Genomic DNA, 141,598 nt, shown 5'->3' on the forward strand with positions numbered 1-141,598 from the left:
CTTTTCTACCCATTCAGTAATGCTACAACCGCACAAATTGAAATCCACAATAGCTTCAATAAATACAACACATTTTCATTTTCCAGTATGGTTAAAAGAAAGAATGGCTGAAGAAATAATTTAAACAAGTATAGGCAACCCCACAAAAAGAAAAAAAAAGTGAAAGATCATCATAATCTGCGTGGTGGCTGGAAAAGCGCATTAAAGTTTATATTGGAAATAAAAAAACTGCCAAAATATTATGAAAAGTATCACATTTCTTGAGTGAGCATTGCTAGGGTCAGAACAGATATTGCTTTTAAATATGTTTATCTGCAGATTAACATAAAAACCATTCTGTCTGCTTTCCAATAAAAGGGATTTGCTTTGCGTTCCCGCTTCCTCTCAGGGGACTGGGTTCAGATTCCACTTGCAGATGAAGATGGATGAAGTTAAGCCTGACAGACAGAGATGAAATGTCCTGCTAGAAGTAACTCTCCAGCATGCTGAGGCACAGCTCTTCAGTGGTTTTTCTAACTGTTCAACAATACCATGAAATCCATCCCGCGATTCCCTTTCAGCGTAAACAGCACCATGTCAAATGGAGAAAGTTGGGTAACAGTAAAAATGTAATACTCAAAAGAATTAAAGGAATTAGATAGGGAAAGGAAATGTTATAAATCTAGTTTGCAATCTAGTGAGAACAATTAACAATTAATCTAGTGAGGACAATTAGAAGTTCAGAAGTTGTGGATGCTTCATCACTGGAAGTTTTTAAGAAGAGACTTGAAAGTCACTTGTCTGAAATGGTATAGGGCAGAGGTGTCAAACTGGCAGCCTGCAGGCCGGATACATCACACGGAGCCCATGCTCACCCCAGCTCTGCAAAGGGGAAAATGTCGTGAAACATCACATCACTTGCATACTTCTTAATACATTGTCTTTGATCTGCAATTTTCCAACCTCTTTTTTTTATTATCTCATCAACTATATCCATCCACAGATTTCCCAGTTTTCCCTTTCCTTACAATGCCATCACTCATCTTTCATATACATCTTTGTAATTTAAGACACATTCGCTCCATAGGACCAAACCAAGTATTTTTTTCATATTGGTCATTCACTTTGGTGTTAAATTCACATTCTTACTCATTTCTTTCTCACGACATCTCTTCTTCTTTTACAATACATATTTTAAAGTATCCAATTCCTACTGTGTGCATTTTCTTTTCATATTTTTCCTGATACACCTAGGTCCCCCTTCTATAAACAAAGTGAGCAAAAACATATTTTTATACTGTATATTATCCTCGTTGTTTCTTTTGACCAACTTTCATTCCTTAGAACAAATCATAAGAGGTCTTATCGTTCTGTTAGCATTTTTATGCCTAAACATTTTCCCCTCAATTTCCACTAAGGTGCATACATTTACCTACTTGCTCTTGCTTTTTTTGTGATTTATGCACAGTGCATCATAAATACTCCATTTTCCCTGCAAAACATAATTACCCTCATCTTTGATACATCAGTTTTCAGATCCATACTTAACATCATATAATCTACCTAAAATTCACTGCAATTCATTTGAATTCTCAGCAACAACATGACCTAATCTGCATATAAAACTAAATACACATTTCCTTCACCAAAACACATAATCACAAACATTTAATGTATATATATTTATCTATAAATATGTAAAAGATCAATGGAATATCTTCATTCTTGTTTCGCTCCCTACTCAGTGTTGAACCATTTACTAAGAATCCATTTATTCTCCTGCATGCTTGGTTTTCATTATATCCAGTTTTTACTACATTGAGCAGCCGACTTTCAACTGCTTCCTTGTGCAAAACATTTCATAATTCAGTTCTATTTACTATATTGTATACTTTCTCTAAATCAACAAATTGACAATAAAAGTTAGGTTCAGACAAGACAGCCACAAGTATTATATCTATCTTTATTTAAGTTTACATTAATAGACTCTTCTAAGACGGAAACTATTTTTCCCCTCCCCTCCTTTTACTTTATAAAAAACTAACGAGGATAGCAGTAGACTTATATACCGCTTCATAGGGCTTTCAGCCCTCTCTAAGCGGTTTACAGAGAGTCAGCATATTGCCCCCAACAATCCGGGTCCTCATTTTACCCACCTCGGAAGGATGGAAGGCTGAGTCAACCCTGAGCCGGTGAGATTTGAACTGCTGAACTGCTGATCTAGCAGTAGCCTGCAGTGCTGCATTTAACCACTGCGCCACCTCGGATCCATATGTTTCCCATGCCTTCCCCCATTTTGTGGGCTGGGACATCTTTTACATGCTGGCTGTCCAACATGTAGCTCTCCCTCCTGTCCCCACAAAGCCCTCCCCTCATATGACCCATATTACAATTTTTTCCCCACTTTTATATATTTCTCAGCCACCTGCTAAGGGGCAAACTTCTCAGCTATGCACTACCCAGCATGAAACCCAAATTCATTTTGCTTGTGAAATTAAACCCATTTTGCAAGCAAACCTGATCCATATTTTAACATTCACGTAAGTATATACAGTTGCAGCCTTGACATTTATAACATTCTCACAGTATTTGTGGCTTTTAGCACTTTTTGACATTAACACAACATTCATTTTCATGCTATTCTTCAACATAATTGAAGAGTCAATATTATTCTGATAAAAATTTCTACAGTCCTCCTTCCAGTATTCCCTTACTGAGTTTTATCCTCATTCATTTAATCACATTTTTTAAAATTCCCTTTGCTCTGCTGGAGACTCCTTACCTAGCCCTCTTCACCCACTTCCCAGGCCATTTTTCAATTTCCACCAATCTCTCTTTGCATTTTCTTTTTAAAAAAAATCTTAACTAGATTACATTGCATAACACCACTGCTTTATTTACGTTAATTCCTTTTTATTTATAGTTAAATAGTGTTACCTTGGTACTCAACTGCTTTAAAACTCATCAAATTTTGTGCTCAATGCATTTTGACACAGACATTTTGTCCCAGTACTCATCATTCCTTGATACTCAATGCACAAGTTAGAACTTGTCAGTGTTGGCTGCCTTGTGACTCTCTACATTATTCCTTATGGGGAAAATTTGTTTGGTAATCATTGTTTTTGGTATCCATCGCACCTCCTGGAACCAATTAGCGTTGAGTACTGAGGTACAGCTGTATTTCATTCCTTATACAAATAGACTTCTTACACCACATTTTTGAAACAGATCTTTTTATAAGCAAATACTCACCCAATAGTTACTATTCTCATTCATTCTGGGTTCCCCAAAAGGCTGTATCATGTATTTTTATTCCCTCAACTTGTTCCCAGCCATCCATTCTTTTCATGTCTTACAACAAATTTTCCCCAAATCATATTTGCCCAAAATATTGCACATTTTCTCCTCCAAATTTCTCTCTCATGTTCCATTTTCATCATTCTCTGGAATATAATTCTGCAACTATTACCACTTATAAATTCTTGCTTTCAAACCCACATATAACAACCTATAGGGCATTAATTACTTCCTATTTTAGCCTTTGGCCATAATCAAACCTCCATTTTTTTTGAATAAATCCCATTCACTTTTATTCAGACCTCCTACAGTCTTGTTTGCTGTTGTTAATTGAATCCCATAGTCATTTGGTGAGGAAACTTTCTTCTGGCTCCTCCATAACTAAAGTCGATGGGGAAGCTGGCAGGAGGTTGCAAATTCCAGGCTAGGAGGCAGATAAGTGACTGCTGCCACGTGGGGGAATGAGCGAAGGAGCTTTGTAATGTAAGGATATTAAAATGTCTGTAAAAGAAAATAACTAATTCATGTGACTGATGATGTGAGGTCTAGGTTTCATAATGAGAGGCAAGAAAAAATTGATTAAGAATGGAGAATACTTTATCTGAGAATGTGGATGAAAAACCAATACATTCTACATACTTATTACACAAATCACATGGGCTATTAGAGGGCTTTATTCTTTTTCAAATATTGAAAGTGAAAGTTCCCTGCCCACCATGCACAACTGATTTTAATATCAGAATCAAAGAAGTGAAAAGGACTTTTGGCACATTGTGAAAAGGACCTTTGGCATAGAATGGAGAATTGTGCCCTCCCCAGGAAAGATCTGGTAATTGCAAAGCAAGTTTTTTTTTAGAAATTTTACCCTGAAATGTCCAAGAAAAATCAAAAGCCTCCTTACAGTAACTGCAAGCTTCAATTAATATACTAGTAAAGTCTCAAATTATATGAAAATGACATGTGTGGAATGGCTGCAAGATCAGAGTATGAAATTAGGGTATATATTTACAGTTACCAAATATTTAGGGAGATGAATGTCGTCACCTCAAATGTTTTTACAAAGACATCCCAAATACTTGGGATTTTCTCATTGAACATACTAAGATTGAAGTCCTGCAATTCAGCTCAGAAAAACAGGCTGAGCTGAAGCAGATTCATTATAATTTTTTTCTATTGAGAAACTAAGGAATGTACACATCACATATATTGTGATGGAACGATCTCCCCGTGGAGATTCGGACCCTCGCCACCCTTCAGGCCTTCCATATAGCCGTTAAGACCTGGCTGTTCCAGCAGGCAGTTCCACCCCTACTCGAATTGGCTGTGCTTGTTGTGTTTTTTAAATTGTTTGTATTGTCCTGTTTTGTTTTTGTCTTACTTTTCTGTATTGTTCTCCCCTCCCCTTGGCTTTTGTTCAGCCGCCCTGAGTCCCTTTGGGAATAGGGAGGCATACAAATCGAATAAATCCAATCCAATCCAATACTGGTAGAGGATAGAGGCCACCAAAAGGTTCATTAATATTTTGGCTATCTAATCTTCACAAAGAAGATTAAGAGCAATAAACAAAAATAAAGACTATTACTGAGTTTACATAGTAAGCCTTTAATTGGTGAAAAAGGAGTGGTTTAGCACAAGCAAGCTCAGTTGAAATGACAAGGGGATGTGTCCTTTCTCCTAAACGTTTGTCCATTCTTGATCAGTTGAAAGGGCTACATTTAGTGGAAGAGATATTGCTGAAGCATGCTCCTCTCTGGTTCAGTGTCTGCTCACCTTTGTGTATCAGGTTATCTCCAGTGTTGTTGCTGCTTCCTTAACAGAAGCCAGGTCAAATACATGGGTCATGTTGCGCTGGCCTGAAACTGAGGGATATGTTCACTTTTTCCACAGAGAAGAAGAAACAACTCTGGTTTATATACCCCTCTCCTCTGAAGGATTCTCAGCAGCCATTACAAACCAGGTTCTGCTGGATACCAAAGGCAGAAAATTCAATTGCTCTTTCTTGTTCCTCCATAGTAATAATAAATGAGCTATTTCTTGTCCTTTTCTAGGACTCAGTCATCTGCTTTGGTTTACTTCATGGCAGAATCCCACATACAAGGTTTAAGAAGCATTTTTACCTGGAATTTTAGGCTCTATTACCATTTTAATAAAAGTAACATTAGCATTTTAGCATGGCATCCATGTTTCCTTTTGAAGTTTAGAAAGCCATATTTTTCATTTAATCAAAACAATTTCCGTTGATGTGGAAAAAAACGGGCCTCTTCAGAAACTAAACAGGAGGGCTGTATTCCAAAATCTGTGAGTGGTTGCCAAGTTTTAAAGAAACAAGTTGAGACGAGAAAGGAGGAGATACAACATATATTAAGGATGTTTTTTTTCCTCATATCTAATCCAATGTCTTTTATTTGATTCATTGCTTTCTGATCCATCACATATATTGAATGTATCATTGGTTTCTGTACTCTATATAAAGACTTGACCTCACCTTAATATTCATTTTTTTGCTTTGTCTGAAGTACTTGTGTGCATGAAAAACCTATTGTGCAGAAGTATACAGTATTTCTCAAATTTAGGGACTGGGTTCTCTCATTCTTTACGCCACTTGGGTGCCTCAATTTTAAAGGCAACAGCATTATTTTTCCTAGTGTGTTCACTATCACCATTGCGGAATTGATTTAGTATCCTAATTATTAAAAATGGCCCTTGAAATTGAAAATTCCAAATACACAAGTAATCCTCAACTTATGACCACAATTTGTGTTACTAAGTGAGTTAAGTGGGTTTTGCCCCATTTTATGACCTTTCTTGCCATAGTTGTTAGGTGAATCACTGCAATTGTTAAGTGGTTATTAAGTGAATCTGGCTTCCCCCCTTGACTTTGCTTTTCAGATGGTCACAAAAGGTGGTTACATGACCCTGGGACACTGCAGCTGTCATAAATATGAATCAGTTGCCAAGAGTCTCAATTTTGATCATGTGACAATAGGGATGCTACAACAGTCGGTGTGAAAAATTCATAAGTCATGGTTTTTTTCAGTGCCATTGGAACTTTGGTCACTAAATAAATGGTTATAAGTTGAGGACTACTTGTACAGCTTTAGAAAGTGAGTTGTTCCCCTACACCCTGGAAAGGAAGCCTTTTAAAGAAAGTGTTTTACAGAAGCACCCAGAAATGTATATCAACTTATTTCTGTGTTGCAGGGGTGCTTCTGTATATTATGAAATGCAGCCAGATATTAAGTTCCCATTAATCAAGGCCTTCCAATAAAAATTAATTGGCATCCATTTCTTATGCTTTTACTTCTCCTCTGCTCCAGAGATATGATTCCCCACCATATCATTTCCTCCATGTAGTGTGACCAACTAGAAACATCTACAAAATAACTAAGCTCAGAGAGCACCAAGGACCCCTCATGTCACCCGAGCTACAAATATTGTCCTTTACTGAGACATTTCTCTCAGTGAATAACTATTCAGATGGTTTTTGTTCAGACTTCAATCGTGTAGGTAAGAGATGTTAATGAAGACATTTTGAATTCTTTCCATGGACTAACACAACCATATACAGCCTGTGTGAGAAATTCATTCTTCAAAGAATGTATTATCTTGCATCGATTCAGTGGAGTAACAGATTCTCAGCGTGGAATTTCTTCACTTCCTAGATGACAATTACACATAGGGCAGGTAAGATTTACCTGAGTGATAAAATGCTTCTTTTATGATAAAGAATGAACTTGTCAGATAAAACGCATTTGGGGCAGTGGGTCAGAACTTCTTTTGTAAGTGAATAACTCCATTTCTCTGCATGTAAATTTAGGATTTACATAAGTCTTTAAAGTATCTCAATCTACAATAGTATCTCAAGGAACTCCAACATGCCAAATTCATAATTTAGGAACTTTTGGAGACATAATGTACTGACACTTATGAGAAAGCGGCTTTTTAAAGGGAAATGTTTTGAGTCAGCCCCTTTCCTAATACTAAACTAAAAATGCAATCTCAGCTTTTCCCTGCTATATTGTTTTAAGGTTTATGTATTCTTCAGCTGGTCACTATTGTTAATATTGAACATTTTGTATCTTATTTAAGAAGACAATATCATTACTTATTTTTCGATACACTAAATTCAATAAATTTAACAGGATGAAAAACGCAATATTGATTTTGGCCATGGTCACGAAACTATTTTGTCTCTTAGATGAATCTTGGATTGTTTTATTATGGGTTACTCCAAGCTTTGGAGCAGCAAAATATATGCGTTTTAAGGTTGGTAATGATAAACCTTATAACACATATCCATATACATATACACACGTACACACACCATATGCGCGCATTCACAGATGTACACATCTTTAAAGAAAGCAAGCAATACAGCTGTTTTCTGAGTATATTTTTCTCTGGAATGGTTACTTTTCCAAATTTCAATTCAAACTTTTTTTTTTTTAATTTTAACCATTCCATGTTATCTCTTTATTGCAAAAAGTCAACATGCATCTTAGAAATTCAAAGTGTAATCAATAAAACAAACATTACATGTATGAATTTAAATGTATAAACAGTTAGAAATCCAACAATATCTCCTAATATACTACACAAGTTCACAATCTTGTAAAAACTATAATACAAGTTAATGTACATTGAGAGGAATTTAATATTCCTTTTCACATGATTTCATTAAAAATGTTGAAGCATCTCCACTGTATGTGGGCGATTATGGTTTGTTTGTTTTTTGAAAAGTTTCAGATGCTGTGCATTTTTATATGTAAAGATTAAAAAATACACCACAGTTAAACCAACAGTTTATATAGTAGTAGCATTAATATTTGTAAAGCTTTAAGGGGATGATTCACTGAGCATTTACATTATGACATTCTTTTAATGCCAATAGAGAGATACATTGCTAAGTGGTTAGAAAGGGATATTATAGTTTTATTAGAATACCTAGCTTTCAAGGTACTTTGCGGGTATATTTATACTATGCTTTTTGTTATGGCTTATGACTATGAAAAGGACAATTTCACAGCAGGTGGTACCAGAAGTTACCCAGTAACACAATAGTTTTTTTTAAGAAACCAGGTTCTAATACACAACACGGGGAGTTTCATAGCTACATCAAAATGAAGGTCACTTTGAACTAGTTTCCTATTTTCTGTTTAAGTGAGTTATCACTATGCTGCCCATTACTTACATTCTCAGTAACACAATAGTATGCTTTCAATGCATAAATTTAGGGGCACAACTCAGTTTTGTGCTTCTAGGGTGAGAAATTACATTTAAGTTGTTACTAGAGGATTTATGCGTGTCAACTTATACTGAAAAACACAGGAAAGAAAGGAAAGAAAGGAAAAAGTTTAATAAATCTCTCTGTTGGCCCCTATCTCTTCTCCATGAAAAAAGCTAACACTTTTGAGTAAAGATATTTCATTCTCTCCTGAACAGCATGCTAACAAAAGTTATCTAAAACCATATGAAAAGGAATCCCATCCAGTCTGTCCAAAAGCTAAGGAAATTTCTTTTACAGCATCGTTCAGTCAACTGCAATCTTCCAGATACAAAAATACAAGAATTCTTATGGAAATCTAGATGCTGGTAGTTTTTAGTACACAAAAAAAAGCAAACATATTTACAAAATTATACAATTCTAAGAAAAAACCCTGTACATATATATTATAATATATATATATATATAATCTGTGTGTGTATAGCTCTTTATATATATATATACGCATCTCTATATATGTATACAAAACCCTTTGTTCCTCTATTATTAACTAACTGTCCAGATTCAAGCGTTTTTCTTGCTGGGTCAATATATGTGATGGCCACATACTGAGCCATAAGCATTCAAAGATATCACAGGCAATGGGAGAAAAGCAAGGCTTTGCCTGTTAAAGAGTGTGCAATATTCGTGCTTTATTGTCATAACTTAATTCACTGAGATTCAACATTAGTAGGAATGTAGCAATAATCTAGAACACAAAGGCCTTTACATAAAGGGCAAATAAGAGCTGGTAGCACACACTCTTATTCACTTATGGATGGAATTCAAATGGGATGTGCTTTTATAACAATGTACATCGTTCCCAAAATGTGAGGAGGAAAAAAAAAAGTTCTGGTAGCAAGACCCGAAAACTAACTTAGGTGTTTGGGCACTTAGATTCAATTAAGTACCGCTACGCTAATCTGAATGTAAGAAACCTGAAGTATATAATTACATTTTGAATTAATAAATGCAGAGATGCCATGGGAATTGACACAGTTAATTTTTGCCTTGCTTCACCAATATTAACTTACATTCAATGACATCACATGTTCCTTGCGTAACCTGCTGCTCTTACCTATGGCTAGGATGGGGATAACAATGGCCCTTCAAGTCTTTCTAACTACTGTCCTTAAAGTCAGTCAGCATGTCCTATAGTAGGCTATTTGGGGAGCCGTATCAAATAGCTACACTTCCTCACCACTGACTATGAGATACAGTATACAAAAGCACTAAGAGATGACCCACAAAAGGGCATATTTAGACTTAATAGCAGCAATACATGGGTTATAAAGATCTATTGCCCTTGCATTAAAAAAAGTAACATAAACTACCAAATCTACACCATGAACTACCGGTTTTTGGTGTTTTTTTTTTTTAAAAAGGGGGAAGAGTAGATATATTTTATCAGCATGCGGATAAAAAAAATGCTTAAATCAGTGTTTTACTTTTTCCTCAACTCCACATTAATTTTAATGTGTTATAACTTGAACTCACAATATTATTCTAAGTGCTGGCTTAGTATCTATTATTTTAAAACAAGATTGTTTTTGATTTGCAATTCTGTGGGTTGTAGGAAATACATTACTTGGAACAGTGCATTGACTTTTCCTTAAAAAAAAATGTGGCCATTATTATACTGAAGCGAGTTCTAGAGATAGGGTACTTTCAAAACAAATAATTTCACATTACTAATACTGTTAAAAAATATTCCTGCTGTTGTCATTTTAATAGATTTTTAAGGCTGATATGTTCCACTGAACTAAACTGTGAAATCACAGCAGAAGTGGTTGGTCAGTTGCATTCCTAATGGCAATTAAAAGAATGTGTAAAGATTGGAAAGAAACAAAAGGAATCACTATCACCAATGCTGGCAAGAACTACTATCATTCTGATAACCATATTTCAGATAGTGGGATATATGAAAAGCAGCTCGTTCACAAACATATGTGCAATTCCTGATTGTTTTTCAGTCAAGATTTACTTAAGCTGTCTGCCACCCAATGAAAGGAATTCTGAATTAACAAATTCTAGACAATGTTGATGAATTTGACTTCTTGTTCTCATCTCAGTATCCATATTGCTAACAAAAACTACGAAGTCATTGATATTTAATAAAACAAATCGATACTTTAAAATCAGAATGAACAAAAGTTGGGCTTGAAAGATCAATATATTTCATTTTATAAGATCACAACCATTTTTACAGCTTTGTAAAAGCTCTGGGCCTTTGGCTGATCATAGCTACTTACTTGCTAAGTTTACATATCAAACACATTTGTTTTCTTAATGTATATTTATAAAAAACAAAAAACAAAACAGATTTTTGGCTCATGGATTTCCTTTAAATATTTTTTAAAAATTTGAGTTCGAACAATTCTAAAATTATATGCTTCCTCTTGAAGTTTCATCTTCTCCAAGAGCGGGATTCATCTTCATCTTCATCTTCATCATCATCATCTTCATGTAGAAATAAATCTGATGTTCTGTCTCCTAAAGAAAGAAAATTTAATGTGTCTATAAAATTATAGTGATTTTAAGTCCTTCATAAGACTACATTTTTTCTTGGGATGATCTCCAAAGAAATCTAGCCACTTTGTAATAACCATGCAAAGAAATACTAACAAAAATTATAGCTGTGTAATGGCAGCAATATTGAATGCTATGAAATCAATTAATTATATTTATTTATCAAATTTAGAGACCACCATCTCATTCTGGAAAGAGTACAAGTAAAAATATTTTTAAAATTACTTGTCTAATGCTTGATCCATCCTGTAATGGACTGTGAGAATAACCTTGGCAGAAAGGACAAAGGAGGAAGAACTGCAGTCTACAGAATGGCCAGGACAACAGATATCTCAGGCCACAAAAGGAATGAGGGTGAGACAGCAGGTTAGAAAGGACCCTCCCTAGTCTCTGGAAAGCAGAGGCAAGGGCGGGGGGGGGGGGGGGAGAACTACTTTCACACTTGCAAAATTCTGTTACAAACTTTACAAATAAACATAGTGTTTATATTCATGGTTTTGGTTTCCTCTTTGGACTATCTCAAAGGACCGACACATTATTTCAAGTAGCTTTATTTATAATATAGCAAATTATAGATCAGAAATATTTCATAATAAAACATAATCTGCCATTTTTTGAAAAACATATTTCCTATCAATTTATGGCTTTCAAAGTATCATTAAAATGTTTGTATGCAAATGTTATTACATGCATATCACATTGCATTAGTTTAAAATTCAGCACAATTTACAACAAAATCATGAAAATTCAGAAACATTAATAAATTAAAACCATAAAATAGCATTCATTACAACAGTTGATGGCAAAAAGAGAATAAAAGTAGAAGAGAACTATGCAAGCAGTATTTGTAGAGGGAAGGCGTGATGAAGAGACAATCTTCAATAGTTTGCTGAAATATGTAGAAGTACCGGTAGGTGCCTCATGAATGTATCTACTGATTTGCTTTATATTCTGCATTTTGTTCAGGGTTATGTACATAATATTCCTCCTAACTTCTCCAATAGGAATTCCTATTGACTAGAGCAGTTGGACCGTCAGTTCACACTGTTGCTGTGTACCGCAAAACCAGATGGTCAATGTTAGTTTTAAAGAAATTTTAAAGGACAAGCTATTAAAATATTATTCTAATACCTCTTCCTTGGGCTCTTCCTCCTCAGTTTCTGTAGACACAGAGGGTAACTTAGGTTTATGCCATGATATATGAAGTCGTCGGTCTTTAAACTTTAAACCTTGATTGGCAGCCTAAGGTGGAATATTTAAGTAAGAAAACAATGTGTTATATACCAGGATAAATCAATAGCTATACAGCGTATTAGAAAGATCTCCATTAATTCTACAGTGATTGATCAGAACTCTCTGCACTGCATAATTATCAGTGAATCTAAGTTCTTTGATAATTTAAGTTAAATATTAGTAACTGGCTGAGCTATAATCTATTATCAGTTTAAACATGGCAACAGGATTTAAATGTTTAATGCTAGAAATAGTTCATTTGAAACCAGTATATTTGCTGGTACTTTCAATTACATAATATGTTTCCCTTAAAAAACTGGATAGAGAGTAGTAGAACATTTTTTAAAAATTTAAACCGTGTTACATACATTTTCAGCTTCAGAGCGGGATTTAAATGTCAAAACAACACTTAAAGGAGATTCCTCCTCTTGAAGGCCTTCAATATCTCCAAATTGCTGAAAACATAAAAGATTGAGATTTACTTTCTTTCACTGCTAAAAACCCCCGATGACCAATGTATTATTAATGATTAAAGTATACATAGGCAAACTGATGCCTTCCAAATGTTTGGACCTTAATTTCTAATCACTGGTTCAATTCAATATGGTCAATGGGAGATGTAGACCAAGACATTTAGAAAACACTTGTTTGCTACAAGAATTCTACAAAGGCCTCTGAACTTTCTCAATAAAATTCATGTTCTTGGGCAACAATCTTTTTTCTTAGCATTTTAGGTACCACGTAATTCCCCAAATATGTAGGAAAAGTATACATAATTGCTCATAAACTAATGCCAGGTGCAGCATGAGAAGTATGGGCTTTTCAAGAATATCATAATTTTGGCTGCAAATCCGATCCTATATGTATTTTTTTTAAAAGTATTTCTGTGGTGTTTTATGAGCACATTCTTCATCAGGCACACATACGGTTTTAGCCAGAATTTCTAAATGGTAGTATCATTGAAACAAATTAACAAATCAATATTTATTTATTAATTGACATGATACTTATTTTACATTTAGAAATGTTTTTCAACTATTGCTTGCTTTTGATAAACTTTTAAGTATATTAACAGTGAAAGAGAAAGTGATGATTCAGACAGACAGAAAAATGTTTATCAAATTGCTATTTGTTTGTAGCTCGTAAAAATCCCGTAATTATCTATGTAAAGAAACAATTAGTTGGCATTTAATCTCCAAAATTAAAGCAAATTGATGTTGATTGTTAGGCAGCTTCACTGGAGTGTAAAGGCAGTGAAAGTTAGATTAATTCCATAACTAACAAAGATTGACAAGATTGTCCAGTTACAGTTCCAATAAAGGATATTAAAAATATCCTTTTTCTTTTAGGACACTCATGCCTTTATATTATTCCAGAACACTGCACAGAAATTGAAATATATTTAGTTTTAGTTACAAATTGCTAACTTACTGAGAAATGTTGCAGCACTTCATCTTTCTCTTCTTCCACAAAGCCTCCAATTGTTAATGCTTTGGGGCGGTGGTCCACTACCATGTGATTCACAATACCCCTTCCTCTTCCTCCACGACCTCGTCCTCTTCCTCTAGTTTGAGCTGACATTGCTTTTCCCCGACCAACAGGTAAGATTCCTAAACGAGCCGCCTAGGCAAAAGAAATATACGTTAATTGTTTGGGGATACTGTATATACCTAACACCAGAATTGAGATGGCACTCTACGCTACAAACTTACCTCCACCTGTAATTGGCTAAGTTTTTTTCTCAGTTCAGTTGTATCTTCCCCAGAAGACAATCTTTTATGTAAGTCCAATTCTGCATCTAAGAGTTCTTTTTGTGCCTTTGAAAGGAGAGAAGTGGTAGCAAAGAATTCATTTATTTTCTTCTAAATTTTTATACATTATTACTTAGGTTTCAATTTCCCAATATTCTAGGGAAAACATGGTGATAAGTTGTATCATGTGGGTTTTTTTGGGGGGAAGAGAATCCAAAATGTGACATAGCGAAAACTAAATAAATAATTCTATGTTAAAAGATATAACTAAAAGAAGGGATATTATACTAATACAGTGCTCATTCAGACCACGTAAAACGTCTTGGGTAATCTTAGCCCACAGGCATTGAATCAACTGCAGATTCTAAAATAGAAACAAATCAAAACAATTGTATAACTTACTTCAGTTTTAGACTTTAGCTTTGATGTTAGAGAAACAACAGAGAAAGTTTTTAATTCATCTTTCAACTGAGAAATTTTTCCTGTTAGCTCTTTCAGAGTCTTCATGATCTCTGCTCTTTCCTCTGGTTTCATGGTTTTATTCTTTTCCAATTTTGATATTAGCATCTATAAAGGTCAAAATAAAAATACCATGCTATTCTGAAAAGATTTTACACACCATCCATTAAATATGTTTACAAAGAATATGTACAAAATTAAAACTTGGAAGTTAATGTTAAACAATTCAGTCATACCTTTTGACATTCTATTTGTTTCTCCAACATTTCCTGCTGTTTTTTCCTCATGTCTTGTTGCAATTTCATTGCCTCCTACCATGAAAAACAAACAAACAAACATTAAAGTAAAAATGGTTGATTTTACTATATTCAATAAAGAAATGTAAATCATATCTTTAGATGATCTAAAACATTGTCATTTGGATTAAGTTATTTTCTTCTGCAGCATTATAATTCCCCGGAAAACAGTAATTATTTTTCACCACTGATAAGTCTGTGGGTTTGGTTTCAGATAATTCAAATCCAGACTTCATGTTCATGTTTTGTGGAAAGCTGTTACTACTGACCTTCATCATACATGTCAACAAAGAATATCTATAAATAGCTTTGGGTTTATATTCAAACTACCCTGTAATAAACTCAATGTTGCAAACAGTGCTCTAGTTGTCTCTCACTTTCCTACAACTGTAATCCTTATATGTCGAATCAATCTTTTTTTTTTTTTTTTTTACTCTACTCTGACTAAGTTTGAAATCCAAGCTTATTTTAATGAGAAGATGTTTCTATGGACTTCAAATGCCAAGGAGGAGTGGCAGATTTTACAGTGTTTGAATAAGACTATAAAACCAGAGATTATATTCAGTCGTAATTCTCCCAAACAAAGAGTAAACCTGCAAAGACTACCTGAATTTTTCAAGAAACAATTCATGTCGTTGATGCAAATCCTATTCCATTCAAAGGTTATACCTATTAAATACAATGCAGTGATATATGTTTACCTGTTTCTTTTTAAGAACTTCTTGGATATCATGAGATTTATTTCCCGTACCAGACTTATTTCCTGTCTTCATACTGGAAGAACTGTAAACCATCTTTGTATGTGTTGTTGAAGAAGGAAACATCTGAAAGCAGCAATTATGACAACACATCAATGGTGCCATTAAACTTTGTGCAACTATTTATTTATGGTAATTATTTTAAAAAGATCAAATCAAACATTCTCAGATGGTATTTTGCCGATTGTGCAAGGGTGAAATTTAGATTGTCTATTGGTGCTACTACAATACCAGAGCTGACAATTGCAACTTACATTGCAAATCCAAATTTGGGCAGAAATGTTTTTTTTTTTTAAAAAAAAGTTAAAGTCACTATATTAAGAAACAGAGGATAAATTGGTGGCTATAGTAAAACTATTTATTCTAATTTAGGTAAGCTATTCCTCCATTTAGAGATGATAGGAATTACCAGAACACCCTAAAATTTAATAATTGTGAACAAATGTACTGTATAAGTCTTTTTCAATCTAGCGTTTTCCTGCAGGTGCAGAGTCCATTTATCAGATTAAACAATGCCATTTTAATACAATACAAAAGCAGAGTTGGAAGGGACCTTGGAGGTCTTCTAGTCCAACCCACTGCCTAGGCAGGAAACCCTATACCGTTTCAGACAAATGGCTATCCAACATCTTCTTAAAGACTTCCAGTGTTGGGGCATCCACAACTTCTGGAGGCAAGCTGTTCCACTGATTAACTGTTCTAACTGTCAGGAAATTTCTCGTCAGTTCCAAGTTGCTTCTCTCCTTGATTAGTTTCCATCCATTGCTTGTTCTGCCCTCAGGTGCCTTTTATGAGATCAAATCCAGCAAGCGGGTGCAAGTGGATGACTTTCATATCCACATTGTATTCTGCCATCTTTGCTTTGGTTTGCTACACAGACATTTGCCATCAATGTTAAAGTTGCGGACAGTGCAGGTGAAAATATGGGTGTTGTTTGTAGTATGTGCCACAAACACTGCAGGCCGTTCCCCCACATTTTCTATTATTGGTGCAATGTCTATCTGCTGCCAGACTTCTCATTGCTGATGTGGTCAAAAAGGGAAATGTCAAATGACCAACAGAGTATGCACATCTCCATGGCATGTAAAGGGCACTCAGCACTATACTGGCGGACCATCAATTTATATGCTTTCAGTTTTAGGTGAATTGGCCTATGCCTATTGCAGAGCACTGTAGGGATCTTCTTCTTCCACAGCCATATTGCATTCACCTTCACACATATACACTACCTCATTAATGCCACCATCACTTTGCAAATAAGATCCTAAGTAATTTAAGGAGTTTATCTTACTACATCTTTGCGCTAGCCTGGATAGTGGAGATACTTTGGTTGGTCTCTAGATATTTGGTCATCCTCATATTGAGATGCAAATCAAATTGGTTAAGATGATTGTTCATGCCTAGATACAGTGCTGCAGTTCTTCCTGGTGGTAGATGTGAGCAGGATGTGGTTGATAGGCCCAGGGCCACTGTTCTGCAGGTTTTGCATGAATATCCCAAAGGTGCTTTTTCAAGAGACAACTGGACTTTCTGGTTTTTCTTTGAAGACGTTTGATTTCTCACGCAAGAAGCTTCACCAGAAGCTTCCAACACTCAAAAACACCAAACACTTGGATGAGAAGAGAAATGACTTCAAAGAAAAACCAGGAAGTCCAGTTGCCTCTTGAAAAAGCACCTTTGGGACAACCATGACCTGGATGATGGAGAATCTCCATAGTTTTGCATTATGACGAGGATGAACATCAATGGCAATGATACTGAGCACTGATGCATATCAACAGTCACAGGAAAGCTGCCGGAAAGACTGCTAGTGCATAATACCAGGGTTCTGGTATAAAGCTGATGCAGAACATGGTCAAAAGCTTTTCCAGGTCAAAAAAAGCCAGGTTTCTTCTTTTCTCTAGGCTGTAAAAATAGCGTTGTGGTGTTCAAACCTTTGATAAAACTACACTGGTTGATACTGATTTCAATGATGTTATGGAGGGGCTGGTTGAGGATCTGCTAAAAAAAATTCATTGTATGCAACAGGAAGGGGTTGGTTGGTGGTTGGAGCAGTCTGCTAGCTCATCTTTGTTCTTGAAGAGGGTAACTATGTGGCCCAGTCACCATGCATATAGCCAACATGGCACTGAAGAAGTTTGTCAGTTGGTCAGTTGCTATGCTGCAAAGTCATAAATTCCAGATGTCTGATGATGACAGACTGTCTGGGGCCAGGGGCTTTTGAATTCTTCATGTGTCTGATAGCTTAAGATGTATCTTGCAGGGCTAGCATTAAACGAGCCATCAGAAATTGGTGGGTGTGGAAATTCGACACTAGAGATTTTATCAAAGTACTGCTGCCAGTGTTCCCAGATTTTGAGTTCATCTTAATGTTGTTACCCACTTTTGTCTTCAAACCATAGGTGGTGCTCAATGTTCATATTACATGAACTGGCGTTCATTTTTGCTAGTCGATAGAAGGGTTTTTTTTCCTTTGAGTCCAACTGTTCATATTAGCCTCAATAGGGATTGGCTATGACTTCTATGAGTTTTCTTTGCTGTTCTCCTTGCAGTGACAGACTTTTGCCAGTTTTTATTCTGCATATATCAGTTCTGTAAGTAACCTTCTTTTCTGCAGCATCGATGACAACTTAATCTCATTGTGCCAAGGGGTATTCTTGCAAAAACGGTAATGGGCTTGAGGGGACCAGTCCATGTGGCATCAGTTGAGCATGTGGTAATTGAAGGAAATGTGATGGCCATCTTGTAGCTTCTACCACTTGATTTTCTCTGGACTTGTCCAGCTGCTGTCATGCTTTGAATGCTTGCTGATCTTATTGGCAATAAGCATCTTATGTTGCTGGGTGACGCAATCTGATGACATTTTTTAATGTCCATGATAGTGGGGAGGTCGTAGCGTTGCCCAAGGACAAAATCTGATTGCATTATTATTGCATTGTATAATGATACAATTATACATTGTACATATATATTTATTATTCACAAAGCTTACATGCATTGTACATAATTATAGACGCTAACATAGCAATTCTTTTAGTACAAATGTCCACTCAATGGAAAAAATGCTGTTTTGAACTTGGGAAAAAACAGTCCAATGGAACACATTCAAAATGCTTTGAGTATTCTGTTTCAGCAAATTAAGATTTTTTAAAAAAATTAAGATATTTCAATTATAGAGAACAACAGGAATGTGAAACAAGTCCATGTGCTCTATTTGTGTCTTGAGATTAACAAAAGTAGGAAGAGTGATCAGCACAACAGCCACAGTGCTTAGGAGGAATCAACAACCAATTTTGTTTACTTCACCAGATCTCAGTGATGACATCAAACAACAACAATAATAAAAAAACAATCTCAGACACTCTCTTTTATTACAAATTTGAGAGGGGCTTCTTCATCTAGCCAACTTCTTTCAAAAGCCACACAAGCGCAATCTGGCAATGTACTATATTTTGCAAACCACTTCCAAAGGAAAGTTTTAATACCCTTCTGGTATAAGTTAATGTTTAAACTGCCAAAGCTCAATATGCAAAATCAGTATAGAAGTCAACTTTAACTAAAAACAAACCATTAACCAATGGGATTTAGCATGGGATTTAGCATGTTTGGAACACTAGAAATAATACTGTTCAAAATGGCACTTTGTTTCAATCTTGGAACAAAACTCTTGAAACCAAGGTGCAACATATAATAATCAAAAACCTCTGAAAACAGAAAATGTGATAACCAACCCAACACAGAAACAATGGAAAAGTAAACCAAGCAATACAACAAACAAACAAACAAACAAACAACCCTTCAAGAATTTGGAGAATATATAAATATATTCATAATTTTAAAAGAACAAAATTTTAAAACATCTACCGTGTTTTCCCGAAAATAGGACATATCCTGATACTAAGCCCAATCGGGCTTTTCAGGACATGGGCTAAAATAGCCCCCCCCAACTACTAAAACGATTCTGCCATGAACCTGATAGCAATAGCAGTTAGACTTATATACCGCTTCATAGGGCTTTCAGCCCTCTCTAAGCGGTTTACAGATTCAGCGTATCGCCCCCACAGTCTGAGTCCTCATTTCACCCATCTCGAAAGGATGGAAGGCTGAGTCAACCTAGAGCCGGTGAGATTAGAACCGCTGAACTGCAGATAACAGTCAGCTGAAGTGGCCTGCAGTACTGCACCCTAACCACTGCGCCACCTCGCCTCTATGATCTTGTTTGGGGAAAGCTACGGCAGTTTCCATTCCGCCTGTGGTGGCACTCCACAATTAGGCCAGGACCAGCCAATCCACAGATTCTTCAGCAGCCCGTGCACCAATTACGCACTTTGACAGTGGCTTTGGGCCTGAACACAGCGCCTCCTGCCTGCAGTTATTCAGGAGGCATGCACGGGGCAGCTGCCTTGGAGAGCCACCTGTCGCCCTCCCCTATCCAGGCTGATGGGGGACTTCATGCTGCCTTTTCCCAAGCATTTGCTGTCACTGGGCTTGGATCTCCAGGAGGCTCTGCAGCAGCACCTGAACGTGGCACTGATGATGAAGCAGTTGGCGGCCACCAGCGGCCAATCTCAGTTCCTCCATCCGCCTGGCCTGCAGCAGGTCAGGCACCACCAACATCCTCACGCTGCTGGTGGACACTGCCATCACCAGTCCCTGCACCAGCACCTGGGTGAAGCTACTTTCGAGGCATAGGAAGGTGCTTGGTTCCCGCTGCCTCATCCTCCATCAGGTAGCGGAGATTTGCTGTTTTGACCGGAATGGGCATGTTGCAGGAGCCTCCGCGCCACCCCATCCCCTGCCCCACCTGCCAATCTACAAATTGCGCCCTAGCGTGTCTTACCTTTCCAGCTCCATCACTTTCCTTGCCGGTGTGTCCAGGGAAACATTTTGTAAAAAAACCTTGTGACTTTGAGAAATATGAACTCGTGAGGAGGTTTTTTTTATAATTTGTTTTCCTGGACACAATGGCGAGGAACGCGACGGGGCTGGAAAGGTAAGCGCGTGTCTCGCTTCTCACCCACCCCACCTGCACAAAACAATACCCACCCTCCCGATAATAAGACCAAGGCCATATTTTGGAGACCAAAAGAAAATAAGATCCTGTCTTATTTTCAGGGAAACACGATATATTTTATTTTCCGTTAAAATTGTAGATAGAAGCAATATTAGGAAACAAATATTAAAAATAAAAATAAGATCTTCATTTAAAAGATTCTTAAATCTCTTTTCGTTTTGTCAGTTTTTCAACTAATATAATTGCTCAATCTTTTTTAAAATATCATTGCTTGTAATTAATATAGTGCATGATTATATTTGTAGTAGTTTGTCCTGAGATCAGAAAGTCTTCCATATCCACTTCTTACCTGAATATCCTCTGTAGTAGCATTGGACTGGTGTAATACATGTTGAGAATCTGGCTGATTTCCACTGGTTGTTCCAAGTCGATGTTTAACTGGAACCTTGTTAAAGACATAGGCACCTGAAGTTAATGGTTTAGCCACCTGCATGAATGCACATTAAACAGAAAAATATTACTATGCATTCATCTTTTTGAACCATCATCATAGAGCCCAAAGATCAGAATTTGGGAAGATCAAAGAACTAAAGTTACAGTAGACTACTACACCTTTGGCATACTGCTGTGCACTGTAACAGATGGAGGCTGTGCCAGAATTTGTGGCTGCACATGCAGTTGATGAAGAGGTGGTGTTGGCGGCAGCTGCTGCTGCTGCAGCTGTGGTGGCTGCGGCTGTGACGGTTGCTGCTGTTGCAAGGGCTGCTGCTCGTTGCTTTCCCGGTGCCACAATACTCGTATAAACCGATTCTTCAACACTGCCTCCGTGCTAGAAATAGCTTTTCTGGCTTCATCGTTCATTAAATACTGAATTAGAGCAGCTTCAGGATCATTCTTAAAGGCAACCTAAGGAACAAAAATTCAATTTTTTATCTGCAAAGTCTAATCACATAGCAACAAAATGTCTAAGCCATAATTACTAGTTGTAATTTACTGCGGAGCTATCATTTCTGGTAAAACACTTTTACAAAATTCTTTGCAATAGTTTTTAAGCATTAGCTGCCCGCATTTTCATCAACACTGAAGTATAGGAATTCTAAATTGATGCCATCTGCAAATAATGCCATAAGGTGGCACATTAATAATGTGCTAAAAACAAGCACTCAAGCAATTTTGAGTGAAGAACTGAAAGTTCTTACAACAGAACACCATATTGGCAGTTACAATAATAAAGCATCACTGCTTTAGATTTTTCCCCTAAACATTGAAAAAGTAATTTTTCATATCAACTTGGAAATAAATTTAATTATGCCACCATCGAACATTTTACAGAAAAATGTACTCTTATCATTCTTAACATAAGATTGTCCATTTCGCTATATAATATCGAATGAGAAGTATAACTACAGTGTCACTGATCAAAGTCTGTCTCCTGATGTTTGAGAAATGGATAAATACCACTTCCTAAGGCACTTTGTTTCCTTAGCCAAGTTTGTACTGCTGCAAAATTTCTCTGAATACTATCCACAAATGCCATGCAATCTGAAGCCCATCAGCTCTTGTTGTATACAAATGTACATAAGTGTTTAATTTTACCTGAATGTTGACAATTGTTCCAAATTTGCTGAAATGTTCATTCAATTGAGTAATATTGTTCAATTCTGGTGGTATTTTACGAACTTCCAATTTAGTATTCGTATACTGGCTTTTCTTCAGGAACCCTGGCTTATTTTGGTTATTAGTTTGTCTGAGGAAAAAGAAAGAAAATAAGGCTTCATGTGTTAAAAATTTTAAATTAATTAATTTAAAAAAATTAATTTATGCAAAACAACAATTTTTTTTTTAAAGCCTCTTAATGTAAGAATTAAAATAATGCCAAGAGTATTCATAGAATAATAGGCTGGTGGTAAAACTGCAGGCAGAGGATTTGCCATATTCAGAGTTTACATTTAGCAGAACATGACTGAACTTTCCATAACTTAAAATAAGAACCAGTGTAGTGTAGTGATGAAGGTGCTGGTTTGGAAACTAAGAGATTGTGAATTCTAGTCCTGCCTTAGGCATGAAAGCCGGCTGGCTGAACCTGGCCCCAGAGCCCCCACAGAGTGGTGGTGGTGATTATTATGTGGAAAATAGAAAAGAAGGAGTATTATACATTTAACCACCTTTTGTTATTTATAAAAACAATAAAAAGTGGCATAAAAATCAATACACAGCAATATATAACCCAATATACCCTGTCCCAAAGGTGCTTTTTCAGGAGGCAACTGGGCTTTCTTGTTTTTCCTCTTTTGAAGACATTTCACTTCTCATCCAATAACTTTTAAAGCTCTGACTGGATGATGGGGAATGGTGGGGTATAAGAGTATGAATGATTTCCAGAGAAATTGCAGACTACAGGAACCATTTGCACTTCAGTATGAGCTGCAGACAACACAGACTCGATCTCAACAGCCTGCCCCTGTCTTCACAGGGCAGAAAACATCCTGCAGCCAAGAAGACTCCATACCCATTCATAGTTCTCAGGTGACCCTGAGGACACAGACAAACCTCCAAGTGGGCTCAACAACTCTCTAAAAGAATGCAAATGACAGCTGTCTGCAAGGAATACAAATACTTCCATTCCCCACCATCCAGCTAGAGCTGAAGAAGCTTCTTGGATGAGAAGAAAAACCAGAAAGTTCAGTTGCCTTCTGAAAAGGAACCTTTGGGACAACCATGATCTGGATGACTGAGAATCTCTAATATACCCTGGTTTAAACATTAATTTTATTAAATTAGGCTAAAATGTTCATAACAATTCCTGATTTTCAGATCGCATAGCTTTTTTTATGTAATATGTCTGATTTTGATTCAATTATGTAATTAATTAGCAACACATGTCCTTACTTTCCAATCCACGGTTTCTTTGGAGATGGTCCTTCTATAGCATTCAGAATTCTCTTCCTGTTGTCTGGCTCAAGCACCACTCTGGATACATTACTGTTGTTACTTGCAATTCCAATTGGCGGTTCGGTCTGTATGATATTAGCAGCTAGAAGAAAAGATCAATATACTTGAAGCACATCATTGCTCCCATACATTTCTTCTGTAGGAATTACACAAATAAAGCTAATATTGTATTGAAACTTCTATATCCGCCACAACAGAAAAAAGGGCAAAATTGGAAATCTGCTGGAGATACCATTCTCCCTCTCTGAAATATTATTTGAGTGAAAATCCAACACTGAAAAATTGCTAACAATTCCAATTATAAGAGATACTGCATATAAGTAGCAATAGTAAAATTTGCACAGAATGCCTCCAAAAATAAATATTGGTTGTTCATTTAATTTACTAAAACAAAGTTTTGACAAATTGGTCAATTTCTTTTTGAGTTTACTTTACTGATCTTACCAGCAATCTATTTCCTGATCATTCTAGTTTAAATGTTTAGGAGTTACAAATTGAATAAATCCATCAGTGGTGGGCTATGGGGCGTACCGGTGCCTGCTGGGAGGACCAGGTACCATTCCAGTACGGTGCTCCGGAGGGCCCACCTGCCCTCCTTACTGTATTTGAGCGATCGGGGCTACGTGCACGGAGAGCATACGGCACTGCACGACGCTCCGCACCAGGGAGCGTCGCAGGCGGTAGTACGCATGCGCCTGCTGTGCGCGTGCTGCGCATATGCATGTGGTGGACGCCCGGCCCCGTATCGGTTGCAATGGGATCTGGAACCCATCACTGAAATCCATATAATATATGAACTCAACAAACATATGTGATATTCTTGGAGAATGCACAAGCAGCATTAATGACAAGATTAAGAGAAAAAACACTCTGTACTGCATACCACTTATTCATTCCATTCACTGGTACCAAATTATTTCTGAAATAACTACAAGTTTATAATGTTTTCTTAGAATGTTTAGCATAATGGAGGAAGCAAGAATCACAAATTTCAATAAAATGTTCCAGTGCTTGGGAACTGATAGTAACCTCTAATTCTCATTTAATTAGTTCTTTTACACAGACTGAATATTTTAATCCCTCCTTCCCAGATATTTCAGTCTGGATTGAGCTACCATTTAAAAGTTGAATTATTAATGAAATCTTCTCCTATGTATTAGTTGTTTGTGAATAATTCTCCTCCTGTTACTTTATCAGCTTCTCTACAATCTGTCACAATATTCAAACCCTCAATGTTTTCATATAAGAGATCACCTCTTGGATTTGTGTCCATTTCACCAGATGTTAGGCCAATAAGATTTGGACGTTGCATTGGAGTCCTTGAAAAGAACTGTCGATACTGAGATCTACCAGTACATTAGTACTAGAGCTTCTGGGATTATAGCCATCTGGTTCATATGTATCTATTAAGAAAGAAGGAGGGAGAGAGGGAGAGAGAGAGAAAGATATTTCCTTTTTATTTAAAAACAAAGAATTTTAATTTGTAAAATTACACCCTGCCTTCCAAATAAAGTCATTCTCAAATCAATTAACAATCAGTTACAAGGTGACCCTTTTTTCTATTAAAACATGAAAGCACATCAATAAAAACAAACACATTCATCAGTTAAAAACTACTTCAGCAAAATGTTCAAAGCTCAAAGTCTGGCAGGATATGTTTTGAATTGTAATGCAACATATTCCCTTAATTTTTTGCATCAACATCCCAGATTGAGATCTCTGTAATATGCCTACAGGAGGGTATCCATTTGGAACAGGGGTCCCCAGTCCGCCACATGCCAATAACCGGTCCCACAAACAAGTGAAGCTCCACCTGTGGGATGCAAACAACACATGAAACCATGCTCTCTCCGATCCACAGAAAAACCTCTCTCCACAGAACCGGTCCTGGTGCTTAAAAAGTTGGGGGCCGCTGATCTAGAATAGATGGAAATGGTGTTCCTGACATTGCTGGAAAACATGGAGATGCTTCAAGCACACAAGACAAGAAAATAATGTAAAGTTGCTTTTTTTTCTTCCCTTTCCTGAACCTTCTATTTTTCTTGCTTTGAGCGAAGGAACTGGGATGGATCAACCTTGCAGGACTGAATCAATTAGGCAGATGAAGAGACAGGCAGTCCCATGATAACCTATGCCTTGTTAATGTTAAGGATTACAATTCATTTCATCAGATGTAAACTATATTTTGTCATACAAAAGATGACCCTCATTAGAGAAATGGGAGACAATTATTTCCCATTTGCAGCTAATAAACATGGCTATATTATGTGAGATGCAGAAAATAATATTTGCTTACGTTCTGATACTGAATACAGTAGGCTTTGGGGTAGTGGAGGAGGTAGCCTTGCTCCCATTGGTGCAAGGCTGGGCACTGTAGTTGTTCCTGGCTGGTCACGGCTATTAATTAAACTGGATTGAGATGAAGGAGGTCCTGGAATAAAACAGAAATGGTAGTCAGGCCACTTAAACTATTTTTATACATGATGTCCCTTTATGAATATAGTAAGGGATTTGTAGGAGGAGTGTAGAAATTAACTCTAAATCAAATCAAATGTTGGACCAAACTAGCTACCTAACAGAACTCCAAGAAAATCAGTATACATGTGTTCCTTGTGAGTGGCCAATGACAGACTTATAGTATCTGCAGTGAATGGAAAACCTAATCATATCCCACATTTGAGAAAGTGAACAATCTATAACCCAGATAGCTTATATCATGGTTCTAGAAATCAAACCATTTCTAAGGCAGTTATTTGCAGTATTTTTTTCCTTTACAGACATTATCTACAGACTCTTTACCCAAGTCTCAGTTTTTTAAGATTCTCATATCTTCAGACTATACTTTATATTTTGTAGTTGCTTTAGCAGTATTAGTTGGCCTCACATTGATTACTAGAAACAGATAATGCCCTTGATACTTTGTAGCAGCCCTGACCCAAAATGTAGCCAGGATTTTGATAAATATAAAATCAAGCTCCAAGATCTTCTCTTAGACTTTAATATCATACTTGTGTCTGTTTATCATCTGTAGTTCTACTTTTATATCAATTGAGAGATAACATTTATTTGTTTGGCTGAAACATTACATAGTTATGAAAGTAACATCACAGGCTTATATTATTTTATATACAACACTGTAAGCTCTGTGTGTGTGTGTGTGTGTGTGTGTGGTGTGTGTGTGTGTGTAACGACTAACTAACTAGCTAGCCAGCCAGATAGTCTTTTGGTGTTTTTAAAGTGCAGGTAGTCCACAATTTATAATCATTTGTTTTGTGACCGTTTGAAGTTACAAGGGCACCGGATGTTTTTTTACCACCAGTACTCATTGCAGCATTTTCATGGTCACGTGATCAACATTCAGGTGCTTGGTAATTGATATACATTTACAAGTGTTGCAGCGTCCTGTGCTCATGTGATTGTCATTTGCAACCTTCCCAGCCAGCTCCCGACAGACAAAGCCAATCGGGGAAGCCGGATTTGTTTTAACAATCATGTGCTTCATTTAACTGCATGATTCACTTTACAACTATGCCAAAAAAGTCATAAAATTGGCCACGACTCACTTAAAAATCATTTTGCTTAACCATGGAAATTCTGTGGATTGTAAGTTGAGGACTACCTGTACTTATGTTCCCTTGTTCCCATTCAGTATTGTTACTATTACACATAATTGACTATTTACAATAAATAAATAAAACTCTTACTTGGTATAGGGATTCTAACGAGTGGCGGCGGCCGATGTAAATGTGGGCCTGGCATTCTCATGTTGTGGGTTGGACCTTGGGTTGGGGGCATTAGCATTCCAGGTGGAGGAGGAAGTCCCGGAGGTGGTGGTGGGAAAGGAATCATGCTTGGCAGAGATACTTCATCTACAACTAGTGGGTCATTTCCATGATCGAACTGACAAAGATCACCAAGAACGCAAAATCCTCGTTCTATTAAGAAAAGGGGGGGAAGGGGGGGGGAAGAAAGCCACGTAGAATCATTATTTGTTAAACTGTTAACTAATGCTTACGATCTTTTTCATTTTACTATGTAGTACCCATTCATTATACAAAAAAACGGAGGTTTTGTTAAAGACTTTTTATACTAATGAAAGCATTTGTTATGTACTGCAATGGGCAATGACATTGCATGGTCCATTTCACATGAAAATAAGCATTGGTCTTAAATCACCTTGCTAAAACTGCAATCTTTTTGAATATTTTCCTCTATAAAGGAACCATTCCTCTAGAATAAATAAAGAAGGGAGACAACATCAAATGATAATCTTCTGAAAAAAGAGTTTTCAGCCTACTGAATGTCTTTCTCCATAATATTCAGATTAAGACATTAACATGTTATTTGATGTAAATATCAAAACATAGAGCATATTTATGGGTACAGATTGGAAGTACTGTGCATGGAGAATTGGCAACATGGGACCCTTTTTATTTGTCCCTATTTGTATTCTTCAAGTCAATCTCAGAAAAAGGACGGATAGGAGACATTATCCCATCTTATTTCTCCTTTGAGTGGCTGTGTAATCTAGGCCCACAGGGAGATACGTGACAGCAAACAAAACAAAAAAACAACAGTAGCATGGCTTTAGGCCCGTTGAGGGTGTTTTTGTGTACGATTCTTAAACTTGGAACAGGCATTTCGTACTCAATTAATTATGAAAACTGTCAACGAAGTAGAATGAAATACATGAGCTGTATCAATGGTTCCCAACCTTTGTGGCTTGGCGGCCCGGCGGGGGTGGGTGAATGTGGAGAGGAACCCAGGCCATGTGAGCAGTGAGTCAGTGGGCACATACATACGTGCATAGTTCAACTTGCACAAGTTGAGCTGTGCATGCGCACTGGCCTGATGCTTGCACAAATCGAGCTGCACACATGCACATGCACACCGACCCACCGCTCATGAAATCTGGTTCCGAATATGCCATGGCCAAGGGTTGGGCCCCCTGATCTATATGATGCTAGTCTCATTTATATCAAGTTTTGAAAAATGCCATGAAAAACCAAAAGTAGAACAAGCAGAAGCCTCAGTTACCATCATAATCTCGACACCCCGCCTTTTTGGTGGAACTTCCTGCCAAATGAATTAGGTGGCGGAATGATTGCCATAGTAATTTGACCAGCTTTCTGTTGTGTTTTCAGGATGGTGAGCTGGTGCAATCACAGTGACAGCACTAGGAATACATTGGGCTCCGGTGGAATACTGTTCAGCTGAGTTTATGGAAGACAAAGACACAGGGTTGTATGAACTGTCCATGTCACTATCTTTCACACTTGAATTTGCTCGATCTCTGTGATCTGTTTGAAAATTCGAAATATGTTTAGGTAATTTACACTCTTCCACAGTTCTTCTGAGATGTCATGACTCTGCATAAAAACTAACATCACAGTATAATAATTTATTATTATTCAAGTAAATCTTGAAATTCTGCTAAAACCACACTTTTGACAGTAGTAAAACTGTATAGTTAGGTTCACTGACATTTCTTTCAGAAAAGAAAACTGTGACCTTACAAAAATTATTTCAATTAGTAGATATTTTTTCTAAAATACTATTTTATTATATAACATAAATGCAATTTATAGAAGTATTTAGAAATAAGTAACATGCATTCACTTTTTTCAATAGAGGCATAATTCAGAAACAGCAACATCCAGCAGTAGACAAAGAATACAGAAGGCGTCAATCTATCAGAGTATATCTTAGAACAGTGATGGCAAACCTTTTTTGGCTGCCAAAAGCCGAAGGGAGCACGGGGGGGGGGGGGGAGTTGTGCGCCGACATGCGACACCCATAATGCTATGTGTGTCCACCCCCCAGCGTATGTGTATGTGCGCAAATCAGTGACACCCCAACACATTTGCTGCAATTTTTCGCCTTCCCCAAGCTCTAGAGGCTTTCTAGGAAAACAGCCTCCCCATCGCCCCGGATGCCCTCCAGTGGCCTCAGGAGCTTCCCTGAAGCCTCCGGAGGGCAAAAAACAGACCTATGGGAACTCAGAAGTTCGGGAATGATGATTTCCGGTTTGTCCATAGGGCCGATTTTTGACCTCTGGAGCCTTCAGGAGGCTTCCCTGAAGGCTCCGGAGGGCAAAAAATGAACCCATGGACAAACCAGAAGTCACTTCTGGTTTGCTTGCAGGCCTGATTTTTCGCACTTTGGAGGCTTCAGGGAAGCCTCAGGAGGGTGAAAAATGGCCTCCAAAGAAGGATGAAGTCAGTTGGCCAGCGCATGCATACATGCTGGCCACTGACAGGGCATCGTCTCACATGCCGACAAATGGCTCTGCATGCCACCTGTGCCATAGGTTCGCCATCACGGCCTTAGAACAAATGTAATAATTCCCTGCATTAAGGCACCTTATCGAGCATACATAGTCTGTTGTTGGAAAATGCACAGCAGACAGGGAGGAGGACTGAAGCTGGGAATTAACCTTGATCACTGCACAGTTGCAGAGGTTGAGGACTGATGCCTTCTCTAGGCTCCATGGAACCCTATCATTTCCCAAGAGAAGGAAAACAGTTTGTGGAGATTCCTGTAATATAGGTAGAATTGCAATAAAATAATCACACCCTGAACTCTTACAGTGTTGATCTATTGTCTAGGCCTGACACCCAGCTAGTTTTAAAATCAATTCTAATTATTTATCAGAATTTGGTGATACACACCACATTCAACACCATTTTGAAATCTGTTTTCACATGACGTCTTACTTGGATATAATAGCAACTTACCAATATTTCCTGCCAGCATCCCTGTCTTTGTTTGCATCTTGGTCTTTGCTTTTTGGCCTCTACTTACTGCGGCTCCGACTTCGGCTTAACCCTCTGCTTTACTACGACTCTTACTTCTTCCCCTTCGCCAGTCATATTTGTCTCTATATAAGTCATTCCTATCATAGTATCTATCGTAGTCTCTCCATTTGCCATCATCTCTTTTTCTTTCTCTGGGTCTATTTCAAATTCAAAGCAAAAAAATGAAGAAGAGGATTTTCAAATAACCTAAAATGTTCATAGCAGTAGAATGTAACAATAAGATGTAGCAATAAGCTTCCCCCCCCACCACAAAAATAATGTGTGGAACGCGAAGCTTTGAGAAAAATCATGAATCAAAAAGAGATAGCAAATATAATCATTTTCACTACCAGTTAGAATGACTAGGAGTTCAGTATGCCGGTAGAGCACTGTATAAACACAAATGCTCTCTCAAAGTTTCTTGTGCTGGTAAAGATTTAATACTCAATCAATGCATCCAGCACAGATGAAAAAATATTCTTGCTAGACACCACATTTGAATTAGTGACTAGAGCAGATCAAGATACAGCAAATGAATCATATTTAACTCAATCATAGTGTACAGCAGACCATCTGAGCATAAAGAAGATGATATATACTTTCAATTATGAATAAACACAAACCTTTGCTCGTTAGAATCTGAACGTTTTCTGTGGCTATGTATTTCTTCTTTTTGTTCTCTCTGTCTTCTTCAAAAGATTCCTGAAATGTCTAACAAATATGAAAATTATTATTAAATAAAACCCAACGATATGGGAGACACAAAGCAATGATAATAACACAGAGTGACAAAAAAAAAACAAATGCTAGATTTTTTTAAAAAAGCAATTTATATATGGATTTATTCACTGAAATCAGGAGACAATAGCAAAAATCAAAACAGTGGTATGGAGCAACAAGGTAAGGGAGAAAAAGGAAGATGGGGGGGGGACAGAAGGAGTAGGTATCCCAGTGTACCTGAAAATCCAGGTGTGATGACAGCAACAGCAAAGAGGAGGAGTATGCTAGGACATACTCCTAGCATACTTGGGAAAGGGATGGGCATGGGTACTTTTTGTTCAGTGTGCTGTGGTTGAATTTAGATATGGTGGCAGCAGAAATGAAAGAAAGCTTCAGGACAGGACTGGGGCTGGAAATGACTAGAAGCATTCAAGCACAGAGGAAGAGAATTGTGTCCATCCTTGCCTTGTTCATCCTGCAAAAGTGTCTGGAATTTGTCTTGCCTGAAATATGGAATAAGCAAGGCTGCAACTACCTGGAACAGGTCCAATGAAATCCTGACTCACAAATGCTTTCCCAGAACAAAAAAAAACATTTCTTTCTTTCTTTCTTTCTTGGTTACTACTTCAAGTTTGAAAACTACAAGGGCAAATAGTGGGAACTAAGGATTCATGACACTAGAGTTCTCTATGAAAATAATGGCAAGCCCTAGTTTGCTGGATTTCTGATCAGGAATTTTTTTTTAAAAAAGTTACATTATACCTATTGTTTTTATGGGAATAAGCTGCTGCTAGCTTATGGAACGAGTGCATCAAACCTTGAAAATCTTGAAATATAAATTTCCAAATCAAATAGATGGACATTTTAAAATTTATATTTTCATTTTTACTTATTTTGAATCTTAAGACAATACTACTTTATTCTGACAAACACATCAGATCCACTTAACAGCATTAAACAAAGAATCTACGGTAGCCTGATTAACAAATATTTTGACCCTTCTAGCCTTTTGGGCTGTGATGGTTTTCTTGTCTACTTTCAACAATCATGGGCTCTTCCAAGCAATTAAAGTGAATACAGTTCAGTCTTATGAAGTGGAAGAGCTGTCAATTTTAATACAGGTAGTCCTTGATTTATGACTACAATTGAACTTCAATTTTGAATGTTAAGTGAGTTTGCCCCATTTTATGACATTTCTTGCCACAGTTATTAAATGAATCACTGTAGTTGGTAAGTCAGTATCAATTATGTAGTGAATCTGGCTTCCCCATTGATTTTGCTTGTCAAAAAGTGATCACAAGGTCTTGAGACACAGCAACAGTCCTAAGTATGAACCAGTTGCCAGCATCTGAATTTTGATCACATGATCATGGAGATGCTACAAAGGTCAAAAGTGTGAAAAATAGCTGTAAGTGCTGTTGCAACTTTGAACAATCACTAGATGAACTGATGTAAGTCAAGGACTACCTGTAATGAGACTTAGTTAAAAAAATAAAAGTTTCGCGGGACCTGGAAGATCAAGAAAAATCTCTCCTGGACCTACTATCAAATTGGTCCAATTTGAAAATCAGAACCTCAAACACTGTAAACGGCTTGTGAAATAAACACTGAACTGTCTGGTAATCTACAATTGGGATGGGGGTTGGAAGAACGAAGGATTTGAAGAAAATTTTAAAATAAGTAGAAATGCAGAATGTCTGGAAATTCTCAGTCATTCAAGTCATGGTTGCCCCAAAGGTGCTCTTTCAAGAGGCATTTGACAAAAAGGTCCAGTTGCCTTTTGAAAAGCACTTTGTGACAGAAATGCAAAACAATAAGAAAAGCGGTTGATGCAGTGGCTCAAGGCATTGGGCTAGGTACCAGGAAACAGTGAATCCTAGTTCTACTTTAGGCACCTAGCCACTTTTTTCAATCAATGGCAGAAAACAATAGCAAATCATATTTGAAAATGTTGCCAAAACCATATGGGCTTGTCTCTGCATGCTCAAAACTGACTCAAGTGCATAAAATATAAATAACAAAAAACACCATTGCCAATCATTAGCACAATGGGTGCTCTATTAACACTTTCAGCTTGTGCGGCAGTCAGTGGCATAAGAAAAAGTGCACAAATGGAAGGAGGAAGAGATTCAACCAAATATCAATGTATCACACAATATCCCACAGTCAATGAAAAAATGTAGCTGAAACAAGGCTGGAGATCACCTGCTTTAAAAGAAAATTTGGAAGTACATTCTTTACAATTCTTTATTTTCTTGCACCTTTGTTTTTGCACTTTTCTTTCATTTTTCCCTCTTTTTTTATTCTATTAAGTTTGTTGTTAAGCTTTTTATTCTGTATTAAAATACGTAATGAAATTTATAAAAAACTAAATAAAAACAATGATCTGAAATAAACTTCCAAATCAGTCTGAAATACAGGAAAGAAAGAAGATTTTAGAAATTCTTGCCCAGATTTAAACATTAGTGAAATCTGAACATTGCATGCTAGGAGACCCAATAGTATGTCTAAGCTAGAAGAACTCTGTAGAATAGCAGGAAGCCAGACTAGGAAAAAAAAACTTCTATCTGGCTAAAGGAAATGTTTGGGAGCTGTTATTTCTGCCAAAAGTGGTGTTTCCAAAATGTTGATTAAAAGGGTTTTGAAACCTTTGCACCCTGACACCTTCATTCTTTCTTATTTCGAACCTTAACATTTGCAAGCAGATAGTAAGGAGAAATTTCCTGACAGAACAATTATCAGTAGCACAATTTGCCTCCAGAAGTTAACACTGGAAGTTTTAAAGAAGAGATTGGATGACCATTTGCCTTAAGTGGTGTAGGTTTTCCTGTCTGAGCCGGGGGTCGGGCTGGACTAGAAGACCTCCAAGGTCCCTTCCAACTCTGTTGTTATGGTTATTATTAAGTATGTACTGAAATTTGCAGAAGAATGTCAAGTTTAACTTTGCACTATGTAGACACTGTATCAAGACTGGTTCATTTAGGGATTTATTAAGGCATACCATTTGACTAAACTTTTGCATGCATCTTTGCGCTTTATTTTTGAACCAAAAGAGAACCTTAGAGCTATGTAAAACACCCTTTCAAATGCTTCTCATCACTTTGTCATTGTGTTCATTTAGGTAATGTCGATATCCAAAGTGACAACTTCAACAGATAATTGTATTTCATCCAGTCTTTCACTACTGTGTTCCTTTCAAATGTTTTTAGCACAAACCAAAGTGTGGTGAAGTAATAAAATACCTTAAGATATGCTTTTGTACCACTGCTTCTGTTCATAGCATAGTGAACTTTAGAAAATTTCAACCCTACACTAGTTTTTAAATTAGCAATTAATCACTGTGAAAACAGGTAACTTATTTATTTATAAGATCCCTTCTAAGACTGTCATTAATAGTGGTGTTTCAGATTTTCAATGGAAATTGATTTTGGAGTGTAAATCTTCCTTAGTAGAACTGCACTTTCTGAACTCTAACAGAGATGGTCTGCACAAAATATATAGCTGACAAGATTTAGCTACTGTATAATATTTTCTAAAAAATAAGCAAAACATTATTTGATTATGTGCCATCAAATTGGTGATAACTTTTAGCAACTACTTAGATATTCTCCATGACAATTTGTTTCTAAATTATCCCTAGGAAGTCAGAATTTTCTTAAATTCAAGTGAAGTTTTTCTGATGAATAATTTGCTAGTAAAGAGCAGAATTTAGGAGACAGAAAAATCACAGTGTGAATATGAGGACTATGTGATACAAAGATATCATCTCTCACTTGACCTTATCTAAATATAGCAGAGATCTCAAATGTAATGCAGCCTGAGTTAATAAAACATTAATCTTAACACATGTTATTTTCCCAATTACATTTACTCCTAGATAAAATATCCATTGTGTTATGAAAGTGCAATATTTAAAATGGCAGCCTCTGACCTTGTAATTAACAAACAAAATACAAGCTATGAAGCAATTCAAGCAGGACAAGAATACATGTTTGCATTATTCCATACGAACCTCTGAAATGGGAATAACCTTCTTTAACACAGTATTTAGCATCTATAATAAAATATGAAATACTGTATGAAAAATACAAATATAAAAGCACATTTAATGCAATACTGAAAACTACTTGATATCACATTAGATTTTGTCTTTATGAATGAGTGCATTTTCCGCAAAGATCTAATTATCTTTTAGCTACAATTCTTGAATGGAGTCATCCAGATTTTATCTTTGACTTTAAACAACATAGGGGACTGCATGAACTGCAAAATCTGTTGTATTTGTTGCATGAAAACAAGCACACAGTGGCTCAGAGTTTGAGTAGATTGTTCTAGATAGGGTCTTGATTCAGCCAAATTATGGCTGAATGTTCTAGGTTTTATCCAAGAAAAATCTAAAGATGTGAGAAGGTGGGTGGTATCTCATGTTCGCTTTCCTTCTCTACGCTGTGTGCCAACCTGCCTGCTTTACATTCCCTATCGTCAAATTTAGCATGGCATACCTAACTGGTCTACAGAGTCACATACTTCTTTGACTTTCACAGCTTCTTCCTTCATCATAGCTCTTCTCTTATACAACTACGGTAGTTCAACGGATCTCAAATGGTTTTCCTTGACTAATCAATGCCTTCCCCATCTTTCTATCCCTTTTTTCCTAGTGCTGGAACCATCAGTACTACTGGTTTTATTTATTTGTTGTTTTCACATTGGAACATATGTATTTAAGCTCCATCCATGCTCACTAAGCACACGTGTTTTGATCCAATATGGACCAGCCAATATGGACCAGTCTGTTTCATCCATAGGGCAGTCCTTGCAAGAAACCTTTTATGCATCCCTGATAATATCTGGACTGGAAGAGCATATTAAAATGAAAGCAAATGGTTGAATATCTTCAGAGAACAGAAATTTTCCATTATAAATAAGATATTGTGCCTCAACTCATCATCACAGTGGTTCCTTATAGAATTCATCAAACATGGAAATTCCTGTTTACTAATGAGACTTCCTGAATTCCCCCCCCCTCCCAAAAGGAATTAGAAAACAATTCAGAAAATAGTTCAGAAAAAAATAATAATCAACATGGCCACAAACTTTCTTAAAGAGTTCAATCCTGACCGGTTGACTTAGCCTATAAGGTGGTATATTAATCTAAGTGCTACTGCTATCAGGAAACATAGTACATGCAGGTGTGGGTTCCTGAACTGGTTGGTACCAGTTCGCTGCTCACGTTGCTTGCTTCGCTTGCCCATCAGCTGTGCGTTGTTCACGCATGCGCAGTTGACCAAAAATTGTTCTGCGCATGTGCAGAAACATGCCAGCAATGGCAGAAGAGACCGGGGAACTAGTTCGGGGGGGGGGGGGGGGGGCGGCGGCATGGCTGGCCTGGGTCTATGCCGGTTCTGCGACCCAGCCAAATCATTACTAACGGTTCGACCAAACTGGGAGCAACCCACCTCTGGTACATGCCTAGCTAAGTATAGAATAAGTATCACAATTCTAGCATCCCCTATTATTAAAAAAAAAACCTAGTCTTCCCAATTCAGATTAGTGTTCCATAAGTTCTTGTTGTCTGTCTCCCTTACATAATTTGTGCAGGTTTTAATATCAGAAAGGACAATATAGTGTGGAATACAATTAGGCAGCTTCCAGCAGAAATTTCTGAAACTTGTTTCACATGCATTTCTTTTCGGCTAATTATATTAGTTTCATTCACTTAGAATTATATTTGTAAATAATTAAAATATTAGCATTAGAAGTAACAAAATCCCTGTTTATTATATATGATATAATTTAAAACTTGGTATATATGAATAGAAATATAAGTCTTCTAATTATAGTGTAATGTTCTTATAATATAGGTAAGGGGTAGCATACTAGGGATTATGCACCCACACCCGCCATTTCCATAGCCTGGTTCCCAATGGCTCAAAGCCTGAAGATGGGTCCTGGCCCAGGGGTTTGGGACCCCTGATGTATGGTAAACCAGGTCTCCTTCAAAAATAAAGGGAAAACTATATGCTGTGTTTTCCCGAAAATAAGACCCGATCTTATATTAATTTTTGTTCCAAAAGATGCATTAGGACTTATGTTCCAGTTAGGTCTTATTTGGGGGGAAATAGGAGTATCAAGTAAACTGGAATAAGGCAATAGTGTTATATTTACTTACCTGGGATTCAATCCCATTACATTTCACTAGGTCTTCTTTCTCGGTGATGTGCTTTGGCTTATGCACAACTACCTTAGAGTATACTCAATGAACAATATTGGGGTTAATTCTGAATAGATTTGCACAGGATTTCTCTAAGTATTAAGGAAATTATATTGAAAAACTTACCATTGCTTCCTCTTTGATTTCTTCTTTTCCTTGATTAGTTTTCAGATCTGGTTTTACTGGTTCATTAGGAACTAGGTAATCCTTAGTATATAGGCTTTCAAATAGTTTGTCAACAAAACCCGATGTTTCTGTGGGAGACAATCAAGAAAATTAATCATGTTTCTAATGAACCTAACTTTCTAGTTTTGCATTAAAGTTGCCTTTTCCCTCCATATCAATTCAAGCCCAGTAAATTAAAGAGCTTCAAACTTGGTGTTCCAGTAATAGAAGCATCACTAGTGTACCACACTGTTTCAAACATAAATTGTGATGTGATTGAGACCTGACATTTTAATTTGAAACATTAAATACTGCATGCTTGCCATGCCCTTGATTATGCCTAAAATAGTTGTTCAGATTTCAGGGTCATATTCTTAAAACTATATTAAGAATCCACTGGGAGATCATTCTGTCTGCTGAAAAGGATGGTATAAATTTCGTTTTAAAACCAGTATAATTTCCTCAAGGCACTAACTTTATAGCCTATTGAGAACAAAAATCATGTCTGCCATACTGAAATTTTAGGGTTTTTTTCCCCAATGAGCTGTTGCATTTAGGATGCTGAAAATATTTCCCTGCATTTGGGCAAGCTTGGATAAAATCAAATGTCACCAATTTTACTTTAAGTAAAAGCATATGTAACATCATATAGTTTCATTATAAATTCCCAAATTATGCTGGATGATTACCTTTTCTGGAGAAAATAACAAGTCTTAACAATCATACTGGCCTTCCTGTATAGCATGGGTAAGGTAGGTTGTTTTCAGTTTGGACCAAAGTTGGGAAGTGGAGATGCAGTGGCTTGCTTCTTTCTACCTTGCTCATCCATGTTAGAGCTGCAGATAGGAAGTAGATGCACACTGACGTATTATGTCCTGGTAGGCTCTCCAAACTTAGACAACTAGGTCTACTGCATGCTGGAGTAAGATGGGCCTTGGCCTGATGAGGAACTTTGTTTAATGTTTTAATCTACCAAAATGACATTTAAATGTTTTTGCCATTGCCATCTTTTGAGTTATTTTTATTTTTTTGGTCTAGTCTATAGCACTGGGTTCCTAGTAGTCTCCCTTCTAAGTAATAACAATTCTGATTAGCCTTTTAAGATGAGCAAAGCCTGAGTCCAGGCTATCACTAAGCTGGGGCAAATTTCCCTATGTTTAGCACCAACATTTTGTAGTGAATCAGGCATTTATATTAATTATCTGTCAATAGGTGATGTTGACTATTAGCAATCACATAGATTTTCTCCATGATGATCTGTTTTAATTTTGTCCTTCAAGTCTTCCACCAAGGCTCATCATACTATGACTGAATCCATCCATCTTGCTGTTGGTTGTCCTCTTCTTCTTTTGCCTTTTATTTTTCTCAGCTTTAGAACTCCTCCAGAGCGCTACGTTTTGCCTAATGTATCCCCAAATAGAATCATTTGTTATTGGTCCTTTCTGCCATGAATGAGACCTCAATGTTAATTTGTTCAATGTTCCATTTGTTTGTTTCCAAAAACAAAGTTTGAAAGTGTTAATATGACACTTTCCTTTACTTGCTTCTTTATGTATGATGGTTGATCCTAAAAAAACAGAATATATCCACTACCTTGGTATCTCCATTATCAATTCCAAGGCTGGTTGTTGCATTTGTTGTCATTAGTTTGGTCTTCTTTATAATTAATTTTAGTCCTATTTTTCACAGTGCCCCTTAACTTTTACTATTAGAGCTTGCGGATCCTTTGCATTTTTAGATATCAGAGTAGCATCATCAGCACAGTGCAGGTTACTGATGTTTCTTCCTCCCGTTTCAAACCACAGTAATCTTCCAATCCTACTGCCTTAAGTATATCCATTATTTAGCTGAATAAATAAGGAAAGAATATACAGCTTTCGCTCACTCATAGAACAGTCTGTAGCTTCCTGATCTGTAAATAGGTTTCCCACGAGGGTGGGATGTTCTGGGGCAGGAATTTATATATTTGCCCTTAGTATGTTTTAATCTGCCCAACAAATGAAGGTCTAAGTAAATCATTTATTTTAAAATTATATTTTTTTAAAAAAAAGCAACAATGTAGTAATAAGAAATATGTATATGTATATCTATAATACATTATTAATAAATATAAATAACTGTACCTTTTTGCAGAAATACATCTAGCTGATCAGCACAGAAAGCCTTTAGTTCTTTTTCTGGCTTGTCTTTTTTGACCAGTGCAACAACATAGTTAGCCAAGGCTGATGGATCAGCATCACATCTGAGGAAAAATACTTCTATTAGCATATACTTTTAGTGTCAGAAGTCTAACACAAGAATATATGTTGTAATAAGCTTATCTGAAGATGCAGTATGTTATTCACATAGAGAGTTCTAGTACATCTTCTACATGGGTGACTAGTATACAATAGAAAATTTAATGTACAAACATGGAAGAGCTAACCAAAACATTTCACATAGGAAGCAATGCTCCGTACTAATGATAAATTCAATGTTATTAAGAATAAAATAATATAAAAAGTAACTAGCATTCAGTTAAGACTAGAATGTAAGATTCAGCTTATTTACCATACTTTTCACACTACAGAATTCTGTAGTGTTACCAGATCACAGCAAAAGCCACAACGTGATGACTGAAGGTTTATGTCCATAAAAATGCCTTTAAAAATGTTAAATGAATAGTTACTTTTTTCCATATTATGGGCTCCATATTAAGTTTCTTCCATTACTACAGGCTTAGCAATTTTATGCATATTATTTTACTGTTATTTCCCATGGTTCCTGTTTTAGAAGACACTATTTGGCTGGGGCAAAATGCTTTAATTTTTTGCCTGCCTGATCCTTGATTAGCCTCATTAGTTTTCTCTCAGATACTCTCTATATTTTTTCAGAGGTGCATTTTCTTCTTTCCTCAAGTTTTTGTTCAGATTCTTTTCCTGTTTCTGTTCCTCCCACCTCAGTCAGTCATCTCGGGACTTCCTGTCATTTTCTCTCCTCTCCCTTAACAGTTTTTCTGCTTGTCATGTCAGATTGTTCTGTGCAAAGTTGTCAATCCATCCAAACTAATAGCTTTCCTTCCTGAGTGTACTACAAGAAGTTGGTTTCAAAAGTAATTGGGCATTAACTGAACTATTATGGTGTTGAAACCATGCACCAGCATTAACTTTCAATATTATCAGATATATCCAGGGCTCAGGAGGAAACAGATACAAATTGTCTAGACCTGAATCATTTGCCCAAGCTGAATAACTATCTTATTCCTTACAAAAATATCACTTTAAAATGTCCTAATAATCATTTCCATCAGATAATTGAAAATATTTTATGTCCTGAATTTTTTTTAAAGTAAACCATAAACACAACTTTATTAATATAGAAATCTTTAGATTATGACAAAAGTATGCGCCCAAGAATAACCTATTTTGGGAATATATTTTTATTCTAACCCAATATAGGTTGGGAGCATATCCAATAATCCAGTGATGTTTAAGTTACTAAATGATCTGATTTTTAAAATACTAGCATATAAGTTATAATTGACATTGAAAGTGTTCATCATATTTTAGTTACAACAGTGTTATAAATTATAGCAGGAAAAACTAAAGAAAGTGATAAGGAGAAAAACACAAGATCTCTTGCAGACAAATATACAGAATAAAATATTTGACATAAAAGCCTTATTTTGCATATTTGGCTGCAAAAGAATACTGAACACCACTTCAATGGCATGAGATAAAGATCTTAGGATTCAGCTCTATGTATCTGCAGGGTTTCTGGAAGTAGAGTCATTGCAGACTTGAAAATCCCGAGGTACAGTAATATTTTGGCTTAAAACAATTGTAAATTTACAAGATACAAATACACAAATACTTTTGGTATATTCCTGTTAGTTTTGAAATGAAGATTTAAAATATGTACACTGTGTGTGTTGATAGATCCTTGTTTACATAGACAATGTTTTGTTTATGCTTTTTATGAATGAAATAATGTAAACTCAATTCTTCTCAACATTAACTTAATAGTACATCAAGTTGATTATCCAAAATGGCTTGGCTTGAAAATAATTCACATATTGCATTATATATTGGTCATATTTATACAATGTACTAAGCTGTGATATGGTTAGTTTATGGTTCACATAGTAACTCAGGTATTGTGGATCATAAACTATGTTTGTTTATTGCAGGGGTAGTCAACCTTTTTATACCTACCGCCCACTTTAATATTTCTGTTAGTAGTAAAAATTTCTAACCGCCCACCGGTTTCCACAGTAATGGTGATTTATAAAGTAGGGAAGTAACTTTACTTTATAAAATTTATAAAGCAGAGTTACAGCAAATCCTTACCGCCCACCATGAAAGCTGGAACGCCCACTAGTGGGCTGTAGGGACCAGGTTGACCACCACTGGTTTATTGCATGAGGGAATGAGGCAAGACAGTGAAGAACCATGATGACTTGCCAAGATTTTTCATGATGTATATCTCTTTGTAGATGGCTTTCCCTTGATATATTATTCTTATGGCTCTAAAATTCTTTGGATATTTTACATGAACTCAACCAACTAGGATCTATTTAATCTATGTAACTTACTAAAAGATTAAATATAGCCATGTTAAAGAAGAAACTTTTGTAGTGACAACAAAGCAAATAAAATCAACTGATCTATAAATCTGAGTGTGAAAATCTTCATCTAGATGTTAATTGTTGAATAATAAAACATAGGACAGACTTCTGTTGCTTGGTAATGTATATTAAGTGCACAATTAAACAGAAAAAATTAGGCAATCTTAACTAAAGTGCATCTTTTAATGAATTCATAAATGGAAAATAAATATGATAGATGAGAAGTTTGAACATCTTTTGTTTAGTATTCTGTAAATACTTCCTTTGACAGAAATAGCAACTTCCAAATATTTCCTATAGTCAACTAAGACTCTATTCTTGCTTTTAAATATTTTTTCACCAACTCTTCTCTATCGAACTCTTATAGGCAATATTCTTAGGGTTCCTTGCATGTTTGAGACCTCCACAGATATTTAATATGCAAGTCTGTGGACTGTTCAAGCTATTCTAGAGCATTATTTTTTGTATGTTCCAGATCATTGTCTCGTTGAAATAGCCAACCGTTTTGGCTTCAGTTTCTTCACTGACTGTGGGACATCAATGCTTCTATGATATTTTGATATTAAGTTGAATTCATTCCTTCTTTTATTTGTGTATTTCCTTTGCCACTGACTGCCACATAATCTCAAACATAATAGAGCCATCTTGTGTTAATAGCAGCTAAGATATTCTTTTCTTCAAATGCTTTACTCTTTTTCTTCAAATGTATGTTGTGTGTAAGGTTGTGACCAAGTCGTTAATTTTTATTTCATGAGTCCAAGCCCCTTTGTTCAAAAATGTTTTAGACGTGTTCAAGGTTTTTTTTTTTTTTTTGCATACCTTAGATGATGACTTTTGTGATGAGGTTGGAGAAAAAGTTTCTATTTGGTAACTATCCCTTGTAGTGCATTCTTGTATAATGAATGTTGTACTGTGGACAACTTCTCCAGTGTTAGCTAAACTTTTCAGCAGGTAGTTTGCAGCAATCTGTGAATTGTGTTTTATAGATATGTCCAGTTCCAGGTAATTTTGGCAGAGATTTGTCTTGATCTTCATGCTAATGTCCCACAGCCAGTGAAGAAAATGAAGCTGAAAAGAAGTTGGATAGTTCAGCAGGACAACAATCTGAAAGATACTTCCAAATCAATCATGAAGCTCTTACAGTCTGTACAGTTCCCAGTTGAAAATTACTGAAAACCTGTGGAGAGAAAGCTCCAGCATGCCATTCATGCTAACAGTCCCAAGGATTTCTAACCTAGAAGATCTCTGTAATGAATAGTCAGGGAAAAAGTCCAAAAGCAGCAACAGAAAAACTTCTGGGTGGTCAGAGAAAATATTTATTTGGAAGTTGATATTTCTGCTGAAATAAATATTACAAAATGCTGACTGTCCAGACTTTTCTACTTTCCACATAGATTTTTTTATCCATAAACAACTGCTTACAAATAGCAAACATGCCTTGAGATTTATAGCAAGGTACTGTGCTTACGGTAACCGGTAACCGTATGCAGGTTATATTCTCATCACTTAAGGATTTATTGAAATGTAAATAGCTATGGTTAACTAAACTTTGCATTCAGCTGTAAAACACAATACTAAATTATAAACACTAAAATAGCCTTTCAAATGTGCTTGGAAATTTGGACAAACATTCATAATTCTACAATTTTATACGGTATAAAAATTCAAACGACTCCACAGGTTAGTTAGAAATGCCAGCTGCTTATGCAACGTAATAATTCAATGTTATTCTACCTCATTTTATTTTTATCTTAGGGAACCAAATCAGCATTCCAGTTTAAGAACTTAATTCACGAGATATCACAACTACTTAAAATAGGCTGTAAAGTTTGGGATAACATAGTTAAATATTCAAGGCCAAAGAGAAAAGTTAATAATTACAAAAATTAAGAATTGAGATAATTTAAGTATATTCTCTGGAACTTCTACTCATAATTTTAAATGTCACGCAGCATAGTACTCTTCAATGCAACATGTACACTTTAATTTTTTAAGTGTCAGTTTGAAATAACTAAGTGGTTTGTAGTATAAGCAACAATTTGTACTTAAAAACATATATGCAATTATAGTATAACACAGCTATTCAATAAAATATTTCCCTCTGTCAAAACAACTGACACAGTAAACAGAAGATAAAAAGGTGTATTCCAAAACTTCCCATGAATGTCCTGAAAGATATAATAACTGCTATAAGGACAAATTGTTGGACGAAATAAAACAAAATGTTTCAGGATTCAAAATTTAAATGGCTCAGAATCTCTCAAAGTTATAGACAATGTGCTTGCATAAAAAAAAAATTCAGAAAATCTCTTGGTATGTTAGCTTAGCAATATCATCGAACTCGGCAAAAAAATAATATTTCATTATCCTAGTCCTTTGCTTTCTTCTAAAAGTCCCCTCCCCTTTTTAGTACTCAATTCGAACCCAAATTTAGACAACGGGTCCGAGCGAAGGATGGACAATAGTTTCATTTCTTCTCCGCGTTGCTATAGTTTATGATCCACTGCCCTAAAGAAACGTTTTTTGTTTTTTTTCACTTCCACGCAGCGCCTCTGAACAGGAGCTTCCCTCTCTTGTCAAACCCTCATTCTCCGCAATACTCTCAAACCACGACCGGGACGTTTTGGGAAACAAGTAAGGCGAGCAAAAAAAAACCGCTTTTTGTCCCCGTGGAAACACAGGCGCTTCATCACCCCTTTCATTCTCACGTGTCTCTCTTTCACAACCTCCCAATTCCCAGCTTATTCTGTAGCTGTTATACTACAATGCCTTGCTCGGAATCTAGACGGAAGGACCCTCCACGCCACCGGCAGGACCCCGCGCCCCCTGCTCCCTCTCCTTGGTGTCCTTCGGTTTCTTTTAGCCCCAGCGCTACGCATCCTTTGCGGGCCCCTTCCCAAGCCAGCCCACCCTCCTACCCCGGGTCAAGCCCCATCATCCCCGCCTTAAGGTCCCAAAGTCCCCTCACCCTGAGCTCGCCCCCCACCCCCGCCCGTCCGCCCACTGGCGCCTCTCCCGCACCATCCCGCACTCACATCGGCTCCAATAACTTGGCCAGCCAGGACTTGAGCGCGTCCACGTTCTCTATGATCATGGCGAGGAGGGTCGCGGCGGCGGCGGCGCTGCAGTTACACTTCGGACAACATCCCTCCTCCCTCCCCCCCCTCGCGTTGACTCCGGTCCCTTCTTCCCTCTCCCGCCAAGTAGTCACTCGCCAGCAGCAGCAGCACTCTAACTCTCGCCCCTCCCCCGTTTCGCCGAGCCTGGGCCTAAATCAGACCAGGAACTAGCTAAACCGAGAAGGGCGCAACGCAACCTGCTGGGTATCGGAGAAGGGGCGGGCACCCGGTTTCGCAGCGGAGCCAATCGGACGACGGAGCTTCGAGGAGAGCCAGCCAATCGCGCGACAGCGCCCTCGAGTGAAGGGAACCAATCCGAAAGCTGCTGGGAGTACAGTAGCAAGGGATGAGCGGGGGAACGGGAACCGGTGGGAGGCCTCAGCAGGTTAGGTCGAGCCAACACGCATTGAGACCTTTGTAAAGAGAGCTCCTAATTGAGGAGAGCTGACGCCGAAGCGCGGGTGGTTGGAATACATGAAACCGCGCAGCTTAAAAAGTGTGTTTCCGAGCCTTTGCCGAATACATTCCTACGTACAACTCACGTTAATCTGGCACAGATCGAGTCGGAAATGATCTGCGTTCTGTGCACGGTGTCGTGCTAATTCCCCAAGGGTGAATTTTTCCCTACACTATTTTCAGCAAATGCGTGGTGATTGACTTATTAGCATTAGGGAAGACTTTGTATTGAGTACACGAACGATTCTCTTCAAGTGCATAACTAAATTGCACATGGCTACAATCTCGCCTCTCCCAATAATTCTCATACTTTCTAGCATTGGATATAACTTCAAGCATGAAGTTAAGATGAAAGCTAATATGCCATAAATTTACATCATCTAAATCCCCAAGAAACAATATACTATGTGAGGAAAGCAGTATCTATCAATCTTGATATGTAACTTGAAAATATTTACCAAAATACATATGATTTGCACACTAATCATGTACAGTATGCACATCTACACATGCACAGAAAAGCCATAGTAGTATAACGGTTTAAATGTTTGGAATAGGATGGGGAAAGCCACTTTCAGCCATAGATACCCAATGAATTAGGCCAATCACTCTTAGTCCAATCTACTTTATTGTGTTCTAGGGATAAAATCAAGAGAAATACATCTAAATATTTTGAATTCCTGGCTATAATGAAATTAACATCAGCAACTGGAATTTGTATACAAAGACATTACATTGACCCTTCCCATTTATGCTAATCCTAATATTTATTGATAAAAGTTTAAGCCGTATTATTTTGTTCTATGCAGTGCTGGTTTTTATGAATGTTACTTAATAAATGTTCAAAGCAAAATAATGCAATAATTTTATTTTCATTCATTTATCAAGATAGCCAAATTGACAGAAATCAGATGATACAGAATCTTGAAATTAGAGTTGGAAAATCAGGTGATGCAGCAAAAATAGTAATATAAGTACATTTTATTTTTAGGTGCTCATTTAGCAAGTTATACCGCAAAATATTAAAGCATATTTTCAGTAAGAATATTTATTGTTTCATGAAGCTAAAGAACAAAACTACAAAATATTCTTTATTTCTAACATTGTTCAAAAGTTTCCTTGTGTTTTAAATTTCTGCTATGGATCTAAAGGAATTTAAATGAATATATCAACCATCTCTTCTGTAAACAGAACACTCTTGGAGCATATATTAAAATTTCCAGGCATCTTATTGTTAGATATCCCCCCCCCAGAGGTTTCCACCAAGGTCCTCTGCTCCGGCGGGAACAGAGGTTTAATCCCATTGGTCAAAAGATCTGACAGATCCCTTTAAAAGGGGATGCTGCCAGACCCTTCAGCCGGATGCTTACCTGACTTGTAATAAAGAGCTGTTGTTACTAGAGCCTTTGTGTACCTTTCCTTACCCGATCATTATTTGACTATTTCATATTATTTAAAATTAGATAGTGCTCCTTATTATATAGTATATTCATTTGAAATTTGTGGGAGGGTAATTCTGTAGGCTTGGAATTGTCTACTCAAAAGTAGGATTTATATTCATCATTAGTTTATTGTAAGATAGTGAATTTATGAATGTAGCCAAATAATGTAAGTACAGTAATTTCAGTAAACACTAAACAGTAAACTAAAGACAGACGTATCACAGACATCTTTGGAAGTAATTTTCACTGAAGGAATTTTCAGGGCTAATACTTGCGATGAATAAGACAAATGAATCTGTGAACTATTTTAGTTTCCCAAATGCCTATCATTGATAGGTTCTCTGGATTTAGAAACTAAAAAGGCACTTCCTGTCATATTTTTGAATGCTATTGCTGCATCATTACTGCACAAGATAAGTCTAATTTTGTTAGTGCTTTGATTCCGTGCATATTGTTATGTATGTGCAGTATAGTATAGCAAAAGTAATATTGCTTATGTAGTAATAGAGATTTCAATGGGGTTTATTTCCTAATAATTTTGAATTTTTAACTGCATATAAGTATAAATACAAAATACCATCTTCTATTTCTTTTGTGTGTGTGTATGTGCAAGGTTTCTAAGAAAACTATTTTAAATAAAACTCTGAAAAAACATCAATGTTGTATAACAGTCCATTTTTCTAGAAATACCTATTTTTATCCTCATGTTAATTTTTTCTCATCAATACTGTATGATTTTTTCATATGAAAAAAGGATATGTTACTTAGTAAAAATATGCTCTGCCTCACTGGCAATTTTGAAAGCTTGCATACTTTTAACAAGAGATGGCTTAATAAAACCCTTTATCTCTTGGAATGCTTTTTCACTTTGAGAAACATTGCAATATGACATCAAATTGAACATCAAGTGGCACCGAAAAACTTCTTGGATATATCACAACTTATGCATACTTTGGAAACTTTCAGAAAAAAAAATAGGATAGTGAGCCTCACAAAGGACTATGTGGCTTATTTTTGCTCCTGCAAAATGCATTCCTTTGGCATGCATTTTAGAATCAACTCCTAAATGATAGTGATCATATAATCCAACCAACTTGAATATCAAAATTATAATTAGTTATATTTACTTTACTAGAAGACATTTTTTTTCTGTAGGAAGAAAAGTATTTAAAAACAATTAAAAGAATGGAAACACAATCAACACTGATTACATTTGCAATTTTGCAACAGCTTCTGAAAAGTTTTTTCACCTCTATTTCTTCCGCTTATGACATCAAATATACATAAACACAAATATCAGAAAGACTGAAACGTAAGATTGGATTACTCCTATCGGTGAGCATCGATAGGTTTCAACCTCTCGGTGCATTATGGGAAACGTAGTATTCAATTCCAGACCTCGCGGTTTGGGGGGGGGGAGATCCCACGCGACAAGCACTGTAAAGTAACGTTTGGTTTGTAGCGAATTGTAGTTCAGCTGGCGGGTACCTTACACTGTGTTAGCGCTGCGCAAACTCAACATCCCAAAAGTCTTTGCGAAGGAACCGGATCCACCTTTAGTTTAAATGCATTGTGGGGAGAACCGGCGGCGTGGAGTAGGGGGCGTAAGCTTGCAGGTGGAAGTCTTTCAGACTCTCGAGAAGCGATGACGGTGAATATCGGGTGACAGCTCGCCTGGATTGATTTTAGGGGCTTAGCTAGCAATTGGGCCACGAGTATGGATCGGAGGATGACGGAAAAAGCAGAAAAGGGGCGAAGAGGCCTCCCCCACTTCCTTCTTATGCTGTCATTTATTGAGATATACCCAGAGCTGGGACGCATCACTTCACTTACAAGGAGGCTGGTTGGAATACTCCGGGTTAAATTCCACATGGTTTATAAACGGATACTAAATAAGCAGAGTTGTAATGCTATTTACGACGGGTAGCATAAAATAGTTCTTCCTGAGAATTGTCCGAAACCCTTGCATTTTTTGCAAGACATCTGGTTGGGGAAAGTTGATCTAATGAAGCATTCTCGTTGCCACCTTGTATTTGAATTCCCATATGGAACATGCTGACTGGGGATTAAGGGAATTGAATGCTTTTATGACTAGGTTATGGCTAGGTTATCCTGTGCTGGAGGCATATTGCGAACAAAGATAAAAGAATACATGGAGGCTTCTTTTCAAATATTTCCTGTTGCTTGTTGTACGATACCAGATGATTTGTCCTCCGGGATTGGGCGGCCTATAAATCTAATAAATTGAATTGAAAATTGAATTATTATTTGCTTGGGTTTGTTTGGATTAACTGGATGACTTTTTGGTTAATATCTCATTTGCAGACTTTAACAAAGAAAGGTCTTTTGCACAAGTATCTAGGAAATCATATCCAATTTACAATGGTACAGTCAAGTGAGGACAGGACCCCTTTTCAGAGGTGGGGTGGGGAAGAGTTCATTTTTTTGGGGAGATCTGTCTTCTATGAAATTTATTAGGTTTCTGTTTTTAAAAAGAAAAGTTAGAAAAGTTCTTATGACTTTTAAGAGTATAGATTATGTTGTTGTTAGCACAAACCAGTAAGATGTTTTACATATAATGAAAATATTATAGTAAATTTCAGAGTGAGACATTGATCGCTTTATCCTAAGTGTGATTCCTGATTAATGAAAATAATAGTTTTTAGATAAGTTTTGATTTGTTTACTTGCTTTGTGGGTTGGTTAGCTGTTTTGCTTTGATTGTAAGCTGCTGTTTAACCAAAAGGGAGAAGTAAATATGATTTGATAAGTCACAGTGCATTTTAGGTGTCATTGGAGTTGTCATGTAAATTTCCAACTGATGTGCTGATTGTAAACAATAATGATACAACATACTATACTAACATAAATTTATTATTTAAGCTAATCACACTAATTAGGGATTATTTGTTCTTTAAGGAACGGAAAGGGACAGCTAAAGTCGACTTCTTGAAAAAAATAGAAGAGGAAATCCAACAGAAATGGCACAATGAAAGAGCATTTGAAGTTAATGCACAGATGTAGCAAGTCACAAAGGTGAGAATACTCATTTCACATGTGGCTGAGAATTTCAATATTTGAGTGTGTAAATTTTAAATCTAATGGGATTTAAAAAAAAATCAGCTATGCATTTAATAGTAGAAAATTAGTATTAAACAACATTTAAATTTAATTTTTTGAGTAGTAGCAGCTTATGGATAGTATAATGAGTCATACAGAATCTGTCTCTAATAAGATGTTTTCCAGATACAATATGGGAACTAATATAGAAGTTTTCCTGCCTAAAGGGTGAATGCAATATAACACTTCCTTAAAAGTATTCCTTCAGAAAGATGAAATCCATGTGAGATGTAAGGCCAGATTAGGCGCTAGGAAATCCGAAAATGACATTCCATATACGACTGAAATATGTGTCTCATTGGAAACATCAAATTCAGAGTTGGCTAATATCTGTCATTTTGTCTAATGAAACTGAAATACAAGTAGTCCTGTATTTACAACCATTCGTTTAGTGACTGTTTGATGTTCCCCAGGACTGAAAAAAAGTGATTCATAACCATTTTTCACACTTACTACCATTGCAGTGTCCAACAAGAAAAATAATAAAATGAGGGCAAACTCACCTGTCTCGCTTAGGAACAGAAATTTTTGGGCACAATTGTGGTCGTACATTGAGGACTACTTGTACTAAGAATTGATATTCTGGCATATAGGTTTCAAATGTGCATCTACATTTCTGAAATCTCCAACTTGATTTATTATTCCTGACCTTTCGTTAAGAAGAATTTAAAGAAATAGATGACAAATACATAACAACTTGCTAGAACAGTAGGAAGGTTGGTATCTCAACAGAGATAGACCTGTAGATTTCTTTTCTGAACAGCTGAATCAGAAATGGCACATACCAAATGTATATGATATAATATAATATTATAGGGTATAATTATCTTAATGTTTGTTTTCATTATGCTGCCCATAAAAGTTAAGAGCAGTGACACCTTCTTGTGAATCAGGTCCAAATGTAGCTGACGACATGGCAATATCCATGTAGTTTTCTTGATAATGGTACGGAAGTGGTTTGCTACTGCTGCCTCAATTAATTTCTGGTTTGACCTACGTTCTGGGATTTCTAGTATTTTCAATCCAGCTGAACAGGCTAGGTAAGTGCTGCCATCTAGCTGAGTGCATTTAAAAGGACTTGGATTGAGAAATTCTGAATGAAAATCAAATTAAGCATGGCATCTACTACATAGTTTTATAATTGCTTGTGGGTACCATTTAATTATTAGTTTTTTTTCTCTCTTTGGTTGGAGCAAAAACGAACAGAGGGGAAAATGAGATTATATCTGATTGGAATGTTCTAGCAGAATGAAGTTCCTTTGCGTGCAACTATACATTTCTCAAATTTGGAGAGTTGTAGGATACATACTATATACAGTACATGCATGTATGTGTATGTATGTATGTATGTATACAATACGTATACACAGACACATATATACATAGTAAAGGTAAGTCTAATTATGTCTGCTGTAGAGGTCAGTGCTCATCCCCATTTGTTAGACAGGTAGCCACAGTTGTTGGAGGATGCATCTGTGGCCAGCATGACTATATGCTGAGGGGTACACTATTACCTTCCCACTGAAGTGGTATCTATTCATCTATTCTTAGTTGCAAGCTTTTGAACTGCTAGGTGAGGAGGAGCTTGGGCAAATAATGGAATTGACCCCTTTGCACAGTACTTGGGTCTTGAACCTACCTGCCATCTGATAAGCTCAGTGTCTTTAACCTCTGAGCCATTGCACCCCGTGTGTGTGTGTGTGTGTGTGTTGTGTGTGTGTGTGTGTGTATGCAGAATTTCTTTTTCAATTATTTCTCCTTCATTCGGACCAAAATTTCCAGTAGTCTTTCCTAACTTTTTGTGAAGCTTTCAGAGGTATGTTGTAATTATGAGCAAGGAAATTATTCTATTGTGTGAATTTGTCTGTTGTTCAGACGTTATGGAATATCTTCCACTGTATTTAATGATATACAAACTTAATCATTTAAAACCCAGGTTTAGATAGCTTAAGTCTTTTTAAGTAGGTATCATTCAATTAACACTTCTGTAACATTTTAATTTTTAAACAAGGTCACTTCATTTGTTTCAAATGTGGCCCTCAAAGTTCCTGTTATTGAATTATTATATTGCATACTATATTGCAGTGACAAGTCAAGAAATATTTATAGGACCATAACCTTAGCTGTGTTTAAGCTGAATTTCTGAAAATTAATTAAAATTAATTTTAAAAATTATGTTTTGAATCTCCATTCAGCAATGGGAAATATTTTGCTACTTTTCCTTATCCATACATGAATGGCCGGCTTCACCTAGGACACACATTTTCTTTATCAAAATGTGAGGTAAGAATTTTTATTAGTGCTTTTGTGAAGCACTTCTAAAGAAATAGAAATAGAAAATAGAATGTATAAATCTGCTATTTTTCTAATGACACATTTAATGTTTATTTATTTGTGTAGTCATGTAGGTAACTCTGAGTGGCTCATCACAGGTAAAAAAACATAAAAGAGAAATAGATTAAAAGAAAATTCAGACATATAAAAATAACTAAATGGTCTTGAAATAATAGATCTTATTCTCTTTGTTTCAATCCAGAAAGTTTTCATTTAGAGCAAACTCTTCAGCTCATTGACCATGGAATTTCATATTGCTGAAACATTTATTATATGTAATATTATCTTTGTTATATTAATGCATGCTACTTTAATAGTATTACAACCCTAACAATAATTTTCGTACTGACTTTAAGAATGTATTGTTTCATGTCTACAACCTCTGAGAGAAGAGAAATTATCATCTTAGAATCACATATAGGTTTACCTAAAACTGTCCCATTGAATGCAATGAAAATTATGTTAATTTGGCTGTTGTACCATAAGCAGCCATCGGATTTCAACTGCTTCTAATTTCTATTTTTAAAAGACATTGAAATAAATGGCTTATTTTCTTTCAAATTCTGTATCTTGCTTGAATTTTTCCTAAGGGAAATAAATTGCTGAGGCATTTTAATCAATAATTTCTAGTTTAACCATTTGTGTTTTATCTTCCCCTCTTTTTCCTATTCTCAGACATTAATGCTTGATCTCGTTTTTATGTGTCTTACAGTTTGCAGTTGGTTACCAGAAACTGAAAGGAAAGAAATGCCTATTTCCTTTTGGACTTCATTGTACTGGCATGCCCATTAAGGTAAAATCACTTAATTGTATGGACAAAAATGCATTCCGTTTCTGAATAAAAAAAAATACATTATTTTTAATCTATTTATTTTAATGTAGCAGGTATCTCATGTACACATTTGGTTAGTATACTGGAATTGCCCATCTTAGGATATAGGTGATTCTGGGGCATTGTAATACATTAGATTCAATTCACAAAAGATGTTATGGAGCAAAGATTTGTTAAAACAATCACTTCTGTTTGTAGGATCACACAGATACAGTTGAAACTGCCATACCCTTTTTAGGATTAAATCTAAAGTTTTTTATGGTCCTAATAATCCTTGATCATGTGGCTGATTTCAAAATTGCTCACATCTATGGTAAAATTTGCTTTCTTTGGTATTAAAAGTTATATGCTTAAAATGACCAGCCCAGATTCAAAAATTACATTTAAATGTGGAGTCCTTGGTGCTCTCTGAGCTTGTACGTTTTCTTGCAGACAATTTATTACCCAACTAAGTAATGTCATCTGTTGTAGAAGGGAGTGGGGTTGCACAGTGCTTCTAGCAATGATGATGTTACCTAGTTAGGTAATGAAAAATCCCAAGTTCAGAGAGCACCAAGGACTCCACAGTTCACAGTTCTCTTTTATTGGTACTTTTAAGTATATTCAGTGGATTTAGTACATTCAGTGGGACTATGGGAACAACCTGTTTCTAAGATTGAATTTTGTTTTTTAAAGGCTTCTCAATTATAAAAACCGTTGGTAAAACATGGGTAGCAATGAACAAGCTTCCAGAAAGTTCCAGGAGTTACAGTCCGAGAAAAAAGATAAGATTAAAGAAAATATGTGTTCTTCCCATAGAAGAATCCACTTGATTTTTCAAAACAGCTTTTCTGTTTGCACACGTGGAGTGGAAACATCCATTTACTCTCTTTGGAAAAGTAATGCATAACATTTTAAAGAATTTGGTAGGGTCAGAGGATGAATCAATCATCCTTTGCATGGGCCAGAGTAAAAAATATAGCCTTATCAATTTTAACTGTTGCCACAGAGGAGCAATAACAAACTAGGTTTAGAAATAATAGTAACCAGTCGAAACAGCTGGCTGAATATGTGACCAACCATAAAAATATAAATGTATGTGGCACCATCCAGATCTTACATTCATGTGCCCTAACAGTTTACAGAACTCTAGTGTATTTTCTCTTAGGCATGTGCTGATAAGCTGAAACGAGAAATGGAGCTGTATGGCTGTCCACCAGAATTTCCAGATGAAGAAGAGGAGGAGGAGGAAGAGGAATCAAAGCAAGAAGTGGTCATTAAAGATAAAGCTAAGGGCAAAAAGGTACTCAAGCAAGGCTGTAGTAGTTTTCCTCCTTCCTTTATACTCAAGGACTGTATCTAACTTGGCACACCATCACTTATTGTTTTGTTTTTTCTGTGTCTTCTTTTTTCTCTCCCTTTTCTCTATTCCTGCCGTCCAGTTCCATATCATTCACTCTCTCTTCCTCCCTTTGCAGTGATAAAAGCCTGACTTGCTTGCCTTCATGAATCTTTTGAAATTATTCATAAAGCTACTGGTAACCAGCTTTGATTTGCAGTATGAATAATTTATGGTTCCTTTTAGAAGATTATTTACATCTTGCAATACAACTGTAAATTTGTAGGAATTCTCATCTAATGTGAAATATTTAACGAACTTTTCTGTCCTTCTATAACTTTAATGATTTTTTAATGCACATAATGAAAATATTGCATTTAACTGTGAGTATATACATTTCCCCTGTTGTTTAAAGAGTAAAGCTGCTGCTAAGACTGGCTCCTCAAAATACCAGTGGGGCATCATGAAATCTTTAGGCCTCTCTGATGAAGAAATAATAAAATTTTCAGAGGCTGAACATTGGCTTGGCTATTTCCCACCTCTGGCTCTTCAAGATTTAAAACGCATGGGACTAAAGGTATTACATATTTCTTATGTTGTTGATCAAAAGTATTTCATTTTTTATGCTTTTCTATTTTTTATTGATATGTAGGCCTTGGTTTGCACACCGACTATGAGAAGTATCTATTAGAAAACTGTCCAAAGTTATTCATATTTCTATTGTAAATGTTAGGCTTGAGATTTGATATTCTTACGGAGGACAAACAATCTGAAGAATTGAAATAGTATGTAAAGATTGCTTTTGCTAAGGATAGATAACCGCATCGTATTACATTCTAATTTCAATATTTAGAAATTCTAAAAGCAGTTTGCCATGGGAATAGTGATTGCTATTTGTGAAATTCAAAACTAAATTTCTCCTTTCTCCATTAATATCATTGGATTCCACCCTATGAATGGCCTTTATTTCATGATTTTCCAGGTAGATTGGAGACGTTCCTTTATTACTACCGATGTCAACCCCTATTATGATGCTTTCGTACGATGGCAATTTCTAACTCTCAGAGAAAGAAAGAAAATCAAATTTGGAAAACGGTAAATGCTTTCTTGATGTGTCCATTTATAAAACATTAAACACAGTTTCCTGTTGCTTAGTTGCTTGAACTATGTCAAAAATACAGTAGTGAAGGTGATTTGCTTATGGGTTTTCTGAACCATCCATCCCATATTTATGATTTTGTTTGGTGAGAGATCTTTGACATATTGCAGAACATTAACACCTAATATACAATACAATACAAGAGTTGGAAGGGATCTTGGAGGTCTTCTAGTCCAACCCCCTGCCTAGACAGGAAACCCTATACCGTTTCAGACAAATGGCTATCCAACATCTTAAAGACTTCCAGTGTTGGGGCATTCACAACTTCTGGAGGCAAGCTGTTCCACTGATTAATTGTTCTAACTGTCATATTCTCTAAGTTTTAATTAAATCAAAGGAAGAAAAAAACAAGCACAGTGGTCAAAATAATGCAATTAAATTGAAAATACTTATGTCTCAGTAAATAAGTGCATAGTTATATAAGAGCAGTTAACGGTTTGTGAAAATGAAATGGATGGGAAGGGAAGAATATGTTATTGAAAGATCCTTTTTGAAATGTTTTTATTATACTTAATTTTGAAATTCCTTTTTTATCTTTATTGTTTGATTTCTTTAGTTAAGCTTATGTAATTTTAAAAAAAGAATACATAATGGTAAAAACTTTTTTACATAAATATCAGTTTTTTATTACTATAATTGAATATAGTAATAGCTTAAATGATTTATTGCAAATGTCTAAGATTATACTTGTCCGTAAATATTCTGTGGTTGTGTACCATTCAGATGGAATTCTACTAGGTCCACAGTTTTTCCTATTTCATGGCCTAAGTTGTCCTTGGAGTTTCTTGTAAACAATATTGGTTATGGCAGCTTTTTAAAATCTCCCACTTCAATATTTCTATACAATTAATGATTTGTGGTTGAGTCACAGCTAACTTCACTAGACACAGCTGAGTAAGGTAGATCAATAGATTATGTCTCCGTATATAAATAATTTTTGTTAGCCTGAATTCCAGATATAAAATATTTTGTTTCTTTTATGCAGTGAACCAATAACTTTCCAACTTTCTTTCCTGGTTTATTATATTCTGATCCACACATTTCAAAGAATATTGAAATGGTTCTGAATGTAGCAGTTCCATTTTATGTATGGCTGCTAAAGTTACTTGGCATAAGTGCCCAATTCAGTACAGCATTATTACTTATAGTGGTCCCATCTTATGGCTTCTCTGGAAAAAGTGAAATTAAAGCAAAGAAAATGATGCTCCTGCATAATTTTCTTTGGAATTAGTCTGCATAATAGGAGACTATCTGGCATGGATGTTCAATTACACTAACCAAATGCAAAATACTCCCTGTTCAATATCTAGTATGTACCCACATTTTAACAATGACTTACTTTGCCTTGTAGGTATACTATTTATTCACCAAAAGATGGTCAACCCTGCATGGATCATGATAGACAAACAGGGGAGGTAATGAAGGATTTTTAAAAAATAGGACTATGTGTTAATGAGTTGAGACTTTGGAGATTAAAGCCAGAGGGTAGGTGAGAAGAGGAGGATCAGGAAAAATGGCCACCCTGCCCATTTTCACTACTGTCTCCTGATTTTTTACGGGAAGCCTTTTCTTTCTTAAAGGGTTAAGCTTATTCAGTCATCTAATTGACTGAAACACCTAAACAGAAAACTAAAGGAAATTAGATAGAACTTAGAAATCATTATCAATAGTAGTAGTAGCAGTGGATTACCCAATCTTAGTATCTTAAAAAAAGAGCCAAGGCGTGTCCAACTTGGTTAGTATTTGCTAGAATCTCAAGTACCAGGAGTCCCAAATTGAAAAGTACTCCAGATTAAACCAATGGCAGCTTCTTATATATCATTGCCAAGAAGATGAAGTATAATTCCATGTTTACCTGAAAATAAGACAGAGTCTTATTTTCTTTTGACCCCCGAAATAAGCACTTGGCCTTATTTTCAGGGAGGTCTTATTATTTGAGGTGCTTGAGGCAGCGAATGTGGTTACCTCATGGCTGCTGCTGGGTTGCAGTATTTTCAGGAAGGACTTATTTTTTGGGGGAGGGCTTATTTTAGGGCATGCACTCAAAAGCCCAATTGGGCTTATTATCCGATGAGGTCTTATGTTCAAGGAAACAGGGATGTAAGGAGAGTTGAGTTTGATTCAATAACTTTTTTTTAGTATTGGGATGCAAATAGCAGAATTAGGAAAGATAATTTAAAAGTTATTTGTAAATTGGAACTTTGAGTCAACTTTCAGAGAAGAAAAAATGGAAAGTCACCTAGGCACTCAAGCTTCTGGAAAAGCTGCTTGGACACTAGCCTCTGTGTCACCAGCAGCTTGTTTATACTAGATTTCCATAGAATCACCAATTTCTTGCATTTTTCTAATTGGGAGCGTGCGGCATAATTCTTTCCTTGTTATTAATACCAGGATTATGTAATGCTTCACATTAATGAAAAATAAGATGCCTTGAAATGTATATAGCATCTGTCTGCAACTGTTTAAACCGGTCTTGTGATTCTGGGAAAAGATGCAGATGCTTTAAGGAGTTGCTAACAGGTATTACCTGAGTTACTTCCTCTCACTGCTACCATCCCAACTCTGAAACACACTTTTCTCTTCCAATCCAAAGTAATGTATTTATTTGTTTACAGACGTTATAAGGCCACCTATATCATATAATGATCCTAGTCAGCTCACAGTAACAATAAAAACAAAGATCTGATTAATACACAAATCACTCTAATGCAGCATTGTGAAGCCCATGTCTGCCCACGCCCATGTGTGGTTTAGTGAAGAGGAAAAACGTGATACGTCATGTGACAAGTCTGTAACGGCACAAGTTTGGCACCCCTGCCCTAATGATTTTGTTGTAGTCTAATACAGGGGTGTCAAACTCACATCATCATGGCGCCATTATGTAACATATTGGGACTCCCCCCCCCCAGTCACTAAACTGGACATCAGCGTGGTCAGCATGTGAAACATCTGGTCCGTGAGCTGGGAGTTTGGCAGGCCGGGTCTAATGTATAAAGACTGGTTTGACTGAATAGTTCTAAGAGATTACAAATGAAAGTGACACAATTGTTTATATATTGTCTCTTAGGGTGTGGGACCTCAAGAATACACACTAATCAAAATGAAGGTGATAGAGCCTTACCCTCTGAAATTAAGGTAGGCCTCGGCATAATTACTTATACTGATGTTAGTAGAAAAAAAGAAAAAGCTAAAAGTTTATTGAAAACACATATTAAAGGTTTTAGAAGTGTGTTCAGATATGTGTGGCTTTTTGGTTGCTGATGAAGTAGATTAAGATTAGACTAATGTATGTCATGTAGATTGATCAGTTAAGTAGAAATTTTCACATAGAGGACAGGATACCACTGGATCTAAGTTATTGAGAGAGGAATAGGTTTTGACTTCCTGAGTCTTATTTGTGGCATTCAACATTGGAAAAATTGAAAAGATCTATTGATCTACAATTAAAGGCACTTGGAAATCGGTTCCACTGAACTGAATAGCCTTAAGAAATGCATCAGGTTGTATTGATAATATGGATCAATATTTGGTTATTCTTGGATCTGTGCATGTGGCTTCCTTTAGAGAAGATGGTAATTTAGATTATATCTAAAAATGGAAAAATACCAGATGAATTTGGAAGAACATTTTTATCACTTTTTTTGGATTTTGAATTTATTGATATAGTGATTTCCCTGTGTTTATTCCTTACAAAATGAACACAATAAACAGTCACGTTTATAAGTCATAGATGTGCTGTCTTTTTAAATTGTCCTTGTGCGAAGATTGGAAAAAGAAGAGGAGAGTCCCCATAGTGAATAGGTTTCATTGTCAACTTAGAAGGGACAGCTTACTGATAAGATGTATGTCCCAAAGATGATGTTTCTAGAGCCAACTGTACTTTCTAGTTTTTCTTTGAAGATGTTTCACTTCTCATCAGAGAAGTTTCTTCAGCTCTGAAGCTGAAGAAGCTTCTTGGATGAGAAGTGAAACATCTTCAAAGAAAACCAGAAAGTCCAGTTGCCTCTTGAAAAAAAGCACCTTTGGGACAACCATATCCTAGATGACTGAGAATCTTCATAAACATTTAGCAATGCACTTTGGGATGAACACGCTAAGAAAACACCCTAACAAAGTATGTTGGCATAGATTTTAGAAAATACTATTTGTTTTTATCTTTTAAGTGAACTTTTGTTTAAATATATTTTTCTAAACTGCCCTTTCTTTCTTTTACAGTGGCCTTAGAGGAAAGAATATCTTCTTGGTAGCTGCTACTTTGAGACCAGAAACCATGTTTGGGCAGACTAATTGTTGGGTTCGGCCTGATATGAAGTACATTGGGTTTGAGACTCGGAATGGGGATATTTTTATTTGCACACAGAGGGCAGCCAGGAATATGTCCTACCAAGGCTTCACAAAAACCAATGGGGTAGTACCTGTCGTGAAAGAATTGATGGGAGAAGTGAGTATCTTGTGAACGTTACTTCTAATAAGGATCTTCTAACAAAAAATGAAGCAGATTCTGAGGACTTTAGATTTGCTTTAATTTACAATACAGGTAGTCCTTGACTAATGGACAACTGAGCCCAAATTTTTGGTTCACTGAACAGTTGTTAATTGAATCACAACAGTTGTTAAGTTAGTAACACAGTTGTTAAGAGAATCTGGCTTCCCCATTGACTTTGCTAGTCAGAATACTGTAGCCATCATAAATATCAAGTCAGTTGCCAAGTATCCGAACTTGGATCACATGACCATAGGGATGCTGGAAATAGCGAAGGACCAGCCTGCAGTACCTCTGACAGCGAAAACAGAGTTCGGGAGGACTGCACACGGCCCTCCCAGGCTGTTTTCGGCCGTGATGGCCTTCTGCAGTTCTCTGCCAGCGAAAATGGAGCTTGCTTTCCGTTTTGCTGGCAGAGGGCTGCAGGAGGCTGTTGGCCCAAAAACGGGGCCTCAACGAGTGATGTCGAGCTGGCCACACCCCCCAGTCATGCCCATCCTGGCCATGCCCCTCACCTCAAAGTCAGACACAATCCTGATGTGGCCCTCAATGAAATCGAGTTTGATACCCCTGGTCTACAGCTATTCCAGAACTCTGAGTTTGAAATAAGGTCAAATGACTCAGAACGATCTATTTTGAACACAGAACCATGATTTCAAATTTAAAGCAGCATTCCCAAGTTTGAAAGTTCGTCAGTTTTGAATTATTTTGCATATGTCGAACAGGGACACATAGTTCCCTTACTTTTAACATAATTCTCTTTCTCTGTAGGAGATCCTTGGTGCTGCACTTTCTGCTCCTCTGACATCCTATAAAGTCATCTATGCTCTTCCAATGTTGACTATTAAGGAAGATAAAGGTAAAAACTATGGCATTTTAGCACTCATTTTTTTACAGGAGAAAGGTTTTTATCTTTCTATTGATTACTGGAGATATTGGTCCAGAAACCAATATCTGCACAATGTAAACTTTTCGGCAGTGTCTTGTTTCTGCTCTTTGAAGCAAAATAATCTTTTGTATGGATTCCATAAGAAGATATAGCTCTTGTGTATAGTCATCAAAACAAGAAGATAAATTAAACTACTGCGTTTTGTCTCCTTTAAAATCTTGGGATTCTTTACAAACATATGAAAGTACTGTATCAAAGTGACTCCATTTTCTTCTCCTTTTACTTTGATTTAAGCTTATCCACATGTTGTCTTTTACAAGATCTTTCTTGTGCTAGTAATGAAGAATTAGTCCATCTATAATCTGCTGCCTGTAATTGATAGTAACTGCATTTGATTCTTTAGTTGAGCATGTATTTGGTTACTGCTAAAATATTGACTTTATATAGCTATTACTTATGAAAAAAGTGCATAAAGGGGTCTATAGGATTCCACATGGCAGTCCTATTAATACAGTCATGTGGATATTCTGGATTGCTGTAATGATGGATAAAACATACACTGGGGAGTCCACATAATTTAAAACTATCATTTTTTTCCAAGGCTCTAAATTTATGGATAAAAATGTTCCTTTACATTGTCAGATTTATCCTCACTATGAGGATTAAGGAGAATCTGCGTAACCACAAGGCAAAGTTAAAATGTACAATTCCATCCCCTGCTGAGTTCACATTTAGTGCAAATTCTGTCCTAACAATGTGTTGATCTATGTTTCTTGATGGTTCCTTGTAAGGTACTGGAGTGGTTACAAGTGTACCATCTGATGCTCCAGATGACATCACAGCCCTGAAAGACTTAAAGAAGAAACCGGTGAGAATCTTAAGAATCATGGAGAATCTCTTAATGTATTGGCACCTGGTGCTGTTGGCGTTCATTTCTCTTTTTACATAGTATATTTTTAATAGGCATATGTGGATCTATATAAAATTCTTTGTGCTGAGCAGACAAAACTATGTATTAAGAGCTGTGATGGCACAGTGGTTAGAATGCAGTATTGCAGGCAAATTCTGCCCACAGTCTGATGGGGCTCAAGGTTGACAGCCTTTCATCCTTCCGAGGTCGATAAAATAAGGACCCAGGCTGATATTTTTAAACAAATTGGAGTTGACCACAATATAAAAAGGTGGAATAAAGATCTATTAATAATATTAAAAAGAATTGGACGTTTCTTCATTCTTGTTTAGAAAAAATCACTTTGTAGGAGAGCTGGGAAGTGCCCATTTAATATGGTTCTCACCTTTTGTACAAGTGCTTGCATTAAAGATATGTTTACCAATTGATCTGAGTATTTTATAAATTGGTAAAAGTTTTTTTGTACAGGTGGCTGGTGTTAACCAGTCAGCTTGTGCAGAAGAAACAAACATCTTTTCAGTTTAGGTTTTGCGGATCTGATCTGTGGTATTTTGTTTCTGATTTTCTTTATAGGCTTTTCGAGGGAAGTACGGCATTAAGGATGAAATGGTCCTGCCTTTTGAACCTGTAAGTACCGAAAGAAATGAATGCTATAGATGTTTTTGCTAAATACTAGTAATTATTTCAATCAGATTTATAAGTCTGCTAAATATTGGTGAAACAATGCAGACAGTATCTTCCAATGAATGTAATAAACTGATGTGATATCTACTTGCTGTTTTCTTAACACATTTCAGCTGCTAAATCTTGCATTAAGTTGGTCTTTTTGAAGGGGCTCATTATCAAAACAGAAGAAAGATTTTTATATCTAGAAGAGATAGGAGGAAATGCCATTTATTCTCCAACTTGTATTCAGTAAAATCAGGGTTAACAAACAATGCTTGTTTTTGTACATTCTTGAAAACAATTCCAGAGGTCTGAGAAACAAGATTCCTGAGAAACGGATTGACTTGAATTTAGCCCTGATGCTTGTATTTATTTTGGAAAGGCTTCTTGTTAACTTGGCATGTGCTTTACTTAATGTACTAGATTATTGTAAGCATTGAACACTTTGATTACTGGGTGGAAAATTCCCATGAGCACAGCTTTGTAGTGGCACAAGAATAACTGCAAGGAGCTTAGCAGTTCATGAGGGCTTCTGCCCTATTGAAATGCTGGGCTGCTTTTCCAATTAAATGAGCAAAGGCAAAAGAGATTTGAGAATTGTTGTAGATCCTGACAGCCTGATCTTGCCCAAAGGCAAAGGAATAAGACAGCTCCATTCATTATTTTAAAGAGAAATGTTCCATTGCACAATGTCTTAGGAAATCTCTCTTTGCTCTCATTCAGTTTGGAGGCTGGGTTTGCACAATATCCCAGCTACTTTAGTCAGATTGTAATTTAATCGGTGTTGTTGAGTAGAGGAGATCGAGCTAATTTGGAAAATCTGTACTTACCAATCATTCCCTTAACTATAGTTAGCCCCCTTCTGGGAACCCAATTTTGTAGGCACAAGCCGAATGGTAGTACATTCAGTGCAAGATAGAAAATGGAAAGAAATGAAAAATAAATTCATTTGCTAATTAAACAAGCACCTTTCTCTCTCTTTTAGTTTGTCAAAAAGTTCAGGATAACTACATATAAATAGGAATAAAATGCAGCTGAAATTATAAGTAATATATTAGTTAAGAACATAGCTAAGGAGGTGATCAGGCACTCATTGAGAAATGGGTGCGAGATATCAGTAAAAGTAAAGTAACAGTAGTTGTTCAGTTAACATCTAATTCGGCAGGCAAACCAATTCAAAAGGTCAAATGTCTGCTCCAATAAAACATCTTTGTGTGATGGCAGACTGACAGCAGATAAGACCCTAGACTCTTCTCACTTTTGCAAAGAAACTCATTCTTATGCTCAAATTGCGCAAATTGAAACTATCCATTAGAAGGGGACAGGCAGAGGCTGTTGTTGCCGTCATTGCCTTGGATCCATTATAGCATGCAAGTTAGTAGAGCGTGAGATATTTAAGCTACCAAGCGCTGTGCAAAGTGGTCACAAAATACTATTTTTGAAACTGGGTTAATGGCTGCTACATAGAATATTGATAACACTGGTAAGTTCTGTTAATATTTTGATCCTTTTTTCAGGAAACAACCAAAACACCCAGGTTTGGTGGAACATATATCCACATACTATAAGTTAAAGATTCTTACACTTGAGTACAATTAACAGGATAGGCTTCACCTCTTTTCCTTTATGTTTTATGCTTCTAGCCCACTAGACTGAAAACAAAATTTGTTTAGTTGATCAACCATAAAAAGCAGTTCCATTTTCAAAGGCTAAAGGAGTCCGGCTTGAATTTCCTATAAGATTCTTGATTGCTTGCATGATTGAAAACTACTGATTCACAGTGCTGTCATTATATTCCCAGATACCTATCATTGAGATCCCTGGGTATGGCCACCTTTCTGCTCCACTGGTCTGTGAGGAGCTGAAGATCCAGAGTCAGAACGACAGAGAGAAACTTGCAGAAGCCAAAGAGAGAGTATACCTGAAAGGATTTTATGAAGGAGTAAGTTAAACTGAACATGAAAAAAGACTTTTCTTTCTGCATGCCTGCCTTACATATCTCCCTTTCACATGTTAGGAGTCTCCGTCCCCTTCCCGCCTTGGGAGGTGTGGAGTTTAAGTGTGGAGAATATGAAATCTCTCCAAAGTCCCTATTATCTCTGAGCACACATTCCATCAATTATGCACTAGCAGAAGAGAGGGATGCAGTTCCAAATATGAGAAGTTGTTCCTGTGGTACTTATCTACTTGCTTGCCCGTAGACAAAAACTAAGCAGGATGCTTTACTGTAGCCTATGCAGCATACATATATCTCTGTCTGGTTTGCAAGAAGCAAAAATGGGCTCCCCTCCCACCTTCTATTCTGCTTTGCCCAAGAAAGCGGTTGCCTCAGAGCACTCCTTCCCATTCAGTTTTAACTCGACATTCCCAGTAGGACATCTCTTAGAATGAAGAGGGTGAGAGGCCACTCTGGCTTCTCCAGATTCTAAATGAGCCAGTGCTGATTCTAATCTCTGCAATGACTACTCTTTTCAGTTAATGCTTGTGGATGGATTCAAAGGCCAGAGAGTTCAGGATGTCAAGAAGCTTATTCAGAAGAAGATGGTAGACAACGTACGTAACGGTTTGTGTGTGCATATATTGATTGCCTTAGCAGATAGCAGCACCTGGCCAATCTTCTCTGGGCTTACCAGCCAAGCAGGTTTGATCTGATTAGTATGTAAACCTCAAGGAAATCTCAGGACTGGAGGCTAAAGTATTCCCGAAAGAGGCAGTGGTCTATGATTTTCTAACTGTTGCCATGAAAACTGCACCAATATGCCTGCGTAGTTAGCAAGAATCAAGCTCTATTTGAGATGTTTTTATTATTTTTTTAACATATAATCCATTTGATATTCTGAGGTTTTAACACAGTTTCTCCAGTTTGTTTTGACAAAACAATGCTGGATTTATTGTAATATAATTGTTTGAGAAATAGACCGGTTTGGGGGGGGTGTTAGTTGCCAAAAAGCATCTTCTAGCACTGAAGATGTTACTTAGATAAGCAGTCCCCAACTTTTCTGGGTCTGTGGACCAGCAGCGGTGGTGGGGGTGGAGAAAATGGTTTTGCGCTCACAACCTAATCCTGTGCATGCGCAAATGGAGCTCCCAATAGGCTGTGTATCGGTACTGGCCTGCGGCCCATGGGGATGGGGATCCCTGACCTGGATGGATGGTGAAATGACTGCAAGAAAACTACCAAGCTCAGAGAACACCAAGAACCCCGCCAATAGCCTGAAATCAAACACATTTCTTTTAATGGAAAAATAAATTACATTTAGCCTATTGGATCAAATAGACAATTGGTTCCCTTCCCTTACGTCTCTTTTTTAATTGAACTTTTGGGTTTACAACATATTGTTATACAGCAGTAGTTGTTTTGTTTTCTGCCCTATAAATCTTTTCTCTACAATGCTTAAGCAGCTTTTGATTTGAAAAAATATTTTAACATGCACAAGAGAAGGGAGATATGTTGTATCTCTGAACTGCAAGCTTGTAAACTCTCAAGTGTTTTAAGAAAGACTCTTTTCTTATATGCTTCCCACTGCTATTTCCTTAAAACTTGTGCAGCTGGGGATTGCCTTGGAGGGTTTTCTTTTGCAAAAAGTGTATTTTCACATTTTAGTCACAAGAGGACAGTGCAGTAGAGATTGTAACTTCTGTATGTGGTATGTTCATCCATTCTCAACGAATATAGGGCAGAGTATGCCTCTTCGCCTGCGTATAAGGGAGAACTGAATTAAAGCATGCAAGTAGTGTTCCCAAACCCACTTTCTGTGGTTTGAGATTTTGCAATTTAGGCATTAGAGAACTTACATTGGGCACCTTTGCAGCTATGGGGAAAAGGCATTCTTGAGAAACTCAGATCATTTAAGGACAGATTCCCCCCCCCCCCCTGCTTTGGACAGGAAAATCTTTTGTGATTGTCTTGTGCTCTCCTAGGTGCATTGAGATGCACAGTCTAAGAGAACTGATACCAAAATAGAATCAAAAAGAACTTGCATGGCTGCAATTTTTAGGGAAATTAAATATAAGTCACAATGCCTTTTGTAATATCTGTTGTCCATACAATATACTGAATTCCATGAAGAAGGGATTATCACACAGTCCTGCAGTCCCTTCTTTGAGATTCTTGAAATCATATCCCTCCCCATCCAATTTGCTGATATTGAAGTATTAAAATGCTAAAATAATCATAATCTGATTTCCATCTTTCCCACTTGTTGTCTCAGCATTAAACTCCCATTTCCTCCCTGTTTCCTTATTTCAGGGTGAAGCAATGATTTATATGGAACCCGAGAAAAAGTTATATCTAGATCTGCAGATGAGTGTGTGGTGGCTCTCTGTGACCAATGGTAAGTTGAAAATAAAAAAAGTTACAGTTGCATGATTACCACTTTTCTGCTTTTGCAACTCTTCCAAGTCCTACTGCTTGTTTTGGACTTAAAGCCATGCTTTTCCATTCATTGTTTTAGTAAAGCATCCGGCCTATTTCTGTCAAGATCATCTTTCTTACTCCCTACGATATTGGTTCTTTTCCCCAAGGTACCTGGACTATGGTGAAGAGACTGGAAGCAGCAGACCCATGAATGTCTGAAAAAACCTTGAGACGTAGGGTGTGGGGTTTGTGCCAGGGAGGAGGGTTAATATATGACATATAGATAATTAATGCTTTGGTTTTCCCAGTTTTTTGTGAGGAGACCAGAAAAAACTTTGAAGCCACCCTGAATTGGCTCCAGGAACATGCCTGCTCAAGGACGTACGGCCTAGGTAGGAAAACTGCTCTATTGATCAGCCAGTAACAGTGTTTTATTAATCAACACTTTTATTATTTTGTTTTATTCATTTTCCATATATGATCGACCATTATTATATAACTGGAAAACCTATGAAAAGACTAATATGATGTATGAACAGCTCAATTTTCACACAGAGTACTTTTAATGAACTTTTATCTTCTACAGTATATTGATTTAGAATTGATTTGATCATCAATATAAATTCCTGTAGTGCCTAAATATGTTTAAATCAGATTTCTCATGAAAGCAGTATGTTTGCCTTTGCATTAATATAATGCAAAGTGTCATATGGTAAGAGATTGACTAGGTATAGTTTTGACAATTCCCTCCTCATCTTCCATAAATGCAAGAGGATAGACTATTAAATGTCAGTGATTAATGCCTAACAAAATATTTTGTCATCTTCCAGGAACTCGTATGCCTTGGGATGAGCAGTGGTTAATAGAATCTCTCTCTGATTCTACTATCTACATGGCCTACTATACAGTTGCTCATTTCCTACAGCCTGATAATTTGAATGGACAAGGAGAATCTCCACTGGGCATTAGGTGAGAAGGGAGTGGTGATAAGGTGTGGTAAGTGCCTTCTCTTGCAAATGTTGCCTTGTCTTGTAAAAATAAAAAATAAATATACCGTAGTCATATAGCATTCAACAGTGAAATTTGTGTTTTGGGGTTATTTCCCAGGAAATAGGAAGCAAAATATATATACTAAATTTCTGAAAACATTTTACTTAATTTCACCGTACAAAACTCAAAAAAGCAAATGGATATGGTCTCTCCTGTGTCTTGAGTATATCTCTGTCATGGCTCACAGATATATACTAACATAAAGATGTGGATCTTGTTACATTCCATTCCTCAGTCACAAATGTTGCTCTAAATGGCTATTTTTATTATCTGCCATAAATATTAGAACTTATGATGCTGATTATTTATATAATATTTTCAAGTTAGCATGACAGGAATAATGTTCTGTAATCTATAGGATCATGGCTTTTTAAAAACTACCAATCGGGTCATTATGGGAACAGTTTGTTGCATTTGATGTCTTAATTCAAGTGTATTTTTTGCATTTCCTAAAGAAAATTAAAAAAAAAATACAAAGTAGATTTTTTGAGCCACACATGAGGTTAAACATAAGAGAATCTATAAGTGTGACCTTAACTCTAATGGTAGATTCTGACTTCAGAACTAGTGGAATACATACTAGTTTCAGACCAGGATTTTGAGGGTAATGGGTAATTTAGCACTTAGCAATAGACTTAGACTTATATACCGCTTCACAGTACTTTACAGCCCTCTTTAAGCAGTTTACAGAGTTAGCACATTGCCCACAACGATCTGGGTCCTCATTTTACCCACCTTGGAAGGATGGAAGGCTGAGTCAACCTTGAGCCTGGTGAGATTCGATCTGCCAAATTACAGGCAGCCAGCAGTCAGCAGAAGTAGCCTGCATTGCACTCTAACCACTGCACTGCCTCTTAACTAACAGATGTTGTCAATCATTAACAAACAAACGAACAGTGAAAATTGGCACAGTTTTCATCAGCTACATCTAATTTTGATATATTGAAGAATAATCTGTTAGAATTACAGTTCTGGTAATGTCTAATCTTGGGTAACCTTAGGTTGTTTGATACTTTAAAAATGCAAAATCAATACCAACTGATTTTTTTTCTTATTTAAAATGTTTCAGATCTTAAATTAGGTCCTTTTTTAAAAATTAAAAGCAACATGAGTTTGAAGAATGAAACCATATTTAGTGATGGTGTATGTAGTAATCATACCAAATAGGTGCTCAGTTAGTAGGGAAACCTGCAGCCTTTCTTTTTATAACTTTGCCTATTATACACAGAGCAAGCCAAATGACAGAGGAGGTATGGAAACTAACATCTTCTTAAGACGGCTCCATTCCCCGCAACAAAATCCCTAAGGAGGCTTTGGATAAACTGAAGCAAGAGTTTGAGTACTGGTATCCAGTGGATATACGAGCTTCTGGCAAGGATCTTGTTCCAAATCACTTGTCTTACTATCTTTACAATCATGTAGCCATGTGGCCAGATCAGAGGTTAGTCTGTGAAAAGTTGCATCTCCAGCTGTATTAATTCAAGTAATCACAACCTGTGCAAACTTTGAAAAGGAAAAGAAGTCTGAGCAGGCAAAACTATATTAAAATGAATTGCTCTTTTACAAGACTTGAGTATGGAATTAAAGCATGGAGCCAGTTTGTTACGTGTGTAATCGATACATTGCTGAATCACTTCTTGTTGACTATCTAGTCTCCCAATGTTAATTAATCATGTCTTTTACTGCTTGCCCAATTTGAATTTGTACAGGTGTGATGTCCATGAACTGTACCGTGTACCCTTAGTTTACTTTCCACTGTATTGAACTTTTAAAATACATTGGAAAGTTCCTATCATGCTTTTGGCTCAAGTATGAGTAAATGTTGCAGATTCACTGAGATCATCCCAATCTCCATAAGGAATTCCTTGGCTGATGTGCGATCCACGTGCGACCCAGCTAATGAGCTTTGAAAGACTGTTTATCTTATGATGCCTAGAATGCTTGTTAGTTACCTTTTTTCCTTTTCCGTCAAGCTACATTATTTTGCAGATGTACCGGTAAGTCTTACAATACCAGTAGGTGGGAAAAGGACTCCCGCAAGGATAATCATTAGTTCTTCTCTATCTGAAGGACATCTGGCTTACTTTGCACTACTGAAGCAAATGGGGTGAAATCAGGATCCCATGCTTGCTGCACAGTGCATTGGGAGGATGGCAAGTTTTTTTTCTATAGGTATTTTTCTTCCCTGTTGTCTCTGCCAGTTACATAATAATTCCGTGCATTCCTCTGAGTCATATTTTATTGCTTCAACTTGTTAGAGGCTAATTTGCTCCAGGCTCTGAATAGCTATTCTAGCAATTAAGGGAGTGAAAGAATCTTTGGGAACTATTAGAACTACCCATACTTCTTCAATACTGTGACCTATAAGGTGATTTAAGATTCATGAAAGTCATATTAGTTGATAAAGAGATTCTGGTTAAAACAAACATCACTTCAAACAGGATACTTACTGTGTTATATTTTTTTGAACTTGCAGTGTTCACTATTTCCACTGGAAAAGTATGTGAAGCCCAGCAATCTTAAAGTGGTGAATTGCATTGAGACAACCAGCGGCACTCCCCTTTTAAAACTGTACATATTGGTTGCTAGCATTAGAGTTTCCTTTACACAACACAAGTTTGATCCATCAAGCTGTTGGAACAATGTTCTGTGGATAGATAAAGAAAGTGGGATTTTTTGGGTTTGATGAAAACTGCTACGTTCAGAGAAAATAAAAGACTATTCCAACAAAGGAACCTTATCCCAGTATGAAGCATTTTGTTGGAAGTATCATGATTTTTGGCTGCTCTGCATCGTTAGGGGCTGGATGGCCCTAAGTTAATTCTATTGGAAAGTGTTTAGATAGTTATCTGTAAAGTTTAAATAAATTTGGTTCTTGTAGTATGGCCATGATCTTAATTGTACAACTAAATCTATGAAGCAGAAAAATGGGTTGAAGTAATGGTTACCATTGTACAGAAGATGCCTCCAGTTGCTACATCTAAAGCTTCACATACTTTTTGAACATGTGGTAGTGAACTTTGATTTAGGATAAAGACTTGATGCACTTAAGGTTTTATGCACTTAATCAGAATTTCTTAATAAATATATATTAAACTCCGATCATATTGTAGGTCACAGTACTTCAGAATTATAGCTAGTGCTAAATAGTTCACAAACTTTCAGAAAAATTGTTAGACTATTTGGAGTCTGGAGTAAAATTTGTCTCTAACCACAGGTAGTTTTCAATTTACAACAGTTCATTTAGTCATCGTTCAAAGTTACAGTGGCACTGAAAAAAAGTGACTCATGACCATTTTTCACCCTTATGATCATTGTAGCATCCCCATGGTCTTGCGATTAAAAAAATCAGACACTTGGCAACTGACTCACTTATGACAGTTGCAGTCTCCCGAGGTCATGTGATCCCTTTTTGTGACCTTCTGACAAGCAAAGTCAATGGGAAAACCAGATTCACCTAAAAATCATGTTACTAACTTAACAACTGCAGTGATTCATTGAGCAACTGTGAAAGGTTGGAAAATGGGGCAAAACTCACTTTTAACAACTATCTTGCTTAGCAACAGAAATGTTGGGCTCAGTAGGGGTCATAAATCAAGGACTACTGCGCATGGGCGAGGAAGATGGCTGCCGGGTTTGCCGCTCGGCTTCTGTACTATAGTTAAAACTTGTAAAGAGTTGGATTTTGGCACTCGGGAGCTGACCCAAAGGAGGTGAGGTCGCCCGAACATCTAGCGACCCTGGGACTGGCAGCGGCAATGGAGAATTTGATCGCTCCGAGCTGCCAGCTCGAGAAGATGCCGAGCTCTGAAAGACGCTGAGCTCCGAGAAGCGCTGAGGGATATCGTCACCGCTAGCCGCCGATATTGCTGGCCGCGGGTGCCGCCGAATGCCGCCTAACATCGCGGCTCGAATGTAAGAACTGTGAGGACGGTGAGGATCGATTTGAACAAAGAGAGCTGGTGAGAGGGAGAATTTGGGAGGCGACGCAAGCACCGGAACACGTTTTTACTGCTGCTGTTGCTGGCTTGCTGCTGGCCTCCGACATTGCTGGCGACGGAGGCCGCCTAATGCCGACGAACACCGCGGCTTCAACCAAAAAAAAAAGAGAACCTGTGGAGACTGCAAGACTGTAAGACTGATAAACAAAACCTGTGGAGTCTACAAACTGATAAAACAAAAAGAGAACTGGTGAGAGAGGAAACTGGCCCCTTGGAATGAGTCGAGGGAGTGGGGGAGCGATACAGACGCCCTGGGATTAGTGCTGGCAGAGGACCGGTAAAATTTCACTCTCCGAGCTGCCAGCCTCGAAGGGACGCCAACATTCGTGGATATTGACACTGACCATCTTGGATTCTATCCTGGATTCTATTTCTGACGCCTTGGGGCCTTAAGAACACCGAGCCCGATCGCTGAATAGAACGTCCCCCCCTCTCCCCTTCCACCAGAGACAAGCATTCTCCCTCCCCCCTATGACTCTTTGATCTGAAAATGATATTAAGGGGGATGGTTGGAATGAACTTAGCCACCAAACTTTTCCCACCATGGTTAACCTCCTGGTTTTCACTACTGCAGCTGCTACCCGAACTCACCCTGTCTCCCAGCCCCCCCCTCCTTGGACTATATTGAACTCTTTAGAGGAGCCCCCCTCAAGGTGTGGCCCCCCCTCAGGAGAGGGTGGAAGGCACCTTTGGACTATTATAAATCTAGTACAGACTCTGTGAACCTGCGCAATTTTTCTAATTTTATTTTTAAATAGGTATGTTGAGTGCATGGGATTGTATGGGATGGTATGAATGATCTCACTTTTTTATTAATATTGCTGTATCTGTGTTTTAACTTTTTGTGAGGACTGTCTGTGTGAGAGTTTGGGTATGACTGATTCGGAGGACCTGGCGGGGTATGCGGGGGTCACCGGGGTGGTTGGGGGAACTACATCCACGGGAGAGGGTCGGGGCATTGCGGTCATAACAGGGAGAGGCAGATATGGCGGGGACTTTAGGGCAGGCCATTACCGGGGAAGGAGGGCTCGCTATATCACAGAGATCCCTCCTTCCGGCCCTAGGAGTCCCACTCCAAGGTCAGATGGCACGAGTAATCAGGACCCTGGTCTCAGGCTGCTGTCGCTAAATGCCAGGTCTGTTGTTCATAAGGCTCCCCTCGTCCGGGACTTGATTTTAGACGAGGGGGCAGACCTGGCATGTATTACTGAGACATGGCTGGGCACGGAGGGAGGAGTCCCCCTCGTAGAGATGTGCCCAGACGGATTTCAGGTGCTTCATCAGCCGAGAGCCCAGGGAAGGGGTGGTGGTGTGGCTATTGTAGTCCGGGAGTCTTTAGCACCTCGTAGGATCCCTGCTCCGGAGCTTGTCGGGTGTGAGTCCCTACTGGTGAAGCTGGACCTCAAGGGTCAAGTGGGTCTGCTGCTAACGTACCTGCCTCCCAACTGCGTTGCAGCAGCCCTCCCCTCGCTCCTCGAGTCAGTAGCCGAGCTAGCAATTGAGTTCCCTAGGCTTATGGTTCTGGGGGACTTCAATTTGCCTTCGCTCGGTGAACACTCTGACGGAGCGCAGGAGTTCATGGCTTCCATGACAGCCATGGGCTTGACCCAGGTAATTCGAGGCCCAACCCACTCAGCGGGTCACACACTCGACCTCGTATTCCTCTCGGAGCAGTGGAGTTATGATCTTGGTCTGAGGGGTAATGAGACCATACCCCTGTCGTGGTCAGACCACTGCCTACTGAGACTAGACTTCCGGAGGCCAAACCCCCACCGTAGGGAGGAGGAACCGACCAGGTGGTTCCGCCCCAGGCGACTTATGGACCCTGTAAGGTTCCAGACGGAGCTTGGGGTTATTCCTGATACTCTCGCCCACAGTTCGGTGGAGACTCTTGCTGCTGCCTGGCACTCGGCAGCATCAGAGTCTCTGGACCGGATTGCGCCACTACGGCCCCTCCGGGTCAGCGGCTCCCGGAGGCCTCCTTGGTTCACCGAGGAGCTCCGGGAGATAAAGCGCCGGAGGAGACGCCTAGAGCACTTGTGGAGATCTGATAGGTCCGAATCGAACCGGGCACTTTTGACAGCATGCAGCAAGGAATACATTCGGGCATTAAGAACAGCTAAAAGAACACACATTGCCACCTTGGTAGCGTCCGCCGAGTCCCGCCCAGCCGCCTGTTTAGGATAACCCGCTCCCTCCTAAACAGGAGGGAGACGGGGGACCCCTTACAGGGTAAGGCTGAGGAGTATGTTCAGTTCTTGGCGGACAAAGTTGCTCGGTTTCGGTCGGACCTGGACTCCACCCCCGCAGATCCAGCCGAGACACAAGGGAATGACTTGGCAGACCATCTCTGGGTTGAGTTTCAGGATGTTGCCTCTGGGGATGTGGACAAGGCTATGCGAGCTGTGAGCGCCTCCACCTGTATACTGGACCCGTGTCCCTCCTGGCTGGTTGCCAACAGCAGTGAGGTGACACGAGGCTGGATCCAGGCGGTTGTTACCACCTCTCTTCGGGAGGGGCACTTCCCCACAGCGCTCAAGACGGCGGTGGTGAGACCCCTCCTGAAGAAACCGTCCTTGGATCCAGCCGTTCTTAATAACTACCGCCCAGTCTCCAACCTCCCCTTCGTGGGGAAGGTTGTTGAGAAGGTGGTGGCCTTCCAGCTTCAGCGTACCTTGGAGGAAGCTAACTATCTTGACCCCTTCCAGTCCGGCTTCAGGCCCGGTTACAGCACAGAAACCGTTTGGTCGCATTGACCGATGATCTCTGGAGAGCCAGAGATGGAGGCCACGCGTCCATCCTGGTTCTCCTTGACCTCTCAGCGGCTTTCGATACCATCGACCATGGTATCCTTCTGCGACGACTGCGGGAGGTGGGGGTGGCGGCACTGTTCTGCAGTGGTTCTCCTCCTACCTCTCGGACAGGTCGCAGTCGGTGTTGGTGGGGGGGCAGAGATCGTCCCCGAGGCCCCTAACTGGGTGCCGCAGGGTTCGGTCTTATCCCCCTACTATTTAACATATACATGAAACCGCTGGGCGAGATCATTCGGAGGCACGGGATAAAATACCATCAACACGCGGACGATACACAGTTGTATCTGTCCGCCCCGTGCCAACTCAATGAAGCGGTGGACGTGATGAACCGGGGTCTTGAGGCTGTTAAAGACTGGATGAGAGCTAACAAACTGGTACTCAACCCGGACAAGACCGAGTGGCTGTTGTGTTTTCCTCCCAACAATTTGGCCAACGTTCCATCACTCAGGCTGGGGGGTCAAAATTTATACCCCTCAGACAGGATCCGCAACTTGGGAGTCCTCCTGGACCCACAGCTGAGTTTTGACCATCACTTGTCAGCTGTGACCAGGGGGGCATTTGCCCAGGTTCGCCTGGTGCGCCAGTTGCGGCCCTACCTGAACCGGGAGGCCCTCACAACAGTCACTCGAGCCCTTGTGATCTCTAGGCTGGAATACTGCAATGTGCTCTACATGGGGCTGCCCTTGAAGAGCATCCGGCGACTTCAGCTAGTCCAGAATGCAGCCGCGCGAGTGATTGTGGGCGCACCACGGTTCGCCCACATAACACCGATCCTCTGTGAGCTGCGCTGGCTACCTGTTGATCTCCGGGTGCACTTCAAGGTCCTACTTACCATTCATAAAGCGCTCCATGGTAGTGGATCTGGCTATTTGAGAGACCGCCTTCTGCCAATTACCTCCCTTCGTCCCATCAGATCGCATAGAGTAGGCCTCCTCCGAATTCCATCCGCCAGTCAGTGCTGCTGACTGGACTACGCGGAGGAGCCTTCTCAGTTGCAGCCCCACGCTATGGAACAATCTCCCCGTGGAGATCCGCACCCTCACCACCGTCCAGGCCTTCCGCACAGCCCTCAAGATCTGACTATCCCGTCAGGCCTGGGGATAGGATTTTACTCTCGCCCCTCCCGAATGTTGAGTGAATGTTGTGTTTTACCGCTAATTATTTTTACTCACATTTTCTTTTTGTGTTTTGTCCTGCACTCCCCTCCCCTATTATTGTAAGCCGCCCTGAGTCCCCTCAGGGAAAAGGGCGGCCTATAAATGTTTAATAAAAGATAATAAAAAAAAAAGACTACCTGTAGACAACAAATTCCTCTACATCCCTTTAGTGAAGTATTTTTGGTGTCTCTGTTTCAAGGTAAGTCATAAATCGAGGAGTACCTGTATTTGATGGAAAATAATACAGAGGAATACAAAGAATTATTACATTGGCATAACCAATAAGAAAAAAAAACAATCCTAAAATAAAGAATAGTGCACAGTCAGTGTTTTTAAAATAGTGCTTTTATTAAAAATTAGAAGATTGTTTTGAATATGACAAATCATGTAGAACAAGAAACTCTTGTCTTCCAATGCAGAGAAAAATGGCCTGTATCTGTCCGAGCAAATGGGCATCTTCTCCTTAATTCAGAGAAGGTATGATGTCTTTTTGAATCAATACTGAACATCTCTGATTACTATGGTTATGAATTAAATCCTTTCTCAGATTAAGGAGCAGCAAGTAATATGTTAATTTGTGATATTACTCAGGAAAGCTGAACTTAACATGACTTAAAGTTCTTTTTCCAAATATGGAAACACAGGCAGAAAGTTTATGGAACATTTAATTGTTAGACTTTCCTCTCCACATTGTTTTTCTAGCATATAATCTCTCTCTCTCTCTCTCTCTCTCTCTCTCTCTCTCTCTCTCTCTCTCTATCTCTATCTCTATCTCTATCTCTCTATCTCTCTATCTCTCTATCTCTCTATCTCTCTATCTCTCTATCTCTCTATCATGTATGTATGTATGTATGTATGTATTTATGTATTATGTCACAACTCTGGTATGCCCAAATATGGGAGGAAGCATACTGCTTCCTTTCTCTGTCTATCTCATCACAAGAGACCATCCAGACAGAAAGCCATTATTTTTACTGTTGCCTTTGTTACATTTGTGTTTTATGACATATACATATACACACACACACATGCAAACACACATTTGATTTTTAATAATCCAAACTGATATTTTGTAGTGCGTGTCAATATATTTGTGGCCCTTTTCTGTTTTTGAAGCTTATTGAAATCTTGGTTTCTCTAACTATGCTCTTAAAAGAGAATAACTTTTGACAAATACAATTTCATAAGAAAGTTGTTTTCAGAAACTTGCACAAAGAAGATTGAAGTTTCTATTGACTATTGAAATAGAACTTATATTAATACACATAGTACAAACAGCTGGGATTGAGAAAACTTTCTAAAGTTGAGTTTGATTCCTAGTGACTACATGGACCCACCCATGTTTGTTTATAGACATCACAGCCAAAATAGGTTGTCATTGTCTTCTATAATATTTTGGTGTCTTTTTCCCCAGTTTAGTCTACAGCGTTCTTGATTTGATTTATAGCGCTGAGATTTTTCGATAGTTTCCCTCACCCAAGAATCAACCAGGGGTTTCCAAGATTTGTTGGGGGCAGCTAGATGATATTTGCAAGTTTATCTTATATTTTGTCTGGGTTGATAGCAGATTTAGCAGTGTTTTTAATAGCTAACAGATAAAAATACTTCTCTTTCTTTGCCCCCATTAGATTTAAGTTTTGGGTCTGATTCTCATAGACAGACCAACTTTTAAATATGCTTATTTATTTTTTCTCTCCTGATTTTGTTAACAGATGTCTAAATCTACAGGCAATTTTCTTACTTTGAGTCAAGCTATAGATAAATTTTCAGCTGATGGTAAGAAGACACATTGGATTATGTTTGAATTTTGAAAACTCTGCTTGGCTGTATAATATATCAATAATGTCTATCTTATAATAGAGTTTATATTACCAATTTTATAACAGTTTATCTAGTCAAACAGCCTTCCCTGTTTTTAAAAGAGAAAACCTTGTTGATCAGCATATGAAAAACTTAAATGCATAACCTATTGGAAATTTAACAAATCAAAAATCACATTTTTATAATTGCTTTAAGTTCTGGTGTTCCTTCCAAATAAAAATACTTACGCTGTATTGCAGAGTGACAGAGCCACATCCTCTAGAATGGGGTGTCAAACTCAACGTCAACATGGTGTCGTCACTCCCCACCCTTGCTAAACTGGGCATAGCCACGGGCCAGGAGTTTGACAGCCCTGTTCTAGAAGATCTGAGGTCGCTACTTTTCCCAGTTGCCCATATGTGGGCTTTAGGATGTACAAACCACTTTGTTTCATTGGTAATCCTAAGGAAACGGTTGCTTGTGTGTTCATGCAAGCATAGAGAAAGCCTGGGAACAGCACAGTGAATGAAGTGATTTTGGCGGCATTAAATAGGGTATGCTTTACTTATATAAATTGAGTTGAAAAAAATGCCTCCTTTGAATGCTTTGCGTAGCCTTTCACAGCAAGAGTGGTGCCTCCCATCTGTTGGCTGTATGTCTTTTGCTGTTGCTTTAGAAAGTGAAACCTCTTTCCCTTTCAGGCATGCGGCTGGCGCTGGCTGACGCAGGGGATACTGTTGAAGATGCAAACTTTGTGGAATCCATGGCAGATGCTGGCATTCTCCGCCTCTATACATGGGTGGAGTGGGTGAAAGAAATGCTTGCTAACTGGGACAGTTTAAGAAGCGGGCCTGCCAGAACCTACAACGACAGGGTCTTTGCCAGGTATCCTTGAGGAAGGGTCAACTTGTTTGCTTAAGGGAAACTACATTTTCAAAAATAATAATAATAAAAATGTTTTATGGCAATCTTGCATGGTACTGTGGTAGTATTGCATGATCTGATTTACTTTATGGCAGTTTTATAGGATTCTGTCACAAAACCTTGGATTTAATTCCAATTCTATTCTAATTCTAGCTTTCTTCTCCCTTAGTGAAATGAATGCAGGCATAATAAAGACAGAACAAAACTATGAGAAGATGATGTTTAAGGAAGCTCTTAAAACTGGATTCTTCGAATTTCAGGTAAGGGTACCTGTTCTTCAGAATGTAGATTCTTAAACATTCGATTCTGCTTTCTGGCACAAATGATGTCAAAGTAAATTGCAAGAAATGTAAGCCATGTATTAATAGTATGTTAAAACAAACCAGTATAAAATAGCATTTAAAAGAAAGAACAATTCCAATGATAATGTTTATGCATTTGAATGGGTTTTTTTCCGTTTGATTACTAAAAGCTACAAATTACAGACATTACAGATGTTCACATTCTATCTTTTTTAAAAAAAAAAGTTTGATTTTTTAAAAATATTGTGAGATGAGTCTATCATAAAGGCGAGGGGAAAGAAAGCTGCCTCAGTACTACAGGGCCAGGAGGTGGTGCTATAGAATACTTTTCATCCCCTCTCTGCTTTCAGTTGGCCAGAAAAGCAACACAGGTGGTGGGAGCTCTGTCTTTTTGGTATGGCAGATTAGAGGCTGGATGCCAGGTGAGGTAATCCTTAAAAGATAATTGCGGGCAGTGAGAGCTATCTTGACACTACTATATGGAGCAGGAGGTAGAGGCAGAAGTGTGAAGAACCAGAGCACTTTTGGGAGATGAAATTTTAGACCACTGCACCTCTATCCTGTGAATTCAATTGTGCTATGAGATGTTTTACCAGTAACTAATATGACATTTTAGGTTGGAAAGCTCATCTTTCCAATCACCTTGACTTTATTGTGTAGACTGCAATCTGAAAAGAAAAAAGGCCAATCAACAGCTAACCAGACTGTCTTTTCCTACATGGTCAAATTGCAGTACATTACTATGTTTCCTCCTATCAGTTGTTATATTGGTATTTATTCTAAGGCCATGTTCCTACTCCTTCTCCCCCACAATGTATTCTATAACATCGTCACCATTAATAAAACTAGAAGACTGTAGCATCAGCTCCTTCCCTATTTCTCTATACTCGTATGTGAAGATAAAACAATTGGCCATCCCGAAGAAGGAGCCCTTTTTGGAATCAACCTGCCAACAGCAATCCCTTTGAGAGTATTCCCTTTGTATCCAGCAATCATATAATGGAATTTATGGGGACCAGCTTCAGCTTAGCAGAACTTAAGCAGGCCACAACCTATGAAGAGCTCTAGCGGGGCAATCTTTACCTTCCCAGTTTCTCTCCCATCTTGTTCTCCATGGGCTTTGTGAAGCCATCCAACCTCATTTTTCATGCTCTGATAGCATCCCAACGTGCTGTAAAATAAAAGTGTGTGTATTTTAGGAGATTACTAAACTCATCTGAAAAAAGATTGCAGAACCCTGACTAAATGGAAATGCAAAGATTGACTTTGGACTTTAAACATCGACCTGCTGAATTATAGCCTTTTGAGAATGATCTATCCTCAATGTTAAGGAGCAGAGATTAAGATTGTGCTAAATGGGACAGTATAAATAATAGACTTAATTAAATCTAAATAAATTAGAATTATTCTGATCAGATTGCAATTAGAATTGAAGAGGAAAAAAAAATAAGAGGCCAAATAATTAAAATGGTTATTTATAAAAAATATCAAAAGACAAATGGATAAAAAAACGGTATCTGCTGTTCAATTGCTCATAAGAAGGAGAACGTTTTTCATAATTGTCCATGAGGTGTCAGCAGTTCCCCAATATATACACAACAGTTGGTAATAATGTGCTCTGACTCCTTTGCACAACCCCATTCAAGGCTATGGTTCAGCTCTCTGAACTCTCCAGGCATAATAATATGATTATATTTATTGCTTCTATTTTCCACACTTCTTTACAGTAGTTTCTAATATGGGCGATTCAAAATGACAGTACAATACGTATACCACTGCAGTTATCCTTGACTTTTATGTCTATGGTGATCCACTTCTCTTTCAGAAACCTTCATACTATAAAGCTATGTAATATCAACTGGCAGGCTGTTTATTTGGTTCTAATTCCAGCTAGTGGTTGGGTCTGCAAAATTAAATCATTCCTTTTAATAATCTACTTTGGGCATATAAGTGGTTTACAAGGAAGGAAATGGTCTTTTATGCCATGTTTTCCATTGACCGTTGGAATAGTTTTTAATGGTGCTTTTGCTGGCTCTCCTTCAGGCAGCGAAAGACAAGTACCGGGAACTTGCCGTAGAAGGAATGCACCGAGAATTGGGTGTCCAGTTTATTGAATCACAGACTCTCCTGCTAGCTCCAATCTGCCCTCATGTGTGTGAATATATTTGGAGCTTGTTGGGCAAGGTACTGCTTTTCATTCACTGGTGAACGAGGGAGGGATTGCATATTGCAGAATGATGGGAATATTGCATCAAATTCTTCACCCCCAATCCGTATGTGTTAACTATAAAGGCTTGAATCCATCATGAAGGCTTCCTGGCCTGTGCCTGGGGTAGTAGATGAAATCCTTGTCCAGTCTTCCCAGTATCTGACAGGAAGTAGCCCATGATCTCCGTCTGCGTCTAAAAACTACATGCACCAGGAAAAGGAAAAGTAAGTATCCATGTCCTTTTTTCTGCAGTTATTGTTTGAAAGTTTCACGCATTTTGCTAAGCAAGACTTTCCTTTCTGTTTTCTAGAAGGGCAACAAAGAAATACCACAGAAGCCATCCCACTGCACCATTTATGTGGCCAAGAACTACCCCCCGTGGCAGCACATCACACTGTCGGTTCTACGAAAACATTATCAGGTGATTATCCTGCCTAAATTTCTCTGGCTTCAAATATTTTTACCTCCTGTTTATGCAACGGGGACCATAAATAAAACATGGGTTAAAAACCAGCATGCTAATTATACACACCCAGAATCAGTCTAAATAAATCTTTAGGAAAATAGAAAAAAACATTTCTTATTTGCCAGGATTTTTAACTTTTAATTGACTTTAGTGGTATGAATTTAACTTGCTTGCCCCGTCATGCTTTGTGTTTTGCTTTATTGCAAGTCTTCTTGGATGTTTACATAACCTGAAAGAAATGAATAATTAAGTAGTAATTAATCGTTCTTAATTATTAAATGATAATTAAAAAACTGAAAGTTTATTTGAACGTGGAGGGAAAGAATGCAATACATAAATACCTGCAGAAAAAGCAAGACATTAGCTATCCTTATGCCTCATTTTATTTACTTATTAGCCACATATTTATTTTTACCACAATACTAATGGAACAAAGGAGAGGCCACTAGCGATGGTGGGAGAGCTTTGCACTTCTGCCTAGATTGGATAGAGAGCATGTGGGTTGCCTTACCTGGAGTTCTAGATTATTGCAGTAAGGACAGTTGCAAACTGTTGCAGGAACAATATTTAGGATTTGTGAAGTGGCAATATAATAGAAGTATCCTTAGACTAGTGGGGGTACACTATACTTTGCTTTAGAGGGAAAAAGAAGAAGGAAATTTGCTTCCGTGCCCCACATTTTGGCAGCACAGTCTTGGAGAATAGGATTGGATTTTTCCAGACAGCTTGCTTTGTTAGCTTGAAATAACCTACTTTTTTTGCTGCAACTCTATCTGGCAGAGAAAAGTGAGTTATGGATGTAGTATTCAAAAGTGATGCCTGGAACAGAATTTTTTTTTTTCCCGCAGCTTAAGATCCTGCAAGCCCAATTCAGGCTGTCAACATGGCATCGTAGGCTATCGTATCTTTTGACAGCCAATTGTTTCCCTTTCCTTTGTTTTTGTAGTTCAGGTAGCCAGCAAGAATCAGGAGCCCTCTTGATATCTTTGTGGACAGCTCAGCAGGCTGGGTGTGATTACTCAGCTGTGTTCTGCTCGGTGGACCACAAATTGTGACAGCCCGAGGGAATAGCTGTCCTAAATGATTTTGAGCAAGGTGTGATATTTAGAGCATGGCTACATATAGAAACATGGCTTAGCAGGATAGAGGGGTTCCCAGTGGTCTTCTGAACTCATTAAAGAATAACTTTTAAATAGCAGCATTTAAAATTGGGGTGAAGCAGTTCTTCAGGGGGAAAAGGGATCTACAATGATGTTTAAGCAAATAGAAAGGTTAGCAGATAATTGTAGAAACAAATGAGAAACAAATGAGAACATTGTTTTGACTGTTCTCCCAACCTTCTCTTTTGGGGGAAGATTATATTGCAAGAGCCGAGGTGGCGCAGTGGTTAAATGCAGCACTGCAGGCTACTGCTAGATCAGCAGTTCAGCGGTTCAAATCTCACCGGCTCAGGGTTGACTCAGCCTTCCATCCTTCCGAGGTGGGTAAAATGAGGACCCGGATTGTTGGGGGCAATATGCTGACTCTCTGTAAACCGCTTAGAGAGGGCTGAAAGCCCTATGAAGCGGTATATAAGTCTACTGCTATTGCTATTGCTATTGCTATTATGGAGAAGATAGTGGGTGATAGCTTCAGAAAGTCTTGGAGGAAGTAGATCAGGGGTGTCAAACTGGTGGCCTGTGGGCCGGATGTGTCATGCACTGGCCATGCCCACCCCAGCTCCACGAAAAGGGAAAACGTCTTGATATGTCACATGATGGCAACATGATGCTGCGACTTTGACACCTATGAAGTAGATTATCTGCACTTCATTGAGCTTCAGAACTAAAATAAATAAAAGATCCAATTGAGGGGTATTTGTGCTTGCTTTTCCTATAGAACTGTCAATAGAAGAATAATTGGGTGTTGTTTGTTTTTTGTTGTAGACCAATGGAGGACAGCTTCCAGACAACAAAATAATTGCCACTGAACTCAGCTCCTTGCCAGAACTGAAAAAATACATGAAAAGGGTTATGCCTTTTGTAGCAATGATTAAGGTCAGCCTTTTGCTATTTATGCTACAATTCCTGCTTATAGGCTTGCTTCTTGCATTTTATGAGACTCCTGGAAATTATGCAGAGATGTGGAAGAAAATGTAAGTATGGCGCAGGATAGAATAGTGATATGGAAACACAACTTTTTTTTTTTTTTTGAAAATTCAGAGGGAGAAAAAATGAACAGGATCATACAAGTTGTGTCCCATCAGAACTATTTCTGTTTCAGATTACTATGTGTTTTGTATGAGATGTCCTGATATAAATAGATTATCTATCTATCTATCTATCTATCTATCTATCTATCTATCTATCTATCTATCTATCTATCTATCTATCTATCTATCTATCATCATCCCCCACTTCAACCCTAACCAGAGAAATATTACCTGGCTGTTGGTTCTGGTTTAGTTACATCCAGTTTAGACTGTAATATATTTTATATAGACTTGCCTTTGAAGTCAAACTGTGTATCTTATCCTTCCTTCAGGAGTTATGAAGGTATTATTTATGTTTATTGCTAAACATGTACTGTACTTTGAAATGGCATTTTATCTACATTAATTTTATTGAACATTGTTTATATGTAATAAGGACACACTAGTTATTTGTTGTGGAATACAACTTTTGGGGAAACACGTAAAGGGTGAGCAGGTTGATGATTTAAAGTGGACAGGGCTAAATTTTTCCATGGGGTTACTTGGTAGGACTTTGCGTGTGAAGTTGCCCACCACTTCAATTTTCAGCTGATGAAGGACCGCTTGCTGAATTTTGACTGCATGTTTCAGGGGTGGGGTAGAAGAACAGGTCCATGGATGTAAGTGATAGTACAGGTGGCTGTCCCCTGATAAATATCTTGCCCTTATAGATTCCTTGAGAAGATTGTGCTTTGAAACATTACAGGTAGATCTCAATCAATCAATTAAACATTTGAGAACATAAAAGAACATTGTTTGTGGCAATTACAACCTTCTCCCTCTTTATATAATCATGATTAGCTAAATGTTTAATTTACTTCCAACTGGGAATGTACTTGAATTCAAATAAGAATTCAGCTCAAGTAGGAAAAGCAGTATCATTTCAACAAACTTTAAAAATTTGAACTAAAAGAATAAATTATATTAGTGGTTGCATTTTACTTAGTGTGTTTCTTGAATTGGAAAAGTTACTGTGTTGTTATTGGAAAATGCCGCCTTCTGCCTGTAGCTGCAGCAAGGATTTCTATTCTACTCTACAGCTTCTGGTTGCAACACTGCATAGTAGTCTGTCTTCTCAAATAGAAAGATTGCTGTGATGTTTTAATAATGGGGAAAACCAATAAAAATGTTTTATTTAGACCACATTTACATTTTCTTCCTTCTGTATGAATTACCTGAAGTATGCTAGAAATCCTAATAGATTCTTAGTGCATACGTTGAAGATGTTCTGCAATAAAGTTGTGTGTCACTTGATGATGAACACAGGAAGTAAAGTAAGGCTATGACAATATATTTCACAACAGATATTAATTTTAATGAGTATTATGTGCTGCACACTTCAAAAAAAAGATGGTTAATGGTTTTTTTTTTTTTTTGGCATGTAAGAAGGAACATTTCCCCTATTTGTGTAGAGGTTGGCTTGTTTCTCTTAGGGGAGCATGTAAATCCCATCACAGCACATAAATACTAGACATCTAGTCTTTGTTTACCTCAGTTCAGCACTAATCAAATGGTCTTTCCTGCTGAAACACACAGCTTTCAGGAGAGGAGGAGAAGGATACGATAACAGTGATTCCCTCCAACCCAAAATCACTATTAGTTATTTTGGATTAGGAATCTGAGTTACTGTTGCTTTACTACTATAACTATCTGCTTTCCCCTTTCCAAACACCTTGAGAGTAGCCATACTGCACCATTGATTATGCAGTATTCAGCTTTATTATTTTCTAACCTGTGTCTTTATTGGACACTTCTAACGGAGGTATGAAAAATGTTTTCAGGAATTGGGTATGGCCATTCTAGAGAAAAGAAGGACTAGGGCAGTGATGGTGAACCTATGGCACGCGTGCCAGAGGTGGCACGCGGAACCATTTGGCTGAGTTCGTCCTTTTTTAAAGCCATTTTTTCACCCTCCCCAGGCTCCAGAGGCTTTATAGGAACCTGGGGAGGACGAAAAGAGTCTCCCCACGCCCCCGGAGGCCCTCTGGAGGTTTCATGAGCTTCCCTGAAGCCTCCGGAGCACAAAAAAAAACCAGCCCTACGGGCAAACCGTAAGTTCGGGAACGAACTTCCGGTTTGCTTGGAGGGTTGTTTTGACTGCTCCAGAAGTCTCCTGGAGATCCCTGAAGCCTTCGGAGCACCCAAAATGACCCTCCGAGTAACCGGAAGTGACTTCCTGTTTGCTCGGAGGGTCGTTTCGACTGCTCCGGAGGTTTCAGGAACCTTCAGGGGGCTTCTCTGAAGCCTTTGGAGTGCTCAAAACGACCCTCCGAGCAAACCGGAAGTGACTTCCGGTTTGCTCGGAGGGTCGTTTTGACTGCTCTGGAGGCTTCAGAGAAGCCTCCTGAAGGTTCCTGAAGCCTCCAGAGGGCATCTGGAAGGGAAGGGGCGGGGGAGGATGTTTTCGCCCTCTCCAGGTTCCTGTAAAGCCTCTGGAGCCTGGGGAGGCCGAAAAAAGCATGCAAAAAATGAGATGGAGCGCCATGCGCACTGGGTCGGTCACACATTGCATTATGGGTGTGGCACGTCCGCACACGACCTCCCTGCGCTCCCTCCACTTATGGCATGCGAGCCAAAAAAGATTCGCCATCGCTGTACTAGGGGTAACAGCAGTATTTGAGGGGCTGCCACAAAGAAAAGGGAGTCAACCTATTTTTCCAAAGTACAAGAAGCAGTGGATGGAAACTAATCAAGGAGAGAAGCAACTTGGAATTAAGGAGAAACTTCCTAACAGTGAGGACAATTAGCCAATAGTACAGCTTGCCTTCAGAAGTTGTAGGTGCTTCATCACTGGAGGTTTTTAAGAAAAGACTGGACAACCAGCTATTTGAAATGGTATATGGCAGGGCCCGGCTTGCGGGCTGGATACATCATGTACTGGGCATGCTATGCCCGGTTTAGTGAAGGGGAAATAAGTCATGTGATGCTGCTGTGACGACCTGAGTTTGACACGCTTGGTATAGGGTCCCCTGCTTGAGCAGATGGTTGGACTAGAAGACATCCAGGTCCCTTACAGTTGTATTTTGATTGATTGATTGGTATTAATTTTAGTCTGAATTGAGTAGGTATGTAGTCTCATACCTCATTATCTTGGAATGTTGTATTGCTTGCTTTGGTATTGTTTTGGTCTCTTGCAGACACTAAAAGGCTTATTAGATACTCACTGCATGTGCATTATGAGTTGGCAAAAAAATATACATTTTTTTTTTTGCAAAGCAGTCCCCAACAATTAAAATTCAGCAAGCTGTTGGAGGGAGGCAAAGGCTCTCCTATTAAAAGTATATTAAACACCTCATATGGCTTCTGATCTGCAAGTTCTGCCCCTCAGAGATGTTTCGTTTTATGTGCTTGCCAGAGTTGCTGGGAGTCAGGTGGCATATACATTTAGAAATAGTTTTCTCTTTTAAAACATTTTTCTAAATGTGCTTTTTTTAAATATTAAAAAGTAGATTTGAGACAAAAACAAGTTACTTTTAAGAGCTTTCAAAATTGTGGCTGGAATTGGCAATCTTCTGTAAACTGGCTCCCAACTGGCTCTGTTGGGACTCATAAACCAGCTGGGAACCCTACTAGAAAAGTTCTATCAAACGTTTGCTCAGCATTTCATTGATGCACTTTAAAACTTGTGCTTTTTATTGTTGACAGGAAAATTTAGAGAAGAAGGGATCCCATGTGCTTGATCTGGAGCTGGAGTTCGATGAACAGGCTGTCCTGCGGGAGAATATAGTCTATTTGACGAATTCCTTAGAGGTGAGCATTTGCTAGGAAAGCCTTAATGATATTCAACTCTTGGTAAGATTCATTGTTGCTGGAAAATCTCTATATCATTGTCTTTCAATCTTGGTAATATGTGGACAACTCCCAGGATTTCCCAACCAGCATGCTGGCTGTGGAATTCTGGGAGTTGAAGTCCACACATCTTAAAAGCTGCAAAAGTGGAGAAACACTACTCAATATCCATTGCCTGTTTATCTTCAACCCCTAGCTAGTTATACAAAGTCTATCTATAAGGTGTGTGTGTGTACGTGTACGTATGTGTCCTATGCACATGGGTCTGTAAAAGAAAACTCCATATTTATTTTTCATTTTGAGTCACAATAACAATACAACTGTAGGGATATGCAATATGGAAGTGAAAAATTGGCTTCAGGTAAGTGGCCATCCTTGATAAATCTATGGGTGCCTCTTTAAAGAAGCCACATCTTTTCCCAGACTTGTACAATAGCTACCTATCCCAGGAAAATACAGCTTTGATTTAAGGTAGAACAGCAGGTGCAATCATCTTGCTGTGTCCTGCCAATGACTGCTTAATGCAAGTATATATTTTTGAGAAGTTGCATAGCTACCTCATATCAAATTCAGGAAAAGATGTGGCTTCTTTAAAGAGCCATCTGTATGTTTGCCTAGTGTGCTGTTGTCTCCTCTGAAGCACCTTTTCCAGTTCTTATCTGAATAGCTTCCTAATCCAATCAAATCCTGTATAATGCTGGCAAATGAAAAATATTTAGTGGAAGAATTCATCCAGAATTAGAGCCCTGAAATCAATATTAATGATCTTCTGTAAGCGAAACCAGCGTATAATTAACATGTTCCTTTCCTATTATCGTCTGGACAGACATATGTTTTACCCTATTGAGATTGTTGTTTTCCCCCAAGTTGAGAAAATTATTGGAAGTTCTCAGTCTTTTTTGGGCAGTGTTTATTCCTTCTCTAAATTTAATGATTCTTACTATAAATAGAAATTGCCGCTTCTAACTGATTTTAGTGGGGTATATTTATTTGAATTTTTAGCTGCCCAATTTTGAATTTATAAAAATTCAGCTGTAAAGGACTAAGATTACAGTTAGTATATTTATTTCAATAACTAAAGTCTGTTGACTATGTTACTTGTTGTGAGAAAAAAAAAACACCTATTTTTTTAATGAGATTTGAACAGTTACTTTGAAGAATGTAAAGGCTTTGATGTGTGAAAAAAATAATGGAATGTTGGAATCTGACGTGTGCAATAGTCACTGAAGCAATAAAACGTCTTATAACTTTGAAACTGCCAAACTTGCCCAAAGTGGAACACTTCCTGGCTCAGACCTCTGAACTTGAGATCCATTTAAATCTATAGAGAAAAAGAATCAAAGCTGTGGAATTTTTAAAAATAAGAACTGATTAATCAGTCACAAAAATGATTTTATTTAACAATGAAACACTTACTTTGATACAATTGAGCTTTCTTATTAATATGTTTGAAGTGATTTTTAAAAACGATTTCCCCATTTTCTTCTAAAGCTGGAACATATAGAATTAAAATTTGCCTCTGAAGGAGATGAGAAAATTAAAGAAGATTGCTGCCCTGGAAAGCCATTTTGCATATTCAGAGTAGAAGTAAGTTTGGGTTTTTTTGTTTCTTCCTTTGTCCCTGCAGGGATGTTATTCCCAATGGTTTGTTGTTTTCTGTGAGAGCTTTACTTTTACATTAGACTTCATCAAACTTCTGCTTCCATCATTCCTATTTCGTACCCAGCTAAACCCCTGGCAAGCCTGAGTGTCTTTGGGTTTAAGGTTTTCTGTATCTGGGGATTCATCATCTTTGCTACTGGATGGAGTTGCATTCCTCCAGACAGACTCGGTGCACATTCTGTGGGTTCTTCTGGATTCATGGCTCCTGTTCAAAGAACACATGGCAGTTGCGGCCAGGAATGCTTTTGGCTCAGCTTTGTGTTCTGCTCCCATTTGGAAGTTTGGAAGTTTATTAGCATTTGTATGCCGCCCACTCCCAGGGGGACTCTGGGCGGCTTACAGACAACAAGGGAATATAAAAATTAAAAATAGAAATACGGTTATTTAAAATTACACAACATACATACCACTTAAAATGGGGCTGGATGATGATCAACAGCCCCAGGCCTGCCGGAACAGCCAGGTCTTAGTAGCTTTACGGAAGGCCGGAAGAGTAGTGGGGAGATCATTCCATAGGGCTGGGGCAGCAACAGAGAAGGCCCTCCCCCGGGGGGTCGCCAGCCAACATTGACCCGCCGATGGCACCCGGAGGAGGCCCAATCTGTGTGATCTTATCGGTCTTTGGAAGGTAAATGGCAGGAGGCGGTCTCTCAGGTAACCAGGTCCTAAACCATGTAGGGCTTTAAAAGTAACGGCTAGGTCTATTGTCAGACACTCATGTCCTAGTCACCTCCTGATTGCACAATTGTAGTGCTGTCTACATGGGGCTTCCCTTGAAGAGTATCTAGGCACTTCAGCCAGTGCTAAATGTGGTGGCATGGGCAGTTAGGTGCATTCCAAAAATTGCAGATGTTATACCTCTGCTGAATAAGTTGCGCTGTTTGCCAGTTTGCATTGCTTGTAAAGGGGTCCAATTCAAAGTGCAGGATCATATTATGAGTCCTGTCAGCTAGGGAGTTTCATCAGGTGGCACCTTTTCTGCTATGTCCTCCACTATAGAATATCATTCCTCCTGAGGCGAAGCTGGCCTCAAATCTAATTGGCCTTCCAGGAAGCTCTTAAAAATGCTTCTGTCAACTAATTTAGACATCCTATGATAGAGTAGAGCCTGCTAGTCTGCATTCTTACTAAGTGTTGCACTTGGTTTTAATTTTTTTATTCCGTTTATGTAAATTGATTGTCTTTAGTGTTTTTTTTAAAATATATTTGGATTCTGTGAGTCTTTTATACCCTTTGATCTCCCGTGACTCTGTAAGATTAAAATGGTATACAAATGTGATAAATAATAATAAAATAAAATAAAATCCTAGTGGGTGTTGTAAGATTTGATCCACAATCTGCAAGTCATATTTAGGAACATGATGGTAGGTAAGGCTGGCTAAGGCTGCTCCTGTGATTTACTTAAGTATCTGTTTTTGGTTGTTATAGAAAGTTGCTGCTTCCTACTTACCGTATTTTTGGAGTATAAAAAGAGGGTGAAAATGTGGGTATGTCTTATATACTGAATACAGCATTTTTGGCCTACCGAAACCCCACCCCCTTTGCAAAGATAGACACGGAGGGGATTTGGGAGGCTTGCAAAGTGCTCCTGAGGGCTGGGGAGGGCAAAAAAGAGAGAACAAAAATTGGGCCGTTCTTGCCCCCCCCCCCCCCCCCCGCTCCCAGGAGCTCCCAGGAGCACTCTACAAGCCTCCCAAAGCCTCTGCATGTCCCCACTTTTTTGTGTGCAAAAAATGAGACATGTAGAGGGTTTGGGATGCCTGCAGAATGCAAAGACTTTTTAAAAAAAAATTACCTCTTCAAAATCATGGTGCATCTTATACTCCGAAAAATACCTTACATCCATAGAATTGACTAGAAGTCTCTGAGAACTGAGCCTCCCTTAGAAGAGTCACCCCTTGAATTAAATGTTTCTTTTCTCCAAGCTACAATTGTGTCATTCTCTACTGAGATTGCTTTGTGTAGGGCTTGACAAATGATGTGTGCAGTGACTACAGAGAACTCCTCTATAGCGTATAAAGACTGGAAGGTGAGACAGCTTATCTGTGTATTCTTACTTGCTCAATTATTAATGGTAATAGTGCATTGGGGCTTTTTCCTCTCTTGCTATAATATTATTACTTTAATTCATGTTTAATTTTAATTGTGAACGTTGTCTGGATAATAACAGTCCTAGAATTAAAAAGAATACAAGTGACAACTCTAAGCATAATGAGGAGTTTCAGATGCTTTCTGTGTTTATATATTATATCCCTGCCCAACAGTAATTGGTTGCATATCCACCTTCTATCACAATATTTAGTTTTGCTTTGTTCCAGAATATGGAATTACTGGCTAGGTTTTAGATCAATTACCATATATAATTAAATACTTCACCTCATAATTTGTAAAGTATATTGAATGAAAATGCTGGAATATTTCTGAACAGCACAAACTCGAGCTGTTTCAGGACACGGCGTATTACTTTATTGTGTGGGTAGAAAGACTGAGCATTTGGCTGTATTAATTATCCTTTTGTGACAGCTTTGGTCAAGGCTGCTGAATTTCTTACATGTACCACATTTTTGAATTGGATTCGGTGGCAGTTTCTCTTAATAAGAAGATTCTGTGCTTCAATCAAATGGGCAAATTGAACTGTTGAGTAGAGAGCAGTTTAGGAACCCCGAACTGCAATCTGATGCATGTCAAAAGCTTGGGAATGATAGAAGCCCTGGCAGGAAATTTGACAGCCCTCATTGAACAAAAAAAGATGGTGAATCACAGTTTGCAGTATGGGAAATAAAACCTTGGTAGAGAAATGAATAGTGAACCTTTTTTATTTACTGCACAAGTTATGTTTATTTACTATTATATACAATAACTTATTTATTGTATCTCTTGAGCTTATTTCTGTGTCATCAGTGTACTGTTCTCATAATCTTGTGATTTTCCTGTTGTGTTTTCATTCTGCTCTATTATTATAACTTTGAGTTCTCTCCCTGATATTCTGGTTTCATTCTTTGCCCTAATGCCCTAGTTGATTCCAACCGATTCCCAACAAGTCTTAATCACTGCAGTTTTCTTTTCTTTTCTTTTGTATTTTTACAGTTGATTTTAGATTTTTTTTCTCTTTTTGTTTGGCAACATCTTAATTCAACAGTTGATAATTTCTTTTGTGTACCAGCTTTAACCTACTTCCTTTGCATACCAATTCATTCTGTTATCTGCACTATACTATTTTCTCTGTTAGCATGACTTATTTTTCTATCCATCTATCTGTTATATTATCCCTATTAAGATCCCCTCCACCAATCTTCCTTGATTTGACTGTCATCTTGCTCTCCTCTTCTCATAATTTATCACAGCTGTGTATCTTGTCATGGACATGACTCACTGATTTTGGTGTTAGCATCCACATTAGGGTGCCTCCTCCCCCTTTGTCCCTTATTCTGGTGCTGCTCTTCGCTGCTTTGTCTTTTGGTAAGAAGATCATATGCTAAAGGAGGGGAAGGGCAACTACTTTTCTACCCTAGTCTTGCCCCTCTAAAAGTTTTCCCCTCTTGGGACCCAGATCATCACTTCTAACTATCCTATTCCTCTTGGTTACTTATCAAGTCTCTTCCTTTGCACTATTTCCCCATTTTATTGTCTTTTTGGGTATAATTTTATTAAAAGTGTTAATTTCAATTAAAATTAAAGCAAAAATTAATGCAAACTAAAATAGATTAAGAAGGAAAAAAGAGCAATGAATGAATGAATGAAAAAAGAGCAATGAAAAAGCTAAAGTACAGAATGAAAAAATGGCAGAAGAAAAATAGCAAAGAAAGAAAAAGATATAAAGGAGTGCCTTTGATTTCCTTTACAGTAATTATACATACAATTGTAAATCTATCTCTTTCTCTAAAGCATGGGCATCCAACACTTTGGCTTGGGTCACAGCGTGAAGAGGAATTGTTTTCAGATGCATACAAATATATAATTCAGTTTTATAATGTAAAATGACATAATAACATTAAAAGTTTATGATCTTGTGGGGTTGCATTACTAGCTGTGAGCTGCTGGTTGGACACGCCTATTCTAAAGTTATATTATGACTCTTCTTTCTATAATATATCTAATTGTCAAAATCATACATCATGTTCATTTCCCCCCTGTTTTATGCAAGAAGTTCATAAGGGGTTTCCAGTCAACAGTTAAATGTAGATACTGGCTTTTTTTTCTAATCAGACAATCATTTTGGGCATCTCAGCAAGTTCTATCATCTTTACCAATCATTTCTCTGTCATAGGTATTGCCAGTTCTTTCCATCTTTGTCCATACAGTAATCTTGTTGCCTTATCAAAAGTTCCATGACTCTCCCCCCCCCCCCCCCCCGTTTATCCATCAGTTCTGTAAGAATATCACCACCACAATAGCATATCTGAGTATAATGCAGAGCATGGAAAATCTGACAACTGTGTCAGAAACGAGTGTAGATAATTTACAGATAATAGAAGAAATTATTGTGTATGTGTAGCACAATTGGAAACCAGACTTGTTGATGAGATGCTAGGTATAAGCCTGTGTATTCTGTGTCTCCAGTTGACTTTGAAAAATCCATGCAAAATACAGATTTTTTAAAAAAACTTTCTTTACAGCCTGGTGTGTCTATCTGTCTAATAAACCCTCAACCAGCAAATGGACACTTTTCTACAAAGATTGAAGTCAGGCAAGGGGATGGCCGAGATGCAATAATAAGACGCTTAGTGAAGATGAACAGAGGAATTAAAGGTAAGATGTGGACTCAGGTTCAAGTTTTTATTTCCGACAGATTTTAGATTTTTTTTTAAGAAGAAATAGAACACATCTCTGGTCTCCACAAGCCTACAGCACTATATCTAAATCTCTTGTCTAAGACCAACTGAAGCTCAATCCCTTATGATCTGGACTTGAAGGAGTTTGTGTTGAGGTTCTGATACGTGGAGGAGCTGGTTTCAAAACTCCAGATGTGCAATTGGTACTACTGGTGATAATTATTGGCTTTCAGCAGATTTATAATTTCAGTGTGAGTGATGCATTAATTTAGTCATATGTGTCTTGAGTTACCCCTTCTGCTCATTTCATACTTTTGTAATGATTGAACTTTTAAGTCTTACCTTTCTGGAGATATGCTAGAGGTGGGAAGTATTCACTTTATTTATCTCAAAGCAATAGGCCATAATGTCTTGCAATGTTAAGGAAAAAAGCAAATGGACTTCCTCACTCAATAGCCAGAAATGATACTCAGTGTTGTGGTGAAAAAGTAGTTCTTTCTAGCTTGCCAAAAGGAAATTAAGTTAGTAGAAAGCAAATATGTTAAATTTAATATATTTTTATTAGTGAAGATGAAATCACATTTGTAATTTTAGATTATAATAATTTTTTTTGTATTTTTCAATTAGAAAATGCTTCCAAATCACTGTTGTAACAAGAATTGTCTTGAACTTCTGAATACAGAAATTGCTTCATTATCATTACATTATTTTCCTTATTCTAAAGCTTAAATTTGGATACATGTGGCTAAATATAGACTGAAACTAAAATGCATGTTAACATCAGTATGATTATTAAATGCTGCTAATCCCGGTAAAAAGATTAAGAAGGGTTTTTATGAAGGTGCTTTGGTTTAGGAAACCTCTGTGGCAAAAGAGGTGCAGTGGCCGATGGACGGTTCTGACTGACAATAAATTTATGTGGTGAGTGATGAGGCAATATAGTGTAGTGGTTACGATGCCAGCCAACATGTGGAGATCCGGGTTCTAGTCTACCCTTAGATATAGAAGCTCACAGAGTGATTTGGGGCGAGTCAATCAGCTCATTATGCCTCACAGCCTTTTTGTTTTGGTGAAAGAGAGGGGAGGGAGAGGGAAGTGTTTGACTCCTTTGGCAGCTGAACAAAAAAGAAAAATAGAAATCTAGGAAATAAGCCATCAGATAAATGTTTGTGGGGAGCATAATCATGTTTTGCTGAAGCTGATAGATCTATGATCACTCTGATCATAGATCAATATATGATCTATATCATATCATAAATCAGCTATATGATTAATGTTGATCATTGAGTGATTAATGCTTTCTCTTCCAAATTTCTAGTCCCAGGAGGGGAAAAGGGAATTTAATGACACTGTCTTTGTATGCCTTTTCTTTTTTACACTCTACTCCTGCACAGATTCTTTTCTAAGAACGCAGATTGTTAAACTTTTTATTTTTAAGTTAACTCCACACTCTCCTTCATAAATTGAATGTTTGAATTCTTACCATTAATCAGTAAAGGCCTTTCTTCATGAGAATTGTTATCTTTTATTTAAAGTCACCAAGACTTTGAGCCCGAACCATAGCTGCTGTGCTGAAGAGTTGACAAAACTCCCTTTCACAAGGAGATATTTTCTTTTTTGCTCTGTGTCTTTGCAGTTATATCCGAATAGGGAATTATATCTAGGCCCAAACTTTCCATAGATAATTTATTTTCTCATCACTTCAGCTGCTTGTGTGTTTTGATCGTAGGGAAAGGGACAATTTTCATATTTTGATGTGAATCTGTTTTCTTGAAAAACAGTTAAGGGGGAAAAATACATAACTTGTCTTGCCAGACGAAAATAGTACAACACATTTCAAACTTGGGCAGGCAATTATGAGAGATCCATAACCAGACCGTTTTGAAGTGAATGAAAAGACATTGAGACTAAATCAGTAATTCTTCTGAATGGTTGTTTCAGAAGATGTCACAGTTAGGCAGGCACTTAAAAAGATTGCCTGATGAAAGGGAGCTGTGAACTTAGGAAGACTAAAATAGCCGGCTCATTAGGAAAATTCTGTTTAGCAATTCCTTGAAAAGTGGATTGTAGTTTTTGAAAAGGTTTCTTTCTTCAAAAAGGAAAAAAAGACTATTGTACCTCATGACAAAACAGATAACTAGCTGCTTTTATTGGAACACTTTCTAGTTTTATGGAAAGAATAGTATCAAACCAGCCTATAATTGCTCCTCCCTTTCCCTTTCAAAATAGCATATAAAAGGATATCACCGTTAAACCCGTTACTTGATTTTTGTCTCAGCTTCCCCTCTGTAACATAATTTACTAGAAATGAAGAAATGAAATACTAAAAAAAGGGGGAGGGAAGAGTCTTAGACATGACAGGCAGAGACTTCTGTAAATGAGAGTCTTAGCTTCCAGAAAAATAACTCCTTATGTTTTGTGATAGTTGCTGTTAGATTTTCCTAAAACAGACTGAAGTTCTTTGCCTCTAGCACATTGCTATTTTTAAATAGGATAATTTTAAGATGACATCTTGCTACCTTTTTTCACAAGGAAAATATTGGACTACTTGGCAGTATTTCACCAAAATAGATACTTGCCATTAAGAATCCCTTAAAGTGAAGCCATTTGGGATGGATAATGATCTAAAATTACAACAGTGAAGAGAATGGAGGGATTTGGTGGAGGGGTTTGCTTATTTGTTGTTGTTGTTGTCAACCCTGCAAATGTTTATTCAGTGCAGCTTCAAGTATATACATATAGATTTTTTCCTGGCTGTAATATATCAGAAAAAACAATATCATACAAGGTGACTTTTAAAGTCAGTTGTTGTAACAGGATTTGGACGTGTTTAACATGGTGGTTTTTTTGGAGGAACTTAATTAACATCACAATGTTGGAAAGAGACATTTAAGCCAATGCTCAGTTCCCTTTAGCCCTTTATCTAATGGAGATAAAGATTTATCTAATTTATCTAATTAATAAATTTGAACTATTATTAATAAATTGTCTAATTAATTAATTGTCTGATTAATTCAATTTATCTAATGTTCAGCCTTTGCATGAAAATATCGTGTGACATGTATATGCTGAAATAGAAAATTAGCCTGGTGAGAGTCATTATAGGCTTTGCCAGGAAAAAGGAAATATGTATATGTGACTATCAATAACAAGAGACTGATTCAAATGAGACAAAGACTAAGGAGTAGAGAAGGAATGTGTAGTTTTTTTAGATTAGATTTCCCCGGTGTGTAGATTAGAGGTGCTTGTGTACAGTTTTCAACTTCTTTCTCACTAGGAGGTAAGTGATCCCATTGAGAATCATAAAATTTAAAGGGGTTATTCAGGCCTTTGAATCCAATCTCCTATGTAGGTCAGGAATTTTAATGTATCCTCTGTGTTTGTCTACATTCTACTTGTATATATCCAGTGAAGGGCAATCCATCACCTATTTTGAGTAATTGCTTCCATTATCAAACTGCATTGATTGTTAGGAAGTTTTTTTGCCAACAATATAGAACAAGACCTGACTATCTTTTGTGTGACATCCATTCAGCTTTTTGAAAACCGCTATCATCTCTCTCTCTCTTTTAAATATTTTAAACTCCTTCAATCTCTTTTCATGGGTCTTGGTTTCTTGTTCTTTAATCATCCTCATTGCTTTTCTCTGAATCTATTCCAATTACTCTGAATCCTTTTTAATGTGTGGCACCCATAACCTCAATAGAGTACTATGATTGAATCAGACCCATGTAAAAGAAGTGGAACTATGTCTCCTATAATTTAGAAACTACACTGATTCAGCCCAATATTTATTTTTTTGCCCCAGCAAGATCATATTGCTGATTTGTATTCAGTTTTGCATGCAAGATCTTTTTCACAAGTACTGTTACCGAGGTAATGTATATTTGATTTTTAAGTGAAGAACCTCCATTTCATTCTGTAATTTTCAGTTAATTCCTCTAATCTTTAAAGAGCATCTTGAAATCTATTTTTGTCTTTTAGTAATACCATCCAATTTAGTGTTAACATGGAAATATATTAAGTGGTCCCTCTATTTTTTTATGTAAGTCATCAATACAGAGAAAGACATTAGGAGAATGTCTTGGCAATGATGAGGAGGTGACACTTCTCAAGGGCTAGTCTTTATCAGCAACCTGAGTGAGCAGATGAGAGACTTCTTTGTGAAGAGCCCTTTTAAAGTGGGCTCTTCACTGATAAACAAGGAGCACAATTTAAGAAAGTGGTTCATATTTCTAATACATTGCGTAAAAAAAAGCAAGAAAGAAAACTTTGTTCTGTAAAAAATGTTCTGTTGTGTTAACATACAGACCGTACTCAGTTAATTTTTTCAATAACTTACTTGAAATATCATTAAAATCTACATCTTAAACATCATTAAAACAATTAAACAATCTTTTGGAAATTCCCCAAATCCCTCATGGAGTCAGTACTATGTAGTAATTGCTCCTGGAAGTTTAGCTTGACAGAGCTTCAGTGTATCTTAAGAGGGTTGGAATTGTGGGTGAAACTCTGCCTCCTTATGTAAACATGATTTGCAAGTCTAATAGAACATTCAGGGAACTCAAAGCCTTCATGCATCTCTGTCTGGATGGAAAAATGGGGATACTTCTCTAGGTGATTCTGCTCAATGAGTCACATCTTTAATCAAATGTCGTGTGTACTCCACTCCTCCCTTGCCTTTTAATTAAGCCTTAATTCTGAAGGGTTTCTCCATCCTTTAAAGCAGTGGGCCCGAAGAGCAAAATGTAAGCCTCTATCAAGGCATTTTTTCAGGAAGCTGGGCAGGCAACAACAGCAGCTTATACTGTTAAAGTTATCCATTTTTGTTATGTCTTTTGCATCAGTCTTCTTGTGATTTGTATACTAACGTTACCTCTCTTACAATTATGTCTTTAAATTCTTTTTCAGATCTTTCCAAAGTAAAATTAATGCGATTTGATGATCCTCTCCGGGGACCCCGACGTGTTCCTGTGCTTGGGAAGGAAGATGCTGAGAAGTCTCCCATTTTAGATGAAGCTGTCTTTCATATAGACCTAGCTCAAAAGAGGGTTCGACTCACTGAGAATGGACAGACAACTGATATTGGAGATACATTGGTCTATTTAGTTAATTAGATTTTGCAAGTGTTGGGTTAATCAGTGTTAACTCTTTAATCAACATGGATGCTTTTCAGACGCTTGCTAAATTCAGGCAAACTTAACTTCAAGGGGGAAAAAAAGTTCATTTGCATGGAGATCAATCTCCTGCAGTTTTTAAAATGTGGATACAATAAATCTATTTTCCTTGCCTGAGGCTTTTCTTGAGAATGTCCTTCCTACTTCAAGCCAAGGTACAGAGTTTATTAAAAAATAATGTTTATGTAATTTGACATGCATGTGCAATATTGGCACTTATAATAGCAATTCTGGACTATATATAGTAGAAATATTGATATGTCAGAAGTGAAGTCACCCTGGCCTTTATCTAGAGTTGACCATCCTTTTGAGAGAAGGCGATCCCAGTAATTTGGTGTGTGACACCCTTGAGAGCAAAAAAAGCAACAGGATTCTATTTAAAAACTTCCCCGGAGCTTTGTTTCCATTTGATTTTTCCATTTTGACAGTGCGTGGATCAAGTGTTTCATGCAGTCAGCATCCCGTGAGGGGAAGGAAGAAAATTGGAGCTCTATAGAATCAGACTTCACTGCAAGTGAAGTAGGCTCTTTGTTTCCCTTTATACCAACCTTCTCCAGTTTGACGATCTCTCTTACGTTTTGGGCTACCTTCCATTGATATTAATTAATATAGCAATAGCACTTAGATTTATATATTGCTTAATAGTGCTTTATAGTGCTCTCTAAGCGGTTTACAGAGTCAACCTATTGCCCCCAACAATCTGGGTTCTCATTTTACCAACCTCAGAAGGATGGAAAGATGAGTCAACCTTGAGCCCCATCCATCAGGATTGAACTCTTGGCAATGAGCTGAATTAGTCTGCAGTACTGCATTCTAATCACTATGCCATCATGGCACAGGATGGTGAAATGGCCAGGGATATTGAGAGAAAATACTGGTGTTTGTCTGAGAAGTCTTCAGAATCATGAAATGCCATGCCAGTCAAGTGATGTATTTCATCTAGTTCTCCTGTTGATTGCCTTCAGTCTGAATTACTGTCAGAATCCTACATTTAGCCAGTTGTATGTAGGCTTTAGAAAGAAGAACGTTCTCATGCTGAAGAGAACTGATAAAGAAGACAATGGTCATGTCCCTGCCCCATTATATAAGCATATTGCAAGAAACATTTAAAATTCAATTTAAGCCTGGAGGACGTTAGGGAAGGCATATTTACAAATTGAGAAATAAAGGGATGATGATCATCCATTTTATATCCTCCCTTTCTACTTGCAGACTACTTAAAATGAATAAAAAATAGACTGATCTACAATAAAACACAAATAAGTTAAACAAAATCAGTTAAGTTATGAGGCTAACTCAAAAGGCCAAGTGAAAAGGAATGTTCTTGACGGTTGTCCTGAAAACAGAATGAGCAAGGACTATAAAACTCTTGGGACTGTATTCTGTAGCTTAGGGGTGATTCAGAAAACATCTTTCTCTAATGGATCTAACAAGCATTTGTAAACATGGCCTCAAAGGGGGATTTTGTGACCTTTAATGTCTGGACAGGTTCATACAAAAACAATCTTTCAAATACTCATTACAGTATTAATGAGGTAAGATCTAAGCCTATCCTTGAGGTCTCATTAAAAGTATCATTTTGCCCTGCTCTCAATAATTCTAAGCGCATTGGCTATGTGTCATCCTTCTAGTATGGAGGCTGATCTTTGGAATGTGCAGTGTATTTTTATTAGAAGATGAACAGTTTATTCTTTAAAAGCATTTGGCTGAGGGTCACCTGGACCTAATGACTTAATTTGCTTTTAGTTAAGCTTCATTGTTCCCCTCTTGTCGTCATTATTTGCTTCAGTGCCAAACATAGTTTGAATGCTATTTTCCCTGTAGTTTTTACACCATGGATAAACTGAGTTTCTCATCCTGCTCTAATAATAATAATTTAAAGTCATTGAACAATAGAAGAAGATAATAGAATAATTGTAGCTCAGAGTTGAACCTGACCTCTTGAGCTCAACCAGAGAACACCAAGGACCCCACAGTCATTAAACAGTCCAGTATGTTTAGTTGGTTTTCTATTTCTGATGGATTTAAAGATTTTTTAAAAAGCCACTGCAAAATTGAGTGAATGACTGCAAGTTACACACAAACTTGAGCAAGTGAATGTGTATATCTTGATACAATTTTTTATTAAAGATGGATGGAGACATCTTAAGTTGTATAAATTTGTAACCAAGATTTATGGTAGGTTATTAGAAATTAATATTGAAAGAAGCAAAAGATGAATTTGTTTCTGATCTGTTTGTTATATGCAAGTGAAATTGGGTATGTCGTGAATGTGTATATGTGGTGATTTCATCATATAGTCAGACTGAATCACTAAACAGATACACAAGGCAGAGCAAAGTTGTCATTGGATGATGAGAACCTGAAAAAAAAAGATGAGAAGTTTAAAGAAGAAAAGTCAAAGAATGAAACAGTTTGTGGACATGATGTAAACAAGATACTTTGCAATGATAGAGGTATATAGAGATATAGAAAATTGTGTTGTGGTAAATGAAGACTCCTTTTTTCTTACCTCTATCCTCTTGTTTATTGCTACTTATCCTTTTTCTATAAAATTCTTGACAAGGAATAGCATTATGAGTTGGTCTGTCATCTTAAGTTGAATTAATTGTGTGAAGTTTACTTCAAAATAGTAAATAAATGCAGTGGAAAGATTTGACATCCACAATGGAAGAGCGAACAGTGAAGATGAATTTGCAGAGTTGGCCACTGACAGCTTTGATTAGAAAAGACACTGAGTTCAATGCCGATTGGAAAAGCCATTTGGACTTTTGTGAGAAACGAAAAATAAATCTAGGATACATAGGTTTGATGTTGAGAAAAAATAGATGATATAAAAATGGTGAGAGATCATAGAGTAAGAGTTCAATTTAAATTTAAATTTATACCTATAATTTGTAAAAGCACATTGTGTTGAGGTAGTTATTTTTTTTCTGTCTTTTTAAAATATTATTTTCCCCCCAAATTCATTCATTCCTTCCTTCCTTCCTTCCTTCCTTCCTTCCTTCCTTCCTTCCTTCCTTCCTTCCTTCCTTTTTTTTTTTTAGCAATAGCAGTAGACTTATATACCGCTTCATAGGGCTTTCAGCCCTCTCTAAGCGGTTTACAGAGAGTCAGCATATTGCCCCCAACAATCTGGGTCCTCATTTTACCCACCTCGGAAGGATGGAAGGCTGAGTCAACCCTGAGCCGGTGAGATTTGAACCGCTGAACTGCTGATCTAGCAGTAGCCTGCAGTGCTGCATTTAACCACTGCGCCACCTCGGCTCTTCCTTCCTTCCTTCCTTCCTCCCTCCCTCCCTCCCTCCCCTTTTTTAAATGAAAGGGGACAAAAGTAGAAAATGTTTCCAATGAGCTTTCAGAAATGGCAGACTGAAGACAGTCAAAAAGCAAATAGAACAACTTTTTGATAATCCCTCTCCAAATAAGAAGACTTGAGCTGGCCCACAAATGCTTAGACAGCCGTTCCTCATGAGGAGATTGCAAGAGTGATCTAGGGTTGGTTTTAGAGTTCTGGGAGATGAGGGAATAATCATCTTGCTGAAACCACAGTTGGCACCTTTAAAACGAACGATTACAACTACAGTAAAGGGGAAGAACAGTTAAATTTGACTTACAATTAAAAAATGAAGGAAAATATTTAACTACCGAAGGATATTTTTGAACAATAGATCCAGAAGTTAATTTTAATTAACTTAGATACCAGTAGGGAACGTGGTGGCTCAGTGCTAAGATGCTGAGCTTGTCGATCAGAAGGGTTGGCAGTTTGGCGATTCAAATCTCTAGTGCCGCGTAATGGAGTGCACTCCCGTTACTTATCCCAGCTTCTGCCAACCTATCAGTTCAAAAGCATGTAAAAAAATGCTAGTAGAAAAATAGGGACCACCTTTGGTGGGAAGGTAACAGCGTTCCATGCTCCTTCAGCATTCAATCATGACCATGGAGATGGATCTTCGGGCAGCGCTGGTCTTTGGCTGTGAAACAGAGATGAGCACTGCCCCATAGAGTCGGGAACGACTAGCACATATATGCAAGGGGAACCTTTACCTTTACCTTATAATACCAACAGACTTCTAAATGCTGTTATGGTAGAGGAAAAGGTTCTACCTAATCAGATCGAGCTCGATATAGAAAAAGATGTTACACTGGCAATATAAAATTTTCCTATCCTGGATTCACAATAGAAGCTTATTAAAGCATTGAAGAATTTAATGAAAAGGAAAAAAATCATGTTCTAGTTCTAGAACAGGGGTAGTCAATCTTTTTATACCTACCGCCCACTTTTGTATCTCTGGTAGTAGTATATTTTCTAACTGCCCACCAGTTCCACAGTAATGGTGATTTATAAAGTAGGGAAGTAACTTTACTTTATAAAATTTATAAAGCAGTTACAGCAAACTCCTATTGCCCACCATGAAGATTGAAATGTTAGAAGCAAAAAGACGAACATACAGTTGATTTATTTGACAAGGGTTAAAACATGTTCTTATGTCTGATAACAATAGGCTTGCTGACTTCAGGACTGAAAGCTTTATGGGTTTGTTATACATAAGGATCTGGGAAGAAGAGATCATTTGTTGTATTTTACGAGAAAGTGGTAAGTTACTGGAATAGTTGAGGGCAGGAAATCACACACTTTTCTTTCTATTTTCTGCACCTTCTCTATTTTTTCAGTTTATATTCATTTGTGGTATTGTAATTATAATCTTTAATAAAATTACTATTCGAAGAAGAAGAAGGTATTCCCCACCAAAAGTAAAGGACAGAACAAAACATACTAAGTGTTAAATACTTAGGAATTGAGAACAGTAAGGAGTGGCGAAGCATTACAAGGAATCCTCCATATAGTATCTAATGCAGTGTTTTTCAACCTTTTTTGTGCAAAGGCACACTTTTTTCATGAAAAAAATCACGAGGCACACCACCATTAGAAAATGTTAAAAAATTTTAACTCTGTGCCTATATTGACTATAGGCAGGTGTTTTCCCCACGGCACACCTTACACTATGTCACGGCACACTAGTGTGCCGCGGCACAGTGGTTGAAAAACACTGATCTAATGGGTGTTTAGGAAGTCAAACCTGTTTCCTTGCTACTGATCTCCTGTCCTAAAAATATAGGTAAGTGGCATCTTTGAACCTGAAAGATGAAAGTAGGTCGGCATTTTCTGCTTTGCTTTTTTCCCTGCTTCTCTGCCCTTCAACCAGCCTTTGTGGGCAGCCAATTAGCTGCCTAGCATCTCCCTTAATAATTATGTGCCAATAAGGAAACAAACTGCTCTAGCTTTGCAATTGCATTGTCTCCTTGTTTTCCTGCAGAAGACGCAAAATTTGCATGGAGGGCAAAGGATAAATTGGTTGAGAGCCACCCAGATTTCTACTCTAGGATGGGTAGCCATACAGATTTAAAAAAATAAAAAAATATAATGGGCAGCAGCTAAGACTGAAGGCTAACTGGTGGCTTGTGAAATGGCAGAAATGAGAGAGTCTTAGCTTGGATTCTTCCTGTTGGTCCAGAAGACAATGCAAATGTGAAAACTAACCAAGGGCATGACAGTAAAAACCGCTGCATATTCTCTTCTCTCTAAGAAGAAAATACTTGGTTATGTGTACTACCAAGTGTCCACTGATTCTATCCCTTTCTCTCTCTTTTTTTGAGTCTCGCTTCTGCAGAGTCTTGCAGAGTCTGTGGCCAATGAGCAAACAATGTCATCTGTGGGTTAGTTTGGGTTGTCCACTATCATTGGATGGTATTTTGTTTCTACCTTTGGATTTCCTGAAATCATCTGGTTTGCTCTGTTGGATGCGTAAAGACTCAAACTAAGAGGAGGAACATAGGATGGGCAACTTCCACCCCATTCCTTTTAATAGCAAAAAAGTTGATCGGTTCGGTGGGCTGGCTGCAGTTACCCAATTGCTGTGTTCCTGCTTCTGATGGCATTGGGGAAGCAAGTTTGCTTAGGGATCTCTGGAAAAAGGAAGAGATCCCTCCTGCTTTCTCCTTTCTCCAAAGGACTCTGGAAGACTGAGCTGCTGCTCACAGCTCTTCCCGCAACTGTTGGAGGTCCAGGAATGGATTTCCCTCTGAAATAGCTTTAACACACGCTTTGCTGCAAGTATTCACTCTTTCCCAACCAGGCCGCAAATCCAGCAGGTTCTAAAAGGAACTACATAAAATCTGGCCTGTAACATCTCAGTTCAAATGTCATTGCTAATTAGAAAGTGTCCAGCTGTCTCACTGCTCCTGCTTCCATCTACTTTTTATTCTTTGCGGTTTGGCTTAGTGAAAAATGCATCACTCCGCTGGCATTAGTGTTCCTTGTCAACGTGTGTTACTTGTGATATTCTTGCTTCCAGCTCCTTGGGGCCAGATCATGTCAAGAGCTGCTATGTAGTGATTAAAAGGTCATAGAACAACCCTCATTTCAGTCTCTCAGGCACAGTGCTTGGTTGCTAGCAGGAATGGCCAATACAACACTTTATTTATCATGGACACTACCCCTATGGTGCCTCTAGAACAACACAAATGGCTGCCTCTCACTGGGTCTGAATTATTCATATGCCCATGTGTGCTTAACCTCTTTTTGACTCTTCAGTGGGTCAAGTAACACAGCTAAAGAATCTTTTTCTTTTCTTTTCTTTAAAAAGTGATAAAATAGAGCGAAAAATAGCACCATGTTAGCACTGAAACATAGCAAGCTGAATCAGTGAGGTAAATAACCCAGCATGTAAAATTGCCTCAATAAGATAGCAGAATTCATACACTACTGACAGGTACAGATGAGGCCTTGAAGACCGTTGCAAAGAAAGTCCTGGGCTCATGTCTATTGATTGCACTTCAGGTGGTTATTAAATATGCAACAAGGCCTTCCCTGGAGACAGAAGGTGCGAAGACAGATTGGTGCATCGAGTCATTTAAGAATCGAGGTCCCAAGATCTTTAAGGCAGTTTTGTCAACTGATTGTGGCCAAGTATTTGAACTTCAGTTCCCATAATTTTGAACAATGATTCTGTTGATTGTGGTGTTCCAGAACCTTAAGTCAACAGTGGTGTGTGTGTGTGTGTGTGTGTGTGTGTGTATATATATATATGGTGTGGAGCATCATTTCATGATGGACATTTCTATATCAAGCACAGTGTTATTTGCACTGATTCTAGTCCATGCTGTGAACATGATCTAAATTCAGCATTTACAGACAGAGGCAGATAGAAAACTTTTTAAGGAGCACTGTCTTTTCTTTAGCATCAAACTTTGCTTGCCATTAAAAACAAAAAGGTTAAAAAAAATATCTCAAGGCAGCAAAGAGGACCAGCAGGGCAAACAGGATTTTATCCACCAGCTGACGCAGCTATCTTGTCTTGGTCATTTAACAGTTTGGGATTTATATTAATACCCAGAAATAAAAGGAAGATTTTATACTAATGTTAGAGCACCAAATAATATTAATAGCTCTTCTAGATAGTTCCGAGGACTCTTTTTCTTTCTTCTGCTTTCCAATATAAAACAAAACAGTCAAAATGCATTTGCCTTGCGTTCTGTGGGCAATTCAGCTGTGTGTGTGTGTGTGTGTGTGTGTGTGTGTGTGTGTGTGTGTAAGGGAGGGAGAAAGTTTCTTTTAAGTATTTACGAAGTAGGGCATGTTCTACAACATCTATTATTTATTTCCAGGAGGTGGCACTATTATGCAGCCTCTTAGTTGTTGAAACTGATACAGACTACAGATAAGAAAGAGATTGATTAGGGATATAAAGCCTCTCTTTTGTCATCATTAAAGTGCATTAGTGGAGGAGTATAAGGGTTGTATTGGTTACTTCCGCACTTTCCCTCCCTGGCATTCCAGCTTTGTCCTCAGCCTTTCTAGGCTAAATGGGAAAGTCTAAAGGGGAGTGTGTTCCTTGTGAGCTTTTGTCACTGGGAAATATGTCTCTTAGACACAGACACAAGGCGATAAATTCCATCAATAAACATCCAAACCCGATCCCAAAGAAAGGGGCAGACAACTCTAAGCACATCCTTTCTTATGCCTGTTAACCAACACCCCTAAAAGTCTCTTTCTCCTGCATTAGGCATGAAAGCTTTCTTTGGGCCATTCACTTCTCTCTCAGCTCAACCCACCTCACAGGGTTGTTGTTGTTGTGGGGAAATAGCAGGAGGACAGAGTATTCAGTATGTTCACTGCCTTGAGTTACTTATAAAATAATGAAGGAGAGATTTAAAAAATCGAATACCAAGAATTTGACAGTGGGAGAAAACAGTCTCACCTGCAGATTTTGTTCACAAAGGGAAACACAGACCCTCAAATAATCGGGGTCTGACCGGTTTAGACTTTAGAGTTAAAACAAAAATTAAACTTGCCCCAAGTCAACTCTATTGACACGGACACACATTTACAGGTTGTTTTTAGCATGGCATATTAGAGAAGGAAGGGTGGCTCAGTGGCTAAGATGTCGAGCTTGTTGATCAGAAAGATCGGCATTTCGGTAGTTTGAATCCCTGATGCCACGTAATGGAGAGAGCTCCCGTTACTTATCCCAGCTTCTGCCAACCGAGCAGTTTGAAAGCATGTAAAAATGCAAATAGAAAAATAGGAACCACCTTTGGTGGTAAGGTAACAGTGTTCCGTGCACCTTCAGCATCTAGTCATGCCGGCCACATGACCACGGAGACGTCTTTGGATTCTTCAGCTGGCTTTTCAGAAACCAGAGATGAGCACTGCCCCCTAGAGTCAGGAACAACTAGCACATATATACGAGGGGAACCTTTATCTTTATATTAGAGAAGCCATCACCACCTGTTTTCCTGACTTAACTTTCTAGATAGTTCTCCTGCCAGCTAATAATTAGGCTAACTTTATTTATTTATTTATTTTAGGTCAGTAGAAGCCAGCTAAGTGCTGATGCTACCAGGCCTTTAAGTTGTGTCCTCTAAGAAGTGTGCCAACCCTTCAATAGAGAGATCATTGTACTTTGCATCTGTGAGAAGACTAGCTGCTGTGTTTTGCAACTTCTGATGTTTTTCAAGAATGGTTCTATATAGTCCCACTGCAATACGGAAGAGAGAATATATGTTAACCAAGGCATCGATTACCATCACAAATCTCATTCTCCCAGGAAGAATCACAAACGGCATAATGGACACAGCTGTCATATGCAAATCCAGTGACAACTGAGGATCAAGGAACATTTCCAGTTCATGAATCTGCTGCTTCAAGGGACAGCCTGAATGTAAACCAACTAAGAGGAACCTTGATTTGAGTTTCCTGTTTTCAGACAGCACTTCCATGTTGTTTGGAATTAATTTTAACTTGTTCTTCCGCATCCAGGCACTGTTTGGAGGTACCAATTAGTCCCTTCAAGTATTTATTCCTAAAAATATAGTCTCCCCACTTCATAAGATTCTGAGTAGCTTCCTTAAATTTAATACAGTACAGCTACCGTGTTCCTATTGTAACTGCTGGACAGCGCAGAGAACAATGTGAAACCCTCAGTGTCTAAGCGTTCATTGAGACAGTGCAGACTGCAACATAGACCTGTCCAATCCACATCCTCCTAAGGTAGATGCTTTATGTCACATACTGAAATGGTTCTTCCTTTTTCTGGAAGAAGAAAAAGAATTGGACCTTTTAAAAACAAACGTAGAAGTGGCTGGAGTGAATTTGAAATAGCTCTCCTAAGTAGTCTCTGATAAATGGTTAGAATCTCCAGAAATTTGAGGAGAAATTTCTAGGTGGTCTGAAGCAGAGATAAGTTTTTGTTTCAAAAATTCCTACTCCTGTAAGAATAGGAAAAGTCTAATTTGGCAACTGATTTCGGTTGGGTTTTGTGCACATCTTTTGTTGTGTTGTGCATGTGTTTTAAAATCTCTATTTCCTTTTTTTCATTAATGTCTCCATTTCCTATAGGAATCTGTGTATGATTAGGGGGCTGGAGACTAAAACATATGAAGAACGATTACAGGAACTAGGCATGGCTAGTCTACTGAAAAGAAGGACCAGGGGAGACATGATAGCAGTGTTCCAATATCTCAGGGGTTGCCACAAAGAAGAGGGAGTCAAGCTATTCTCCAAAGCACCTGCAGGCCAGACAAGGAATAATGGATGGAAACTGACCAAGGAGACATTCAACCTAGCAATAAGGAGGAACTTCAAGAAGAGATTGGATTGCCATTTGTCAGAAATGCAGGGTCTCCTGCTTGAGCGGGGTGTTGGACTAGATAACCTCTAAATTCCCTTTAAACTCTGTTAATCTGTATGTCTTTGGCTTTTTCAGGCTGACATGAAGATAGTAATTTTTATGTAGAATCTATTTTGATCTATAACAATTATTTTGAAAGTTTCTCAGGATTCTTTGTATAGATTCTGGTAGACTGATTTTTCATAGCAAAATGGAAACATCTTCTGGGTCTTTTACATTTTTTTTTGATAAATGCTTATTCTTTAAAAATCAAACAATTCTTTCCCTCTAATGGGAACATAAAATCCTAAACTATTCCTGGCTGAATAATCTCTGTGAATATTGAAATCTCCCAGAAGAGGAACCTCAAAATCAACAATAATACCTGCAAGAGATTAACAACATGGTGTTTAAGACCATACAGAGTCCTACAACAAATCCTGTTGAAATGAATAGGGCATCTGTTAGTTGAGGCTTAGTTCTATTTTGTTGCTTTGCTTTTTGTCAGAAGCTGCATCTAATTTCTTTAAGGGATTGCATGTTTTATGTTTCCTGTATGTCTTTATGTCTACATAGAAAAACATATCCAAAGTTTATCCAACTTTGTCACCAGATAATAAATGTTTGAGCAATGGTAGGTTCCCTATAGTGGATTTGGAACCAAATCCAGCTGCATATTGCTTTTTAAATATTATTAATACGTTGTCTTTAAAAAAATATATCTGTGTAGTATTATTATATAATATTATTTCATTATCATTTGATTTTTAAAAAAACCATCTCTTAGATTCAACGAACAATATCTTTACAACAACATTTAAAAATATTTGGATATAGTAAATTAACACAGAAACAAGGACTTATATTAATAGGTAAGACAATTGGATTAAAAAAATACAGCAAATAAAAACATTGGCAGGAAATGAAACAAGTGCCACCCTGCATATCTATTTACATACCCTGGAAGCTAGCCCAGAGAAAATCACAGCAGAGTAAATAAATATATCCTATGACATTACTCCCTTAGAAAGATCTTCAAACTTTGGGTTTATTTCAGACATTTATCCTTTCAAACCTGATGGGAGGTTTGGATGGGAGACCACCAGGACGTCCCACAAGAGTCCAGGAAGAAAGCAACAGCAATCCCCTTCAAGCAAATGATATGGATGTATCCATTAAGTCATCAGGAGTCATCAAGCTTCTCTTGAGGGAATCACTGATTACCTTATGAAAGATACATATCTTAAAGAGAATATCGATCTTGACATATTGTATTTCCACCAGGTTTTGGCATTCAGTGTCCCTTCCCTGTTGTGGAACATTTAAATTCACCTGGATCCTCCATTTATCTGATTTATATGAAGATCCCCCAGCAATCACCCAGAGATGTCATATAGATGTTGAAGTGAGAGTGAAAATCTGTGGTATATAAAATGTTGAGGGTTCCTCCTCTTCCTTTTAAGAACAGAGAAAAATGAAGCAGAATAGGTAAGAAGACATTCAGGACTGGAGCTCAGTGTGCATTTGTAGATATAATTACATCACAGCAATTTACTTTCTTCAATCGATTATTTTGAATACTATCAAACATTATTTTGAATACATTAAATTCTTGTATTTCTTACTAGCAGAGGCAAAAGCTTTATGAGGTTTGAACTGATCTTGCATTAACGGAACCTCCAGATCAAATTCAAAGCTGAATAGTGATCTTTAAGGTTATTCCTGAAGTTTAGCTTTGAGGCATCTCTGGCCTGCCATTTCTGCTTAACACACACTGTTAATTTCTTTTCTTTCCAGATTTTTTTTTCTTTGTTAGCAAGCACAAAAATCTAGTGTTCCTTCATGGATATAGTGATTTTCTAAGTAGGGCTGAAGAGCTGAAGTTCAGATTTGTGAAAGGACTGGAACAGACTGTAAAATGTAACATCAGATCCAGACGCTTATGCTAACTAGGCATCAACTCCCACAGATCTGCCTTTAAATGTGTGTGCTGAGATAAGCCATGTGGAAGAGTAGGAAATACAATTTTCATGGGCAACCCTTGCTCCACATACTCTTAATTTTTGTAGGTAATAATCCTCCAGCTGTGGGTTTGAAAGGTCTTTGTAAAATTTCCTGCAGTTTTGTTAGGATAGATTTAAGCTGAAAATCAGATTTTGTACCTTACCAGTGGAAGAATTGGAGATGGTCCCTGAGCCACTTTTAATGCCTGATTTAATCCTCTGAATGGTCAAAATGATCGGATTAAAATTTTAAGGCACTGATTTTTTTTTAAAAAGATAGAGGGTGCACAAAATATGAATAACATGCTCGGGACAGTTTATTCCTTTCACATTTTGCGAGAGGGAATTGTGATTGCTAAATAAACTGCATATCCTACACCCAGTTGTTCTATAGTTAACTACCTTCTATCTCCTTCTACAATTAGAAAACTAGGACAAAATAACCATATATAAGGACAGGATCCCACTTGAAGTACAAATTATCACTGAAATGGTTAAATGTATACGTGCATATAGATATATGTAGATAGAGACAAAGATATGCTGCTTCATGCCAGTGGAGAAAATAAAATAAAATGAAGACATTGACACAGCAATAAGAAAAAAAAGAGATGGATAAAGAAAATGTGCAAATAAACAGATCTCTCAGATTTTTAAAGGCTCTCTTAACTCACTTTACATCTTGCCTACCATATTTTCTCAAAAATAAGACAGGGTCTTATTTTCTTTTGACCCCCGAAATAAGTGCTTGGTCTTATTTTCAGGGAGGTCTTATTATTTTTGAGGTGCAGGAGAGAGCGAGTGTGATCACCTCATGGCTGCTGCTGTGTTGCAATAGTTTCAGGGAGGACTTATTATCTGAGGAGGTCTTATTTTCAGGGAAACAGGTTATCAGTTCTGCTAGTGGTTGGTTGACTATTTCTTTATTTATCAGTGTTTATTAACCAACCCTTTCTTGAAGGACTCTCATAGCCCTAGAACATCAAAACAAAGAGGGAAAAAAACCCCCAAATGATAAAAGCTTCAGTCAATCTAAAACTTAAAGAGGCAGCTGTGATCAAACAGCTTGACTGAAGTCATGATGGAATAAAACACATCTAATTCGCTTACAGAATTTCAATAAATATAAAGCTATATTTGCTAGCTGGGAAAAATAATTCTATTACTGAGCTACCATATGAAGTGTATAAGTTTGGTATTTTAGAGTCTAATTCCAGGTTTATTTTTGTTAGGGTTAAATTACAGCACTGAAGTTATTCATTTATTAAATGTATTTGTTGCCCATCTCACACAAAAGGGAAAAAAAGATTAAAAAAAATACGGAATAATTAAAATAATCTGCTTCTTCCAGGGTCTGCTGAAGATGCTGTGCAACTACTTTCTCCACAACCTTTCCTAAAAAATAGAGCTGAGACATCAGCTGAAAGTTGTCCAGTAAAATGGAATCCAGTGCTGCTTCTTGAAGAGGGGGCAAACCAATGCCTCCTTCAGAGAGGGTGGAATAAACCCCTCTCTCAAAGAATTAACCACAACTAGGATTCAACTACACAATATTCCCTGAGGAGCCTTAACTGGCCAGCAGGGGCATGAATCTAAGGAGCATGTGGTTGAACTCACAGCCATTAGAACCATGTCCATTTTCTCAGGCCCAACAGGAACGAACCGTTACTAGATAACAGAGCAAGCCTGTGGCTCCATCATCTCACTGGACCTTTATCAAAGCTGATATTCAATTTGGAATGAATTCAAGCAATTTTGTCTGACAGATGGTCTGCTAATTCCTCTGCCCAGTTTGTAAGTAAATCTCTGAGTCCCCCTTCCCCAAGAGAGCTCACGTCACCTTAAACAAGGCTGCCAGGTGGCTATCTGTTGATGCAATAAGTACAGAGAAGTATTGTTACTTTTTCTAAACCAGAATGAGCAACTTTAGCCAGACAATGCCACAAGAAATGGTTGTTGTTTTTCTGGAAGTACAAGGGCTGCAGAAGGAGAGGTGAAGTGGATAAAATGCATGATAATGATAATGATGGCAGCCTTCTCTGATTGCTACATTTGAGAGACTCAGGGTGATTAACATTCAATAGAAACTATGAATCTTGTATTTTTGATTGAAATGCATTTTTGTCTGAGTGGTTTGGAAATTACTACTTCCTAGCTAATAAAGCCACATCCAATTTCAAGCAGTAAATTTTAAAAGGCCCACTCATGCTGTAGACAAAGGGGAAGATGGGTCAAGGGCCATAGGTTGCCCTCTCTAGTTTTAAAATGTTTGAAGTTAGTTTTGTTACATTCATATTGAAGAAAACACATGCAGTAGAATGGCTGGCCCTTGGGTGTTTGCTGTTCCATCAACTGTCTTAGAAAAAGTTGGTTTTCCACTTTCTTGTGACACTACAATGGAGAATGTTGTGATGTCAGCATTCTTTAACAGCAAACTTTAGCAATCTTTATTCCATTCTTTAATCTTCTGCCTAGCTGCTTCTTCCCAATGGACAAGTTTATAAACTGCTGCTTTACTACAAGTGAGAAAAAGTCATTGTCTGACACAACACAATCTCTATTGATCCTTTCTCTGCCAGTATCTGGAGACTGGAACAACTACCTATCTATGTTGGGGTAAGAAAAAAAATGCAGTTATATTTATTTATTTTGTCTCTGCCTAGGATGTTGCAAAATGCAGGGGAGGTTATATGTCTATTTGTATACTATATTTTTAGTATCCAGAATGACTCTTAAAACATCTTACAAAAGCATTACAAACATCATAATCTATAAGATTGGCTGAAACTCAGCAGGTTCTGACAGGATCTGTAGAACCGGTAGTAGAAATTTTATGTAGTTCAGAGAACCGGCAAATACCACCTCTGGCTGACCCCAGAGTGGGGTGAAACTAGAGATTTTGCAGTATCCTACCCCTGCTACGCCCACCAAGCCACGCCCACAGAACTGATAGTAAAAAAATGATTTTCAACACTGCTACAAGATAACTCCACTGTTCTGAAGCCATCTGTATATTATTCAATCAGATTATTCAACAGGTGGTGGATTTAGATGGATATTCCTTGGCTGAAAAAAACCTGTCACCTCCTTTGCCTCACTTCTGAAAGGGAGGGGACACAAAGTCAGAGTCCATTATTGACTGGAGTGTAATAGTGGCTTCATATGGGACCCACAAAAGTAACTCTTTCTTCAGGTCAGACCAAATGTCACAGAATCAGAATCCTCACATTTGTGTGTGTGATGGCTTTCTCAGTACATTTCCCAGTAATTGTGGGTTTCCTGGATCAAATCTACTTCCCAGCAGATTGTAGATACCAATCCATGGTGAGGCTACTTGTTTCTCAGTAACATGATGGTTTACTGCTGGGGAGGGGCATACATGGAAATAAAAGCTAGCATCACAAAACCCCCAAAGTTCTTAACAACAAAAAACAATGTTACATTCTATCCCAAATTGTAATGATATTGTATTTGTTTGATAACAACATTCAGATCCATTTTACATGACGCAGATGTATTGCAGTCCATTTTATCCTCAAAACAATGCTGTGACCGAAACTAAGATGTGAGACTCCAACTTCATCAGAATGCAGACATATGGGGTTCTAGTTTGACACTCTGGCCATTTAATCTCATATCCACATCCTCCAAATAATTATCAGGCTCAGATGCGCTTTGTATAGAGTTTGATGTTCAAAATTTCCAAGTTCTACATACAGGACTTTCCTTAGAGTTTCATACCAGGACCAATTGGTTTATGGTATATGCACTGCAGCTACGTGCCTGATTTGATGAGGCTTTGAGATGATGGATGGATGGAATGGATGGAAACTGAACAAGGAGAGATTCAACCTGGAAATAAGGAGACATTTATTGACAGTAAGAGCAATCAACCAATGGAACGGCTTGCCTTCAGAAGTTGTGAGAGCTTCATCCCTGGTAGCGTTTGAGAACAGACTGGACTGCCATCTGCCAGAAATGGTGTGGAGTCTCCTGCTTGGGAGAGGATTGGGCTAGATGACCTACGAAGTCCCTTCCAACTCTGTTAATCTGTTAATGATTGCACCCTAGAGAGAAAGAAGAAGAAAGTATTCGTTAGAAGAATTCAAACCAATATTTGTGAACATACTTAAAGATTCTATATACCCATTTAACAAAAGTATTTAAATTTCTGAAAAGAAGTTTTTTATTAAAAAAAACACTTGCCACCAAACCCTGACAATTTAACAGCTGGGCAATAATGGATTATTTAGGTTAGACTTCGTTGTGTCTTAATTCAAGGAATGTGAGATGACCAGGGACTGAACAACTCAGCACAGGGAATTCTGATCCAGGAAAGGCATACAACATTTGACACTCTTAAAATTCCCTCTGATGGGCTGATCAGCTCTGGGGAGGATATTTGCTTCTTTATCTCTGCGGTTTTGCTCCTCTCTTATTCTCCTTCACGTCTGGCTAATATACATGCCTTGGAAGACACCTGCTATCAAAAGTCTTCAAAAGCATATTGAAAAAGAAAAGCCCATATAAGAACTCTGGAATCTCTCTCCTTCTTTCAAAAGTATGAATACTTTTTAGTTTAGTTTAAAAGAGCATTCATTGCGATGATGAAAAGTGTTACTCTGAAGAAATGTCTGTCTTTTCATATAGGGTAGGAAAATTAATATTGGACAGGTGCATATAAAAATCTATATAGATGCTGCAAGTTAATGCTGGAAGTATTTTTAAACAGCTGGGTTTTTTTTCTTTATTGGAAATGAATGTACACTGCAGTGCCAGGTATATTTTTAATTATTTTTCCTGTTGCCAATGTAGGAGATTAGCATCAACAAGAGGAAATGAATTTGAAGAAAGGGAGGGCTGGTATTACGACAAAACAGAGTGATATTAAAATAATGAATACTTTTTCTCTTTCCATTTGCAGATCATAAATTGCTCTATGAACTGCTTTTTTAAAATAAATCTCAGTTTCTTTTAACACTGTGTAATCTTTTCTTTCTTTCTTTCTTTCTTTCTTTCTTTCTTTCTTTCTTTCTTTCTTTCTTTCTTTTTTCTTTCTTAAATCTCAGATTCTCTTAACACTTTTTTATTTTGTTTGTTTGTTTACTTATTTATTTTCTTCATCAGGAGCAAAAATTCAGCTGAACCTATAACAATTCAGCCATGTGCCACTGGTAACCTTGCTACTTCCAGCATGACAACCCTCTTACACACTGGAGGCAACTGGTCCACTGGTCTATTTGATATCTGCAGTGACAAGACAATTTGTAAGAGAAGTGCATGTGTTCATTTAATTTTTAAAGCTGCTATCCAAACTTGCATGGGGAAAAGGAAGTTTTCATAACAGGTTGCTGATTGGAGTCCTTTGACCACCCCCAGCCCCCGGATGGATGGATGGATGGATAGATGGATGGAAGGAAGGAAGGAAGGAAGGAGAGAGGGAGGGAAGGACCGAGGGAGGGAGGGAGGAAGGAAGGAAAGAACTGTGTAAGTTGTAGGGATTCCATCACTGGGAGTGCTTAAGAAAAGACTGGACAGCCACTTGTTTGAAATGTTATCAGGTCTCCTGCTTTAGCAGAGGGTTGGACTAGAAGATCTCCAAGGTCCCTTCTAGTTCTAGTCTGATTGATTTATTGATTGATTTATCCATAACGTTTGGTTGCTAAAATGGTTCTTCATATTTTCCAGTAGTGGACCCATTGCTACTGTCACCGAGTCCATATTCATACTAAATAGATAATATCTAATTATCAGATTTCATGTTGTCTTCTTATATTGTAGCTTTCTCTAGGTCTGTTTCATGCCTATACATGTAGTCTTTGACTTGCAACCACAATTGAGCCCAAAATTACTGTTGTTAAGTAAGATATTTGTTAAGTGAATTTTGCCCCATTTTATGACCTGTCCTGCCCCAGTTGTTAAGTGAATCCCTACAATTGTTAGGTTACTGACACAGTTCTTAAGTGAATCTGACTTCCCCACTGGGAAGATGATTCCATGACCCCAGGACACTGTAACCATCATAAATATGAATTAATTGCCAAATGTCTTAATTTTGATCATATGTCTTCAGGGATGCTGCAATGGTCATAAGGATGAAAAAATAACTCCCTTTTTTGAATGCTGTTGTAACTTTGAATGGTCACTAAATGAGATATTTTAAGTCAAGGACCTACCCATATACATTAAATTACTAGGATAGTTTATTACCAAAACCACAGCTGTACCTGAAAAGCCACTGGAAATATTTAAGTTTTTCCTGTTGGCTGAGAAATGATAACAATCTTACAGAGATTCTTCACAGAACTGTTTCCATCACAATTCCTTGTTTCTATAGGCTGCGGTAGTGTCATCAATTTTAGAGGCTTCATCTTTTTGTACAGATAGTCCTCATAACAGAACCTATCAGGTGCCCAACCTGATTTTATGACCCTTTTTGGGGGGTGGCCCTTAACTAAATGCCACAGTTGTTAAGCAAACCAATTGTTTGCAATGGGCCGGTTTTGCTGAAAACTGGAAGTGTATGTCAGTTTTCAGCAAAAGTGTCATAAAACATGGTCACATGATCATGAGAGTAAGTAGTCATAAATGTTGGCTGATTGCTAAGCACCCAAATTATGGTCATATGACCACAAGGGGGTAAACGAACTTTGGAACTGGGTCGTAAGTACCCTTGGGGAGGTACATTGTTACTTTGAATAGTCTCTGGGTGACTGGTCAGAAGTTGAGGACCCAGCTATATATGTAAACAACAGGTTTTTATGCAAATATTTTTCTTAAAAGATCTTTAATGTCTTGCTGATTTGGAGGAGGTATGTAGAAAACTAGAACCTTTTTCCCATTAGAGAAGATCTTACTTTATAGTTTAAAGCTGGGCAGGATGGTTTTCCAGGGTCCGAAACTGATGCTTCCATAACTGTTCAATATACAATTGAGCCCAGAACTTCTGCTGTTAAGTGAGACCATTGTTAAGTCAGTTTTGCCCAATTTTATGACCTTTCATGCCACAGTTGTTAAGTCAATCACTGTAGTTGTTAAATTAGTTAACTTAATTATGTTAATTTGTGTTACTTATAACATAATGATGTTAATTTAACTTAATAGTGTTAAATTAGTGACTTGGCTGTTGAGTGAATATGACTTTGCTTATCAGAAAGCCGCAAAAGGGGAATCACCTGATCCCAGGACACCACAACCATCATAAAGGTGAACCAGTTGCCAAGCATCTGAATTCTGACCACGTGATCATGGAGATACTGCCATGGTTGCAAGTGTGGAAAATGGTCCTAAGTCACTGGTTTCAGTGCAATCACAAGATGAATAGTTGTAAGTCGAGGACTACCCATATATACATACAGCGGGAATGGAAAAAGGCCAATTACGAGGGATTCTGTGATCTGTAAAAGGAGTGCTAGCAGTTTGTGCTAGCACTCTTTTTACAGATCATAGAATCCCTCAGATTTGGGAGGTGCAAAGATGCTTAAGGCACATGTTTCCACCCCTCCCCATCTCTAGCCTCCTAAATCTTCCTAATTTTTTGAGCCAAGTCCAGCTATGTGATCCTTCAGCTGACAGAAGCCATTGTGTTTCTCTCTGACCTTTCTGTTTGTACTTCACGATAGGTATGTGTGGCTTGTTCTGTAGTCCCTGTCTGGAATGTAGACTTGCGAGCAAGTATGGTGAGTGCTTTTGCTTCCCATTGCTACTGGGTTCAACCTTAGCCCTAAGAGCCGGCATCAGAGAGAGACACAGCATACATGTAAGTCTATGTTGTGCAGAATTCCCCTACCCACAATGTCCTTGGCCATAAGCATTAGATCTTCCTCCTCTCCTCTAGTTCAGTTCCAGTGGGAGATATCTTGGTCTGGAAGAAATCCACTTGAATAACTTAATGGGTAGTAGAGATTAAGTTGAAAATCTTTACAAGGGTGAAAAGTTCTCAGCAGGCAGAACATAAAAAAATATCTCAGAGCTTCATAGGACACAATCTTGCCACTCTGTTCTCTTTCCCCAAATCCCACATTTCTTGACCGCTGGGGTCAAAGATCCCTTTCTCTGAGAGTGCTTAGCTCCTTAATGCACAGTTAATACATTAAACCGCTAAAATAGTTGCTCTTTTAGCCTGAGACAAAAGACAATGTGTTTTCAAATGGCATTTCTGAGCCAAATAAATTCCCATGCTTTTTAAAAAAAATTGAATAAAAGCAACTGTTTATCTTTGCTACAGCTGTAAAATTGCATTGTCCCCAAAGAGGAAATACACTTTTTCTATGTAAGCAGAAAAACTAAGGACCAAAGTCAATAATAAACTATCATTTCTGTGCCAATATATATTTTAATGCGTGCCAAATGGAGTTAGAGTCATTTTAACATTTTAGTAAAAACTAAAGGTATTTGATTTTTAAGATAATTACGATCTGTATTTGCCAAATAGCTCTGCACAAGAATATAGTAATATCCATCATCCACATGCAGGAATGTATACTGAGGAAAAGTGAACACACATTCTAGGGTGTTTTTGAATATGGATGCAGATCAAATAAATGCTTTTTAGGTTTGGGCAAACTGGATTGGATTGCAGTTGTTGAATTGGATCGGTCTAATGCAAATAAGTAATCATTCCTGAGCGTCTGAATTGGCCCAATTCAAACTGCCAGTTTGAATGTAAGGTCAGCATTGACTTCTTTTGGAAGTCCAATTTGATTCAAAGTGGCCCAGCCTTTTAAGAATAATTTGAAGCAAATAGTCAAACTGCATCAACGCGATAAAGATTTACATTGCCCTAATGCTCATCTTGCATTTCCTGTAAAATGAAAACGTTAGAAGTTATCCTGCCAAGGAAGCATGACACGATGTTCTTCATGGCTACTACAACTTAGGTTAGAAGACAAGATGGAATGCCAGCACTGATTTTGGTCAGGTTGCATGAGAATGGTTGTGGTGTAAAACAAACCCTATGAAATGAAAGTTGCATAAAGTGGTTAAAGCTTAATATAAGTGCTTGCACTTACAGCATTGCACCATGCTCTGAGTAGTATAGATGTAAATATTTTCAGGAGGGAAAAAATATAGCAAAGGCGGCCCATTTTCAAATTATACAACTATGTGCAATAAATAGTGGTAATAGGAAAGGAATAGGAAGTATTTCATAGATAATTACAAGAGGATGATTGGTCCTGCATCTTTTGTCTAGCTCTTTAGCAATTCAGAGAATATAGGAATGGTTCTCAATTATAGTTTGTCCTTGGGATAGACTAAATAAGTATTTAGTTATTAAATTAAATTACATTACATTATTAATTTAATTTACATTAATTAAGTTATTACATTAAATTAATTATTTTAAATTAAAACCAGTTTAATATAACTGAGCTGGCAAAAAAAAGAGCCAAGCTGATGTAGTAATGAAAGTGCTGGCTTAGAAGCCAGGAGACCATGGGTTTTAATTCTGCTTTAGGCTTGGTGACTTTGGGCCAGTCACCCTCTCTCTCAGTCCAACCCACATCACAGGGTTGTTGTTGTTGTGGAGAAAATAGGAGGAGGAGAGAATTTTAGGTATGTTTGCCATCTTGGGTTACTTCTGAGGTAATAAAGACAGGTAAAAAAAATATCTTTAAAACGCAAATCCAGTTGACCATTAGTTCAGCAAAATGTTAAATTTAAATTTAACAACAAAGAAATAAATTTAACATGAAATGGTTTGTCATGGAAGCCACTGCCTGTGAAGGCCCCTGGATTGGGGCTAAAAGGCAAAAGCGGAAGCAGTTTGCTCCGTCCCATATCTGAGTAGACATGAAAGACTGGTCTCACCAGAAAAACAGTTCATTGTGTCTTTCTCCTTCCAACTAGTGGTTAGTGGTGCTTTGCAACCCAGGTATTGTAGTCTTATTTTAAAATGGATATTGCCAAATCTTTCAAGAGTTTCGTACTCACTTGAAATCATATAAATTCTAAGGCTCTTATCCGAACCTTGCAAGGTCTCAGGGGATGGTGATGACCTCCGAAGATTTTGGTATCTAGTCAAGGTATTGGCATTTTATTTACTTAAAGATTCATATTTAGTTGATGGTCTAGTGCCAGGATGGTGAACCTATGGCACACATGTCACAGGTGGCACAAGGAGCCATTTGTCAGGGCACACGAGGCGCTGCCCTGTCAGCTGGCCAGCGTGCCTGCGTGCGCTGGCCAACTGAGTTCACAATTTTTTAAAGCCATTTTTTGCTCTCCCCAGCCTCCAGAGGCTTTATAGGAGCCTGGGGAGGACAAAAAGAGCCCCCCCACCCCCCAGAGGCCCTTTGGAGGCTTCATGAGCTTCCCTGAAGCCTCCGGAGTGCAAAATAACAGCCCTATGGGCAAACCGGAAGTTCAGGAATGGACTTCCGGTTTGCTCGGAGGGTTGTTTTAAATGCTCCAGAGGCTTCAGGGAAGCCTCCTGAAGGTCCCTGAAGCCTCCAGAGGGCCTTTGGGGGGGGGGGAGGCTTTTTTCACCTTCCCCAGGCTCTTATAAAACCCCTGGAGCCTGGGGAGGGTGAAAAAAGGATGCAAAAAAATGGGGGGGGTTCGCACCTGTAGTGCGCGCATGCACACTGGGGTGTGTGTGTTGCACATTGCATTATGGGTGCAGCATGCCCACACACGACCCCCCTGCGCTCCCCCCACTTATGGCACTTGAGCCAAAAAAAGGTTTGTCATTGCTAGTCTAGTGCAAAGGTGGGGAACTATGGCCCTTTTATGACTTGTGGACTTCAATTCCCAGAATTCTTATAATCAAAGTTGATAACTACACAACTTGGGAAGGCTAGCTGAATTCACGCACTTGTAAGATATCTTCAGGGAGATTCTGGAATTCAGTTCAACTGCAGAATGGCTGAGGAGGAGAAAGATTTTGTGCGTTTGGCTATTTTGTCCAATTGGGATGCAGTTCAATACAGCAAGCCTAACTTTTGAATAAACATAGATAGAAAGGATGGTTGCATTTGGAGAGGAATACAGCGGCTGTGAGAGGATTGGGAAGAACAAAGATTATTTTTAAAATGGAGTGGCGGAAAACCAGGAATTCCTATTTCCTTCAGAGGTAGAAAATGGTGGCTGGAAAGTACAGATAGTCCTTGACTTATGACCACAATTGAGCCCCAAATTTATGTTGCTAAGTGAGACATTTGTTAAGTGAGTTTTGCCCCATTTTACAATTTTTTTTGCCACAGTTATTAAGTGAATCACTGTAGTTAACTTAATAACATGTTTGCGAAGCGAATCTGGCGTCCTCATTGACTTTGCTGGTCAGAAGGACACAAAATTGTGATCCCATGACCTTGGGATACTGCAAAGGTCATAAATATGAACCAGTGGCCAAGCATCTGAATTTTGATCACATGACTATCATGATCCGACAAATGTGCGCACGACAAAAGCGCGCCGAGGAAACCGCGGCAACAAAAACTGCAACGTCATAAACGTGCCCACAACAATGCACCGACAAAACCGCGCCCACAAAAGCGTGATTTCAGTTAAGGTAAGGGTTAGGTTTAGGTTTAGGGTTAGGGTTAGGTTTAGGTTTAGGGTTAGGTTTAGGTTTAGAGTTAGGTTTAGGGTTAGGTTTAGAACTCGCGGTTATTACTTGTTTGTTGAAGGCACGCTTTTGTCGGCGCACTGTTGTCGGCGCACTTCTGCACTCATTCGTTGGCGCGATTTAGAACTCACGGTTTTCTCGCCGCGGTTTTGTTGGTCGCACTTTTGTCGAGCGTGCATTTGTCGGTGAACCCATGACTATAGGGATACTGCGACGGTCGTTTGTGTGAAAAATGATCATTTCACTTTTTTCAATACCAGTGTAACTTTGAACAGTCACTAAATGAACTTTTGTAAATTGAGGACTACCTATAATTCTCTCAGAGATGACTTGCAGTGGATCTTGCATTGAGTCGAGTGGCTCTGTGGCCCCTTTCAATTTACAATTCTGAGTTAGAAATGTTGGGGAAAGCTCACAAAATGGCAAAGGTTTTGTTGCCTGGACACTATGCAGTGATCATAAGAAAAAGACAAGATGAGCAGAAGTTGTTTGGTCACAAAGACAAACCCCATAATTAAAGGCCTATGCAAAGAGGGAACAGGAACTGACTAATTAAGGGTGGATTCAGGTATGCCACTGATTTTGGGGCAGCATATTCAAATGTCAGCAACTAAAAAGCAGATACCGACGATATAAAATTAGAGTCAGGAGTTGTGGAGGGCTCTTTTGCTTCCCCATAAGGGATAAGTGGTTCTGCCGCGTTATTTAGATATTTCCGTTTCTCAGACTGAGGAAAATGTGGAATGCAATGGGTTGGTGACACTGTCATTTGGATTATTTCTGTATCTAAAGAAATCAAATTATTACCTCCTTTCAGGGAAAGCTCATTGGTGTGGAAGCGAAGTGTAATTTCTACTTCCCTACACACACACACACACACACACACACACACACACACACACACACACAGTGTTGGGAAAGAACTAGAATTAGAATTTCTTCTGTGGAGAAATTCTAATTAGATTAGCATTTAGTGGCATGGAAAAATGGTTCCCCAGTCGGTCTAATATGGAGAGATACTTTTCTGTTCTTCCCCAGGGAACTCTCTGCGAAGACTGGATGGCAGTTCATTGCTGCTGGCCTTGTGCAGTCTGTCAAATGGCTCGAGAAATGAGGATAAGATCTCTGTTCCAGGTCTACAAAATGCACCGATCCTCTCCTCCTCTTCTGGCCAAAGATACACTTGTTTAAAACCGCTCTTCCCTTCATCTCCAGAGGCCCCTTTAAAGGCAAAAAGATGTTCCGTGTTCTCTTCACTCCAGCCACAGTAGTTCGAAGTGCCATCAGGAGTTTGGCACCACAATATATGCAGTCAGTTTTGTTTGTTTGCATCGTATTTATCCATATGGCTTTATCCATCTGCATTGTCAGGACGCCTGAAGCATCCTGACATTTCCCCCTGTCTCAGGAAGCAGGGCTCAGTTTTCAAGCGCAAGGGGTTAAATTCACTTACTGTAGGTTTTCTTCTTCCATCCTTGCACATCCCTGCAGGCAATTATGCTTGACAGATGATCAGAAGCAAACTCTCCACTTCTGACAATTTACTAACTAATCATCAGCAGATGAGTTTAAATGATGCTCATCATGAACTCGGGCTAGTGTTCGTGAATCAGGCTGTTTGTTTCCGAAATGAGGCGCATACTTCATTCTGGCCAACCTTTTGTTCTGCTTCCAAGAATCAGATGTGGACATACTCATACTCCCTGCCTAGGATACACTTTCGTGAAACAACCAGAGGTTCCAGCAATGTGCAAATCTTTAGGGCAGGAGCCCACAATCTTGGGGTGCAAATGGCATATTAGACATGCGGGTTCTCTTCCAAAAATGGCTGCAGGGCATCAGCTTATTCACAGATTGGATTAAGTAAGTGCCATGACTTCACCTATTAAAAGCATCTATTTATCAGCATTTTCCTTTGTCCTTTTCTGGGGAAAGGGGGATACTTCTAAAGACAACCCTAGAATGCATCCAACTATCTCTTTTGTTTTCGAAAACCGACTATGAGGTTCATGGGGGGAGGGGTTTGAGCTATTCAAGTTTTTCTTTCTTTTTTGCTAATGAAAACACACACACACACATGGCACTGGAAGCTTGGCAAGTATCAAAGGAAGTTTCTGCATGATCACTGAGGGTGGTGGGTGGTGGTGATGAGGCTGGCATTACTTTGGGAACCCAAGTTTCGGGAAGATTATACCTCAATGACATGGCAAATTGGGTAGCCCTGTTTGGAATTTTTTTCTGAATATCAGGGGCAGTTTGTCACATTGAAACAGGCTGCAAAGCTATATGTGGCTTTTAGTACTAAGGAGTATGAATGGGATGTTGATATGCCCCTAAGGATGGATTATGGATTGAAAGTTATTTTCTGCTGTGTAAGAAAAGAAGGCCATTCTGATTTCATTCAGAATGTCCTCATTTTGCCAGCAGCTAAAGTTTTTTTCTTTTTAAATGGGAAGACTTTTGTTATCAATGTTAGCATCATTCCAATGAGCCTTTTGTCCAGTAAGTAATTTTTACTGAAAATCAATTAAGCAATCCATCAATACTACTTTGGTTTCATAGCAATTAGATTTTTGGTTATTCCAACTAGATGATACGTACCCCCAGCTTGGTGGATGATGCCATTATAAATTCCATCTACATTGTGAATAGAGAGGACCACTGGTTTGAAAGAGGGGGTCAAAGAGGTCATCTATGCCAAAATTGAACAGCCCTCTCTCAATAGAAGGGGAGAGACATGATATCCTCTATCTCCAGTCTACCACACAGCAGTTCTAAGAGGCTCCACACCCATTTGCACTAAAGTGACCCTGAAGATACATATAAACCTACAGGTGGCCTCAACTACTCTAAAAGAATTCAAATGAACAGCTGTCTGCAAGCAATATAATTTCTTCCATTCCCCACCATCCAGTCAGAGCTTCTTGGATGAGAAGTGAAACATTCTCAAAGAAAAACAAGAAAGTCCAGTTGCCTCTTGAAAAAGCATCCTTGGGATATAAATTCCATCATTTCCTTGTGGTTCTAGAAGAAGTGAAAAAGAGAAGAAGTTCTTTAACAGTCACTCAACACATTAATCCAGAGGTAGCCATTACTGCATAAAACAATGAATTGGAATGACCTTTCCCCCATTCCTCCTGTTGAGCTTCAACTTTCTCTAACCTGGAAGCAAGTTGACTAGGGCAAGGCACTTCCTGAAGCCCCTCTTCTGAGGAGGCCAGCTACCCTTATTCTGCTATGTGTAAAGAGTTCCAAGAGGTAGGCAGTGGCAGCCAAGATTCCATCCTGCTGGATAGAGTTTGAAGCCATCTGCTCCACCTTGTATGGCAACAGTTGCCTGGAAAGATGATGGGAAGGGGCATCACCCAAAGCAGGGAGCTTCACACAGGGTTGGTTCTTTTTGTAGGGAGATTCCTGACCTTGTGGATGCTCCATCACTGGATGTTTTTAAGAAGAGACTGGACAATCATTTGTCAGGAATGGTATAGGGCCTCCTGCTTGATCAGGGGGTTCAGTTCAGTTCAGTTCAGTTTATTAAATTTATATGCCGCCCTTTTCCCCCGAAGGGGACTCAGGGCGGCTCACAACTCGAACCGGGGAGGGGGATACAGACAAAAGATTTAAAAACAACAACATGACAATATATAATTTAAAACTCACAGCAGTCATACCATTCGAGACGGGGGCAACAGCTCTTTAGCCCCAGTCCTGTCGGAACAACCAGGTTTTGAGGGCTTTGCGGAAGGCCTGGGGGGTGGTGAGGGTTCGAATCTCCATGGGGAGTTCGTTCCAGAGGGTCGGAGCAGCCACAGAGAAGGCTCTCTTCCAGGTAGTCACCAGTCGACACTGGCCGGCGGATGGAATTCGGAGGAGGCCTAATCTGTGGGATCTAATTGGTCTAGTGGAGGTAATTGGCAGCAGGCGGTCTCTCAAGTACCCAGGTCCAATACCATGAAGGGCTTTATAAGTAACGACTAGCGCCTTGAAGCGTATCCGGAGACCAATAGGCAGCCAGTGCAGCTCGCGGAGGATAGGTGTTACGTGGGTGAACCGAGATACACCCATGATCGCTCGCGCAGCTGCATTCTAGACAAGCTGAAGTCTCTGAATACTCTTCAAGGGCTGCCCCATGTAGAGCATGTTGCAGTAGTCCAGTCTAGAGGTCACAAGGGCACGAGTGACTGTTGTGAGGGCCTCCCGGTTCAGGTAGGGACGCAACTGGTGCACCAGGCGAACCTGGGCAAATGCCCCCCTGGTCACAGCCGACAAGTGGTGTTCAAAAGTCAGCTGTGGGTCCAGGAGGACTCCCAAATTGCGAACCCTGTCTGAGGGGCGTACTGTTTGACCCCCCAGCCTGAGAGATGGAACACTTGGCCAATTAGTAGGAGGGAAACACACCAGCCACTCGGTCTTATCTGGATTGAGTACAAGCTTGTTAAGCCCCATCCAGTCCCTAACAGCCTCGAGGCACTGGCACATCACGTCAACCGCTTCATTGAGTTGGCACGGAGCGGACAGATACAGCTGCGTATCGTCCGCATACTGATGGTATTTTATCCCGTGCCGTCGAATGATCTCACCCAGCGGCTTCATGTAGATATTGAACAGGAGGGGGGACAGGACCGAACCCTGCGGCACCCCATAATTCAGGGGCCTAGGGGTCGATCTCTGCCCTCCGACTAACACCGACTGCGACCTGTCCGAGAGGTAAGAGGAGAACCACCGTAGGACAGTGCCTCCCACCCCCACCTCCCGCAGTCGTCGCCAAAGGATACCATGGTCGATGGTATCGAAGGCCGCTGAGAGGTCAAGGAGCACTAGGACGGAGGCATGACCTCCATCCCTGGCTCTCCAGAGATCATCGATCAATGCGACCAAAGCGGTTTCCGTGCTGTAGCCAGGCCTAAATCCTGACTGGAAGGGGTCTAGATAATCGGTTTCCTCCAAGGACCGCCGGAGTTGAAAGGCTACCACTTTCTCAACAACCTTCCCCACAAAGGGGAGGTTGGAGACTGGACGATAGTTGTTTAAGACGGCTGGATCCAAAGATGGCTTCTTCAGAAGGGGTCTCACCACTGCCGCCTTTAAAGCGGGGGGGAAGAACCCCTCCCGAAGGGAGGTGGTAACAACCGCCTGGATCCAGCCCCGTGTCACCTCCCTGCTGTTAGCAACCAGCCAGGAGGGGCACGGGTCCAGTACACATGTGGAGGCACTTACAGCTCCCATGGCCTTGTCCACGTCCTCAGCGGTAACAGCTTGGAAATCAATCCAGTGATGTCCTTCCAGATTCTCCCCTGGTGCCTCGGCTGGTTCTGCGCAATTGGAGTCCAGGTCCATCCGAAGCCGAGCTACTTTATCCGCGAGAAATTGGACGTAATCCTCAGCTCTGCCCTGTAAAGGATCGCTCGTATCCCTCCTATTTAGGAGGGAACGGGTTATCCTGAACAGGGCGGCTGGGCGCGACTCAGCGGAAGCAATCAGAGAGGCAATGTGTCTTCTTTTAGTCGTCCTAATTGCCCGAAGATAGGCTCTGATGCTGGATGTTAAAAGCGCTCGGTCTGACTCGGACTTACTGGATCTCCATCGTTGCTCTAGGCGTCTCTTTCGGTGCTTCATCTCCCGGAGTTCCTCAGTAAACCAAGGGGCCCTCCTGGATCCACTGCCTGGGTTGGACTAGAAGACCTCCAAGGTCTCTTCCAACTCTGTTACTCTGTATTCTATTCTGTGTATGGGTAGGCAAAAAGGTTGAAGGGTGAGCAGTCATCAACTGCAGAATTCTGACTCCTATGGGAATCAGGAGCGAAGGAAACAGTGTTGCACCTAATGGATGGGCAAACAATGCAAGGCCAGGAAGGTCAGGACCTTGGAGGTCTTCTAGCCCAACCCCCTGCTCAAGCATGAAGCCCTATTCCATTCCTGACAAATGGTTGTTCAGTCTCTTCTTAAAAACATCCAGTGATGGAGCACCCACAACTTCCAGCCATTCCATTGATCAATTGTTCTCACTGTTGGGACATTTCTCCTTAGTTCTAGGTTGGATCTCTCTTTGATACATTTCCATCCATTACTACTTGTCCTGCCTTCAGGTGCTCTGAAAAATAGGTCAACCCTGTCTGTGACTGTTGTCTTCTCTGCACTGTTTCTAGAGTCTCAAAATCTTTTGTGTGTTGTGCTGACCAAAACCAGATACAGTTTTCCAAGTTTGGTCTTACTAGTGCAGTATAAAGTGGTACTATTTCTCGTGATCTTGATACTATCCCTCTGTTGGTGCAACCTAGGACTGCATTGGGTTTTATATTTAAATAATTTTTAATTGACATTTATGACCTGCCTCAGATTTGATTGTGATGCCCTCCCACAAATTCATGCACTATGCTCAATCTATTAAAAATAATTTTGAATAAGTATCCTGATTCTTTATGACTTAGTGTAAGGCATAAACTAAGGCTGTTAGACGTTCTGTCCATCTAGGATATGAACATTACATGAAGTAGACTTTCTTCTCTGTGTAACATAAATCTCCCATATGATAAATTTGACACTTCCTCATCAGGTTAACACAGAATGACATTTTGCAAGGTTTAGTTAAATTCAGCATTTAGTCTCTTTAGTTAGATCAACATTATTTTTTGCAAGTTTCCGGGTGTCTAATTAGGAATGACATTAAGCATGTGGTTTGCCTTTGCATTTTTTACTCAGTAGATAGCAACTGATGAACACTTGGGACATTTCTGTGGGAATAATTTGACTCAGATCCATAGGGGGGCAGCTGCAAAGCAAAGCAACAAGTGCTTTGCTTCACTGCATATACCCTGAGCTTGCCTTGAGGATCTCAAGAGGGCCACAGCTATGCAGTTGCTTCATGACTTGGTGGATCAAATCTCACAGGCCTTCTGATCAAGTTCATGGGATATGCAGATAGCAGCCTTAACTCTTCCTTCTGATACTGTGATCTTAATAAACTTTACTTCTCCCAGAGGTATTTTAGACTGGAAGAAAGTTCCTCTTAGTGTGAACCATTCTTTTCTTTTTTCTTTTTGGGTGTCCTCAAGTCAGTGTTGGCTCCTGGTGACTGCCAGGACAAGTCCCTGTAATTTTCTTGGTAAGAGTCAAGAAGTAGTTTGCTATGACTTGCTTTCTAGGGCTGAGAGAGAGGGGACTGGCCCCAGATCACCCAACTGGCTTTGTGTTGACGATAGGACTGGAACTCTTGGTCTCCTGGTTTATAGACTGGTATTTTTAACCAGTATGCCAAATTGGCTTCATTGAACAACCCTACTGCATTATTATGGTTTGTCACACAGTTAGTCAGACGGTCAGACTGGATTTGGCATTTCTATCCACAAACCAAGTCCCCTAGGACCTGGAATAGGTAGATATTGATATTGGATGGCATTAGTGGTGTCGTCACAGGATGTAAGCTGTTCCGAGTAAAGCTACCTTTTGTAATTGACTGATGGTGAATTTGTCAATGCCAATGATGTTCAGGTGGTGCTTTGGTTGTTTTAGGATTGCACACAAGGCACCAATTACTATTGGTCATTTTATTTCTATCAGCAAATCTTTGTATTTTGTGACACCCACTCCCCCCAGTTTTTTTCTTCTTTTTTGCTGCCATGTCCAGTACCCAGGATTTTTTTTTTGGTTAACAATTGTTAAATCTGTGGTGTTATGTGGCAGGTACTTGTCTATTTCATTTCATGCACATGACATATGACTGACACACACACAGCATGATCACATTCCTGTTGATCTTCTGGATCTTGGAGTCTTAGTGGACAAACAGTTAAATATGAGCTAGCAGGGTGCAGCCAAAAAAAAGCCAATGCAATTCTAATTTGCAGTAACAGAAGTATACAATCAAGATCAAGTGAGGTACTAATACCACTCTGTAAAGCCTTAGTAAGACCACACCTAGAATACTGTATCCAGTTTTGGTTACCACATTATAAAAAAGATGTTGAGACTTTAGAAAATAGAGCCGAGGTGGCGCAGTGGTTAGGGTGCAGTACTGCAGGCCACTTCAGCTGACTGTTATCTGCAGTTCAGCGGTTCTAATCTCACCGGCTCAAGGTTCACTCAGCCTTCCATCCTTCCGAGGTGGGTAAAATGAGGACCCGGATTGTTGTTGGGGGCAATATGCTGACTCTGTAAACCGCTTAGAGAGGGCTGAAAGCCCTATGAAGCGGTATATAAGTCTAACTGCTATTGCTATTGCTAAAATAGAAAAAGTTCAGAGAAGAGCAACAGAGATTATTAGGGGACTGGAGACTAAAACATACGAAGAACAGTTGCAAGAATTGGGCATGGCTAGTCTAGTGAAGAGAAGGACCAGGGGAGACATGATAGCAGTGTTCCAATATGTGAAGGGCGATCACAGAGAGGAGGGGAATTGACCTGTTTTCCAAAGCACCTGAAGGCCAGACAAGGAATAATGGATGGAAGCTGATCAAGGACAGATTCAACCTAGAAATAAGGAGAAATTTTCTAACAGTGAGAACAATCAAACAACAGAATGGCTTGCCTTCGGAAGTTGTAGGAGCTTCATCACTGGTGGCCTTCAAGAAGAGACTGGATGGCCATCTGTCAGAAATGGTGTAGGGTCTCCTGCTTAGGTGGGGGGTTGGACTAGATGACCTACAAGATCCCTTCCAACTCTGTTAATCTGTTATCCTGCTATCCTGTTCATGAAATGAAAAATGAAGGTAAATAAATGTTTAGTGGATCAGGCTTATAATTTTATTGAAGCAGATCGAAACAAGGTAGAGGTTTATTAAATAATTGCAGGTGTGATGATTTCTTTGCCCTGTGTTTTTATTATTAATGTCGTCAACATTTTATGATGACACTATGATAGAAAAGATCGGACCAATGAATCTCAGGAAGTACAGCCTCTTGTCATCAATGTTTCTCCCCCAATTAGGTTCTCCTGTTTTCTGACTGACGAAGATATTTGTGTCCCTCAAAAACATTCATACCCTTTATCTGACAAAAATTGCATCTGTATAGGACAAGTTCTTATCATTTTTCTCTTTCATTTCACTCTATATGACATTTCCACAGTTTGATGCTTTCTGGAGGCATTAAATTATACCGTACATAATACTAGCCTTGTTGAGTGTATTGCCTGAGGATGATGAGAATTGTTGAGAAGCTAGCTGAGGATGACTGACCTGTTGCAATATAGTTTGGCGTGAAAAGCAATGAAATTGGTAAAACAGGGCATAAAGATCAGCTCTTGTTATTAATGAGGAATAGATGCCAAATCATGCAAACTGCAGTGATATAGATAGCCTTATATCCAGAACATTGGAGAAAAACAATTTAAGTTTCATTGCAGAGTGAAGATATATCGATGTGTGGAAAATATCTAAAATGTGTTGAATTGCAGGACCAGTCACCCTTAAGATACCTTGTGGAAGAAAAATTTAAGGAAGAGCACAAGCATTGAAGAGTGTTCCATGCATGTTGGGGGCGCTGGACTAAATTGGATCATTCCATGTTCCTCTTAAACGAATATGAAGTTTAGTTAAAATAGTAGAATGGAAAATGTTGAGATCAAAATGGAAAGGATAGCACAGTCACCATCTTAACCACTCTTTCTCACCAAGTCCATGCTTTATTACCTTTCCTTCCCCCTCTTCCTCCCTGCACCATCCTGAAGACAAAGTGGTTATTAAGTAAGAAAGTGGGTGTATTTTGCAAGCTTTAAAAAAAGGATCCATCACTGCAAAACATGTCCACCCCCATTTTGTACTCTTCTCATCCATCTTGCTCTATTTTGGTCTTCTTAAGAAACCTATTACCATGGCATCAAAGCACTGAAACCTCCTCCACAGCCAACCTGCTTTAGACAAATTCTGCCCTAATTCAAAAGAGTTCTGTGTTGTTCAGCAAAACAAAACACACACTAACTTCATCCTGGTTTTTCCATCTTGTCTTCCTGCTCTTAAATTTGTGTACAGCTGTGTATCCCCCCCATTTTTCTTTCAGCCTTATCCAGGTTTTTCTTTTGTTATCACATAGCAAGGAACATATTCTAAAAGTGTTTTATGAAATGGAAGAAAAACGAATGGCATTAACAGCAATGGCACTTAGACTTGTATACCGCTTCACCGTGCTTTGCAGCCCTCTCTAAGCAATTTACAGAGTCAGCATATGGCCCCCAACAATCTGGGTCCTCATTTTACCCACCTCAAAAGGATGGAAGGCTGAGTCAACCTTGAGCCAGTGAAAAACAAGCTGCTGGCAATTGGCAGAATTAGCCTGCAATACTGCATTTTAACCACTGCACTGCCCACCTCAGCTTTTAATCTAGCCTCAGCATCCTGTTGGTTATTCTGACTATGTTAAGATACATATTTAAGAACATATTTTTTGTTAAAAAACCAGTGACTATCCAGTATATATTCAGTTCTCCTGCTTCACTTTACTCTATCTGTTCCATAACTGCTTGACTCTTTTACCAATATGTTGATTAGCAGGTACATTACTCTCTGGAAAGAATGCATGAAACAACATCAGGAGCATCACTTTTGGTGGAGGGGGGGAAAGAAAGTATTCCCAAATCTGGTGCTTACATGAATGGAAATACAATATCCAGCAATAGGAAAGGCTCGATGAGTTGGAACTACCTGCAGTTGAGAGCTGGAGATACACTGGATTATGCTATCCATTATGGAAGGAGATTGAATCAATAAAAATCTGAACTGCACATATCAGAGTCAGGGAAGAAAGTGCTGACAACTCTGAAAATACCAGTCTAACTGGTCTGAAGCATGCTATGCAGAGACAGGTAAACTTTTCAGACAAGGAAAAGTGATAAAAGTGCAGAGTCATCTACTTCTTTAACAATATCTATTGCTCCTTATGGTGGATGGATTTATAGGTGCAGGAAGTTTGTGCATACAACATTGAATGCCAACATTCAGCAGTGTAGCATAGACATCCCATGACTTCATAGATGAGCAGGACAAGAGTCAAGTCTATGGGAGGAACCACGTAGCACACCTGTCAGAAGCAGGTTGACAGCTACAAAATCAACATGTTCTTAGGTGCCGGTTTCATGGCCACAACATTATTATTTGTTTCCTGTGGATATTATCCATATATATCAGAAATGTTTAAATCAGTTGGCTGACTGATTAGGGGTGTCCTTTACCTGCGTCCATTAGAAATGAGGCCAAACATGCCAGTGCTTTTCACTGAGTGTGTTTAGTGATGAGGTTTTGAGCTGATTCTCTCAGAAACTTCCCATAGAATCCCTTTCAACTCTAACTGAATGTATTTCAGCCAAACCTGCTGCAAATCCTTCCACTAGCAAAGTCTTTAAGGAGCTTCTCCCATTCCCTGAATCCATGGATCTAATAAATAAAATATAAATTTCTAATCTAGTAGAAGATGAGAATAGCTTCACTAGTTGTATTCAGAACCAATAGTGATCTACGTAGCTATTCAGGTGGTATCATATTGGTACAAAAATAATAATTAAAGGATAACTGTTGAACTCAATGGCAATGAATTTCTTGATCCCGAGACTTATTTAGTTTGGTCAACCACAATCCACTTCCAGGCATCACACACCAGATGGTTCTCTACTCTGTAACCAACATGTACTGGATAGTCTTCCTGAGTGAAAAATGCAGCTTCTCATGGTGTCCATTTGCCAAGTTATCAAAATCCTGTGCCTTCTTTCCTTTACCTCCTAGTCACAACTGACCATTCCATCTTATTTGATTGAAAGCCCTCTTTATCTTCTTAAGATGTTTCTTGGGAGTAAACTTTCAGTCTCTCCCTTCACTTGAAAATTTTGGTTTATCTTTTTTTTCTTCATTACTTTCAAGTTAATTTCTGCTCTTGTCCTCGCCCCCCGCTCTATGTAACTGGCAGTGTGTAATGGAAGAATCTTGTAACTCACAACGTCATAGTTTTATATCCTTTCCTAAACCTGAAGTTTTTTTTAATTCTCAACTCTTTGGAGACAATCTCCTCCTCTTTTGTGGAGGTCCCCAATTCTGATTTTCTCACGGATTCTACACTATCTGCCTACAAGCTCCTTATCTCTTCAACTGTGTTCGTATTTATCTTAACATCTGGGGATCCCATTTCTTCTTTTGATTCCTTTTAGTTTCATCACCCTGCACCCAGTTAATTATTGCCATCCAGTTAATTTTCTAGCTTCTCATGGCAACCCTCTGCAATCCGTCTGAGATTTATTCATTTCTCAACTCTACTGATACATATGCATATACTTGAGAAATATGTCCTGAAAACAACTATTTTGGTTCTGTGTTCCCACAATGTTGACTTCATCTTTTCATTAGATCGTGAATTAGACATGTTAAAGTTGTCTTTAGCTAAATTAGGATTATAGTTCTGTCGCTGTCCAAGGGCAGTCACAGATGTGTTAGGGTTTGACACCCATTATTTGGAGGCTAGTCAGGAGACTATAACACTTGAATCAGAGGCGATGGAGGCAAAATAGGATATGGAAAGGAGGACATCCAATTTCATGCTAGCCAGCTCAAGAGGTGGAGAGTGCTTCAACTCACTAGTGGGGGAAGACCCTATGGCTTGTTTTCATGCTAAAGATAGATGTTGCATCAATGCAGGGGCAGCAAAAAAATGTGACCAAGTTTCTTGTGAGCCACATTGTTCCATCCAAAAACATAGGTGATTAGGTGAACAGCAAGAAAGAGAACACATTCAATTTGTTAATTCAAACTGGATATTTTAAATTATTCCAATTCAGTTGATTGTTTCTCTATGTTTGTTCCTTGACATTCTAGAAAGTATTGGCCTAAAAATTAAAAATCTAGAATTATATTACTTACCGTGTCTCCCTAAAAATTAGACAGGGTCTTATTTTCTTTTGACACCCCCCCTCAAGCGCTTGGCCTTATTTTTGGGGAGGTCTTATTATTTTTGAGGTGCAGGAGGCAATGAGCGTGGTCACCTCATGGCTGCTGCTGTGCTGTAATATTTTCGGGGGGAGGGGTTATTTTCGTGCATGCACTCAAAAGTGCACCAATTAGGCTTATTATTTGGGGAGATCTTATTTTCAGGGAAACAGGGTAGCATTCGACATATTTGTCTAACAGCCAAGGTGGCTAGCATGAGATTCATAGTGATTTTTTTGATAGCCATGCTTGGTGTTTATGTTTTGATCTTTGCTTTAAGAGTAAAGTACCTGCCATTTGAGGGAGCTTATGATAGTTTTTTAATGTTCTGAAAACTAAGTCCTTAGGCTTAGAGGATTCTTTGAAATCTCTTAGCAGGCCTGGATAAACTATGGTCAAATTTAGCCTGGTTCTTGTTCATTGTTTTATTTTAACCCTTCACCTTACTGTAAGTGTGGTTCTGGTGATACTTTTCCACCTTACACTACAACTAGAGGGTAATTTTGACAAATTGTTACTTTACTATGTTTGGATGGATTTCTTGAAGGTCTTAAAATGCCACCTGTCTCATTAGTTTCCCTCTTTCTATTTGGAGCAGAAGCCGAACCTTCCGCCTTTCTCTTGTTTAAGCATTAAGGATGCCTTTTGGGGAAATCTGGAAGCCATGTCCCTTAAGACCATATGATGTAAATGGATGGGTCTGGGATATTCTGTTTTCTTTCATTTTAGGAGTAGAATATTTCTGCAGAAAAGAAAATTCATTTTTGGGTGAAAATCTTGTCAGATACTAAATGTCGGGGGTGGAACTGCAGGATTACAAAAATACATTCTCAGAGATCTAAGGGATACAAGTCCTTCTGTCAAGGCAATACATGTAGTCTTTGCTTAATGACCACAAGTTGTGACCCACAAGTCTGCCAAATGAGACATCGCTTGGCCATAATTGGTTTACAATCTCATTTCCACTGTGGTCATAAGGCAAATCACCCATGATTGTTAATTGAGACATTTGTGACTGCAACTTACAATTTTACTGCCAGCTTCTCCATTGACTCTGATAGTTGGAAAGTAGCCGTGAAGCATAAGGCAGATGGTGGTCTTGTGACTGCAGGATGCTGCATCTGTTATAAATGAGCGGCATATAAATTTGATAAAGAAATAAATATCTCCCAGCTGCATAGCCGTCAAATACTGAGCCCTGGGAGTGCAGTTCTCGTAATGAAGTATTATGGGCAAACCAGTGGTGGGTTCTGGGTCCCGTTGCAACTAGTACGATACAACACGGCCGGGCATCCACTACATGCACGCATGCAGCAGGCGCGCAGCGTGCGCGTGCAGACTTACTGCCTATGACGCTCCAGGACGGCTCCACAATGCTCCAGCTGCTCGGTGGAGCACCACGTAGGCGCTGTATGCTCCGTGGGCGAAAGGCCTGATTGGCTCAAATACAGGTAAGGTGCACTGGTGGGTGGGCATGCCCTCTGGAGCCCACCCACCCAACAGAATGGTTTCACCATTATTGGCCTAGGTCATCAATTACGAAGGTAAAGCAACATGAATAACGCATTGTGCTGATGACAAGTATCACACAAATGACAAACAATGGCAATCAAACCATGGCAGATAGCTCTTATACTCTCTAGCTTCATGTGTTTGGCAGTTGAGCCAATGCAGTTGAGGCAGGCAGTGGGTTTAGCCTTTATATGAGCCATAGCACTAGCTCCAAACAGCTGCTTCTGTTGGATTGGAAAGGTTTTCCTTTGTTTTCAAACAATTCCTTTGGAAAATAATTACAGCAGCAAATAATGAGCTAAAGCTTTCTCTATGCCAAGGCTCCTGCTGCTTAAAGGCAAGTCATCATAAGCCAGTCATGGTTTTTGCGTCAAGGCTGTCAGATCTTTGGGCCAGGAGTCTCATTGTATGTAGCCAAACTGTTCCTCTGGCTCTGCAAACCCCTTTATCATCAAATCAGCTACCTCTGGTTTTTCAAAACAGGCACATTAATGCAAATGGATGAAAACTGTTCATCCCCCTTCTCTGTTCCCTATTGCCTCCCCTAGGCTCCGATATGCGAGCCCTGTTTTTTTCTTTCTTCATTTTTCTGGTTCGCTTTTACAGCTGGCATCTTCCCACCAGTGTTTTCAGTGCACACCGCATTCGCCAGCAACTCTATCTGCACATTCTCAAGCAAGGGTTATTTTTGGCACAAATGTGTCTCATGAATGTGTATTTGCATTCACATGAGGAAGGCATAAATAGACACCTCCCACCCACCCACCCCAACTAATGATGCCTTCTCAGAAGGATTCAGTTTTAGAAAAGAGTTCAGTTAGGCGATTAGATGCTATTGTGGGAGGCATGATTATCCTCGCCTGTTGAGGAATGTCTTTGCGATCAGGGTGTTTTAAAAGAGGTTAATATATTCCCCTTTCAGAATGTTTATTAGTGGCTGAATCAGATTAGAAGTAATACTTTTCATACCAGTAGTGATTTTTTCCCCGCTTACAGAATAAACACCAGGCATAACTTGATATGGATTTGGACATTAAAAGGGAGGAAATGAATTACGACTTTTGGCCTCTCTCTGGCGCCCACAATACAAAATGCTTCTCTCTGCTGCGCATTCTCTATCTGCATTGGGAGGACATTCTGGATCATAGGAAGCTGCCTCCCATGCATTATATTGATTGCTTATTTTTTAATTGTGATTTAACCAAAGTTTATTAAAATAAAAAGGTAAAAGCTAATGCAAAAGAAAAAAGAAAAAACAGAAAAGGAAGAAAAAAAGCTAGGATAATAGTAAAGAAAAAGAAAAGAATTATGTGAAGAAATGACTTTTCCCTTCATCACAAATATAAATTATTTTAATAGCTTACTTTTCACCTACTTTTAAAATACAACAAATGATTTCTTCTTCCCATATCCATCTCTTATTAAGTAACAAATCCTTAAAGCCTCATTGTTCAGTCCTGGTCAGCAAAAGTCCCTTAAGGGTTATCAGGGATAACAATCTACCTATTTCAACCTGGATCAAATAAGCCAATTTTATACTTCTTCCTTTTTACAATCTTGATCTTTAATTCCTTCAAATAAAGTCCTAGAGTTGATTTATTTTCATTCTTGTCATTGTCCCTTCTCACACAATTCTTCAAAGCTTTAACAAATGCCTTTTGTAAATCCAATATAAGAAAGTTATTGAGGTGACACTTTTGGTTTTTTTATTTGTATATCCTTTTTAATTATTTGTATATTGTTATTTGTATGTCGTTTTTAATTTAAAGACCCAAGCTGTTTCTTTTGAATGTCCAGTGTAGCCTTTTGTTCCATATCATTCTTGAAGCCTGCCATTTGAAAATCCATTTTCAGATCAATCTCAGCCTTGTCCAGTAAAACTTGTTCTATTTCCATAATATCAGTCTATGTGTAGATTTAAAAAAAATAAATTAATAAAATTAAAATTAGCTTTTGGGTCCATTGTTCAAAAATATCCTTGAATATGTCCAATGTTAAAATATTTTCCTTCATTCTGTATTAGTAAGTCAAATGTAACTGTCCTCCTTTAACTAGTTGTTTTTTCTTCTTCTTCTTCTTCTTCTTTTCTTCTTCTTCTTCTTCTTCTTCTTCTTCTTCTTCTTCTTCTTCTTCTTCTTCTTCTTCCTCCTCCTCCTCCTCCTCCTCCTCCCTCTCTCCCTCCTCCTCCTTCTTAAAATTTTTATTCTGCCTTTTTCATATAGAACTCAAGGTGGTAAGAATACCTAATATTCCTTTCCCTTCCTATTTCCCCTACAATAACCACCCTATGAGTTGATTTGGACTAAGTGACTGCATTCCACTGCGGTTTTGGCTCTGCTTCACATTGCCATTTCTTCCCCCGGAGGTCGGCAGTGGCTTAAGTTGATGACTGCTAAATCTAAGCCTGCTCTGTTGAAGGGTTTTTCCCATGGAGTTTTGTTCATATAGCATGTCTTGTTTCTAAAAGAAGGCAAGCTTTATGAAATGGGATGGAGGAAGGCAAACTGCAATGGGCTCAGAGTTGCATGCATATCTAACAACCCTGATGTTGTTACCAAGAACATGAAATGGCATAAGTACCTGCACTGCTATGCTAATCAGGCTTGCACACAAACACACACACACACACCCCGACACACATGCACGCACACAAACGCACACAATGCATAAATATATATCTATATTCACACGCTGTGTGTATATATGTATGTATGTAGTCCTTGACTTATGATTACAATTGAGCTCAAAATTTCTGTTGTTAAATGAGACATTTGTTAAGTGAGTTTTGCCCCATTCTATAACCTTTTTTGCCACAGCTGTTAAATGAATCATTCCAGTTGATAAGTTAGTCATATAGTTAAGTGAGTCTGGCTTCCCCATTGACTTTGCTTGTCAGAAGGTCACAAGAGGTGATCACTTGACCTTGGGACAGAGCAATGGTCATACTGGTAAGTATGAACCAGTTGCCAAGCAACTGGTTGAATTTGATCACATGAACATGGGGAAGCTACAAAGGTTGTAACTGTGAAAAATAGTCCTAAGTTACTTTTTCAGTGCCGTTGTAACTTTGTTGTTGTTAGTTGAGAAATCGTGTCCCCATGGATAACGTTCCTCCAGGCGTTCCTGTCCTCTACCATCCTCTGGAGTCCATTTAAACTCACACCTACTGCTTTGGTGACTCCATCCAGCCACCTCATTCTCTGTCGTCCCCTTCTTCTTTTGCCTTCAATGTTTCCCAGCATTAGGCTCTTCTCCAGTGAGTCCTTCCTTCTCATTAGGTGGCCCAAGTATCTAAGTTTCATCTTCAGGATCTGGTCTTCTAAAGAGCAGACAGGATTGATCTCCTCTAGGACTGACCAGTTTGATAGCCTTGATTGTTGTAACTTTAAACAATACTAAATGATCTGCTGTAAGCCCTTCCCACAAATTATTCACAAGAAACAGGGCACTCACTCAGTACAGCTCTTTGCAGGCATTACCCAAACCTTATATAATACAAGGAAGACCTGGAGCTTGTGTGACTCCTTCTTGTCCTGTGAGCTGTTCTGTAGGAGTGGGCCAACACATTTCTGAACTGAGGAACCTAGTAACAGAGCTTGTAGTTGCCCAGAAGCCAAGACTCATAGAACTTTATGCAGAGTCCCCTTGTCTTTAAGAGATGTCCATGTTTAAAAATACCACTTGTAGACAGATAGCGTGGGTAAAATCAGAAGATGGAGCTGTTCTGCCTCTGCACATTCTATGATGTGTTTTGAGTAGTGCATTCTGGTAGAATGAAGTGGAAACAGGGGAGATTATTAGGACTATGAGTCCTAATGAATCAGAGAATTGTGCTTAAAGCCCACCTCACTGGACATCCAGGGTCCAACCATTTTTATAGGTGAAAATAGGGAAATAGCTCTTCTGTATATCAGCGTGTGTGTCAAAGGTAAAAGGGTAAAATAAAGTATCAAACCTTCCATTCAACAGGCAGAAGA

At 38.5% G+C, this 141,598-nt stretch overlaps 3 protein-coding genes across 3 annotated transcripts; 2 read left to right on the plus strand and 1 right to left on the minus strand.

The window, feature by feature from the left end:
• Positions 1 to 10,946: 10,946 nt before the first annotated feature.
• On the minus strand, positions 10,947 to 45,353 carry RBM27 (RNA binding motif protein 27). The gene is given in 25 exon segments (XM_032239045.1): positions 10,947 to 11,025; positions 12,174 to 12,310; positions 12,670 to 12,756; positions 13,733 to 13,924; positions 14,014 to 14,118; positions 14,455 to 14,619; positions 14,748 to 14,822; positions 15,509 to 15,631; positions 20,929 to 21,066; positions 21,192 to 21,485; positions 22,176 to 22,326; positions 23,469 to 23,613; positions 24,786 to 24,887; positions 24,890 to 25,002; positions 25,791 to 25,962; positions 27,236 to 27,466; positions 28,569 to 28,584; positions 28,587 to 28,831; positions 30,282 to 30,365; positions 30,368 to 30,486; positions 30,948 to 31,039; positions 35,061 to 35,102; positions 37,386 to 37,513; positions 39,548 to 39,666; positions 45,066 to 45,353. Coding segments are annotated over 25 exon segments (3,213 nt in total). The 5' UTR covers positions 45,125 to 45,353.
• Positions 45,354 to 52,342: 6,989 nt separating this feature from the next.
• On the plus strand, positions 52,343 to 99,584 carry LARS1 (leucyl-tRNA synthetase 1). The gene is given in 33 exon segments (XM_032210072.1): positions 52,343 to 52,449; positions 53,213 to 53,293; positions 54,480 to 54,614; positions 55,066 to 55,227; positions 55,633 to 55,745; positions 57,161 to 57,224; positions 58,877 to 58,944; positions 60,025 to 60,250; positions 61,064 to 61,151; positions 61,973 to 62,049; positions 62,665 to 62,718; positions 64,559 to 64,699; positions 65,233 to 65,310; positions 67,007 to 67,037; positions 67,040 to 67,091; positions 67,282 to 67,352; positions 67,423 to 67,506; positions 67,945 to 68,083; positions 69,393 to 69,605; positions 76,555 to 76,612; positions 77,848 to 77,911; positions 78,637 to 78,820; positions 79,029 to 79,119; positions 81,205 to 81,365; positions 81,454 to 81,532; positions 81,534 to 81,571; positions 81,573 to 81,594; positions 81,681 to 81,791; positions 83,762 to 83,872; positions 87,712 to 87,816; positions 89,347 to 89,442; positions 94,134 to 94,266; positions 99,201 to 99,584. Coding segments are annotated over 33 exon segments (3,387 nt in total). The 5' UTR covers positions 52,343 to 52,398; the 3' UTR covers positions 99,407 to 99,584.
• A 13,973-nt stretch (positions 99,585 to 113,557) lies between these two features.
• On the plus strand, positions 113,558 to 124,401 carry PLAC8L1 (PLAC8 like 1). The gene is made up of 5 exons (XM_032239046.1): positions 113,558 to 113,634; positions 114,117 to 114,257; positions 116,769 to 116,908; positions 119,264 to 119,400; positions 124,249 to 124,401. Exons 1-5 carry the CDS (start codon positions 113,558 to 113,560, stop codon positions 124,399 to 124,401), a joined length of 648 nt encoding a protein of 215 aa, XP_032094937.1.
• The last annotated feature ends 17,197 nt before the right edge of the window (positions 124,402 to 141,598 follow it).

The sequence above is a fragment of the Thamnophis elegans genome, chromosome 2 (assembly GCF_009769535.1).
Source record: "Thamnophis elegans isolate rThaEle1 chromosome 2, rThaEle1.pri, whole genome shotgun sequence".
Lineage (NCBI taxonomy): Eukaryota > Metazoa > Chordata > Lepidosauria > Squamata > Colubridae > Thamnophis > Thamnophis elegans.

Coding starts and splice junctions, on each gene's coding strand:
- PLAC8L1 (XM_032239046.1), top strand. CDS start 113,558: ATGAGCAACTTTAGCCAGACAATGCCACAAGAAATGGTTGTTGTTTTT. Junction 114,258..116,768: donor AACTACCTATCTATGTTGGG/GTAAGAAAAAAA, acceptor TTTCTTCATCAG/GAGCAAAAATTCAGCTGAAC. Junction 119,401..124,248: donor GAGAGAGACACAGCATACAT/GTAAGTCTATGT, acceptor GTTCTTCCCCAG/GGAACTCTCTGCGAAGACTG.